This window comes from Bos mutus, chromosome 11 (genome assembly GCF_027580195.1).
Source record: "Bos mutus isolate GX-2022 chromosome 11, NWIPB_WYAK_1.1, whole genome shotgun sequence".
NCBI classification, from domain to species: Eukaryota; Metazoa; Chordata; class Mammalia; order Artiodactyla; family Bovidae; genus Bos; species Bos mutus.
In genome coordinates, this window is record NC_091627.1 from 33303092 (window position 1) to 33447270 (window position 144179).

At 41.7% G+C, this 144179-nt stretch overlaps 2 protein-coding genes and 1 non-coding gene across 3 annotated transcripts in view; 2 read left to right on the top strand and 1 right to left on the bottom strand.

Annotated features, from left to right (window-relative positions):
* The first annotated feature begins 48874 nt into the window (after positions 1–48874).
* Positions 48875–115828, top strand: RAB10 (RAB10, member RAS oncogene family). The gene is made up of 6 exons (XM_005895690.2): positions 48875–49530; positions 95602–95662; positions 106093–106231; positions 110600–110689; positions 110992–111093; positions 113291–115828. Exons 1-6 carry the CDS (start codon positions 49404–49406, stop codon positions 113372–113374), a joined length of 603 nt encoding a protein of 200 aa, XP_005895752.1. The 5' UTR covers positions 48875–49403; the 3' UTR covers positions 113375–115828.
* TRNAC-ACA (transfer RNA cysteine (anticodon ACA)) lies at positions 60336–60408 on the bottom strand. Its single transcript has one exon. It is a non-coding gene; the product is annotated as a tRNA-Cys (tRNA).
* Positions 115829–140355: 24527 nt separating the features above from the next.
* The window catches only part of GAREM2 (GRB2 associated regulator of MAPK1 subtype 2), a 16856-nt gene continuing 13032 nt past the window's right edge, over positions 140356–144179 (top strand). The window contains exons 1-3 of the mRNA XM_070380193.1: positions 140356–141060; positions 141134–141257; positions 143238–143378. Coding sequence (XP_070236294.1) covers positions 140356–141060; positions 141134–141257; positions 143238–143378 — 970 coding nt within the window. The remainder of the gene's footprint in view (positions 141061–141133; positions 141258–143237; positions 143379–144179) is intronic.

Consider the following 144179-nt stretch of genomic DNA (forward strand, 5'->3'; position numbering starts at 1 on the left):
ATGCTACTACTGTACCAACGAGAAGACTCGTTTTTAAGAAAGCCCTTAAGACATACCTGTGTCCTGGCATGGCTTGCCCAACAGCTCTGCTTCCTTAAGTATCCTGGACAGACCAGGTCTACATTTGGCATTCCACTTTTGGATCATCATATTTTTTTTTCCTCTAGGATACAAATCAAGTATAATTTCTCAGGTCCAGGGACCAAGCCAGTGTCCTACCTCTGTTCCATTCTGCAGAGGGGAGTTGAATCTATGCATTGGGTCTGACTTGTCCTTATTCTCCCATCTTGAGGCCCTTCTTCACAGAGTCACCAGAAGAATCTTTTCACAAAACATTTCCAGTCATGTTATTTTCTATTTGCTCAGTTCTTCAATTCTACAAAACCTGTCTCCTCACCTCCTCCCCATCTTCAAATCCCCAGTACCCAAATGCTAGCTCAGCTGGAAGCTTGAAGCTTAGCTGGTGGCTTCCCCGCTTCTGAAGTTTCCTGACCTTCTCAGCCCTCTCTTTGACCAAGTTCTACTGCTTGTGATTAACTTGGCTTTTGAACCAATTACTGGGTGAGGTTTTGGCTTTGGTGACCTGACTTCTGAATGGACCATTTGGCTCTTGAACTGTTTTCTTGTTGCACTTGGCTTTGGTTTTTGGACTACCCTTTCTCTGTTTTGGCTTACAACCTTGGCAGTAGAGTGCTGAATAAAGGGGATTCCAGCCCTGTTCTCTCCACCGAATGTTACCACCTGACAAGGCATTTGCCCAGATCCTCCCACATGGGAGGGAGACTGGAGGAGACTATTGCTTATAAGTTGTGTGGCCCTAAGTAAATTATTCAACTTCTCTGAACATCTATTTTCTCAGTGGGAAAAGTGAAGATAGGAACACTTACTGACTCACGGGGTTTACATGAGAATAAAGTCAGATAATGTATGTGAAAACTCCTAGGACATAGAACATATTCATGAAACAGTAGTTTTCCTTCCTTTTCTGCTCTCTATGTAAGGTTGTTCACATTCTGTGTCTCCCTTTTTTGGCAGTCCTTAACCAACTGACCTCTTTGAACCCCAACATTCAATGTTGCTGTTGCTGCTGTTAAGTCGCTTCAGTCATGTCCGACTCTGTGTGATCCCACAGATGGCAGCCCACCAGGCTCCGCCGTCCCTGGGATTCTCCAGGCAAGAACACTGGAGTGGGTTGCCATTTCCTTCTCCAATGCATGAAAGTGAAAAGTGAAAGTGAAGTCGCTCAGTCGTGCCCGACTCTTAGCGACCCCATGGGCTGCAGCCTACTAGGATCCTCGGTCCAAGGGATTTTCCAGGCAAGAGTACTGGAGTGGGTTGCCATTGCCTTCTCCGACATTCAATGTTGGAGTTTCCTAAGGCTTGGTCCTAAGTCTTCTTTTCCTTCCAATGCTACCCTCTAGTGATCACTATAGCTTATGGCTTCACTCTGTGTTTAAATGATACCTAAATTTCTACCAGTCCAAACTTCTCTATTCTCTACTTTTATATATCCAGTTCTCTAATACATGCAGCCACTTGGATGGTCCAAGTACCTGAAGTTGTACTTGTGAACACCAAACTCATCATTCTCCCTCCACACTTGCTCCTCCAAGAATGTCCCTAGGCCTCTAAACAGCTCTTTCCCTACCCTCAACACATCTGTTCAAATGCTAAATTCTATTGACTCAACTTCCTAAATGTTTCTCAGATCTATCAGCTTCTTCTCCCTTTTCACAGCCAATATCATGACCCAAGCCATCATTTTCACTGGCCTGGCTTTCCACGGGAGTGTCCAGTCTGATCTCCTTAGGTCTATTCTTACTTCTACCCATTCATTCTCTATAAAATATTCTTTTAAAAACCCTTGTCTGAGCAAAAGAGACACTGATGTATAGAACAGGCTTATGGACTCTGTGGGAGAGGGAGAGGGTGGGAAGATTTGGGAGAATGGCATTGAAACATGTGAAATGTCATGTATGAAACGAGATGCCAGTCCAGGTTCAATGCACGATGCTGGATGCTTGGGGCTGGTGCACTGGGACGACCCAGAGGGATGGTATGGGGAGGGAGGAGGGAGGAGGGTTCAGGATGGGGAAAAAAAAAAAAAAAAAAAAATAAATAAAAAAATAAAAATACAATATTATTTAAATATTCTAAAAAAAAAAAAAAAAAAAACCCTTGTCTGGGATTTCCTGGGTGGTCCAGTGTCTAAGACTCCGTGCTCCCAATGCAGGAGATCTGGGTCCAATCCCTGTTTAGGGAACTACATCCCACATGCCACAACTAAGATTGAAGATCCTGTATGCTGCAACTAAGATCCGGTGCTGATAAAATTTTTTTTAAAGTAATCAGTATCAGTTGCTAAGCAAATGAATGAGAGTTCAGGACAAGAAAATGGGGAGGCAAGACAAAGAAGTGATAGTAATAAGCTCATATTTGTAGAGTGATTTTCAGTTAATAGAGTATGATCATATACATTACTCACTTTACCCTCACATCAACCCCCTAGGAAAAGAGAAAATATTAATGTCCCCATATTGTGAGGACTCTAAGCTTCAGGCTAATCAAGTAACTAAGGAAGGAAACCCAGTCACCAAGTGGCACAGTCAGTCTTCAGACTCCCAAACTGAAACCCTGGGTCTTTCCTCTTTGTCATGGGGAGAGCGTACTGTGAAGATGGCAGAACAGTTGCTTCTTAGTTCTGGTTTGAATGACAGTTTCCTAGGAGTCCAGACTCATCATCTCTTTAGAGGGAGGAAGAAGCTCCCTTTGCTGCATTTCCTTTGACAATGAAAGTTCTTTTTTCCCAAGGGATTCCCAAACCAGCATCTTCTTCTGGTATGGTCTCAGTAACAGTCAGAGTGAGACTGTGTTAAGAAGGCAGAGTTGGCTTTTCAGTAACCCACCAGGGTTGGGTGTAGGGTGGGGTTGGAGCCTGCAAATTTTCACGTGTTAAGTCGATCAGTATTTGTTTACCTTGCAAAAACAAATTCTACCAGCAGAGGGAGATATGACTATGTGACAAAGTCACTAGATGGGCTGCAAGTTTCTGGGCTCTCAATCACTGTGAGATTATCTAACTAGAGGGTTTCCAATTGTATCCAAGTCTATATTACTCATAGCTCCTCTTCTCCCAGAAGCTTATTTTTTCCTGTCTGTGCTGTAATATTTTTCTTTCTTTTTTTTTAAACTGGAGAATTGCTCTACAATATTATTTTTGTACAACAATGTGAATCAGCTACATGTATATATCACCTCCTGCTTAAGCCTCCCTCCCACCCCCATCTCACCCCTCTAGGTCATCACAGAGCACCGAGCTGAGCTCCCTCTGCTTTATGAGAGCCTCACTGACATATATACACTACCATGGGTAAGTTCTAGTAAATGGAATTTGAGCCAACTGCTAACCCCCAAAATAAAGAAAAATCTGAAAATTAAAAAAATCTGAATACTAAAAAGAGCTGTCCTTAGTAGCTACCATCTATTGAGCACCTAACAGGTGGATTACATTTGTCTTATTTAACCTTCACACTAACCCAATCGGTAAAGGGCAATATTGGCTCATAAGCCTAATTTCTCTAACTCCACCACCCTGTACTAGACCCCCAGGTTTAGCTCTCAGTCTGCGTCCCACCTGGACTAACTTTGCTTTCTTCTTTCAGTACCCCTTTCACCTTCAGCCTCCTCAGTAAAGACTTTCCTACCTACTCCAGGCCTCAGAGGGTCTCTTTTTTCCTTACCTCCTATGGCAGTTACCTTCTGCTTTTTTTTTTAACTTTTCAAATTTGGGGGGCACACTGTGTGGAATGTGGGTCTTAGTTCTCTGACCTAGGGTCGAACCTGAATCCCATGCAGGGGAAGTTTGGAGTCCTAACCACTGGACCTCCAGGGAAGTCCCTAGCTTCTGCTTTTTCTAAATGGTATTATCCATCCATCTATGAAAATATCCTGTCCCCCAGCCGCCTTTCTTAGACTCTGCTGTATTTAAGTTTCTCATTACAGAAATGATTTAAGAACATGTTTTGAAGAGTTTGGATCCTCTATAGAACTATGCGTCCTTTTAAGAAAAATATTATATTTATTATTGACTCCTTTTCCTCTTCCCTTATATGCCATCCATTAAAAAAAATAAATAAAAAATCCTGTCTGGGTTCTTTCTACAAAAATCTATTGATCCTGACTCCAAAGTACTGCGTGCCACCACCACGGTCATTCTAGTCCATGCTACCTTCATCTCTTGCCTGGACACTGCGGTAGCCTTTAAGAGGAATCCATGCCTTAGACTCCCTCCTCCACAGCACAGCTAAGGTCTTCCTTCTAAACTGCAAATCAAATCATACCACTTCCTGCTCTCAACTTTCAGCAGCCTCTCATCACTCTTGGAGTCAAATCCCGACTCCCTTGCCAAGCTGCGTCCACCTTCTGTGACAGGTCCCTGGTTGCTTCTCCCATTTCGTGTCTTCACGCTCTCCCCTGCCCTCCCTCCAATCCAGTAACACTGGCCTCCTTGTTCTTCAGTCCTACCATGCACATTCCAGCCATAGGGCCTGTGCACTTGCTCTTTCCTCCGCCACAGGCTTTTTCTCCTGTGGCTGCACGTGGTTTCTCTCTCTCACTTCATTCAGCTGCATTTTCAAATGTCATCTTCTCAGAGAAGCCTTTCTGACCATGCTTTCTGAAATCTCCCTTCATCACTCTCTATCTCCTTGCTCTGTTTTATTTCTCTTCATAGCACGTATCACAATATGACATTCTAGATGTTTCAGTATCTGCTTATGCATTATCTTCCCATTAGAATGTGAGCACCAGGGCAGAACTTTATTCTGTATCCTGGTGCTTACAAAAATGGCTTGTTCACAACAAGCCTCCAGGAAATGTTTGTTTGATGGGTAAATGAGTGAATGAAGTTATTAATAGCCTTCATGATCATCATTTTGAAAGACTGCTTCACTTAAGGTGTTATTTTAAATTATGAAACATTAGGTTGAACCGTATGAAATCACTGTTAGGTTTAATCATTAGATTAAGTTAGCTGCCTGCTCAGTCATATCCGACTCTTTGTGACCCCCATGAACTGCAGCCCACTAGGCTCCTCTGTCCATGGAATTATCCCAGCAAGAATACTGGAGTGGACTGTCATTTCCTCCTTCAGAGGATCTTTCTGACCCAGGGATGGAACCTGTGTCCCCTGAGTCTCCTGCATTGCAGGCAGATTCTTTACTGCTGAGCCATCGGAGAAGCCAACCACTAGGTTAGAATGGTTGAATATTGTCACTTTCACATAGTTCACTCAGCACTATAAAACACACACTCAGAACACTACATTACATGAATATACCACTTAAAGAATTATCATTAAACATTCGGGTAGCCACTACCAAGGCCAAGACCAGAACATGGCCAGCATCTCAGGAATCTGCTTTAGGACCGTCTGCACTCACAATCCCTTCTTCCTCTCTAAGGTAACCCCTCTCCTGACTTTCATGGTAATCACTTGCTTGCTTCTTTTTGTTCTTTTACCATCTAAAGATTATGGTTTTCTTTTGCCCTTTTTTGAGCTTTACATAAACTCATAAGTGTGTATCCTTTTGTGTCTGGCTTTCTTCCGGCTTCTTTTATTTGACAGATTCATCCGTGTTCTTGTGTCTGGCTGTCGTTCATCCATTTCTACTGCGTAATATTTTGTTGTGTGAATGTATCACCTATCATTGTCTCTTGACTGACATGTGGGTTGTTTCCTTTGGTATTGTTACAAAGTGTGCCGCTTCGAGCATACTTGTTCATGTGTTCTATGCACACTCGACACATTTCTATTGCACATATACCCAGGGGTGTGACTGCTGGGTTACAGGGAAGCCATCTCTTCAACTTCAGTTAATAATGTCAAACCATTTTCCAACACGGGAATAGCAATATTCATTACCAGCAGTGTACAAGGGTTCCAGGGGTTTCACACCAGAACCAGAACACTTAATATTGGTATTCTTAGTTTTAGATATGTGGTATTTCAAAGTGGTTTTAGTTTGGTCTTCTCTGACACCAAATAAAGTTGAGCACCTTTTCACATGCTTAATATAGCACTATTGTGTCTTCTTTTGTGAATCTTCCCTTCAAGTCTCTCCGTCACTTTTCTTTTCTATTTTGGCTTTGAGCCTTTTGTTGCTTACCCGGCCTTCCCAGGTGACTCTAGTGATAAAGATCTTGCTGCCAATGCAGGAAACACAAGAGACGCGGTGGCTTCAATCCCTGGGTCGGGAAGATCCTCTGCAGGAGGGCACCGTGGCTTGACATTTCATGCTTTTGGTGCAGTGGTTACCTTTTTAAAACCAGGATTCTTCATTTTCATGTAGACAACATTTATCAATCTTTTTCCATGATCAGCACTTTTTGCCTTATGCTTAAAAACTCTTCCTCTGGCGTGCTGCAGTCCATGAAGTCGCAAAGAGTCCGACACGACTGAGCAACTGAACTGAACTGACTGACCCCAAGGTCACAAACACACACGACTGAGCAACTGAACTGAACTGACCCCAAGGTCACAAACACATTCTATTTTCTAAAAGTTTTGCTTTGAATGGTTACTTTAGGATATATTTCAGATCACTCTCCATATTGCACAGTTAGATTGCCTGATTTTTTTTTTTTTTAACGCTTATAAATGTCGTGGGAACAACTCCCATCACTCTTCTCAGTCTCATTCAGCCCCTCGGGGGACTCGGGGAAAGGAAGTGGAGTTGCGGTGGGGTGGGAGAAATGGCCCACCCGGCGGGCTATCATTCCAGCCTCGCCCTCCTTCCAGATCGCGTCTCCCTGCCTGCCCCCTCCCCTCTCGAATGCTCGTCATCATCACCACCGACTTGCGGGGAGGCTCCTACAATAGAAACTCAGGAGACCTGGGTTGAGGCCAGACCGGGGCCACCCAGCCATTTGACCTTGACAGGAAACGCGCCCCAATCTCTTTGGCTGATCTGGCTCTGCTGTAGATCAAGGCGCAGAGCCCCGCATCTCCAGACTGCCCGTCCCGTGCCCTTTCCCCTGACTCACGCCACCGCCAATCAGCAGTCAGACCGAGGGCGTGGCTCTCGCATCCTGGAATGTTGCAGAGGCGGTTTCCTGGTGTGATTCACAAACAGCAAGAATGTTTCAGTCAGACCGGGAGACCGACTTAGGGGAGGGGGACCCGGTGTCCTGAGCCAGGAAGCTTCCTCCCAGCCTCCCAGTCCCCAGAGGTCTCGGTCTTTCTGAGCTCATTCTGTCTTATCCGGGAGGATCACAGTGTCCCTGGCTTGAGAGGATGCTCGCGCCACTCTCTGCTGTTATTTGCCCGTGCGCTGCTGTGTCTCCAACTGTGAGAACTTGGGGACAGGGAGCGGGCTCGCCCTACCCCAGAGGCGACACGGGGCTGACACGCCCTGGTTGTGCAGATGAGCCATCGAGTGGTGTTTGTGCAGCACTAGGCAACAGCACTCTTTGTGGTTAGGAGGATCCTAATACGATCCAAAAGGCACACCTCTGGCCTGACAGCTGGCTGACCACTGTCGCAGAGTAATGACAGAGCAGCCTGGGCAAACTCCTAGGGGCCCCACGTAAGTAGATCCTCAAAACCCAGCCTGTCTCATTGCAAAAGCTCAAGTGTCCCCTGAAATAGCCCCACCATGCTGGGCTTCCCTGGTGGCTCAGACAGTAAAGAATCTGTCTACAATGCAAGAAACCCAGGTTTGATCCTTGGGTCAGGAAGATCCCTTGGAGGAGGGCATGGCAACCCACTCCAGTATTCTTGCCTGGAGAATTCTATGGACAGAGGAGCCCGGCAGGCTACAGTCCATGGGGTCACAAAGAGTCAGACAAGACTGAGCGACTTAACACTTTCACTTTACTTTTCAAAGGCCATGCTAACCACCATGGGGAAGTTCATCCTCTAAGAAGAGCCTGCCTGCACCCTCTGTGAAGGTTTAGAATTTAAAAGAATAACATCAGTATGTGCTGGGAGCAGAGTGGCTCCAGGACTTGGGAGCAGGCCCTGCACTGTGGTCAGGAAACCCAAGCTCAGGCCTGGCTCGGCCACAACACTCCCCGTGACACTGGCCCTTCTGGTGACTTCACCCCCTCTGAGCCTGTGCCCTTATATGCCCAGCAAGGGGCAGCCCTGCCTGGCCACTGTGCAGGAATGGCTCAGAACAAATGACACAATGTATATACTGAAGTACTTTGAAAGGCGTAAGGTGTTATAATGTGATAAAGGATTATTAGAAAGAAAGCACTGAGAGCTGAAAGAGGTGTGGGCCTCTGACACTTCTCAAGGTAGTTTCCTCAGTAGCAGGAACAATCCTTTATTTGTTTAGTATTTGATAGTTCACAAAGGTTTCTAGGCTCTTTATCTCACCTGAGCCTCCCAATAACCCAGCAAGGCCGGCAGGGCAGGTTTTACCCTCCCTGATCACTGACCAGGTAAAGAAAAGGAGGCTTAGGCCATGATTTTCCCATAGTCCTCTAGTCACACATCTAGGACTAAAGCCCCCTTCTTTTTTAAAAAAATATATATATTTATTTATTTATTTGCCAGCTTCCCTGGTGGCTCAAATGGTAAAAAAAAAAATCTGCCTGCAATGCATGAGACCCAGGTTTGATCCCTGGATTGGGAAGATCCCCTGGAGAAGGAAATGGCAACCCACACCAGTATTCTTGCTTGGAGAATCCCATGGGCAGAGGAGCCTGGTGGGTTATAGTCCATGTTTGCAGAATCAGACACAACTAAGCTACTGACCCATTTGCCTGCACAGTTTTTGGGCTCTTAGTTCCCTGACCAGGGATTGAACCTGTATCCTTGGCAGTGAAAACTGAGTCCTAAACACTGAACTGCCATGGTGTTCCCCTAAAACCCCTTCTTGTAGTTCCTTATGATGAGCCTGTTAAGCTGCTCCTTCTGTTTCACTTGCAACCACATGAAGGAATTTCCCATAAGACCTGTGTGCACACATCCTAGCAGGCCTCCTATGACTGGAAGGGGTGAGGAGGGAGGGGGAGAGGGGTGAGGGGAGGGGTGTAGTTATTCAAAAAGCAATGGGAAGTTACTTAAAGGTTTTAAGCAGAGAAATATTAGTACTATGATTTGGATGGTGTTTTAAAAAATGCTTTTCTTCTCCATCTCCTCCTTTTTTCCTGCTCCTTTTCTCCTTCCCCCATCTTCTTTCTCCTTCTTTTTATTCTTCATTTACTTTATATAATTCCCTAGGAAGAGAAAGAGCGGAAAATTCTGGGACCTTCCATCACCCAAACCCTTGAGTGTTCAACCAGCCAGGCCCCTGACAGGCTGGCTCCTTGAATTTATAGGGTGTCGGTGTCCAGCCCAGAATCCAGGGTCCCTCCCAGAGACTCCCTTCCTCATGGGGACAGTTCTAGGAGTTTCATGCTCCAGGAGCAAAGCCAGTGTTCGGTGAAGGAGTATGATGTAGCAGGCATGCGCCCAGATGGCTTGCCTCCCCAAAGGCTGCAATCAGTCCCCCAGGTTCCTCCCTGGCCCTCTGGGAAGCGCCTTGCCTGGACAACTGCCTGAAGTGGCCAGAACCTGAGATCCTGGCTGTGTGCCCTTCTCCACTGGGTGTCTGCCGCTCAGAGTCACACACTCCCCAGGCCCTACCAAATGGCCAAGTGATGATTCGAACATCCTGGGGTGCCCCTCCAGGCCGTCTGGCCCTCTTCCTCCCAGCTTCCTTAGGCTACTGGCCCAACTTCCTTCCCATTTGTCTGTGTCTTGTGTAGATTGCATGCCTAGCAGCTGGATCCCTAGTAGAGGCTCCAGGGAAGGTGTAAACAGAAAAAGCAACTGTGTGTGCCTGTCTGAGTATGCCTGAGTGTGTGTGCATGAGTGTATGGCATCTTAGGAAGAAGTAGACACTCTCTGTCAGGAAATTGTACCTAATGGGTCTTGCTCAATATCATATCCCCAGCACCAGGCAGGCAGTTGGCTCCTAACAAATATTCTTTGAATAAATGAATGAATGACCAACGAATGAGTGAAATAAGATTAGAGTTGAGGATTATCTGTTGCCTGGATATGGCGACCAGTAAGTCCTTGGAGACCTTGCTGGCATGCTTCTAGGAGCGCCAGCAGGGTAGGCCTGGACTGAGGGTAGAGGAGTGCAGAGGAGGGGAGCAGGGAGCACAGGCAGCTTTGAAGGAGTTTGAAGTGAAGGAAGGGAGGCAAAGGGGAACTGGAGGCAGGCTGGGGGTGGGAGCGCCTGTGTGAGCTGGAAGCAAGAGTCCTATAGAGAACGTCACTGGCCACAAGGCCTTTCTTGCACCATTGTCTGCATCAGCAACGCTTGGCCTCTGTTCTCAACCTTGCTGTTTCTCTTTCCCAGGCTCAAACCAAGTTCTTTTTCCTGTGGTTTTCCTTGAACATAGACCTTACACCTTGTCCACACCAGGACTTGTTCGTCACCCAGCTGGTCATTTCTAGACATTTCGGACAGAGTTTCCACGGGGTGCCTTCACTCAGCTGCTGTAACGATGGGTTTGCCTACCTGTGAGGTTCCCAGGGCACTCCAGCTTCTTCCAGGGGGGCCATCCCTCTGAGGAGGCAGAAGGACCTGGTTGGCAGATGCAGAAGAGAGCCAAGGAAAGATCACGTGCGCCCCAGAGATAGAAAGAGAAGAGCCTCCATTTCTGACTTCCCAGATCCCCACATGAGTTAACTCAACAAGGGTTCTGTTCCTTCCCACCAAACGATATTGATATTACAGACCCACTGTTGGGATGTTCCCACCTGAATAAGTTCAAAATATAACCGCATACACCCCCTTAACATCCCCAGCCAGGTCCTTCCCTCTCAGCTACCTTATCTGTCATCATTACCAGTATTTGGAGCTGTATTTTTCTCATGCCCTCATTCATGCAGGAAGCATCTCTTACCTCTCTACCTGCTTCCATCCATATTTCCACTGCTCTACTTTATCCTTCTTTACCCCAAGCCTCCATCTCAGACAGCTTCCTTCCTGCATCTCTGATTTTAAGGTCTCTCTTCTCCATTCCATTCTGTAATCACTGCTGCTGCTGCTAAGTCGCTTCAGTCGTGTCCGGCTCTGTGCAACCCCAGAGACGGCAGCCCACCAGGCTCCCCCGTCCCTGGGATTCACCAGGCTCCCCCGTCCCTGGGATTCTCCAGGCAAGAACACTGGAGTGGGTTGCCATTTCCTTCTCCACTCACTACCTCCACATTATTTTCTTTTTCATTTTCCAAAAGTATACATTGTATCATGATTTTATTCAGAAGAGAGTAAAAAACATGTGTGTATAATTGAGTGAACATATATGGGCCATAACTATTCCCCTGTTTATTTTTGAGGGCTCCAAAATCACTGCAGATGGTGACTGCAGCCATGAAATTAAAAGACGCTTACTCCTTGGAAGGAAAGTTATGACCAACCTAGATAGCATATTCAAAAGCAGAGACATTACTTTGCCAACAAAGGTCCGTCTAGTCAAGGCTATGGTTTTTCCAATGGTCATGTATGGACGTGAGAGTTGGACTGTGAAGAAAGCTGAGCACTGAAGAATTGATGCTTTTGAACTGTGGTGTTGGAGAAGACTTTTGAGAGTCCCTTGGACTGCAAGGAGATCCAACCAGTCCATCCTAAAGGAGATCAGCCCTGGGATTTCTTTGGAAGGAATGATGCTAAAGCTGAAACTCCAGTACTTTGGCCACCTCATGTGAAGAGTTGACTCATTGGAAAAGACTCTGATGCTGGGAGGGATTGGGGGCAAAAGGAGAAGGGGACGACAGAGGATGAGATGGCTGGATGGCATCACTGACTTCCGTGAGTCTGAGTGAACTCTGGGAGTTGGTGATGGACAGGGAGGCCTGGCGTGCTGCGATTCATGGGGTCACAAAGAGTCGGACACGACTGAGCGACTGGACTAAACTGATCTGAACCAGGCAGACTCCACCATGCTTAATAATCCTTTCTTATAATACTGTCACTCTAATTATTAGACTTATTAATAGTTTTAAGAACACAGGATCAGAATTTAAATGTATTGTCTAAGCTTTCTGAATCATCCAGGACTCTGTTAGTAGCAAGTAACAGAAATCAAATTCAAACTGGCTTAAATCAAGAAGACTTAATTTGTGAGTGGGAATCTCTCTTCTGCCAAATGTTTGAGGCTGCTGAAAAGATTTTAAAAAAAGTTTGAGGCTATGAAGGTTCTTTGAAAATTTTAAAATTCAATGGAAATGGGAGTGATTTTGAAGGTAATTATTTCTTTGCCTTTTCCCCATACTGTTCACCTGTCCAGAATGCCCTTTGTTTGCTTATCCCCAGAGGAGCCTGGTAGGCTACAGTCCATGGGGTTGCAAAGAGTTGGATATGATTGAGTGACTGCACAGACATACCCGTCCTTCAGCCCTAGAGAATGGGACCTTTTCTAGCACCTGGAGCCTCTTGGATACCCGTGGATCCCCTCAGCCCACACAGTTTAGTATTTAATTAGCTATGGTCTTTCACTATCTTGCTGGTTTGTTTTTTAGGGCTACTACAGTTTCTTTGATAGTTCACACAGGGATTGTCAACACTTATGGATGAACTGGAAACAATTTTGATCTCAGGATCAGGATAGCTCCTCCCTTCCTCCTGGGATGCTTTACACTCTCACTGTGGCCCAGCTGGTGCTCAGGGAGTTCATACTAATTTTCATTTTGGCTCCAAATAGAAACAAAATGTTGTATCAGTTATACTATCCCTTAGGCAGTTCACATGCCTTATTCTCCTCTCTCTGGTTACTTAGTACTCTCTATGAGGGAAGACCCTGTGTCTCTCCTTCTCAGCTCCTCATAAGCCTCAAGTCACAGGGAACACACATTGAGTGTGCTGTATATCCCCGCTGGTTAAAAGCTGACTTTGTGGGATTTCCCTGGCTCGTCCAGTGGTTAGCACTCTGTGCTTCCACTGCAAGGGGTGCACATTCTATTCCTGGTCGGGGAACTAAGATCCTGCATGCCACATGGAGCACTCAAAAAAAAGTTAATCTTGTGAAGAAGCAGAAAAATAAACTAAAAAGCTAGGTTGGAAAGGTATCTATCTACTTATATTATTGTTCATTTAGTCCCAGATCCGAATCTCCAGTTGATATCTGGTTTCATCATGTACACTCTAGTCCCAGAGCTCTGGTGCAACCGTGGAACCTCTCCTGTGCTCCTTTTGTGCCCACCTGGGAAGGTGCCATCTTACCATTTATTTCTTTAGAGCTACTCCCTTTTTTGCCAAACCCAAGACTGAGTCTTACTCTGCCATTCCCTGGAGCCCTTCCATCAGTCCCAGTTTCTACTTTAAGGAATATACTTTTTGTCCAAGTAACTGGAAGAAAGGCAGAACTTGAACATGAACCTCACCTTTCAGAAAAGAGTCTGCCCTCTCTGACAGACAGTGAGTAGTTCCTTCTATCCCAACAGAGGGACCCTACTTCAACTATTTAATGCCCTTAATCATGCAACACACACATACACAAAGTGCAGTGAGGGGTTACAGACAGTGTTTCAGAGGGACATCCTTCACCCTGGCAGGTCATGGGGAGATATGTGGTACTGTGCTCTGTGCTCAGTCATGTCCGACTCTTTACAACCCCATGGACTGTAGCCCTCTAGATTCCTCTGTCCATGGGATTTTCCAAGCAAGAATACTGGAATGGGTTGTCATTTCCTCCTCCAGGGGATCTTCCTGACCCAGGGATCCAACTGGTGACTCTTGGGTCTCCTGCAGGTGGATTCTTTACCTCTAAGTCACCTGGGAAGCCCCAAGATATTTGGGGACCTGGGGTTTTCCTTTCACTTTCTTGTGCTTTCAGAAACTACCTCCAGTGACTCAGTAACACAAACCTAGGTGTAGGTGAGTGGGCATGGCTTCCCATCCAGGGTTACCCAGTTTTCCCAGGCATAGGAGTGTGCTGAGGCTGTGAGCAATAAAGGAAGCCCAAGAGTGAGGAAGGACAGGGTGTTGGTTCCTCAACTTGCTGACATCAGAGTCATGTAGCAAGACAAGCTGGAGCACGCTCAGCATTTCTCCTTCCTGGCATGAGTTTCACCTCAGCCTCAGTTCAGTGGCAGCCGTGTTGGCTCAGAGGCTGAGGGATCCAAGAGGAGGAAGCTTGTATAATCCCTCATCTAGTAGAGGTGGGGGCAGGGTGGAGTTTTAAAGTAAGCTTCTGTCAAAATCTGAGTCAGTTATATTGCCCCAATTCTGGATCTGACTTCTGCTTCTCTACCCTACCCACCCTACCCTCTGGTCACAGCAAACTTCTTATCATCTCTGACCATTACAGGTATGGCTTCTGTGTACAGCCTGATGGGTTGTGCACTGCACAATTCCTGGAGGTGCCATTCACACAGACAAAGAAGTGTAAAACAATTCTTAGAGTCATGCACAATTGTACCAGGCAGCCCTGAGCCAAGTCCTTTTATGACTTTCTCTCCATATGTTGCTTCCTTTGCCAAGAATGCCCTTTGTTTGCCTTCTCTCTCACCATATCTTCACCTAGTGAATCATCAAACACTTAGCTTTCAAATTCTGCTCAAATAATGTTGATGAACACAAATGTAGTGACGGGATGCTTTTAGAAATACTCAAAGCCATTGGAAAGAAACAGCTTATATACAGGAATCTCAAACTGGCACACTGTTAATTCATTCCACTCAGTAGTTTTATTATGTCTGTATGGTGCTCTGAAAGGCAATGTAAGTAAAATCCATCAGAATAGCTAAAATGCAAAAGGCAAAATAGTGAGTATTGGTGAGGGTATGGAGCAACTAGAACTCTCATACAATCCTGGTAGGAATGTAAATTGGGATAACTACTTTGGAAACTATTTGGTGTTATCCACTAAAGTAGAAAAGATGCCTAGCTTTATGACTAAGTAGTTCTATTGCTAAAAATACATACATATGTACACACAAAAATATGTGCAAATATGATCATAGCGGTACTATTAATAATAGCCCACAAACTGGAAATAACTCAAATGCCCATCAACAGTAGGATAAATAATGTGGTATATGGGCTTCCCCAGAGAAGGCAATGGCAACGCACTCCAGTGTTCTTGCCTGGAGAATCCCAGGGACTGCGGAGCCTGGTGGGCTGCTGTCTGTGGGGTCGCACAGAGTCGGACATGACTGAAGCGACTTAGCAGCAGCAGCAGCAGCATGGGCTTCCCTAGTGGCTCAGATGGTAAATAATCTGTCTGCCATGGAGGAGACCTGGGTTCGATCCCTGGGTCGGGAAGATCCCCTGGAGGAGGGCATGTCAACCCACTCCAGTATTGTTGCCTGGAGAATTCTATGGACAGAGAAGCCCTTTGGGCTACAGTCATGGGGTTGCAAAGAGCTGGACATGACTGAGCAACTAACACTATTTCTACACTATATTCATAAAATGGAATGCTGCACAGCAGTGGAAATGAGTTAATTATTGCTTCACATAACAACATGATGAATCTGACAAACACAGTGAGTTTGAGTGAAAGAAGCCAGACACAAAAGAGTGCATACTACATGATTCCATTTATAAAAGCTCAAAAACATGTTCTGTGATGCTAGAAATTAGAATAGTGGTTACTCTGGGAGGAGAGGTAAAGGCCTGGAAAGGAACATGAGGTTTTTGGGTACTAGTGATGTTTGGAAAACTCAGCAGTGGCCACCGGACTGGAAAATGTCAGTTTTCATTCCAATTCCAAAGAAAGGCAATGCTAAAGAATGCTCAAAATACCGCACAATTGCATTCATCTCACACACTAGTAAAGTAATGCTCAAAATTCTCCAAGCCAGGCTTCAGCAATACATGAACCGTGAACTTCCTGATGTTCAAGCTGGTTTTAGAAAAGGCAGAGGAACCAGAGATCAAATTGCCAACATCCACTGGATCATGGAAAAAGCAAGAGAGTTCCAGAAAAGCATCTATTTCTGCTTTATTGACTATGCCAAAGCCTTTGACTGTGTGGATCACAATAAACTGTGGGAAATCCTGAAAGAGATGGGAATACCAGACCACCTGATCTGCCTCTTGAGAAATTTGTATGCAGGTCAGGAAGCAACAGTTAGAACTGGACATGGAACAACAGACTGGTTCCAAATAGGAAAAGGAGTTCGTCAAGGCTGTATATTGTCATCCTGTTTATTTAACTTCTATGCAGAGTTCATCATAAGAAACGCTGGACTGGAAGAAACACAAACTGGAATCAAGATTGCCGGGAGAAATCTCAATAACCTCAGATATGCAGATGACACCACCCTTATGGCAGAAAGTGAAGAGGAACTCAAAAGCCTCTTGTTGAAAGTGAAAGAGAAGAGTGAAAAAGTTGGCTTCAAGCTCAACATTCAGAAAACGAAGATCATGGCATCCGGTCCCATCACTTCATGGGAAATAGATGGGGAAACAGTGGAAACAGTGTCAGACTTTATTTTTCGGGGCTCCAAAATCACTGTAGATGGTGACTGCAGCCATAAAATTAAAAGATGCTTACTCCTTGGAAGGAAAGTTATGAACAACCTAGATAGCATATTCAAAAGCAAAGACATTACTATGCCAACAAAGGTCCGTCTAGTCAAGGCTATGGTTTTTTCTGTGGTCATGTATGGATGTGAGAGTTGGACTGTGAAGAAGGCTGAGCGCCGAAGAATTGATGCTTTTGCACTGTGGTGTTGGAAAAGACTCTTGAGAGTCCCTTGGACTGCAAGGAGATCTAACCAGTCCATTCTGAAGGAGATCAGCCCTGGGATTTCTTTGGAAGGAATGATGCTAAAGCTGAAACTCCAGTACTTTGGCCACCTCATGCGAAGAGTTGACTCATTGGAAAAGACTCTGATGCTGGGAGGGATTGGGGGCAAGAGGAGAAGGGGACCACAGAGGATGAGATGGCTGGATGGCATCACTGACTCGATGGACGTGAGTTTGAGTGAACTCTGGGAGTTGGTGATGGACAGGGAGGCCTGTTGTGCTGCGATTCATGGGGTCGAAAAGAGTCAGACACGACTAAGCAACTGATCTGACGTTCCATTTATTAATATGGGAGGTGGTTACACAGGTGTGTTTATTTTGTGGAAGGTTATTGAGCCATTCACTTAGAATTTGTACATTTTTATGTGTGTTTGCTACGCTTCAATAAAAAAGAGGACTTAAAAGAATAAAAGCTACCTATGGCATGGAAAATAGATGGGGAAACAGTGGAAACAGTAAGTGACTTTATTTTGAGGGGCTCCAAAATCACTGCAGATGGTGATTGCAGCCATGAAATTAAAAGACGCTTACTCCTTGGAAGGAAAGTTATGACCAACCTAGACAGCATATTAAAAAGCAGAGACAATAAAATAAAATAAAATAAAATGTAGAGACATTACTTTGCCAACAAAGGTCTGTCTAGTCAAGGCTATGGTTTTTCCAGTGGTCATGTATGGATGTGGGAGTTGGACTGTGAAGAAAGCTGAGAGTCGAAGAATTGATACTTTTGAACTGTGGTGCTGGAGAAGACTCTTGAGAGTCCCTTGGACTGCAAGGAGATCCAACCAGTCCATCCTAAAGGAGACCAGTCCTAGGTGTTCACTGGAAGAATTAATGCTGAGGCTGAAACTCCAATACTTTGGCCACCTCGTATGAAGTGCTGACTCATTGGAAAAGACCCTGATGCTGGGAAGGATTGGGGGCAGGAGGAGAAGGGGACAACAGACGATGAGATGGCTGGATGGCATTACCAACTGGATGCACATGAGTTTGGGTTAACTCCGGGAGTTGGTAATGGACAGGGAGGCCTGGCGTGCTGCAATTCATGGGGTCACAAAGAGTTGGACATGACTTAGCGACTGAACTGAACTGATGGCTGATTCATGTTGATGTTTGATAGAAAACAAAAATTCTATAAAGCAATTATCCTTCAATTAAAAAATAATTTTTTTAAAAAGAATAAGAGCAATGTCTACTTTCAACCATGATGAAGTGGCAGGATCTATAATTAGACTCACCCTTGAAAGTGAAAGTGAAAGTCGCTCAGTCGTGTCCAACTTTTTGCGACTCCATGACTATACAGACCATGGAATTCTCCAGGCCAGAATACTGGAGTGGGTAACCTTTCTCTTCTCCAGGGGATCTTCCCAGCCCAGGGATTGAACCCAGGTCTCCCACATTGCAGGCAGATTCTTTACCACCTGAGCCACAAGGGAAGCCCAGGAATATTGGAGTGGGTAGCCTGTACTTTCTCCAGCTGATCTTCCCAACCCAGGAATCAAACCAGGTCTCCTGCGTTGCAGGTGGATTCTTTACCAACTGAACTATCAGGGAAGCCCAAATATCATCCTCTCTCTTAGTCAATTATAATATTGAACAAAATATATGAAACAATGGTTTTAAGGCATTGGATAATAGGCAGGACAGTGATCCCTGAGAGAATGAAAACAAACGAGATGAGTCCTACCAATGTCCCAGCTCACCATCTGGAGAGAGTTCCCAGGCTACCACACACAGAGAGACAGAACTCCTGAAGAGTTGGTGTTCCCACCAGCTAAAGACTTCACAACACACTGGGCAACGAGTACTTAGAAAGAGACTGCCTCAATACCAAGCCAAATTAGCCCCCATCTGAGAGGTGTTCTGGCCCCACCTGCTGCTGCTAAGTCACTTCAGTCGTGTCCAACTCTGTGTGACCCCATAGACAGCACCCCACCAGGCTCTCCCGTCCCTGGGATTCTCCAAGCAAGAACACTGGAGTGGGTTCCCATTTCCTTCTCCAATGCGTGAAAGTAAAAAGTGAAAGTGAAGTCACTCAGTCGTGTCCGACCCTCAGCGACCCCATGGACTGCAGCCTTCCAGGCTCCTCCGTCCATGGGATTTTCCAGGCAGGAGTACTGGAGTGGGGTGCCATTGCCTTTTCCGTCTGGCCCCACCTTAACAAAGCTTAAAAGTACACAGTAAAAGGGTTAAACTGTTCCCAAGTAACTGAACTGTATCCCATTCCAAACTCCCCAAGTATCTAAAAGAAAAAAATTCTAAAAAGAATCCTAGTATCCAACAACATAAATTTCAAAATACCTGGCATCCAATTTAAAAATTACCTGTCACTCAAAGCAGAAGAAAAATCAACCAATAGAAGCAGATCCAGAAATTATGCTGCTGATAGTATATAAGGACATTAAAACAGCTATGGGAAACCAGATATGGCCAGGGAAACCAGATGTTCAAGAAAGGAGAGGCGAGCACAAGCATCATGAGAGTAAATAGAAGATATAAAAGAGACCCAAATCAAAATCCTGGAGATGAAAAATACACTGAATGGGATTGATAGCAGTTTAAACATTAAATAAGAAAAGATTATTGACTGTGAAAATGCAGCAATAGAAACAATTCAAAATAAAACACAGGGGGAAAAAAAAAGACTGATTAAAAAAAAATGAACAGAAAATGAGTGAATTGTTACAGGTTTAAGCAGCCTTATATACATGCAACTAGAGTCCCAGAAAGAGGGGGGGGTGTGTACAGGAGAGGACAGAAAAGATATTTGAAAAAATAATGACTGAAACATTTCCAAATTTGATGAAAACTACAAACTAACAAATCAAAGAAGCACGACAAACTCCTAGCAGAGAAAACATGAAGAAAACCACATCAAGGCACGTCACAACCAAATGGCTAAAAAAACCAATGATAAAGAGAAAAATGCGGAACTTTTCTGGTGGTCCAGTGGCTAAGATACCTAACTTCCAAATGCAGGGGGACCGGGTTCGATCCCTGGTCAGGGAACTATATCCGGCATGCCACAATTAAAAGAGTCTGTCTGCCGCAATGAGGATCAAAGATCCCACAGGCCACAGTTACGACCTGGTGCAGCCAAATAAATATTTTTTTTAAAAAAATGAAGGTGAAATAGAAACAAGTAAGCTGTGACTCTGCTTCTGGGTGTGATAGATTAACATGACTCTTCCCTGAAGAAAACATGGTAAAATCTTGGCTCAATACAAAAAGGAACTACCTGAAGATACTAGAGAAAGAACAGAATCAGACTATCTACCTCTATCTACCTCTCTGAACCCTTGCTGACTCATGAATGGAGCACACAAAGCAGACCAGCCAAAGGCAAACTGAACTGAAACTGAAGCTGGCGCTATGCAAGTAGTGGAGAGCGAGCGTAAGTAGACAGACTGAGCCCAGAGCCAAGCATGTCTCAGGCTGCACACAAAGGGCAGATAAGTTCACAAGACACACAATCCCATGGCCTGGGAAACTAGGAATGAAAACCCACGGCAGCCAAAAATACATAAATAAAATACAGCTGAAATATGTGCAATATGAATGAATCTTACAAGCATTATGCCAAGATAGAGAAGCCAGACACAAAAGACTACAGAATGCACGCTTCTATTTCCACGAAATTCTGGAAAAGGCAAAATGACAGTGATAGATAGTAGGTAAGTAGTTGCCAAAGGCCAGAAGTTAGAGGGAAAAAATTGATTGCTAATGACCATGAGGCAACTTTCTGATGTAACAAATATTCTATATCATGATTGTGATAATCAACCCTGTACACTCATTGGAAGGACTGATGTTGAAGCTGAAGCTCCAATACTTTGACCACCTGATGTGAAGAACTGACTCATTGGAAAAGACCCTGCTGCCGGGCAAGATTGAGGGTGGGAGGAGAAGGGGGCGACAGAGGATGAGATGGTTGGATGGCATCACTGACTCAATGGACATGAGTTTGAGCAGACTCTGGGAGATAGTGAAGGACAGGGAATCCTGGCATGCTGCAGTCCATGGGGTCACAAAGAGTCAGACACGACTTAGCAACTGAACAACAATATCATGACTGTGGTAGCGGTTGCATATCTAAATACACTTGTCAAGTCATTGAATTGGTAAATTTTATTGTATGTAAATTACACTTCAGTGAAGCTTATCCCCCAAAATTAAATAAATAAAGGTTCACTTGACACACATAGGGCTTCCCAGGTGACTCAGTGGTAAAGAATCTGCCTGTCAATAGAGGAGACGTGAGTTTTGATCCCTGGATCAGGAAGATCCCCTGGAGAAGGGAAATGGCAACACACTTCAGTATTCTTGCCTGGGAAATTCTGTGGACAGAGGAGCCTGGGGTGCTATAGTCCATGGGGTCGCAAAGAGTTGGACAGGACTGAGCATGCACGCGTTACACATGTAGGTTAAGTTCTTGCTACTTCCTCTCTGCCTCCAGCACCCACGAGAGTTTGCAGTCTCTGACTAGTTCTTTGTTTCTGAAGCTCTTTCACATACTTTATTTAATGTGTTACTCTGACTGAGATCCTTTCAGAACTTTGTCTCCTTGGAACCCAGGAGGAAACAAAAGTTATACAACTTGTTAGGCTGTGAAACATAGGGAGGAAACATAGGGCAAGGCCATGACTGCCACTAGGTTCTGTGAGTTAAGAAAAGTGTTCCCTTCTTCAAGTGAAAAACATTTAAAACCAGCTCAAGCTGTGCAGTAGTGTGTGCTGGCTCCACTCCTGGGCTTGGCCCAGGGAGCCTGTCAGGGTCTTAGCGGGGAGCATCCAGGGTTGGTTTCAGGCCTGCTCACACCCCTGCTCTTTCCCACATAGCCTAATGCCACTTCTTTCCCCTTGTCAAGTTGCGAGCCCGCCACAACTCCACCCTCCCCCAATTTCCTAGGTGAACTATGTCAAGTGTAGAGTGAGGGGGAGGAGTGAGTGTTAGCAGTTGGGGTTCTGAGAGCATGGGTGGTGAGAAAAGAGACCTCAGGTCCACCCGCAGTGTGCTTAAGGCAGACATGGCTGTGCAACGGCTGTGAGTGTGTGCAAGCATTTGCTGTCAAGTCTGCGCATGGCGGTGTCTGTAAGTGGGGTTTGCATAGGTGGGGCTGCTCCCAGGAGCAGGAGGCCTAGACTATCCGCACAGCTTGCCCATTCTCATTCAGCTTGGTATATGTGCGTCTGGCCATGAATATTGCCTCCTTCAATGTGGTGCCTTTGTGCAGTGCACTGCCTGAACCACTGTACCTGGTATCCCTGGATAAAGATCCCTAAAACCTCTCCTTCCGGAAGGAAAAACCCCTCCCAGTCATCTGAGAAACAATAGGTAGAGGTATCAAATCTATTGAACATTTTCTTTCCACATCTTCCTGAATGCTAGTTATATTATACATGACTCAAAGTCTCCATGCCAGCTTTTCCAAACAGTACCAGAAGGAAAGCTGCGGGATAAATAAGCATCCCCTATTGACTACCTCCATCTCCGGGGCCAGGCCACAGCATACAGAGACTCCTCTGTTCCTCATACCTGACGACTCAGGAGCCTCCTCCTTCCCTCTGACACGTTCTCTCCCGGAACAGCATGGACAACTGTCTTTGTAGTTCACACTGTTGCTAACAAGTGACAGAGGACCTCAGCCTAGCATGGGACATCTTTTCCGTTGGGCCGATGCTGGGCCTCAAAGATGGAATTGTGTTTTATGCTTTAATAGTCAGAGGTTCATCTTTCCATTATATCTTGTTCCTCTTTTTTTTAATGAACAAATCTGTGTTGAGCAACTACTGTCTGTCATCTGCTGGCTAGGTGCCAGAGATATTTCAGTGAACAAAAGACATTATATATATATATATGATTATATACTTTCATGCCTTTATTTATTACATCAGGTCTTTTAAAGCAACCTAAGGACAATTGCTTTTACCAAATATTTCCTGCTCCCTGTGTTCACTGTCAAGGTAAATTTTTGCCCTTCAAAATCAAGCCCAGGACTTCCCTGCGGTGCAGCGGATAAAAATCCACCTGCCAACGCAGGGAACACTGGTTTGATTCCTGGTCCAGGAAGATTCCACATGCCTTGGGGCAACTAAGCCCTTGCGCCACGACTACTGAAGCCCCTGTGCTCTAGAGCCTGTGCACCTCAAGGTGAGCCCTCCGCAATGAGAAGCTTGTGTACCACAAAGAAGAGTAGCCCCTGCTCGCCACAATTAGAGAAAGCCCGAGCACAGCAATGAAGACCCAGCAGAACCAAAAAAAAAAAAGAGTAAAAATAAATAAACGATTAATTAACTTTTAAAAACTAAGTTCAAATAGCGAAGAGACTGGAAGATACATACCACCAAATTGTTACCAATGGTGCCTTTATGGTTGGCTTTAAACACCTGTCCTTTCTGTATTTTGTGAAGTTTCAACATTACTTATTTTTGTAAAGAAATAAAAGAGAAGTTACTTTAAAACAAACAAAACCTCAGTTTAAATATTCCTTCCTCAGAGACACTTTCCCTGATCACCCATTTCTCCAGCAGCGCCCTGCTCCTCACCCACAGAAGAAGCACAGAAATCATTCTTATGTGCCTCCTGCCTTGGACTCTGAACTGAAAAGCATGACCACGATGTATTCACTTCTGAGTCCCCAGCCCCAAATTATTGGTGCCCCGTAAGAGTAATGGCACCCCACTCCAGTACTCTTGCCTGGAAAATCCCATGGACGGAGGAGCCTAGGGGGCTCTTAGTGACTCTTAGTCGTGTCAGTAAGAGTTGGACACGACTAAGCGACTTCACTTTCACTTTTCACTTTCATACATTGGAGAAGGAAATGGCAACCCACTCCAGTGTTCTTGCCTGGAGAATCCCAGGGACGGGGGAGCCTGGTGGGCTGCCCGTCTCTGGGGTCGCACAGAGTCGGACACGACTGAATGGACTTAGCAGCAGCAAGGGTACAGAAGAGCTTCCCAGGTGGCGCTAGTAGTAAAGAATCCACCTGCCAATGCAGGAAACATAAGAGACCTGGGTTCTATCCCTGGGTTGGGAAGATCCCCTGGAGGAGGGCATGACAATCCACTCCATTATTCTTGCCTGGAAAATCCCATGGACAGAGGAGCCTGGCGGGGTACAGCCCACTGGGCTGCAGAGTCAGACATGACTGAGCAACTTAGCAGGCACACACACGCATACAAGAGTTCAGAAAGTATCTATTCCATAAACAAATGGATAAGGTTATCAAGTTATGGTCTAGGATACTTGACTGAGGTCCAGGGGCTAGACCTCCAGCAAAAAGGGAGGCAATGGGTCTCACTGAAACACACCCAGGTCCAGGTCAGACCAGAAAGGAAATCTGATGCAGCAGCCTCTGAGATTAGGCTAAAGCCTCTTTTAAATTTCCCAGGTGAGTATGAGAGGGGAAGGTTTGCAGAACCCGGGGGATAGCTGAACCTGTGGGAAGGAATTCAGTAATCCTAGGTGAGGAGTGTCACGGTATGAAATGATCTATCCACTTGTTTGCTTTTCTGCTACATGGCACCCCTCATTAGAGTGTGCATTCCTTGAGAATATGGATCTTATCTGACTTGTATCACAAGGGCTTGCCTGATGCCTGGATGGCACTCAGTAAATATATGTTGAATTAATATTGAATGAACAAATTCACTCTAAACCAAACTCATGAGGGAGAGACCAGATATAGCATTATTCATTCATCCTGTAAAATATAATTGACAATAGGCCTGAAGAAACCCCAGTCAGCACATTCTTTACTCTGTGGGAAGGCAGATTTTAGAAGCCAAAAGTAGATCTGAGGGTTGCTTGGTAAATACAGAGTGGACTAAGGGCACTTGAAAGATCTTAAGAGATTGTGTCACTGAGCTGTGGCACCCCAACGAGTCACGCTTTCCCACAGGGGGACGGACGTCCCTTGCCAAACAGGATCCTGCCTTGCCCAATGCCACCATCCCTTTCCTGTCACTGAGGGAGAAATACTGACAGTCTGTCCTGCCCCATTCCCCTTGCTCCATACTCCTTGTCAGTCATAACGCCTCAGTCCTTTAGGCCTGACTTCATGTCAGTGTCCAGGATTACACAGTGTCCCTATTGGTTACATTTCCCATTGCGGCTTCCTGGGGCGATTTCAGCCACAATTTCACATATCCTGCTCGAGATAAACAATCCTAGACCCCAAATTAAGACCTTCCACTAAATGAGTTGCAAAGTTACTCATTGTCTCTGGACCTGAGTTGCCCTACCTTTGAAAGATGAAATAATAGACCCTTTTTCATGTATCCTACAGAACTGTGAAGCAAAAAAAAATGAAGGCTGTGAATATGAGTGCCTTGGAAGTCGCGCTTTGACCCTTACAATTAAAGTTCTATACCAGATTTGCCATTAAGGAGCTATGTGACGTTAAGTCATTTTGTGAGATGCTTAGCCCAGTATCTTGTTCTCAGTAAGCCTTCAGGAAACACTGTTGTTGTTTAGTCACTAAGTTGTGTCCGATTCTTTTGCGACCCCATGGACTGTAGCCCACCAGACTCCTCTGTCCATGGGACTTCCCAGGCAAGAATACTGGAGTGGGTTGTCAATTCCTTTTCTAGGGTATCTTCCAGATCCAGGGATCGAACCCAAGTCTCCTACTTTGGTGGGAGGATTCTTTACCACTGAACCACCAGAGAAGCCCCTTCAGGAAATGTTAGGATATGAGAAATCATATGATATGGCTCTATGACTGTGGAATGAATTGGGAAACTTCCCAATTTCCCAAGGAGCATGCTTGGGGAAAAGTAGTTGATTGTTTTTCAGATAGTTAGCATACTTTTGTTGAGTGGGTATAAACTTGAGATCATCGTCGACTAGTTTGGGAAAAAAGGAGGAATTTCAGAAGATGTATGGTGAGAGAAATGAAGAGAAGAGACTTGACAGTAGGGTAGCAAGGGAGAAAACTTTGGGAGGAAGAACAGGTCTAGCTAGTCACATGGAGGATCTAATTGTTTTGCATTGTGGGGTGTGATGTAATCCTCTTCTCCATGCTCCCATGAAGCCTTCAGTAAAACTTCATGAGTCATAAATATTCTTGAATTTGAATGTATTGGAGGGGATACAAACCAATTGCTCAGTCTGGCCTTGATGTTTAGAGAGAGTGAGAAGCAAAAGCTGACCATCAGCTTAAAAATGAGGAGGTATATTTATGACCCTAAGGGCCCTTTCAGTTTTAACGTTCTGTGACTCTATATATGTAAGAGACAGAATGTTACCAGGAAATTCTGATACAGTAGTTTGGGGTGGGGCTTGGGAATTCCTATTAAAAAATTTACCTAGGTGATTATGATGCACCCTAACATCGGGCATCGCATGTAACATCGTACACATACTCAGCATATTCTAGTCCAGTGTTTTATCGCCCACAGAAAAATCACTCTCCTTCCCAATCTCCAGAGGCCACATTGCTGCCAGAAGCAAGTAGGGTGTGCTCAGAGATTATAAATTCACATTAATGTTGTCCTAAATAAAACGTGTTTACAAAAGCAATGTTGTATTAGTGGGGGGAAAGAATACAATAAATGGTGCTGGGATATTGGATAGCCACACCCAGAAGAATGATGTTGAATCCCTACCCCACACCATAGCGTTTAAAAATAAACTTAAAATGGATCATAGACCGAGACGTAGGAGCCAAAACTATAAGTGCTTCAAGCACAAAAGAGGAGTAAATCTTCTTGACCTTGTATTAGGCAATGGTTTTTTTAAGACATGATACCAAAAGCATAAGTGAGAGAAAAAAATAAGGGAAATTAGACTCTATTAAAATGTAAAATGTTTATGCTTCAGTAAATACCATCAATAAAGTGAAAAGAAAACCCACAGACTAGGAGAAAATATTTCAAATCACATATCTGATAAGAGGTTGTATGAATAACTTACAAATTAAAAAGAAAACACAGACTTCTCTAGTGGCCCAATGGTTAGGAATCCACCTGCCAGAGCAGGGGACACAGGTTCAATCCTTGGTCTAGGAAGATTCCACATGAGCAACAAAAGAGGCCACCGCAATGAGAAACCCTCACAGTGAAACAAAAAGCAGCTCCCGCTGGCAGCAACTAGAGAAAGCCTGCACACAGCAACAAAGACCCAGTGCAGCCATAAACAAAGAAAAGGAAAAATGTGTGTTTCTTTTAAAGACAGCACAGGGGACTTCCCTGGTGGTCCAATGGCTAAGACTCTAGAGTCCCAGTGCAGGGGGCCCAGGTTCCATCCCTGGTCTGGGAACTAGATCTCACATGCTGCAACTAAAGATTCCATGTGCCAAAACTAAGGCTCGGCACAGCCAAATAAATAATTAAATAAAATAAATAAATATTTATTAAACATTAAAACTGGGCAAAGGCTTTGAATATACATTTCTCCAAATGACAATAAGCACATGAAAAGATGCTCGACATCATTAATTTGGGGAACACCAACCAAAACCATAAGCTTCCCTGGTGGTTCTGACAATAAGGAATCCTGCAAAGCGGGAGATCCAGGTTTGATCCCTGGGTTGGGAAGATCCCCTGGAGAAGGGAATGGAAACCCACTCCAGTATTCTTTCCTGGAGAATTCCATGGACAGAGGATCCTGACGGGCTAAGTCCATGGAGTCGCAGAGTCGGACACGACTGAAGCAACTAACACTTCACTTCACTTCACCCATTAGGACACCTAAAATAAGAAAGACAAAATAACTTGTGTTGCTGAGGAGGTGGAAACACTAGAACCCTTATACACTGCTAGAATGAATTTAAATGGTGTAGCTATTTTGGAAAATAGTTTGGCAATTCCTCGAAAAGTTAAACAAGAATTTACCATACGGCTCAGTAATTCCATTCCCAGGTAGGTACCCAAGATAACTGAACACATGTCCACACAAACACTTGTACATAAACGTTCACAGCAGCATAGCTCATAACAATCAAAAGTAGAAAAAACACAAAAGCGTGTCAATGAGGAATATATAAACAAAATGTGGTATTTCCACAGGATGAAATATTATTCATTTGCTGCAACATGCAAAAACCTTAAAGATATTACGTTAATTTAGAGAAGCCAGTCATGAAAGTCTACTTACTGTATGATTCCATTTATATGAAATGTCCAGAATAGGCAAATTCATATCGATGGAAAGCAGATTAGTGTTTGCTATTCTTGCCAGGAAAGTCTGAAGCACAGAGAAGCCTGGTGGGCTACCGTCCATGGGGTCGCAAAAGAGTCAGACAAGACTGAGTGACTGAGCAGCAACAGCAGCAGGGGGTAAAGGAAGGTTGTGGGGGGAGGGCATGGACTGGAGTTGGGAAGTGGCGGCTAATAGATAACAGTTTCTTTGGGGGAGTGATGAAAATGTTCTAAAATGAGATGGTGGTAATAGTTGCACACCATTCTGACTATACTGAAAACCACTGACTTGAATAAAGGGTGAGTTTTGTGGTGTATGAATGATATTTCAATAAAGTTGTTTTTTCAAAATGTTGCCTATTCATGTGACCATACAAAAAATTCTTAGGGACTTCCCTGGGGTCTGGTGGTTAAGACGCTGCCCTTCCGACGCAGGAGGCCCAGTTTCAGTCCTGGTCAGGCAACTGAATCCCACGTGTTGTAACTAAGAGTTCACAGGCTGCAGCTAAAGGCCCCGTGTGCCACAGCTAACACCCGGTGCCGCCAAATAAAGAAATATTTTAAAATAATAAAAGTAAAATAAAATGCAAAAACAAAAAACTTGTATACAAAATGGAATATTTTATCTTATTTATTTTATTTTTGGCTGTGCTGGGTCTTTGTTGCTGCGCAGGCCCCTCTCTAGTTGCAGCAAACTAGGGCCACTCTCTAGGTGTGGTACGTGGATGTCTCGTTACAGAGGTTTCCCTCATTGTGGAGCGTGGGCTCTCGGGCTCTCGGGCTTCAGTACTTGCAGTGGGTGAGCTCAGTGGTTGCAGTTCCGAGCTCTAGAGCACAGGCTCAATAGTTGTGGCCCACGGGCTTAGTTGCCTCGCAACATGTGGAATCTTCCTAGACCAGATATCGAACCCATGTCTCCTGCATTGGCACATGGGTTCTTTACCACTGAGCCACCAGGGAAGCCCCACAAAATGGAACATTTTAGATTATGTATTTCATTGCTCAACCAAACACACACTGTGTTAGTCAAGTCTTCTTCTGCAAGTGACAGAAATCCAGTTTAAACTGGTTTAAGAAAAGAATAGAATGTACTGGCTCACGTAGCTGAAAATTACAGGGGTTGTTGACTTTTAGGCATAGTCAAATCCAGAAGCTCAAATGCTGTAATCCAAGAATCCCCTTCTCTCCACCCTTCAGCTCTGCTTTCCTCTATGTTGGTTTCATTCTCAGGCAGACTGTCTCCAAATGATGGCAAGTTGGCCACCGGTGTCTATGGGATTACAACCTAATTTAGCAGGGAAAGAAAATATGTTTCTCAACAAAAATCCAGGATTAGGTGTGACTTTTGTGGCCTGGGTCATATGTGTGGCAAAGGGGGTGCATATTGGCCCAGCATTATGATAGGGTGCAAAATATAGTGAGTTATTGTTGATGTTATAAATTTCAAAATTGAATTATTTAAAACAAGTCACCTTTAATTCACTTAAACAAATGGATCAAACTATTAATTTAAAAAACAGATTGCAAAAGAGGCAGATAAATGCTTGGCATTTTGCAGTTTGATTTTTGCAAGGTGCCAGACAAATTTTTCATGATATCTTTGTAAACAAAGACTGGATAACTGAGTTAACTGGAGTCATGGTTCATTGATAGCCATTTCCAAAAAGGACTGATGAATAAGTGAACCTAGTAGATCTTGGTGGATCCCAGAGATCTGCTGTTAGTCGTGACCTGGTTGACCTGTTTACTAACTACTTAGATACTGATACAGAAGTCATACTTATTGGATGGAGGGAGATTACAAGACTAAGAGCAGTTAATATGTTGGATGACAGAGGCAAGGTTCAAAATAATTTTCTTTTTCTTCTCGATAATTTCAAACATTCACAAACATAGACATTTTATTATAGTACAATAAACCCCATCTAGCAGAGACATTACTTTGCCAACAAAGGTCTGTCTAGTCAAGGCTACAGTTTTCCCAGTGGTCATGTATGGATGTGAGAGTTGGACTGTGAAGAAAGATGAGCACCGAAGAATTGATGCTTTTGAACTGTGGTGTTGGAGAAGACTTTTGAGAGTCCCTTGGACTGCAAGGAGATCCAACCAATCCATCCTAAAGGAGATCAGTCCTGGGTATTCATTGGAAGGACTGATGCTGAAGCTGAAACTCCAATACTTTGGCCACGTGATGCAAAGATCTGACTCACTGGAAAAGACCCTGATGCTGGGAGGGATTGGGGGTAGGAGGAGAAGGGGACGACAGAGGATGAGATGGCTGGATGGCATCACCAACTAGATGGACCTGAGTTTGAGTGAACTCCGGGAGTTGGTGATGGACAGAGAGGCCTGGCGTGCTGCAATTCATGGGGTCACAAAGAGTCAGACACGACTGAGTAACTGAACTGTACTGAACTGAACCTATCGTCCAGATTGGATAATTTTCAACTCATGGCCAATCTTCTTTCTCCTATTCCCCCACCCCACCTTCCCTTCCCTCATTTTATCTTGAAGCAAATCCCAGTCTATTTGTTAAAAACAAAACTCAAGCACTATCATTACATTAAAAAGAAAACTCAATAATTTCTAAACATCATAAAACATCCATTTTTTAAACTTCCAATTGTCTCACAAATATTAAATTTTTTTTGCAGTTTATTTGTTCAAATCAGGATCCAAACAAAGTCCATACCCTGTAATTGGTTGATGTGAGGTCTCTTTTATTCTATAGGTTGCTCCCTCTGCCACTTTTTACCTTGCAATTTGTTTGTTAATGAACCAAAATAATCTTGATAACAAAATGACAGTAGAAATAAATAGATGTAATACTAAAATTAGATCTTATAAAGTCAGCTGTAACAGTACAAAATGTAAGAGACACTTGTAGTTTGTGAATAAAAGCCTAGGATTTTCAGTTGGCCACAAACCTAAAATACTCAACACTATGACACAGTTGCCAAAGTCCAAGTCCATACGCCTAGGTTACATTAACCCCAGTACCTATGCATACCATGAGACGTGGTGGGTCTTTTCTACCACACCAGCTCAAACCCTGCCTGGAATATTGTCCTGACTGTGGCTCCCAATCCAGTTTTTCAGAGGAACTGAAAACTCGTGAGTGTAGACAAAGCCCTGATCCTGGTAGGAAACTTGAAACACACTTCCTTTGGCCAGAGAGTGGCAAGTAGAGAAGGGAGTGGGAAGCTAGCTGTTTATCTGCGTGTGTGACTCAAGGCAGAGGGTTCTTAGAAACTGGGCATGCACAAGGTGATGATGCTGGGAGAAGTGACCCTGGAACATTACATTTAGGAGTTCTGAAGTTAAAGAAAGGGAAGAAGAAGTTAGTGGGAGACACAGAAATAATCAGATTCAAGGGACTTTGCTGGTGGTCCAGTGGCTAAGACTTGGTGTTCCCAATGTAGGGAGCCTTGGTCCAACTAGAACCCCCATATGGCCACTAAAGATCCTACATACTGCGACTAAGCCCTGGAACAGCCCAGTAAATAAATTAATATTTAAAGGGTGGGAGTGAGCCTCAGAAAAGCATGCTCAGTGCCTAGAAGCATGTGGTTTTAAAAAAAGAAAGTATCAGGGGCAACTGTATGGTGGTGACAAATTAAAAGTGTATAGAATCATGAAGTCAGGACAGTGGGGTAGTGTGGTCTGGGCTGGCAGATGATCAGAAAACCACTGGGCCATGTGGGAAAGTAGGTCTGAATCCCCAGACTAGAGACACAAGAGCTGGGGTAGCACTAGGTCTCAGGCCTGAAAACTTTGATGTCAGTCCAATTTGAGCAGGAGCCAGTCCCCAAGTAGAGTGAGGGAAAGTGATGTGTATTGTACACCTACTATGTGCTATACATACACAACTTTGACCCTCACAATGAACCTACCCGGTAGGTATTTTATTCCTATTTTATAAAAACTGAAGCTCATAGAAGTCAGTTATTAGCCCAAGGTCACATGCATCTAAGTGACAGGGCCAGGATTCAGAGCAGGCTGGCCTGGAGTCCTGAAGGATGGAGCTGGCATCAGAAGAAGCTAACCTTAGTGACTTAGCATTGGGGTCAGTCTCTGTATTCCCAGTCATGGTGCCAGGGCACCAACACCTGGGGAATATATCATGTCAGTACTTACAGTAGCTTCAAATCTAGACCAAGAAAAGGGTATGATATGAGGACAATGGGGAGGGATGGATTGGGAGGCTGAGATTACAGATGCAGACACCAGATGTTACGTAGAATGGATAAATGACAAAGTCCTACCGTACAGCACAGGGAACAGTATTCAATATCCTTGATCCATATGGAAAAGAATATGGAAAAGAATGTATATATGTAGGACTTCCTTGGTGGTACAGTGAACCAGAAAAAGAATCCACTTGCCAATGCAGGGGACACAGGTTCAATCTCTGGTCCAGGAAGACCCAACATGCCACAGAACAATTAAGTCCATGTGTCATAACTACTGAGCCCATGTACGCAACTACTGAAGCCCGGGCGCCTAAAGCCTGTGCTCTGAGACAAGAGAAACCACCACAGTGAGCCACCACACATCAAAACAAAGAGTAGTCCCCATTCACCGCAACAGAGAAAGCCCACGCACAGCAACAAGGACCCAGCACAGCCAAAGATAAACAAATACATTTTTTTTTTAAAGAGACCATATATATGGATATAACTGAGACACTTTGCTATAAAGCAGAAATTAACACAACATTGTAAATCAACTACATTTCAATAAAAAAAATTAAAAAAAATAAAGAGGACAATGAGCATTCTCCACAAAAACATAGATCAAGACTTTGATCTCCATATTGCCCTAGTCCTGGTCTCTTCTGGGCTTGAGCCTAAGCCTGGAATCCTCTGTAGGAGATGGGAGGTGCCTTTTTATTTTCTTCTGCTTTTCCCCTAAAGCAAACCCAAGTTGCCAAGAAAAGGAAGACTATTTTGGTAGGTGGTGGGAGATGCTGGGGTCCAGCTCATCCTTTCTACTCAGGGATGGGTTCCAGAGTCCTGTCCACATCTCCAGCAGCTCAGGGGTGGTCTTTCAGCTCCCTTTGGAGCTAAAGTTTCAGGCATGAAGGTGGGAAGACAAGGATGGGAATCCCTGGTGAGAGTAAGGGAGCAAGAAGCCACCCACTGAGGAGGAGGCTGGGACCAGATGGGCTGGGCTGGGCTGGTCCAACCAGTTCAGCCCAGCCAGGAAAGGGCAAGTCAGATCTGGCTCAGCAGGAGGGGGCTGGGTGGGTGAGTGGTGCTGACTCAGGGCCTGGCGAGTCAGGTGACCGCCAAGGACAGCTGTTGCCTGGGTGTTTTTAGAAAACTTTAGCTGCCAAAGCTTCTCTCATGGGCTGATTCTGCACCTACTCAGAAGCAGGCAGAGAAAAAGAGGGCATCTTCTTTATAATAAGCTGCAGGAGTGGGGAATTAATAACCTAACCATACCCTGTTGATTCCTGCCTTAACGTACCTAGAAAATAGGAGCAGAAGTTAGTTAAGAGTCTTATGAATTCCCTTTGCATCCTCTGAAAATCACAAATTTGCCCTCTTAGATCTTTTTAGGTACCTTGCCAGGAATCTGGGGTAGAGGTTAAGAGAGCAGGTGCTGAGGTCAGGAAGGTCTGGGATCAAAACCTGACTTTATCATTTATTATTTGTATGATTTTGATCAAATTTCTTAACTTAAAAGAAAATATACTTTTAAATATGGAAAATTTTAAATGTATACCAATGAAACATAATAGTATCATGAATTTCCATATGCCTGTTATCCAGCTTAAACACTTATCAACCCATGGGCTTCTTATCTCATCCACATCCTGCCCATTTCCCATCCCTCCAATTATTTTAAAGGAGATCCCAGACAACATCTCATTCCATCCCTTTTTATTTCTTTAAACTCTTGTCTGGTCCTTTGAAAATATTGTACCCAGCCTCAAAGTATTAATGTGAGGTCATGCATATAAAGGGCCAGCCTATGGGAACTCAGTAAAGGATAACTTGCATTATTTAGATTAAAAGATAGAAACAGGAAAATATCTGCTACCCTCCCATCTCTCTGCCTCTGTGCTTCTTTCCTCCTTTCCTTTCCTTTCTTCTTTCCTTCTTTCCTTTCCATCTGAGGCCTCTCTCCCTGGTCAGTACTAGGTCCAGTGCTGACGCACTAAAGAGTTAGGATGACTGCCCAGCTGTCCAGGCTTCAGGACAGGGTGCATTAGCCCTAGGGAGGGAGCTGGAAGGAGACAGTGGAGATACAGGAAAGAGGGATCAAAAGTAACAGTTCAGTTCAGTTCAGTTGCTCAGTCGCGTCTGACTCTTTGCGATCCCATGAATCACAGCACGCCAGGCCTCCTTATCCATAACCAACTTCCGGAGCCAACCCAAACTCATGTCCATTGAGTCGGTGATACCATCCAACCATCTCACCCTCTGTCGTCCCCTTTTCCTCCTGCCCTCAATCTTTCCCAACCAGGGTCTTTTCAAATGAGTCAACTCTTCACATGAGGTGGCCAAAGTATTGGAGTTTCAGCTTCAACACCAGTCTTTCCAATGAAGACCCAGGACTGATCTCCTTTAGGATGGACCGGTTGGATCTCCTTGCAGTCCAAGGGACTCTCAAAAGTCTTCTCCAACACCACAGTTCAAAAACATCAATTCTTCGGTGCTCAGGTTTCTTTATAGTCCAACTCTCACATCCATACATGACTACTGGAAAAACCATAGCCTTGACTAGACGAACCTTTGTTGGCAAAGTAATGTCTCTGCTTTTGAATATGCTATCTAGGTTGGTCATAACTTTCCTTCCAAGGAGTAAGCGTCTTTTAATTTCATGGCTTCAATCACCATCTGCAGTGATTTTGGAGCCCTCAAAAATAAAGTCACTCACTCTTTCCACTGTTTCCCCATCTATTTGCCATGAAGTGATGGGACTGGATGCCATGATTTTTGTTTTCTGAATGTTGATTTTTAAGCCAACTTTTTCACTCTCTTCTTTCACTTTCATCAAGAGGCTCTTTAGATCTTCTCCACTTTCTGCCATAAAGGTGGTGTCATCTGCATATCTGAGTTAATTGATATTTCTTCTGGCAATCTTGATTCTAGCTTGTGCTTCCTCCAGCCCAGCGTTTCTTGTGAAGTACTCTGCCTATAAGTTAAATAAGCAGGGTGACAATATACAGCCTTGACGTACTCCTTTGTATAGCAGCCTGGAAATTCCCTGGTTGTCCAGTGGTTAGGACGCCACACTCTCACTGCCAAGGGTCCAGGTTCAATTCCTGCTCAGGGAACTAAGATCCCATAAGGTGCAGTCAAGAAATAAATAAATACAGCCACCTTGGGAGAGAGACTGGCAGACAGGGGTCAAGTTTGAGACAGGTCCAAGTGGCAAGGACAGCAGAAGACAGGAAATAGAAGTGGATATGATGGGAATGTCAGGCAAAGGTAGAGTTACCCCAGGGACTACCAGAAAAAAAGCGTGTTCATCAGAAATCTTGGTTTCAAACACAGATTAACTTTGGCAAATAGAAGCAGAAAATTAATTTATTGAAGGGCTATTGGGGCACTCTCAGAATTACTGTGGTCTGGAGAACCAGGCTAAGGAAATGAGGTACAGAAACAGGCCACACATGCAGTCTGCTGAGGCCAATGAGGCCATCATTGCCCTCTCTAGGCACTAAAGGGGCTTTCTAGGTGGTGCAGTGAAGAATCCACCTGCCAATGCAGGAGACGCAAGAGACACAGTTTCGAAACCTCGGTCCAGAACATCCCGTGGCTCGGGAAATGGCAACACACTCCAGTATTCTTACCTGGAAAACTCAATGGACAGAGGAGCCTGGTGGGCCAAAGTCCATAGGATAGAAAAGAGTGGGACACAACTGAGCGACTGAGCGAGCACAGGCACTAAAGAGATTCTGCAGCCAGCAGCCAGCATTGGACAAAACCACCTGGTTTTGGGGCCCACGGGTGCCCTGGAAGCCAGGTGCCACTGCTGTACCCTACTGCCTTCTTAGTACACACCCCACTGTACCTGCTTCTTTGTGTCCTTAGCCCCTTTGTCAAGGTTTTGAGCTGGTGCTTCAGACTAGAAGAGGCCTGCTCATGTCCCCCAGTGTAGGTGTGTGTTTGGACGTGCAGTGGGGGTGGGTGCTATGGCCAGGAATATAGTGGGAGGAGGGCTCTGCATACTGAAAACTCATGGTGGGGAGTTTCTTAGTCAAAGGAAGGGGGTTCAAGGCTGGGCAGCCAAAGACCTGACAAATGCCTTTTACACAGAGAAGTGAGTGTGACTACGCGTGAGGGGTGGGGACTGGCGCTGGTAAGAACAAGGCAAAGAAACAGGATCTCTGTACAATTGTCAGGGACACCAGACCCCTGAGTTAGGGCGAAAGGTAGCAGAATGCTGGATATTCACACTACATAGAAGAGAGCCTGGCTTCCTCTTGGGGGTATTTTGGACAAAAGAGATGGCTGAGCTCAGATATTATCTTGGCAGTGTCTAACTCAATTGGTATGTAGCATGAGGACTTTTAATACCCTGTGCTTCTTCACTCTCTCTGGCTCCAGGAAAGAGGTTGGGCAGCCTGCAAATAACTGGGTGCTTAGTCCGAAAAGCTGGAACCAGTCAGGGCTGGGTGAGAGCTGACAGGTGACAGCTGAGTTCAAGCTTTGGGAACAGCCAATTCCCTGAAGTCTGAGTTTCCGTGATCAAATCAATGTGAAGAAATCAATTTGCCACAAATTTTAAAATTCTCATAACTATTGTTATGTTATGAGTCAGTTAGACTTAAAAGCAAACAACCAGAGTCTGTATTCTTTTTATCAAACCAAACCAGACTTCTTCCTTCATTTTGCTATATTACTCTTTTTTTTTTAAAGGAGGAACATGTTCCCTTTTTAAAAAAAATTTTTTTTATTTAGCTGCATCACGTCTTAGTCAAGACATCTCATTGTGTCACGTGGGATTTTTCATTGAGGTATTTGCATTCTCTAGGCTTAGTAGCTCTGAGGCACGTGGGATCTTAGTTCCCAGACCAGGGATAGAACCCTTGTCCCTTGCATTGCAAGGCTGATTTCTGACCACTGGACCACCAGGGAAGTCCCTACTTTGCTAGTATTCTTGTATCTATAAGGAGTACCAATGTTTCCTCTATCTCCATATACAATGTTAATCCCTTCTTTCACTTTTTAAAAAAGTCTTTGTTTTATTTACTTGGCCATGCTGTGTGGCTTGCAGTATCTCTGTTCCCCGACCAGGGATTGAACCTGGGCATTGGCAGTGAAAGCTCTGAGTCCTAACCACTAGACCACCAGGGAATTTCCCCCTCTCATTTTATTTCATTTAATGTTTTTCCCTTCCTCCCTTCTCAATGCCCTCTCCCTCTACAGATTTGTTAGATGCTGCTGCTGGTGCTGCTGCTAAATCACTTCAGTCGTGTCCGACTCTGTGTGACCCCATAGACGGCAGCCCACCAGGCTGTCCCATCCCTGGGACTCTCCAGGCAAGAACACTGGAGTGGGTTGCCATTTCCTTCTCCAATGCAGGAAAGTGAAAAGTGAAAATGAAGTCGCTCAGTCGTGTCCGATCCTCAGCGACCCCATGGACTGCAGCCTACCAGGCTCCTCCATCCATGGGATTTTCCAGGCAAGAGTACTGGAGTGGGGTGCCATTGCCTTCTCCGCCCCATGGACTAGATGTTATTAAATATGTATGAAACCTCATAACATATAGTTTTGTATGTTTCTAACTTACATGAATGGCATTGTACTATAAGTCAGTTTCTGTTTCTATTGTTTCAGTGTTCTATGTTGCTGAATGTGTAGCTAGTCAGTAGTTTAATCTTGCAATAAGGTATTCAATAGTATGTGGGGTAGGCCATGGTCAGGCCTGCAATAGGCCCAATAGTGCCACAGGAATCTTCTTTCATGGTAGAGTGTAGACCCTTGAATGCTGACCTAGCTTCTTTCCAAGCCTAATCTAACAAAAGTGTTCACTGAACGAACTTATAGGCCCAGTTCTCTCCCTCTGAATGGCCTACACTGATCACCAGAATTTGGGCATGCTTCTGTGAGGAACTAAGAAGACATTTTTCTTGGTATGTTTGCTGATTTATTAGTAAACCAAAATGATAACAATCCTGACCCGGTCTGAGTTGTCATATTACCCAATTTTTAAGCCCAAGCCAAGTCTTTATGATCTGGGCTAACTCAACTTGCATTCACCACATTTTATTTACTCATTCTCCTAGCAGTACACACTGAGATTGATTCCAACATCTCACTGCCACAAAGAAAGTTGGTGATGAATCTATGTGATAATTTCCCTTGGACATATCCAACACTGGTATTATTGGGTCACAGGCATGTACATCATTTATTAAATACTCCCTGAAATGGCTGCGATCTAAAAGTCTACAAGCAATAAATGCTGGAGAGGGTGTGGAGAAAAGGGAACCCTCTTACACTGTTGGTGGGAATGCAAACTAGTACAGTCACTATGGAGAACAGTGTGGAGATTCCTTAAAAAACTGGAAATAGAACTGCCTTATGATCCAACAATCCCACTGCTGGGCATACACACTGAGGAAACCAGAAGGGAAAGAGACACGTGTACCCCAATGTTCATCGCGGCACTGTTTATAATAGCCAGGACATGGAAGCAACCTAGATGTCCATCAGCAGATGAATGGATAAGAAAGCTGTGGTACATATACACAATGGAGTATTACTCAGCCATTAAAAAGAATACATTTGAATCAGTTCTAATGAGGTGGATGAAACTGGAGCCTGTTATACAGAGTGAAGTAAGCCAGAAAGAAAAACACCAATACAGTATACTAACGCATATATATGGAATTTAGAAAGATGCTAACAATAACCCTGTGTACAAGACAGCAAAAGAGACACTGATGTATAGAACAGTCTTATGGACTCTGTGGAAGAGGGAGAGGGTGGGAAGATATGGGAGAACGGCATTGAAACATGTATAATATCATGTATGAAACGAGTCACCAGTCCAGGTTTGATGCACGATACTGGATGCTTGGGGCTGGTGCACTGGGATGACCCAGAGGGATGGTATTGGGGAGGGAGGAGGGAGGAGGGTTCAGGATGGGGAACACATGTATACCTGTGGCGGATTCATTTCGATATTTGGCAAAACTAATACAATATTGTAAAGTTTAAAAATAAAATTAAAAAAAAAATACTCCCTGATTGCTTTCCAAAATGGCTGGATCGAATGTATTCACACCAGCTGTACATGAGAGTTTTTATCTCTCTGCGTCCTCACCAACACTTGGTATTACTCATCTTTTTAATTTTTGCCATTTTCATGGGTAGAAAATTTTACCTTATTATTGTTTTAATTTGAATTTCTCTGATTACAGAAAATTTGAACATTTTTTTCACATATTCTTCTCTTATGACAGTGAATCGGCTGTTGCTGTCCTTTGTCTATTTTAGATTTGTATACGTAAAATGTAATTTATATGCTAATTTATTGAATGACTTTATTCAATAAATAAACTGAACCAGTTTATTGGCAGTTCAGTTCAGTCAGTCGCTCAGTCATTTCTGACTCTTTGCGACCCCACGGACCTCAGTACACCAGGCCTCCCTGTCTATCACCAACCCCAGGAATTTACCCAAACTCATGTCTATAGAGTCGGTGATGCCATCTAACCATTTCATCCTCTATCATCCCTTTCTCCTCCTGCCTTCAATCTTTCCCAGCATCAGGGTCTTTTCAAATGAGTCAACTCTTCGCATGAGGTGTCCAAAGTACTAGAGTTTCAACTTCAACATCAGTCATTCCAATGAACACTCAGGACTGATCTCCTTTAGGATGGACTGGTTGGATCTCCTTGCAGTGCAGGGGACTCTCAAGAGTCTTCTGCAACACCACAGTTCAAAAGCATCAATTCTTCAGCGCTCAGCTTTCTTTATAGTCCAACTCTCACACCCATACATGACCACTGGAAAAACCATAGCTTTGACTAGATGGACCTTTGTTGGCAAAGTAATGTACTTAATGGTTTCAACACAAAATTGATCTGGAAGGTAGTTTCTTCTCAATCAGTTACCAAACTATCTCAGTTTTAAAGAGTATCCCAACAAGACCTTACCATTAATATTATCAATATAATCTGCTGGTGGTAGCTTGATTTGGGCATTTTCACAGGTGTTATGTTCTCAACTCAGCACTGCGTTCAATGATAGATACCACATTTGGAAAGGGAAATAGGCAAATCAGAATGGTGGCACTATTTTATCTAAGGGTCATCTTATTTGAAGAGGGTTAGCTCAGAGCAGCTTAGAGGAAAATGTCAATGCTGTCTTTAAATAGTTGAAGAGTTGTCATGTGAATGTAGGGAAAGGTTTATTCTGTGTTGCTCCAGAGGACAGAATTAAAATAAATGGATGATATTACATGGGAGCACATTTAGACGTTTCTCTCATCCCTGAAATCAGTCCTCTTGATATCAGCAAGCTCAGGGGCTATGTTCACGCAGAGGCGGACATAGGTTGCTTATGGCATTTCTTCACGGAACAGAAATTAGGTTAGATGACATCCAAGCTTTCTTCTAATGCAGATGCAATTCAACCTAATTAATATTTATTGAGTCCCTATTACATGCAAGATACTGGGCTAGAGATAAGAGATGCAACAATAGTTCCTTAGATGGTTTACATCTTACAGAGGGAAGAGAATCAATATTTAGTGAATCCCTTGTCCACCTGCCAGGTTCTTTGCATAGATTATTTTAATCTTTACAATAAATTGAATTTGGTAGCTACTGATAACCTCAATTTCCAGATGAGGAAACTGAAGTTCAAAATGCTAAACAATGGTCTAGATGAATCAGCTAAAATGAGATGGAACAAATAATCAAGATCAGATCCCCATGACTTCATTATACCATGCCATGAGTCTATGAATTATGTCTTAAGTGTAGCTTCACATTACTTGACTTGGCAGAGAGTTAAAGCATTCTCTTCTTGTCATTGTATTTTTAAGTATGATGAATCCTTCTCTAGGTCTTGATTCTCGAGATAAAGTTTGCTGGAGTTTCCGTTCCATTTGGGTTTCAAATCTTTCCTTAAGCAGACCTCTTTCCTCACTTTGACAACTCTCCCCTGGGTTCTGCCTTTGGTGGTGGCCGTTTAGTGACTGATTTGTGTTTGACTCTTTTGCAACCCCATGGACTATAGCCTGCCAGGCTCCTTTGTCTGTGGAATTTCCCAGCCAAGAATACTGGAGTGGGTTGCCATTTCCTTCTCCAGGAGATCTACTCAATCCAGAGATCGAATCTGCGCCTCTTATTGGCAGGCAGATTCTTTACCACTGCGCTACCTGGGAAGCACTGGGTTCTGCCTTTAGAAAGTGCCTTTTCTCTCCAACTCTATTCTGTCCCAACTTTTCATGGCTACTAGGATTTTTTTCCAGTTGTCTCACGCAGGTCAAGTTGCCATGATTTTTGCTCTCTGACCTTTTCTCTCAGTTTACTGAAAGCCTCTTTAGCTTTGCTCTTCAGAGCTCTGACCCCTCCTGCCATAAACATCCCAATTTTCCTCTGATAGCACAAGTGTGCCTGATAGCCCTGTTTTGTATTGCTTCATTCAGGGGTCTAGTATACCTGGTGGGCTGCCGTCTATGGGGTCGCACAGAGTCGGACATGACTGAAGCGACTTAGCAGCAGCAGCAGCATGCAAATGTAAATAAACAGTCCCTAGCCTGGGTAGGGTTCCTGCTTAATTGATAATCACTTTTAGAGTAGGCATAAAGTTGCAAAAGATGGATTTAGAGGAATTTTTTCCCTTCCCTTTTGAGATCCCCATGGATTAACAGAATATGTTACATGCCTCAAAAATATGTGATTTTTAAAAATCTATGTTCGTCTAGATTTGTTTTTTTCAACAAGTCAATGACCTGCAAATGGAAAAAGTTTTCTCTGTTCTTGTGGTGGTAATAACATTTCTGAACATTAACTGAAGACTAAACACTGTGTCTTATTTAATCCTCATTCAACCCTATGGTAGTTTTTATCTAGTTCTCACTTTACAGATGAGGAAACAGGTTGAAAGAGGTTAGGTAATTCACCCAAGATCTCTAACAATGTGACAGATATAGAATCTTAGGTCTAGCCAACTCAAGTGAAGTGTGAAAGTCACTCAGTTGTGTCCGATTCTTTCCAACCCCATGGACTATATAGTCCAGGGAATTCTCCAGGTCAGAATACCGGTGTGGGTAGCCTATCCCTCCTCCAGAGGATCTTCCTGACCCAGGAATTGAACCAGGGTCTCCTGTATTGCAGGCAGATTCTTTACCGCCTGCTATCAGGGAAGCCAACTCAAGACCCATGTTTATAACCATGGGACTGGATCAATTGTTCCAATGGAGGTGAATAGAGATTCATGGCTGGATTTGATGGTAGGAAGTTTTTTATATTGGGGGCAGTTGTCTGCTACTTTCAGCCACTGAATTTTTTCTTTTTGTCTCCTTTTGATAATTCCATGAAAGCTTCACAGCTCGTCAGTTCCAATTCTTGTTTCTCTCAGTTTTAATCTTTCATTCCTTGTTATGACCTATTCTTGTTCTTGTTCAACTTCCTATGGCATCATTTTTCTTCCTACCTGGCTTGTTGCTTTGATAATTTATAACTATTCTAACTTTACTTGTAATTTTCTGCTTTCTTTTTCCTTATGGTGCAAAGCTCTTACCTCTTAGTAATAATAGTAATCATTTATATTTGCATTGTGTTTTATGCTATATAAAGTACATTTACTTGCACTCTCTTATTTAATTTCTAAATCAGTCTCATGAAGTATTATATCCTTTTGACATCTGAGGAAAATAGGCTTAGTGAGGTTAAATGAATCATAGAGCCAGTCAGTAGGAGAGTTGTTTCTTGAGTCTATGTTATCTGACTACAAATTTAGTGTTCATTCCACTATATCACAGATGTACCATTTGTTCTACTGGTATTTCATGTTCATAGAAATAAACTCTGTAATGGAGTTAAGTAAGCTCTTCATGTATTTTCTAAAATTAATAAAATATTACTCTAAATGTATTAACTTCTCATTCACTTCTCTTGAATTTTCAAAAATTTCCCCAAACATTCTGAAAATGTCTCCAAATTATTTCTCCAAATTAGTATTGTTTTGCTTACCTATAGGTTTTTTTTTTATTATTATTTATGTATTTTTGGCTGCATAGGGTCTTTGTTATGGCACATAGGCTTCTCTTGAGGGGCACAGGCTCAGCAGTTGTGGTGCATGGGCTTCTCTCTCCTTGAGGGGTGTGGGCTCAGTAATTGTGGCACATGGGCTTAGCTGCCCTGCTGCATGTGGGATCTTAGTTCCCCCACCAGAAATTGAACCCATGTCCCCAGCATTGGAAGGCAGATCCTCAACCATTGGACCACCAGGGAAGTCCCCTATATGTGGGTTTTACGTTTCTAAAAGTAAATGTGTGTTATTTGTGGAAATGAAAAGGAGGAAACATACCAGATTTTTTAAAGTGCTATGGAAGTTCAAAGGGAAACAAGTTCCTTCACAGGAGAATGTGCTGGGCGAGACAGGCTATGGTGAGAACATTTAAGCCAAAGGGATGTAAGTGGGGTGAGGAGAAAGTGTATTTTTAATGTTTTTGGTTGCGCTGAATGGCATATGGGATCTTAGTCCCTGACCAAGGATTGAACCCACTACCTCCTGCATTGGAAGCTCGGAGTGGTAACCACTGAACTGACAGCAAAGTCCTGAGGGTGTATTTTACATGGAGAAAAACCACAGTAAACTGAGCATGAAATCAAGAGGATACCTAATAACTGTGAGGAAGGTGACTAGTTCAGACTGTCTAGAGGCTAGTACGCAGAAGATAGGGTAGGAAATAGTTTACTGGAGTTCCTTAAGTGCAAGGTGAGGAGGCCAGCATTTCAGAACTGAGATATCCCTGGAGGAGACTAGGACAAACACATCCAGTGCGCTGGGCAAAGCTCATGGGGCAATCATTCTCTAACAGGAGGTTGGACTAAATCAAGATATGTAGGCAGAGCAGAATATTGACAGGCTATGGTGATAAGAACACTGGTCGCCTCTGCGCAATCAGCACCTAGCATCAGGAAGGTCAAAGACCTTCCTCTAAGATGGCCCTAGGCAGAATGGGAGGGGAAGCAAAGGAACCAGGTAGTAGAAGTCAGGCAAAGTCCGAGACTGGAGGGGTAGGTGTTACAGTAAGGTGATGACTTAGCAGTGGCGTTGCCATTGGAGGGAAGATGTAATTCTTTTTTTTTTTTAATTGGTAAAAGAAAATTTATTTGTTTGGCTGCCTTGGGCCTTAGTTGCCACACATAGGATCTTCGATGCGTCACATGGGAGCATTCATTGCTGTGTTTGGACTCTCTAGACTCTAGTTGGAGCACTCAGGCGTAGTTAATCTGCAGCATACGGGATCTCAGTTTTCCAGCCAGGACTCGAACCTGCGTTCCCTGAAGTGAAAGGTGGATTCTTAACCACCAGACCATGAGGAAAGGTGCAAGACTTCATTCTTCAGAGCAAGCAAGGGGTAGAAGGATTAAAGGAGAAGAAATCAAGGAGAGAGACTGGAAAATATAAGTGGGAAGAATGATAAAGATGATCCTGAGTCAATATATTTTCAGGCAGGGATTTCTTACATGCTATAGAGGCAGGGCCTGAAAGCTGAAGCTGAAGAGTGGAACCATGTGCTGGCTAGCTGTGCACTTTCTAGAAAAATATAGAAATAATACCTAAATATTACTGGTTTGTTGTTTAGTCGCTAAGTTGTGTCCAACTCTTTTGCAACGCCATGGACTGCAGCCTTCCAGGCTTCTGTGTCCATGGGAGTTTGTAGGCAAGAATACTGGAGTGGGTTGCTATCTCTTTCTCCAGCGCATCTTCCCAACCCAGGGATTGAACCCACGTCTCCTACCTTGGGAGGAGGATTCTTTACCACTGAGACACCAGGGAAGCCCAATAATTACTGATATGAACATATAAATACACCTATTTTCTTTCTTGGTTTTTCAATTTATTTGGACTAGATTCTATACAGATCAATTTTTTTTTAAAGGTATAAAACCTAAGCTAGTACTAAATCGGTAATTTCTTTCACTATTTCAACTATTATCAAACATTACTTCACAACTCTACGTTTACCTTTTAGGCCTACATAGACTCTCATTTTATTCTCCCCACCCTCCACCCCCACCAGAATCAGAGATCATGCCTGATCATTCTAGTGGTCTTCAGTGGTAAGTAGGGTTTGAGGCTTAGGCTTCACTCCAGCAAAACTTTTAATTTTAGAGAAGCCAAACATTACTGGCTGAGCCTCCCAATTCTTGCCTTCATGCAATATGATGTCCTGTAGAGGTTTTCTTTCTTTTTCCCTTTAGCATACAGTGCTGGCTCTGCCACTGCCAGTGTGACCTCTCGTAACTCCCTAACCTGAGCCTTAGACTCACCTGAAAATTATGTGTAGGAGTTGAACTATGACTTAAAAGATATGACAGCTCTAAACTTCTAGGATCCTGATTCAATAGTAAATAACATTTGTTGGGACTTCCCTGGTGGTCCAGTGATTAAGACTCTGCACTCTCAATTCAGGGGGCCCAGATTGGATGCCTGGTTAGGAAACTAGATCCTGCATGCTGCAACTAAGACTTGGCACAACCAAATAAATGCATAAGTAAATTTTTTTAAGAGTATAATTAATTTCTAAAGCTCCAGAATATTGGGTCCATGGAGAAAAGGTTCTAACCGATAAAACTGTTGGAAATGATTGGGATAAAGAATAAATTATTGTGAAAACTTTTTACATTTTTTACATTATTTTTCACTTTTCAGTTCAGTTCAGTCAGTCCTGTCCGACTCTTTGTGACTCCATGGACTGCAGCACACCAAGACTCCCTGTCCATCACCAACTCCCAGAGCTAACTCAAACTCATGTCCATAGATTCAGTGATGCCATCCAACCATCTCATCCTCTGTCATTTCCTTCTGCTCACGCCTTCAATCTTTCCCAAAATCAGGGTCTTTTCCAATGAGTCAGTTCTTCACATCAGGTTGCCAAAGTATTGGAGTTTCAGCTTCCGCATCAGTCCTTCCAAAGAATATTCAGGACTGATTTCCTTTAGGATGGACTGGTTGGGTCTCCTTGCAGTCCAAGGGACTCTCAAGAGTCTTCTCCAACACCACAGTTCAAAATCATCAATTCTTTGGTGCTCAGCTTTCTTTATAGTCCAACTCTCACATCCACACATGACTCCTGCAAAAACCATAGCTTTGACTAGACGGACTTTTGTTGGCAAAGTAATGTCTCTGCTTTTTAATACGCTGTCTAGGTGGGTTGTAACTTCCAAGGAGTAAGCATGGGCTGCAGTCACCATCTGCGGTGATTTTGGAGCCCAAAAAAATAAAGTCTCTCATTGTTTCTCCATCTATTTGCCATGAAGTGATGGGACCAGATGCCATGATCTTAGTTTTCTGAATGTTGAGCTTTAAGTCAACTTTTTCACTCTCTTTCACTTTCATCAAGAAGCTCCTTAGTTCTTCTATGCTTTCTGCCATAAGGGTGGTGCCATCTGCATATCTGAGGTTATTGATATTTTTCCCGGCAATCTTGATTCCAGCTTGTGCTTCATCCAGCCCAGCATTGCTCATGATGTACTCTGTATACAAGTTAAATAAGCAGGGTGACAATATACAGCCTTGACGTACTCCTTTCTCTGTCTGAAACCAGTCTGTTTCTCTGTGTCCAATTCTAACCGTTGCTTCTTGACCTGTATACAGATTTCTCAGGAGGCAGGTCAGGTGGTCTGGTATTCCCATCTCTTGAAGAAGTTTCATTTTTAGCTGCCCACTATCCCTAACATTATAAAGAAACCTGAGTGCCGAAGAATTGATGCTTTTGAACTGTGGTGTTGGAGAAAACTCTTGAGAGTCCCTTGGACTGCAAGGAGATCCAACCAGTCCATCCTAAAGGAGATCAGTCCTGGGTGTTCATTGGAAGGACTGATGTTGAAGCTGAAACTTCAATACTTTGGCCACCTGATGTGAAGAGCTGACTCATTTGAAAAGACCCTGATGCTGGAAAAGATTGAGGGCAGGAGGAAAAGGAGACGACAGAAGATGAGATGGTTGGATGGCATCACCAACTCAATGGACATGGGTTTGGGTGGACCCTGGGAGTTGGTGATGGACAGGAGGCCTAGCGTGCTGAGGTTCATGGGGTCGCAAAGAGTTGGACATGACTGAATGACTGAACTGAACTGATCCCTAACATTTATGTAGTGGAATTAGTCTTTCTACACTTAAAAATCATAGCATTTCTAGAGTGCTTCACAACTTTGGGGTTTTAGTTAATCAAACTTATTTTGAAAGGAAGACTAACAGTGGAGATTTTCCTGAATGTTATGACTCGGAATTAGTGACAAAACTGTGAAGTACTCATCATAGCTCATTTTGTGATTTGCATGCCTAGACTATTTTAGAATTGTTGGTATTATCTGAATAAGGCATTCCCAATGGGAGAAAGAATGAGTCACAGAGAATAAGGTGTAAGAGACAAGAGCAATCACAGAAACAAACTAGAGTGAGATTAGAGAAGACAGGCATTTTCAGAAATGAAGCCTTAGGGGTAGTTGTACAGGAAGAATATAAGACAACTCTTCAAAGAATGAGACTGAAATACGATTACGCTAACTGCTTGAAAGACTAATTTTAATTACATATTTAATATGTAAATGTGCACTGAACTGAACTGATTCAAATACATGAACACTTTGGTGGTGGTTGTGGGGTGTGATATAGTTTCTACGTCTCTGGCAAGCCCTGTTTCTTGTTTTCCGGATGTCCCGGCGTTTACTCCAGTGTCAAGCTGAACCAGCCTACCAGGTTCAACTACTCTGCCATCACACCCTCGGTGTGCTTAGGAGCCATGAAGCACACTGAGAATGCTAGGGCAGGAGTATACATATTTAAACTACAGAAAGGAAGAAGAAAGGGAAGGTATAAACTGACTGATGGGAAGTATGAAAAGAAAGTGCAAGTAAGAAGCAGCGGAGTTGGGGTTTGCTTCACTATTCCCCAATTTGGGACACTGGGGGTTCGACTTTGGCGGCAGGGGGGCGGGCCCGGCTTCCTCTGTATAGCGTTCCTTGATTCTCCCAGTTCCGAAAAGGCGGATCAGTTCTGGAGCGGGTTCTCCGTGTTGAGAACACACCGGCGCTGCCATTTGGCGGGGAGGTTTCCCCAGCGCCCAGGTGTTCCTCGGTATTCTTTCTCCCCCTCCCTGGAACTCAGATTACATCATCCCAACCTGAGTAGCGTGGCCAGATTTTTCCCATTTCAAACTCCCGCTCTCTTGAATGCCAATTCTTGTTCCTTAAGCAAACCAGGTTGGAGCTGGTATGTTTCCCCCCAAAAGGGGGAGGACACTCCAGGATGAACCTCATTTTAGCGAAGAGGCTGTTAAATGACCCAGGGCACTACTTTTCCTCGTATTTACAAGCTACAGCTGCACAGGAAACACACGGCCACCCAAGGCCGTGGCTGCGCCAAGACCCTCAGCTCGATAAGCTTGTCAAACGGGACCCGAAACATCCTCAGCGAAGTCGGAGAGCAACCGGAAGAAAAAAATCGGGGGTGTCAAGGGGGGGCGGGGTAGTGCCGCGCCTGCGCAGTCACTAAACAGCGCCTCCCCGCGGGGCGTGCTCGTCAGGCCGCCGCACCCTATCAGGCGGCCGCAGGGAGCGCGCCCGCGGCCTCGCCCTCTCTCGCCCCACCCCTCTCTCATCTCCGCCGGGCCTTAGATTGAGGCTGGGAGACCCAGAGCGAGCTTCACTCTCCGCCCCCAGCGGTCGCGCACTCCCCCTGGCGCGCGTGCGCAGGGGCGGACCGCAGGAAGAGGGCGCGAGAGGAGGGCGGGCGTACGTCCTTGCGTGCGTCTCAGGCAGCGCGCACGCCGGCGTGAGAGGGCACGGGGAAAAGGTGGCTCTGGCCGGGGCGGCTCGGTTTCCTGTGGCTATGTAGCTAAGCTCGTCAGCTCCGGGTCTTCCTTCGCTGACTTCGCTGCGTCCTAGCGCTGAGCTGCTGCTTGGGAGAGAGAGGCTGTCCTCACGCCCACCGCGCTCCCTCGACGGCCGAGCCTGCTCGCTCGCCCGTCGGAGCGTCCCGGCCGAGCAACCCTGAGGGGGGAGGGGAGGCCATTTTGTCCCGACCGACTCCCCGGAACCGGGCGGAGCGGCTGGGAGAGGCTGCGGAGCAGCGGTCGCCGCCCTCGGAGGCACCGGACGCCGCCACCGTCGGGGCTTCCTCGACGAGGCAGTTCCTAGGTCACCCGCGCCCTCTCGAGCCGTCCTTTTTCCCACGCTTCCCCCCGGTCCTCCGGCCTGAGAACGCCCGAGTGAGGAGGAGTTGGCCCGTAGTGAGAGGGACCGATCCCTTGGGGCCGCCGGCGGCGAGAGCCTGAGCCGCTCCTCCCAATGGCGAAGAAGACGTACGACCTGCTTTTCAAGCTGCTCCTGATCGGGGACTCGGGAGTGGGGAAGACCTGCGTCCTTTTTCGTTTTTCGGATGATGCCTTCAACACCACCTTTATTTCCACCATAGGTAAGACCTGTGGGAGGATGGTGTGCGATCTCTGCAGCTGCAAACCGTTCCTTTTACTCCAGACATCTTGCTTCCCGTAATATACGCCTTTGTTTCAGTGATCCCGATTCCAAGCGACAGACCCAAGTTACTGTTTGAATCGGCATTGAGCTTTCTGGGGCGGGGTCTTCCCATGCTTTCCATCCGGTCTTTTGCTCTCAAGTCTCCCACTCTGCTCAGTGCCTGCTGTTACAAAATATGCAGCATTAACAGCGTTCCAGAATCATGTTTCTTTAAGCGTCAGGGTTGGCTTTTTCCATGTTTGTATGGCGTTACTAGATGTACGATACTTGTAAGGGATTATTTTGATGGTTGGGGTTGAAGCAGTAGGGGTCATTTGGTAAAGACCTGAATTTATACTTCAGGGCAAAGAGATTCCATATGGTCGTAACTTAGAGTAAACTTGAGGGTTTGTGTAAGGAATAATTAAAGCAAATTAGAAGGGAAAAGTGAGTTGCCCCGCGTTGACTAATCCATTGATGTGTCAAACAATCGGAGGCTCTTAGTGCTTGGGGTGGGACTCTGTGGCATGTTTGCACACAGTGCTTTTCGAGACATCAGCAGAAGCAGTAATCTGATGGAGATGGTCAGTTTCTGTCCTCGAACCTGAAAGAATGAAGTTCTCCCCTTCTGTTTTACACTAGCGTCTTATAGGGAAGTGTCTTGCAAGTCATAGCCTTGGGACTTCTAATGTACTTTTCACCTCATGTTTCAGAATTATTTAGTATGAAAGTAAGAGCTAAAGATTGACCTTTTAAATCGGTTTCTTATTTAGGAAAAGAAAAGGGAAGGCTCTAGGAAAGTCCCTTTCAACTCTACTGAGAAAATTGTCATTTACACGAATTGTGTTAAATTGGGTTGGATGTGAGATCCTTTTTTTTCCCTCTCACGATAAATATCTTAACACGAGGTTGTCTCTGTCACTTGGGACCAGTACACAGCATTGGGGCAAGTGCAATAAAACCCATTTTAAGTGTAATTAAGTTTATATTGAAATGATTATAAAAAGCAAGCATAGTTTTCTTTGAACTCTGGGAAGTGTCAAAATTAAGCTGATCTCAATTTATAGCATTTGGAATCGTTGATTTGGATTTCTTGTGATAAGTGTCAGCTACTTAATTCATTCTCATAAAACAGATTATACTGAAATTTGGCATTAGATCGTTTTGACTAGATTTTGATTTTACTTGTTTTGTGGGGAGGGCGTCTTTGTAATTCTTGTTTCCTGAATGTTGTATTGCTCTCTAGATCTGTTGTAAATTTCATGAGACTTAGAACTTGTTCTCTGCTTGTGGGTTAGCACTTCCTACCACTAACTTTACTTTTAATATTCCACTTTGAGCTGTAGCTGGGTGGATCAGGTGGTTAGATCCTTCAGCAAATATTTATTGAGCACCTAACGCTAGGCACTGTTTTCGGGATAGATAAGTGGTGAACATGATAGGGAATCTAGGGAGGAAGCACAACAGAGTGTGGACAGTGCTACAGTGGGGCTAAGCATAGAGAGAGGGGCGCTTAGTCTAAACTAGGCTTGCATGGAGATGATGTCTAAAATGAAGTCTGAAGGACAAGTAGAAATTGAACTAGAGGGGTGGGATGGGGCCTTCCTGCAAAAGGGAGCGTAGAATAAACCTGTAGTAAGATCAGAGATTTAATCCACGTTGGTCAGCTTTAACGTGTGGTTGAGAAAGGTAGAGTGGAAAGTAGGAGCAAAACGTTACCTCCCATCTACTCTTGGCCTTTTGTAGGGGTGTTGTTTATTGTACTCACAACTAAAACCCAGTCCTGTAAGATAATGATACAATTTTCTTACATAGTCTTTTGGGACCTTAGTTCCCAGACCAGGGTGTGAACCCTTGCCCTCAGCAGTGAAAGCATGGAGCTCCAGGAAATTCCCTTGTGTAGTCTTTTTACTAATAAAAATGTGTGGTGATTTTGGATCTCACCTGCTGGGTTGGAATCCTAGTTCCACAGGTTACTAGTTATGGGACTTTGACAAGTTAATTAACCTTTTCTCCTACTTCAGTTTCTTTAAGTATTGTTAATAATAGTACCCATCACAGTAGTTGTGAGAATTTTATGAGAGCAAAGTGCCTGGCATGGTGCCAGGCGCACTGTAGGAGCACAGTGCATGCATATCAGTTATATATGGAACACATGCCCCATATGCTGTAGTGGGGCAGAACAAGTTACTTTATGGATTGAATGCCCTGTATGCAGTGGTCATGCAAATATTTGGTTAGTGCTCTGCTAAACAATTCACTTTACACTCTGGAATGTTCATATTTTGATACGAAAATATTTGATGTGCGTGATACTTTGATATCTAAGACATGTTGAACAGAATATATGGATGTAAAATTCTGAGTTCAGCTCCAACATGTGGCATATGTTAGCTCTATATGCATGTTTAGAAGTCTCCTGGTGTCTTACATCAATGCTATCCAAAAGAAACATAATGTGAGTCACATAATATTTTTTAGTAGCCACATTTAAAAAGGAAAAGAAATATTTAATACTGTCTTTTAGCTCATTTTATCCGAAGTCTTCTCATTTTATTATATAATCAAAACTTTAAAATAGTTGAGACATTTTATACTCTTCTCCATTGTGTATGTTATCTTTACGGTTCATCTCAGATTAGGCACATTTGGACAGTGCATGTCTAAACAGTATAAACTGGCCAGTTGGCGAATATGCAGATGATTAGAGATACTTGAAATATGTACTACTTTTAGGGCATTTTAAATTTCATCAGTTGGCTAAGATTTTTGTTTGTTTGTTTTGCTTTGCTTTTTAAAAAATAAAGAGCATTCTCTATGAATGATACTGAAATTTGAGTTGGCATTTGATTGTTAAAACATCTTGAGGTTTGAAAGGAAGTGGTTACCTTGCAGGGGTTCAGAAGGGCCAAACTGCGAGTATAATGTAGCCTGTCATTATTTTAGACATAGTCATCTTAGTTACTCATTGGTTATTGATTCTTGGAGGAAATAATTTTTATAGGCTTATGGTCCTTATTTACAAAGCTCACAAAGGCTATTTAAATTTTTCTATGTACTTTTCCACACATCTATATCAGAAGTTGTGTATCACATTTATGGTCAGATTTATTGCAGACAGTTTTAAAAACAAATTATGATGGTATGTTCCATACTCACCAATCACAAAGCAAATTCAAGGGCACTAGAATATAAGCTGCACAAGGGCAGAAGACTTTGTCTTTTTTTTGTTTTTTTTTGCTGATAGATGCTAAGCACCTAGAAGAATCCCTGCATTTAATAGGTGCTTGATAAATAATGAAGGCAGGCAGACAGGTGGTAAGTACAGTGTAACCAGGATCCTTTAGAATTAGCTAGTTACATTTTAACATTTCTTCTTTACCTACTTTCTAAACATTAAATATATGATCTAGAGAGAGTTGCTGGTTTTTGGATGACCATATTTCATTGGTTGATTTGGCCAAAGTCATGAAAACATTACCTCTGGGTTCTAGGTAAAAAACTAAATTGGTAAAGGCTCTTGCCTCTGGGAGAGGCAATGGACGCGTCCTTTTTGTTGCTTTCTGCATATTTTTACCGAATGTTGGAGGAGTAGGTTCCACTAACATGAATTTAAAAATTGGTTTATTGAACTGAGCCCATTTTATATGGAGAGGCCGCTTTTTAGAAAATTGAGCAAAACCTTTTGCATTTAAATGTGTCTGGACTTTGCTGTGATACCCAGACAGTGGCTCATGCTGCAGAAATGCCAGAGTACATAAGAAATGTCTTTCATTTCAAGATGTATTTTTAGGATTGATTAAAACTATCCAGACATTTTCCCAAGGAAGGTACATAAATGGCCAGTGAACACATGAAAAAATGTTCAACATCTTTTAATAATAAGGGAAATGCAAATCAAAACCATTATGTGATGTTACTTCACACCCATTAGGGTGACTGACATAAATGAACTCTTGTCATGCAGGTATCTGTCTCTGCCTTCAGTTCGTTTGGGTATATATCTAGGAGTGAATCAGTCCTATGCTAATAAATTGTTTGAGAAACCACCATATTGTTTTCAACAGTGGCTGCACTGTTTTTACATTCCCACTAGCACGGCACCAGGATTCCATTTCTCCACATCCTCCAACACTTGTTACTGTCTGTTTAGCAGCATTATTCACAATAGCCCAAGGATAGAAACAACTCAAATGTCCATAGACAAATGAATAGATACACAAAATGTAGCATAACATACAATGGAGTATTATTCAGCCTTAAAAAGGAATGAAATTCTGATAGATTTTACAACATGGATAAACTTTGAAAATACTGTGCTAAGTGAAACAAGCCAGAACAAAAGGACAAGTATTACAGGTACCTGGAATAGGTCAGTTCATAGAGAAAGTAGAATAGTGGTTACAGGGACTGGGTAATGGGAAGTTATTTCCTAATGGGTACAACATTTCAGTTAATGGGGAATTACTGCTTGAAGGGTACATAGTTTCAGTTTAGAAGGATGAAAAAGTTGTGGAGATGAATAGTGGTGATGTTTGTACAGCAATGGGAATATATTTAATGACACTGAATTGTATACTTAGAAATGTTTAATATGTACAAAAAGACAAATACTGCATGATTCCAAGTACATGAGATATTTAAAGTTGTCAAATTCCTAGAAACAAAGTAGAATTGTAGAAGGTAGGTTGATAGTCTCCCAGGGACTGGGAGGAGGGGGAAATGGGGATATAATTTTAGTTTTGTGAGATGAAGTAGCTTTGAAATTCTGTTGCAAGTCATTGAGGATATACTTAGCACTACTGCACTATACACTTAAAACTAGTTAGGTTGGTAAATTTTTATTTTATGTGTTTTTTTTTAACTGCAATTTAAAAAGTGGTTAAATGTCAATTTTACGTTCAGTATATTTTACTACCAAAAAAGAAAAACAAACCCAAAACACCTTTGGACAGTTGATGCAGCTCTCTAAAAGAGCATTTACTCTCAGATAGCCCCTTCACTGTTTCATGTGATGGCTACTGTTAACTGGGGGTCATTCTTTCCCATTCTTAGTATTACTGGCTGTAATTTCAGATACTAAAGGCAGGTTTGTCTTTTTGTTTTGTGTCTCCCTATAGAACCCCTTAGAATATTAATATAGGAAAGAACTCTGCAGTGAATTTTAAGAGTCAGAAAACTGAGACTCATGAGGTAAGAAAGTGAAAGTGTCAGTCACCCAGTCATATCTGACTCTTTGCGACCCCATGGACTGTAACCCACTGGGCTCCTCTGTCCATGGAATTCTCCAAAAAGGATACTGGAGTGGGTAGCTATTCCCCTCTCTAGGGGATCTTCCCAACTCAGAGATCGAACCACAGTCTCCTGCATTGCAGGTAGATTCTTTACCATCTGAGCCACCAGAGAAGCCAAAAGATTATATGACTAGTTAGTGGAAAGAGTTTTGACTAAAATCCAGATACAATCCTGTTCGTCACTGTGTTTCTCATCCTGAGAATTTTCATTGTTTTGTTTGAAAAAATTAAGGATAAGGTCATTCTCCTACTCATCAATTTGTATTTGAAAAGTGGAGTTGCAGTAGTTTTGACAGAAGTGGGAAAGTAACAAGTATCAGCACCAAATATCAAGGGGTCTGTTCAGGGCACTTGTCCTTTGCAAACAAAGCATCTGTTCAGTTCAGTTGCTCAGTCGTGTCCAACTCTTTGTGACCCCATGAATCGCAGCACGCCAGGCCTCCCTGTCCATCACCAACTCCCAGGGTCCACCCAAACCGATGTCCATCGAGTCAGTGATGCCATCCAGCCATCTCATTTCTGTCGTCCCCTTCTCCTCCTGCCCCCAATCCCTCCCAGCATCAGAGTCTTTTCCAGTGAGTCAACTCTTCGCATGAGGTGGCCAAAGTATTGGAGTTTCAGCTTTAGCATCATTCCTTCCAAAGAACACCCAGGACTGATCTCCTTTAGAATGGACTGGTTGGATCTCCTTGCAATCCAAGGGACTCTCAAGAGTCTCTAACACCACAGTTCAAAAGCATCAATTCTTCGGTGCTCAGCTTCATAGTCCAACTCTCACATCCATACATGACCACTGGAAAAACCATAGCCTTGACTAGACGGACTTCTGTTGGCAAAGTAATGTCTCTGCTTTTGAATATGCTATCTAGGTTGGTCATAACTTTCCTTCCAAGGAGTAAGCGTCTTTTAATTTCATGGCTGCAATCACCATCTGCAGGGATTTTGGAACCCAAAAAGATAAAGTCTGACACTGTTTCCCCTTCTGTTTCCCAAGAAGTGATGGGACCAGATGCCATGATCTTAGTTTTGTGAATGTTGAGCTTTAAGCCAACTTTTTCACTTTCCTCTTTCACTTTCATCAAGAGGCTTTTTAGTTCCTCTTCACTTTCTGCCATAAGGGTGGTATCATCTGCATATCTGAGGTTATTGATATTTCTTCTGGCAATCTTGATTCCAGCTTGTGCTTCTGAATCCAGTCCAGCGTTTCTCATGATGTATTCTGCATATAAGTTAAATAAGCAGGGTGACAATATACAGCCTTGACGTACTCCTTTAGCATAACCTGAGCTAATAATGTTGTTGTTATTCAGTTACTAAGTTGTGTCCAACTCTTTACGACCCCATGGACTGCAGCCTGCTAGGCTAACGTGTGCTTCACTATCTCCCAGAGTTTGCTCACACTCGTGTCCTTTGAGTTGGTGATGCCATCCAATCATCTCATCCTCTTTCGCCCCCTTCTCCTCTTGCCCTCAATCTTTCCAAAAGATCTTAGAATCTTTTCCAGTGAGTTGGCTCTTTGCATTATGGTGTGTAATGGTAGACACGAATTGGCAAAGGAAATACTGATTGATATTCCTGTTTGGTTTGTAAAAAGTAAAGAATGATAGAAATACTGGCAGTCTGTTTCAATTAGCAGTAGAGAATTGCCCGGTTAGTTCTGTGGTAGCAGTTTAACAGAGAAATAGGGGCCTTTTGAGTGTTGATTTATAAATAAGACTGTTATTTAGCAAAAAATAGAAGTTTGTGTGGATCTAAGAGAATCTTCATGGGAACACTGCTTATGGAGATGGTCCAGTCATGAAGGAAGAGTATAAAAGCTATAGAGAGGGTTGAGAACATTGTGTGAGCCCTGAGACTGTAAAGGTCTTACAAAGGTTTTGCTGCCTTCAAAGAGGTGAATATTGGAGGTTAGTGGGGTAAATTCTTCAATTTGGATTATAAGAAGAGGAATTTAAAATGATGACTAGAATAAAATTTTGGTGAAGAAAACTCATCTGAAGGGAAATTTCAAATGAGAAATAAATTTTTGTTTGAAGATAGTACCATATACTTTAGCAAAAGTGATTACTTGATATTTATCCTTCTTTCCAGAGATGAAAAATCATATTTTTGAGGAAAACAGCAACTGCTGATGGAACACTAAGTTTCCAGCATGACCCAGAAACAGAGCATCCAAGGTTGTAAAACATTAGAAAATGGAAAAAAAACCATTATTCTGGAGACCCAAAAAGTACAACGTATCAAAATCAGAACAGAAAGCAGTGTTGATTTGTTTCTTTCATATCAATGGCAATGCTTATGCAGGACTTTTTAAAATTGATGTTTTTATTAAGGCAATTGTAGATTCACATGCAGTTGTGAAAAATAATACAGAAGGATCCCTTGTGCACTTTGCCCAGTTTCTCCTAATGGTAACATTTTGTGAAACTATAGTATCACAACCAGGATATTGTCGTCTGGCACAGCACACCAGTCTTATTCAGATTTCTCTAGTTTTACTTGTACTCATTTGTTTGTGTATATTAAATTCTCTGCAATTTTGTGATTTTTGTAGGTTCATTTTGCCACCACCACAGTCAAGATACTGAACAGTTCCAAAGGACAAGGATCCTTTGTGTTCTTTTTTAACTATACCCTGTCCCCCCCCCCCCAAATTTGTTCTCCATTTATAAAATTTTGTCATTCACAAATATAAAATAAATGGTATCAAGAGGTTGTAACTTTTTGGGATTTGCTTTTATTCAGTTGGCTTAATTCCTTGGTGATTCATCCAAGTTGTGTGCACCAGTAGTTCCTTTTACTGCTGATAGTATTTCATGGCATGCATTCCCTACAGTTTGTTTAACCACTCACCCATTGAGAAACACATGAGTTGATTCTGATTTTTGCCTGTTGTAAATAAAACTGATATGAATTTTTGTGTAGATGTTTTTGTATGATTATAAATGTTCATTTCTCGGGGATAGATGCCCAAGTGTGCAGTTACTGGGTCAGGATGGTAACTGCATGTTTAGTTTCATAAGGATATGACTCTTCCTAGAGTGACCGTACTACTTTATATTCTCACAGTAGTTTGTGAGTGATCTAGTTTCTCTGTATCTTCACAAGTATTTGGTGGTGGTGCTCTTTTGTATTTTAGCTATTCTGGTAAGTGTATAGTAGTAATCTCATCGTGGTTTTAATTTGCATTTCCCTGATGGCCAGAGCTGTTAAAAACTGTTCTGTGTCCTCATCTGCCATCTGTATATTCTCTGCTGAGTTATCTGATTATGTCAGTTGCCTGTTTCTTGATTGGATTGGTTCCTTTTTTTTGTTTGTTTGTTTTTTCCTGTTTTGAAAGTTCTTTATACATTTTAAGTACTAGTCCATTGTTGAACATGTGGTTTGCAAATATTTTCTTCCAGTCTCTATAGTTTGTTTTCTTACTTCTTCATGTGGCCTTTTTTTGGGGGGGGAGGGGGTGGATTATATTTATTCACTTATTTTGCTGCATCAGGCCTTAGTTGTGGTATATGGGCTTCTCCCTACTTCTCAACTACTAATACATGGTTAGTAGTTGTGGCACATGGGGTTAAGGGTTAAATGCCCTGCGACATGTGGGGTCTTAGTTCCCTCACCATGGATCAAACCCATGTCCCCTGTGTTGGAAGGCAGATTCTTAACCACTGGACCACCAGGGAAGTCCCCACATGGGCTTTCACACAGCAAAAATTTTAAATTTAGATGAATTTATTAATTTTTCTTTTCACAGGTCATGTTTTGGTGTCTAAGAACTCTGTCTAGTTCTAGACACTGAAGATCTTTTCCCATTTTTGTTTGGTAAAAGTTTTGTTTTATATGTGAGCCTATAATATATTTTGAGTTAGTTTTTGTATTATGGTATGAAGTTTAGGTTCAGATTCTTTTATCTTGCTTAAGATGGTATCTAGTTGCTCCAGTACCATTATTGAATGTGCAGGCTTTTTTTAAAGTAGTCAGTCAGTTGATGCAGGTGTTCTGAAGGCTTCAGAGATAACCCTGGATGATGCTGTGGGATTGAAAGTTGATTTAGTGATTGACTCTGACTCTTATTTGCAATAATTTATTCTTTGCTTTCTGAAAGGTTTAAAAATTAAAATTAATTTTTGTCAGTGATATGTGCACATATTTGAAGTTAAACTGCTAAAAGATTTATAGAAGTAACAAAATTAAACAGTCTCCTTTCTCATCCCCTCTCTAGTCCTATTCTTTAGAGGTATCGTCTACCTTTTCTGTTAAATATTGATATTTTTCAAAAGATAATATTACTGTTTTCAAAAGATATGCTATATCAACATCTTTTGAATTACTAATTTAATATTAAATGAAACATTTAACCTTTTATAATCTTATCCCACTCTTTATCCCAATGTTTTTGTTAAATTGATACCCCGTGGGTACATTAATGTGCCCATGGGAATATTTCCTTTAAAACCAAATAGTCTGTTACAACTCTGTTTCCTTTTCTCTGACATTAAAAATTCTCTTTATTTGATTAATTTCCTTTACCCATTATCAAGTCTTCCTACATCTTCCAACAACCTCTCAAAATGAATTTCTGCACAGACAGACCATTAGAGATTATTGATACATGTTTTTTTCCTGGATACCTCTCTTTCTTCTACATCTTTATCCTTCCTGCTTCAGTTCCCTTAGCATCACTCATGTGAGAGACTGCTGTTTTATTGCTTTGGGTCATAGGTCGCTAAGCGGAGAAGGCGATGGCACCCCACTCTAGTACTCTTGCCTGGAAAATCCCATGGACGGAGGAGCCTAGTAGGCTGCAGTCCACGGGGTCGCAAAGAGTCAGACGCGACTGAGCGACTTCCCTTTCATTTTTCATTTTCATGCATTGGAGAAGGAAATGGCAACCCACTCCAGTGTTCTTGCCTGGAGAATCCCAGGGATGGGGGAGCCTGGTGGGCTGCCGTCTGTGGGGGTCGCACAGAGTCGGACACGACTGAAGTGACTTAGCAGCAGCAGCAGCTTCTTACAAAAAGGGTGTATGGCAAAGGAAATTTTTTGAGACTTCCCATGTTTGTTTGTATTTACTTAACTGTGTTGGGTCTTAACAACATGAGGGATCTTTGTTTTGTCATGCAGGATCTTTCTTTGACCACAAAGAAAGCATGGACTCTCCAGTTGTGGCTTGGGGACTCAGTAGTTGTGGCGCACAGGCCTAGTTGCTCCACAGCATATGGGATCTTACTTCCCTGACCAGAGATTGAATCTGTGTCCCTTGCATTGCAATGCAGATTCTTAACCAATGGACCACAAGGGAAGTCTTGAGAATTCCTGTATTTGTTGTTTAGTCGCTAGTGAGTGAGTGAAGTCATTCAGTTATGTCTGACTCTTTGCGACCCCATGGACTGTAGCCTAGCAGGCTCCTCTGTCCGTGGGATTTTCCAGGCAAGAATACTGGAGTGGGTTGCCATTTCCTTCTCCAGGAGATCTTCCTGACCCGGGGATTGAACCCGGGTCTCCTGCATTGTAGGCAGACGCTTTACCATCTGAGCCACCAGGGAAGTCCCTGTTTAGTCGCTAAGTTGTGTCTGATTGTTTCCAACCCCATGGACTGCAGCATGACAGGAGTTTGCTCACCTCACGTCCATTGAATCAGTGATCCTGTCCAACCATCTCATTTTCTGCCGCCCTCAATCTTTCCCAGCATCAGGGTCTTTTCCTATGAGTTGGCTCTTCGCATCAGGTGGCCAAAGGATTGAAGCTTCAGCATAAGTTCTTCCAATGAACGTTCAGGATTGATTTCCTTAGAATTGACTGGCTTGATCTTCTTGCAGTCCAAGAGACTCTGAAGAGTCTTCTCCAGCACCACAATTCAAAAGCATCAATTCTTTGGTGCTCAGCCTTATTCATGGTCCAACTCTCATATCTCTACATGACTACTGGAAAAACCATAACTTTGACTATACAAACCTTTGTCAGCAAAGTGATGTCTCTGCTTTTTTAATATGATGTCTAGGTTTGTCATAGCTTTCCTTCCAAGGAGCAAGGGTCTTTGGATAATCATGGCTGCAGTCACTGTCCACAGTGATTTTGGAGCCCAAGAAAATAAAATCTGTCACTGTTTTCCACTTTTTTCCTTTCTGCTTGCCATGAAGTGATGAGACCGGATGCCATGATCTTAGGTTTCTTTTGAATGTTGAGTTTTAAAGCCAGCTTTTTCACTCTCTTCTTTCACCTTCATCAAAAGGCTGTTTAGTTCCTCTTCACTTTCTGCCATTAGAGTGGTATCATCTACATGTCTGAGGTTGTTGATATTTTTCCCAGCAATATTGATGCCAGCTTGTGATTCACCCAGCCTGGCATTTGGCATGATGTATTCTGCACATAAGTTAAATAAGCAGGGTGGCAGTATACAGCCTTGACATACTCCTTTCCCGGTTTTGAACCAGTCTGTTCCATGTATGGTTCTAACTGTTACTTCTTGACCTGTATACAGGTTTCTCAGAAGACAGGTACTGGTATTCCTGTCTTTTGAAGAATTTTCCACTGTTTGTTATTATCCACAAAATCAACGGCTTTAATGAAGTCAGTGAAGCAGAAGTAGATGTTTTTTGGAATTTCCTTGCTTTCTCTGTGATCCAAAGAACGTTGACAATTTGATCTCAGATACTTCTGCCTTTTCTAATCCCAGTTTGTACATCTGGAAGTTCTCAGAGGTTCATGTACTGCTGAAGTCTAGCTTGAAGGATTTTGAGCATTACCTTACTAGTGTATGAAATGACTGCAGTCGTATGGTAGATTGAACATTCTTTGGCATTGTCCTTTGGGATTGGAAAGAAAACTGGCCTTTTTCAGTCCGGTGGCCACTGCAAATTTTCCAAATTTTCGGACGTATTGAATGCAGTGCTTTCACAGCATCATCTTTTAGGATTTGGAATAGCTCAGCTGGAGTTCCATCACCTTCACTAGCTTTGTTTATAGTAATGCTTCCTAAGGCCCACTTGACTTCACACTCCAGGATGTCTGGCTCTAGGTAAGTGACGATACCATCGTGGTTATCCAGGTCACTTAAGACCTTTTTTGTATAGTTCTTCTGTGTATTATTCCTACCTTTTCTTAATCTCTTCTGCTTCTGTTAGGTCCTTACTGTTTATGTTCTTTATCATGCCCATCCTTGCATGAAATGTTCCTTTGGTATTTTAATTTTCTTGAAGAGATTGCTAGTCTTTTGCATTCTGTTGTTTTTCTCTTTGCAATGTTCTTTTAAGATGGCTTTCTTGTCTCTTCTTGCTATTGTCTGGAACTCTCCATTCAACTTGATTTGTCTTTACCTTTCTCCCTTGCCTTTCGCTTCTCTTCTCTTTTCAGTTCAGATCAGTTGCTCAGTCGTGTCCGACTCTTTGTGACCCCATGAATTGCAGCACGCCAGGCCTCCCTGTCCATCACCAACTCCCGGAGTTCACTCAAACTCACGTCTGTCGAGTCGGTGATGCCATCCAACCATTTCATCCTCTGTCGTCCCCTTCTCCTGCCCCCAAACCCTCCCAGCATCAGAGTCTTTTCCAGTGAATCAGCTCTTCACATGAGGTGGCCAAAGTACTGGAGTTTCAGCTTCAACATCAGTCCTTCCCAAAGAACACCTAGGACTGATCTCCTTTAGAATGGACTGGTTGGATTTCCTTGCAGTCCAAGGGACTCTCAAGAGTCTTCTCCAACACCACGGTTCAAAAGCATCAGTTCTTCTGCTAGCTGTTTGTAAAGCCACCTACGACAACCACCCATGTTTAACAATGCCTAAATTCTTTGTCTGAATGAAAAGATTGACAGGGCCTAGGATTCTGGTTTGAAAATAATTTTCCCTTAGAATACTGAAAATTTGTCTTTTAGTTCCTTTCTGATGTTGCTGGCAAGTCCAATACCATTCTGATTTTTTACCCATTATTTCTGGCCTGGTTTATCTCTGCAGATTTTTAGGTTTTTCAGTGTTTTGAATTCTTGGTAACAGATGATATATCTCAGTGGGTAGGTCTTTTGTTTTTTCAGATAAATCCATCCTTAATATTTGGTGGGTCTTTCCAGGTCCTTAACTTCAAGTTTTCTTGCTTTTTTCCCTCCTATGATTTTGTTCCTTTTTATTTTCTGTTTTTGGATGTTGGACTCCTGGATGATCATATAATTTTCTATTTTCTAGCTTGCTAATTCATTCTTCCTGGGAGATTTCTTTGAGTTTATCTTTTAACTTCTCTATTTGAAGACTTTATTTCACCTGTAATATATTTAAATTTCTAGTGCTTCTTCTTGTTTATTCTTTAAAATTTTTTTTTAAGTATTCTGTTTTTGTTTTATAAATACAGTAACTTTTTTGGAAGATAGTTTATTCTACATTTTATTTTTTGACTCTTTTCTTTCAGGTTTTCCATGCCTACCCTCTGCCCCCTCCCCCGATGTTTGTTTTATTCTATATTTTATTTTATAGGCCTTTTGCTAATGATTGGTGTTTCAGGGTGTACATTTATAATTGAGAATGGGTCATTGAATCAGCTATGCTTCAATACAGTTTTTTTTTTTTTTTTTGTAATGCAAAAAAAGAAGTGGTTGAAAGATGTTTATGAGCTTTGTGAACATGGGTGGGGCTTTTTAATCTCCCTGGTTTTAGTTTCATCTCCACACTCCAGTGGGCTTCTTGTTTTTAAATTCAGAGTATGTCAGTTTCAGATTTTCTAGAGAATAAACCTTTAGACTCGTGCTGTAAGTGGAGTGGTAATATCTGGTTATGTGAAATGGAGGCTGTCTTTATAAACCTTTAATCAAGCCCTCACTTTCTGTTGGGTTTTCCTGGTGGCTCAGCTGGTAAAGAATCCGCCTGCAATGTGGGATACCTGGGTTTGATTCCTGGGTTGGGAAAATCCCCTGGAGAAGGGAACAGCTACCCACTGCAGTATTCTGGCCTGGAGAATTCTGTGCATTGTATAGTCCATGGGGTCGCAAAGAGTCAGACACAACTGAGTGACTTTCACTTTCACTTTCTGTCTGGTATCTGATACCTCCTATATTGAGACATGAGTTGTCTTGCTCCTCATTGGTATCTGCTTCAGTGGGTTCTAAGGTCGTAAACTTCTTCATCTGTTGTGGTTAGTTACAATGTCTATTATTGAAATCAAGGTAAGCTATTTATATTTTTTTCCCTTAATGTTTTGGTGTGACTTTGGAGAGAAGGGATGAGAAAAATCTTTCTCCTGTAGTTTAACTGGAATTTGAAGTAATTTTTGACTCCAAATGATTTTCAACTCCACTTTTTAATGAATAACATCCAGTAAAATTAGGGATGAATGATAACTTTGGTACTGTTTTTATAAATATCCAGTTTGTTGCCAAAATACAGATATTTTTGTTATTTAAAATAGTTAGATAAATGTAGTAGGGAATCAGCATTCACAATAGCTAAAAGAGCTTTTGGGACTTCTGGTGGTCCAGTGGCTGAGACTCCGCACTCCTACTGCAGGAGGCCCAGGTTCAATTCCTGGTCAGGGAACTAGATCCCATGTGCCACAGCTTAGAGTTCACATGCCTCAGCTGAGACCCAGTGCAGCTAAATAAATTTAAAAGAAAAGGAAAGAAGTTTGATTTAGATGTATAATATATTCTTTTTTTTTAGACATATAATCTTGGTTGATTTACTTGAGGGGAAGGAGTATTTTTTGCTTTTGGAACAGAATATTACTGTAGTCTTCAATTTCAGTCTTTTTCTGTTGACGTATATACTGTTTTATAAAATACTAACAAGTGATTCAGCAAACTCATAATCTGCCAGAGGATTGCAGTGTGTCCTATATACTGTAGCACTTGGCTTTGAATGATAAGATATCTCCCTCTTGATTTTTAGCTGGTTTGAAACCTACTGGTAAAGTATGAGTATTTTACCTCTTTATATATTCTTAGTCTTACTAACATGCCTTTGACTTCCTTAAATTAGACATTAATGGATATGTGTGAATTTTAAAAAATCCAGTAGTGTGTGTCTGCATATTTTTGTATGTGGGGATATATACTCAAGATAATAAATGGACTAGAGTGCTATGGAAGAAGTGAAGTCATTCAGTTGTGTCTGACTCTGCGACCCCATGGACTGTAACCTGCCAGGCTCCTGTGTTGATGGGATTTTCCAGGCAAAAATACTGGAGGGGGTTGCCATTTCCTTCTCCAAGAGTGCTATGAAAGGTAAATGTAAATCAAAATGATTGTTCAAATGTCAGCTCTTTACTTAAGTAAGAGTTCCAAAAACTTCATTCTTTTGGAAAATGTCAGACCTACAGAAAAGATATTTACTCTAATGAATCCCCTTTCGTCTTTCCTTTACATTCACCAATTGCCAATATTTTACAGCATTTGCTTTTATGTCTCTTTAGAGTTTATTTTGTATATGATGTGGTGTCTGATTCAAAGTAGATTGAAGATCTGTATGTCAAGGGGAACACAGTCACTTTTCAAAAATAAAGTAGAAAATTAAATTACAAGCCTTTGCGATTACTGTTGAGGTTTTACAGTGTGTCAGTCACCATGGATTCAGTGGTGAGTAGCACAGACTTGGTGCCTGTCCTTGTGGAGTTTCAGCTATAGTGGGGAATTGTGAAAAGTGCACCAATATAACACTACTTGCTGCTCTTCTAAGACATTTTATATTTGTGGGAAATACAAGCTTTATGCCCTTTAAGACATCTCATTTTTTTGTTTTGTTGTCTTATCTTACAAAGTTATGTTTGCTATACCTCAAGAAAGAAAGAATTTTTTCCTAAGATGTAGAATTTTAAACAGTCAGCTAGTAACACTTACATGTATCTAGAGACTAAGCTTTCATCAACTCTGAATATAATCCAGACCCAAAACATATAGTATACTTAGAAATCCCCTAAATTAAAGCCACACACAGTACTTGGTGTTTTCTTAGCGCCTTACTGACTTTGATTTTTAACTCTATTTTAGACTCAGAAGAAGCAGCAGACTTTTGCTGTTATGTAGGTAACATGCCCAGCCAGCAGTAATGAGACCAGCTAGACATTTTAGGCAGGAAACCTGAAAACTCTAACAAAGATTAAAGATTGTATTACTGTACAGTAGTTACAGATTTTTTAAATTTTATGTATTTCTTTATTTGGCTGCTCCAGGTCTTAGTTGCAGCACCTGGAATCTTTAGTTGTGGCATGTGAACTCTTAGTTGTAGCTTTTGGGATCTAGTTCCCTGGAAGATTCCCCTGGAGAAGGAAATGGTAACCCATTCCAATATTCTTGCCTGGAGAATCCCATGGACAGAGAAGCCTGGTTAGGCTACAGTCCACGGGGTGGCAAAGAGTCGGACACGACTGAGCGACTTCACTTTCACTTTCCCTGACCAAGGATCCAACACGGGCCCCCTGCCTTGGAATTGAGGAGTCTTAGCTGTTGGGCAATCAGGGAAGTCCCTACAGTTTCAGATTTGTGAATTGATGATTATGGCCAATGAGAAGATGTTCTTTTATTTTTTGGGCAACCCACAAGGCTTGCTGGATCTTCTGGATCTTGGTTGCCTGACCAGGGATTGAACCTGGGCCTCAGCAGTGAAAACTCCAAGTCCTACCCACCATTGAACTGCTAGGGAATTCCCAAGAAGAAGTTCTTTTATTTCCAGTAGTCTTTGTCAAGGTAGAAACTTTGATATATTTTGGAGACATTAAAAAAAATGAGCTTTTGTGCCTTATGTATGCCTAATCAAAGTTTAACTTTTGTGAAATAATTTTTGTACAAGATAATAGATGAATGATTTATTATAATATCATGAAATTCTTTCTTGTATTAAATTTTAAAAAAATTGGGATGCATTGATGGAAAAGTGAAGCCTGAGGGCGAATATAATCCAAACAAAATTATGAGTGGATGAGGTAAATTTGAGATTTATTCACTAACTCTCAAGTATTGGGATTGTTGAAGGGTTATCTTTTAAAATGTGAGTGAACTAGTTGGGATAAATATAAGGATTTTTTTTTCATATTGAATGAAACATTTACAGAAATAATTTCTCTGTTTTACATGGATTCAAGAAGGGTCTGCACAGATGTGTGAATGTCAGGACCATAAAGAGCATCTTAATGAAACTAGCTTATAGCTAACATCTATGATGGACTTTCAGGAAGTCAGCCATGCTCTAAATATGACTCCCTTGATAATAGTGGGCTTTTTGGATAACTCAGACAGGGTTTAGCAGTTTATCTGTACAGTAAGATATTATAATTAAAATATTATATAACAGGTACAAGCAACATGTGTACTGTTTCCTTCTATATGTGACTAATGGTTAATGTGTGCTTAAGGGAATAAAAATAATTTCAGTGTTAACCTGATAGTTCAATATAACTATAAATATGTATTTATAATTTATAAACTATAAATTCAGTATAACAATTTCTATACTATAATAACATGACTTCCACCTCTAATTTTTCTTCAATTTCTTTTCTGAAAAATTTTCTTTATTAAGATGTCTATATGTAGGTGCCACAAATTATAGGACTTTTTTTTTTAAACACAAGTAATTTGAAATTTCTTTAGACCGCTACACATATTTTCTTGAGCTGACTTTCACTTTTTTCTCGGTTATGCTTTTTTAGCAGGCACTGTTTAAGTCATTGGTGAGGAATGTTCTCACTCTTTGCTGTAAGTTGTGGTCTTCCTATTAAATGATGATTTCCAACTCCAGCAGTGATTTAGTTAAGCACAGTTTACCGTTTCAGAACTTTCCTCAGTCTCAGGTAATATTCTCATCTTTGGCATTCAGTCTTGCTTGGAAACTTTAGCTCCATAAAACTATTTCTGCTGAATGGATGTTTCTTTGAACATTTTGCCTTTTTCCTGATCTTCTATTGAATTTTAGCAAATTTACTGAGTTCAAAATTGTTTCAGTCGAGTGAGAATTTTTTAGGGAACTGTGTTTTCAAATACAGTTTGCATGTGCTATAAGGTGAAATTCGTTGGTTGATGGAAATGAGTGGCTAGAAACAAGTGGAGGTCTTGAAACATTAATTTTAAGGAAAACATTACAGCTGACTTAATTTCAAGAGTAAATGATTTAAAATATTTGTTAATTTTTTCTTCTTTCAGGAAGATGTGTTTACACATCTTCCTGAAAGCAATGGTGTCAATATGTTTCCCTGGTATTGCATGATATATGCAGTACAGTTGTGCATATGTTGTTTTGTAAATTTTGAAATGCACCATGGAGTACTATTACAGCATGGCTTATCCTCCTTGCTATTTGTCGATTACGTTTTCTCACATAACTGCCATGATCTGTTTTCAGTGGATGATTTTTAAAAGGCCATGCATGCACACAGCATGTTGGAAAAATGCCAGTAGTAGACTTGCTTGCTGCAGGGTTGCCACAAACTCTTCAATCTGTAAAAATTAACAGTGTCTTTGAAGCACAGTAAAGTGAATTGCAATAAAACGAGGTATGCCTGTATGTTATTTCAGTTCATTCTCATAGTAATCCTCTGAGGAAATTTGTATATCCCCATTTTGCTAATCAGAAAATTGAGGATTAGAAACATTAGGTAATTGAGCCAAGAAGGTCATACAGCTAGCTAGTAAGTGGTGAAACCAGAATTATTAATCCAGGGCCCTCAGATTCAAGCCCATATTCTTTCCAGTACAATATATTAGAGAACCTGGAAATACAGACTTTTAAAAGAGTAAAATCATTTAAAATCTCTTTTTCAAGAGTAATTTCTTTGAATACATAATTTTGTGGTAGTTATAAACAGACTGGGCTTCCTTGATGGCTCAGATGGTAAAGAATCTGTGTGCAGTGCAGGAGACCCAGGTTCTCTGGGTCTGGAAAGTCTCCTGTAGAAGGGAATGGCTGCCCATTTCAGTATTCTTGCTGGAGAATTATAGTCCCGTGGAGTTGAAAAGAGTCCAACATGACTGAGCAACTTAACACTTCACTTTCAGAGCTTTCATTCACTTACAGACTAGATATAATTTTATAGATAAAGAATTTGATTTGCCCACTCAGCTGCAGGTTTTTCCTGCATGTATCCCTTCTGTTGATAATTGTAAGTATCCATTGATCTTCCCACCATCAAACATCATACCCCTTTATTTGTAAAATTTAAAAAACTTTTTGCCTGTGCAAGGTCTTTGTTGTGGACTTTCTCTAGTTGCTGTGTGTGTGAGGGTCTTCTCTTATTGTGGAGCATGCGGGCTCGCTAGTTGCAGGGTTCGGGCTTAGTTGCCTTGTGGCATGTGGAGTCGTAGTTCCCAAACCGGGGGTTGAACCCAAGTCCCTGGGTCTGGAACATTGCCTGGAGTAGGAAATGGCAACCTGCTCGTGTTCTTGCCTGGAAGATTCCATGGACAGAGGAGCTTGACAGGCCACAGCCCATAGGGTCGCAAAGAGTCAGACGTGACTGAGCCACTAAGCACATAAGAATGTATAACATAGAAAGGATAAGTACTGTGATGTCCCTCTTCTTTGGAGTCCATTCTTTGCTCCTCACCCTCAATGTAATTTTGATGGCAATACTGTTTTTCAATACATTTGTGTATTAGGAAGTGACAGCTTCTTGCTTTCCCGTGCCACCACCCCTTGCCATCCCCTGCAAACCCAGCTGACTTTAAACAAGAGCAAAATGTTTGAGGATGTGTCACTTCTAGGGTTAGTTTATTAAATGCTCAGCAACCAGAACCTTTTGATGAGGGTGAAAGAGGAGGGGGAAACAGCTGCTTTAAAACTCAGCATTCAAGAAATTAAGATCATGGCATCCGGTCCCATCACTTCATGGCAAATAGATGGGGAAAAAGTGGAAGCAGTGACAGGTTTTATTTTCTTGGGCTCCAAAATCACTGCGGACTGTGACTGCAGCCATGATACTAAAAGACGCTTGCTCCTTGGAAGGAAAGCTAGGACAAACCTAGACAACATATTAAAAAGCAGAGACATCACTTTGCTGACAAAGGTCTGTATCACTCTAATGGCAGAAAGTGAAGAGGAACTAAATAGCCTTTTGATGAAGGTGAAAGAAGAGGGTGAAAAAGCTGGCTTTAAAACTCAACATTCAAAAAAAACCTAAGATCATGGCATCCGGTCTCATCATTTCATGGCAAGCAGAAAGGAAAAAAGTGGAAAACAGTGACAGATTTTATTTTCTTGGGCTCCAAAATCACTATGGACAGTGACTGTAGCCATGATTATCAAAAGACCCTTGCTCCTTGGAAGGAAAGCTATGACAAACCTAGACATCATATTAAAAAGCAGAGACATCACTTTGCTGACGAAGGTCTGTATAGTCAAAGCTGTGGTTTTTCCAGTAGTCCTGTACAGATGTGAGAGTTGGACCCTAAAGAAGGCTGAGTGCTGAAGAATTAGATGCTTTCAAACCGTGGTGTTGGAGAAGCCTCTTGAAGAGTCCTACTGCAAGGAGATCAAACCAGTCAATCCTAAAGGAAATCAACCCTGAATATTCGTTGTAAGGACTGATGCTGAAGCACCAATCCTTTGGCCACCTGATGTGAAGAGCTGACTCACTGGAAAAGACTGATGCTGGGAAAGATTGAGGGCAGGAGGAGAAGGGGCAGCGGAGGATGAGATGGTTAGCTTGCATCACCGATTCAATGGGCATGAATTTGAGCAAACTCTAGGGGATAGTGAAGGACAGGGAAGCCTGGCATGCTGCAGTCCATGAGGTTGCAAAGTCAGACAAGACTTAGTGACTGCACAACAGCACAACGAAACCTCACCAAGAACCCACGTTCTCTTGCATCCTGCCACTCAGTTTGTCCTCCAGCCAGCTCTCTCAGCGTGGAGGTAACTGCAGCAGTTTAGGCTCCAGACATACTGAGTCATAACATCATCCAGAGGAAAAGGGACAGTTTCTTCCTTATGTCTTTTTCCCCTTCCAGCTTTTTACTTTGAAAATTTTCAAATGCGTTGAAAATTTGAAAAGGTAATGTGACTATTCACATATATATCCATGTAGATTTTCTGATTATTAACATTTTGCTGCATTTGTGCACTCGTACTATTTGTATTTTTTATTTTTTTGCTAGACCATTTGAGAATTTGAAAGTAAGCTGCAGATATCATGTTACTTCATCCCTAAATACTCCAGTATGTATCCCCTCAAAACAAGAATGTTCTCTTATATAACTACAATATCATAATTACACTCAAGAAATTTAATATTTGTTGTTGTTTAGTTGTCAGCTGGGTCCGACTCTTTTTTGCTCTTATTCATATTTCCTCAAGGTTTTTGCCTCTTTGACTGGGGGGTGGCTGGTGGTGGAGGTGTCCAGAGTCCAATTCAGGATTATGAATTTAGTTGTCCTGTCTCTGCTTTTTTTAATCTAGAGCAAATCAGATCCTGACATTGACCTTTTTGTATGAATATGTCTTAAATATTTTATGTCTTAAATATTTTATTAAGAAAATGGCTCACATTTTGGATTTGCTTCCCTGGTGGCTCAGATGGTAAAGAGTCCGCTTGCAATGCAGGAGACCCTTGGGTTGGGAAGATCCCCTGAAGAAGGAAATGGCAACCCACTCCAGTAATTCTTGCCTGGAGAATTCCATGGACAGGAGCCTGGCGGGCTATAGTCCATGGGGTCATACAGAGTCAGACATGACTGAGTGAAAATCTTTTTATTTTTTCCTCATGATTAGATTAGAATTAAACATTTTGGCAAAAATGCTGCTTAGGTGATGTGTCTTTCTCATTGCATCACATCTCAGTGCATAATGTTATTTTGTCCTGTTATTGGAGATGCTAAGTGTGAGCCCTTGGGTAAGATGGAATCTGCCGGGTTTATCCACTAAAGATATTTTCCCTCTTTGTAATTAACACATCATGGGTAAGGACTGTGCTATGAGACTGGGGTCTATCTTATTTTTTTAATAGCATTTTACTTGTTGGTTTGATCCATGAATGAATCAGTTGTTAACATTTTGGGTTGATGAAAATGTTCATCTTTTTCTCATTTCTTTTTATATTATTATTATGACTGTACCATGTGGCTTGTGGGATCTCCGTTCCCCAACCAGGGACCAAACCTGTGTCCCCTGCATTGGAAGGTGGATTCTTAACCACTGGACCATCAGGGAAGTTCCCCAAAGCTTTATTCTTAATACTTAGCCACAAAACTTTATAGGGGGAGGTGTACCTGGTAAATGGAAGTATGGTACAACCAGTAGTCCCTCAAGTTCTTATTCTCATGGTTTCATGTTGAGTCCAGTTGTGAAACAAAACCTCCTTAGAAAGTCCCCAGTCTTTTATCATGTGCCTTCAAGTGTTTTCTGTTCCTGTTTGTTGCCCACAGAAAGGCTTACTTGGTGTTTTTAGATAGCACTTGTAATGACCCTGGGACTCTGAAAATATTTTTAAAATTTATAGAAGTATAAATAACCATTTTGCCATGGTGTTTGTGTAACTGTCCTCTTACATGTAATTTTCAAATTGTGGTATTATTTTAGGTGCTGAAAGCTTAATTTTGATTCCATAAATTGGATGAAGGAAAACATGCCATTAATGGGGTGATGATTTTCCTATTTGAAACATGACTATCTTTTTGTCAAGTTATTCTGCTAATGAAGCCAACAGATTAATGATTATTGACTCATTAAAAGTTTTTGAGTGAAAAGAAATTGAAAAAAACGAAAATTTAGAGGAACTCTCATTTGACCTAAACTATGCTTCACAAAAATCTTTTGTAGCTTCATTTGTTCTTGTCCTCTTTGGACACAGTCTTAAGTAACTATTGTCTTTTGAATTAAATGCTGATGATGCTTCAGACTTGTTACTTTTTGTCAGTATTAACACTTTAAACATGAACTTTTTCTGAGTTGCTGCTTAAAGGGCTTACTGTAGAATATAGTTTGGTTGTAGATATAAACTGTATAATGATAAAATTATCATAGTGAAAGCATTTTTATTATGAATACTTTTTAAAATAATTTCACATACATATATATTAGGTTAGCCAAAAAATTTCTTCAGTTTTTTCCCATAAGATGGCTCTAGTAGCACTTAGTTGTCTTTAACTTTATTTGAAACAATTTAGATAGATTCTGTTGTGATAGCTGTCACATCAGTGTGCATTAAAAAAACCAACTTAGAAAATTGGTGAATTTTTGTGTAACCAATACTGAGGATGGAAGAAAAAGCATTTTCAGTGTATTATACTTTATTATTTCAAGAAAGGTAACAATGGAACTGAAAGGCAAAAAAGATTTGTGCAGTGTGTGGAGAAGGTGCTGTGACAACCTGTCAAAGGTGGTTTGCAAAGTATAGTGCTGGAGATTTGTTGCTGGACAATGCTCCACTGTTGGGTAGACCAATTGAAGTTGATAGTGAGCAAATCGAGACATTAATTGAGAACAGTTTACATTAAGCCATACGGGGAGGTAGACCAACATACTCAGAATAGCCAAATCAAGTGTTGAAGATCATTTGCATCATCTTGATTACGTTAGTCATTTTGATGTTTGGGTTCCACGTAAGTTACGAGTAAAAAACCTTTTTTGACTATATTTCTACATGTGATTCTCTACTTAAATGTAATGAAACTGTTCCATTTTTAAAACATATTGTGATGGTTCATGACAAGTGGATTCTATGTAATAATGTGGAACAGAAGAGACCAGTAGGGCAAGTGACATAAACGGATCACACCAAGGCTGGTCTTCATCCAAAGAAGTGATGTTGTGTACTTGGTATGATTGGAAGGGAGTCTTCTATTATATCTCCTTCTGGAAGACCATCAGATTTGTTCCAACAGGTACTCCTCCCATCTACACCACCTGAAAGCAGCACTCAACTAAAAACGTCAGGAAATATTCAACAGAAAACACCTACTCTTCCATCAGATAATGCAAGACTGCAGGTTTCTTGGATGACCAGGCAAAAACTGTTATAGCTTGGCTGGAAAGTTGATTCATCTGCCATATTCTCCAGACATTGCACTTTTGGATTTCCATTTACTTCGGTCTTTACAGAGTTCTCTTAGTGGAACAAATTTCAATTCCCTGAAGATTGTAAAACATACCTGAAAGAGTTCTTTGCTCAAAAAGATAAAAAGCTTGGGGAAGATGGAATTATAAAGTTGCCTGGAAAATGGCAGGTGCTGAAACAAAACGGAATATGTTGTTCAATAACGTTCTTGGTGAATATGAAAAATGTCTTTTATTTTTACTTAAAAGCCAAAGGAACTTCTTGACCAACCCAGTAATTTTCCCATTTATTGCACTGACTGGTGACCTGATAACTTACTGCATTTCGAGGCAGCAGCTTCAAACGTTCTCTTTCCAGCATCTGTTAAAACCAGAGGGAACTGGGGACTTCCCTGGCGATCCTTTGGTAACTGCAGTGGCCCAGGGTTCAGTCCTTGTTCTGGGAACTAAGATCTCACAAGCTGCTATGCTAAGTCACTTCAGTCGTGTCCGATTCTGTGCGACCCCAGAGACAGCAGCCCACCAGGCTCCCCTGTCCCTGGGACTCTCCAGGCAAGAACACTGGAGTGGGTTGCCATTTCCTTCTCCAATGCATGAAAGTGAAAAGTGAAAGTGAAGTCGTTCAGTCGTGTCCGACTCTTAGCGACCCCATGGACTGCAGCCTACCAGGCTCCTCCATCCATGGGATTTTCCAGGCAGGAGTACTGGAGTGGGATGCCATTGCCTTCTCCGTCACAAGCTGCATAGGAAGTCAAAAAAACCCAAAAAATCAGAGGGAACTGGCTGGCTGCCTTTTATTACGCTTGATATCAGCTTGCTATGTTAGAAAGGGAAATGTCAGTTGTTTTAAATTTGTAAAGGGTTGGAAAAGAGCAACAGGTTATCTCTGGTCATCTTTTTAGATGTAACCATGTGTTAAAAAGTGATAACTGTTTGCACTGAACATGTGCCTCACATAACTACTTGGTAGAACCTTGGCAGAAATTAGTTACCAGTCTGCCAAACTCTCCACTTACTTTAATGCGTCTTTGTTTAAAATGTGGAGTCTGAGACAGTAAATTGGAACACAGCATTTTGGGAAACATCGCAAATGAAGACTCTTCTGGTCAAACAGACTTAGTGATCACCATGCTTGTAGTAGGTTGGTGAGGGTGATACACATGCATCAAACAGAAACATCAACCAGAATATTTCTCTAATTAGATAGTTACTATGAATAGAAAATATATTGTGAAATCAGAATGAATCAGGGACTGGGGAGGTGGCTCATGGAATTCTGTCCTGAGGAACTGGAATTTATGATGCTATCTGAGATACTATTTGAAGTTAGGAGAATGAGGAGAGAAGGAAGAAATTTTTCAACAGAGGATATAGTCAGGGAAAGGTCCTTGGTGAGTAAAACAGCTTATCTAGTTCAAAGAACTGAAAGGCGTATGCTGCAGGGGTGAGTCAGGTAAGGCGAGCAGAAGCAGTAGCTGTTGAAGCAGAGGTGCTGGCCTGATCATCCAGAGTCCGGTAGTCCATACTAACAATTTGAATTACACTGAAAGTCTAAGCAGGTATGTGACATGGTTAAGATTAAAATTTTTAAATGGTGGTTGGTCCAGACCATGCAGAATGGATTAGAGTTGAACTTTTCTAGTGAAGACTTATCAAAGGTGTATTTAAATTCTTACTTGTATACTGAGTAATGTTCAAGGATCGTAAGAAAGTATTTATGAAAGTGCCTGTTGGTGACTGTGACACTGAGCCTTTAGTTTTTGAGAAGTGATCTTTTAGTGCCCAAATACATGTGAAAGATACTGAGCCAGGGGACAGAATTCTCATCATGGTTAATTTGCTTTGTGAGCTTAAGCAAGTAATTTAACCTTTGAGCCTCTTTATCTGTAAATTGGGCATGTTAGAGAAATGTGTGTTTAACTTAATTGTGTTAATCACTTAACTCTAGTTAACATATGGGCTGAGTCTTGCTGAGTCATTTTCTCAGACTCTGTGGGCAAGGCTTAATTAAAGCCAGTTAAACAAACTTAAAGATATCTCATACCTCTTTGGTAGAAGTTAGAGAAAAGAAAGAGTTGTTGTATGTTTTATTTATTGTCTTTTAATAAAAAGGTTTTTTGCAGAGCAGTTAGTGTATCATTCCACACAGATGATTCATTGTTGAGAGAGAATACAGTACACTGTAGCTAGGGGACGGGACTACTGAGGCACCTCTTTGTATTTTAAATTTAAGAATTTCTGATTTGCCTTATGCCTGTTACATCTATAATTTCATATATATATATATATTTTAATTAGAGCTGTTAATGCATTCTTAGTGTCTAATGGCAGCCTCTTTTTCCTCTCTAGACATCGAGATGCTTTGAAATTTTTATGGCCCCCAAATTGGCTTTAAACTGTGATTAAAGCTAATGGTCCTGTCACCAGTAGCAAGCACCTGTCTAGTTGATGTCAGTAAACTGCATGTTGGCCTTTGTATTTAAAAAAGATAATCCTAACTGTCTTTGAAACTGTTGGATTACAGTGTTCTGGCATTTCAGATTTATGTTTTCCTATAATTTAAACTTTTGAGGCATATGTTGAAGATATTAATGTCTTAGGTAGCAAGATGTTTAAAAATCGGTAACAGTCTTGGTTTTGGAGCATTATATTTCCATGTGTGTTAGTCTTTGATTTCTCCTTATTTTTGATTGCCTGTTATATTGAACCATGAAGGATGGGCAGCTATAAATACTCTGAGAGCTTCTTGATTTTAATGATTGGGCTCCTTGGATTTGAAACTTTTATGCCAGCTTTACCATGGAAGTTTGTGTTTCTCAGCTTTAAGTTTCTTTTTTTCTGTTTGACTTCTGGCCTTTTCACAAAATCTTTTGGCTCTTCTGGAAAGTTGAGAAATTTGAGCTTGTTTGTAGGCTAGAGTGCAGTAGACATGGTGGGGAATAGATTAAATCATGAACTTGTGGTCTGAGCAAAACATTTATTAAGTCTGGTTTTATCTGTGTGTGTGTGTTTTAAACCATTTTAAAAATCATTACATTTTCACAGTCACTTAATGGAGTGACTGTACCTCTTTTTGAACTTCCTGGATTTTTTTTTCCTTTTTGGAATTGATTTTTATTTCATAATACTTAATATAGTTCAGCAAAATTTTTGGAGTACTCCTGCTTTCCTTCTTATGAGCCTTGTGCAGTTCTGAAGAGGGCAAGGTAGGTTACTATTACATTTCATGTGTGTGAAGCAAAGTTGAATGACCTTGATAATGTGTCAGCTATATCAGAGCCAGGTCTTAAACATGGAAATAGAAAGCTTTGCAATTAGAAACATTTGGATTTGTTTTTTTGACTCCACCTAAATTTCCTCATCTGTTAAGAAAAAAAAAATCTTGCAAGAATATTGGAAGGCGCAAATAAAATACATAATGAAAGCTATCTAACATCTTATAGCATGTAGACTATCAACATATATTCATCTACCTCTGTGGTTCTCAAAATTTGGATCTTCTCAGACCCCACCTGTGGATCTTTTTTGACCAGAAAGTCAAAACTATTTTCATATTAATTCCAAGATGTTATTTGCCATTTTTCATTGTGGTAAATTGTAAAGTTTATCATTTTATATGAAATCGCTGGTCTTTGTGTGAATCAGGACAGTGGCACCAAGCTGGACTTGTTAGTATTGTGTTCTTTACCACCATGGACTCACAGGAGAAAACAAAGCTTAATTTCACTAAGAATGTCCTTGATGAAGCCAAAAGAAATTTTAGGTATCTTGATCCATGAGTGCAAAATGGGAAGTAAATATAAAATACTTCTGCCTCATTCTGTAACCGTAATGGCTGTTTCAAGGAAAAGCACTTGTGAAATTGTTTAAATTGGCCACTTTTTTTTTTTTTTTTTTTTGAGAAACTCCATTTATCCTTGAAAGAACAACTGGCATCCTGTGGTTATTCAGACTTGAGTATTTGGCAGACACTTTTTCAAATGAATGAAATGACAGTATTTGTTGCCAACGAAAAATTTATGCTTTTAAATGAAAATTAGAATTTTGGAAAACTTGGGTCTGCTTCCATGAACTTGACAGCTTTCCAATTCTTCGAGATTCTCTTGATGAGGTCCATGTTAATATTAGCAAATAATTTTTTTCATATTGTGTAATGAGATGTGTCAGCATTTGGAAGGATTGTGTAGCTTAGTGAACTAATGTTTTCCAAATGATGTTATAAAATCATGCAAGGATAAAAAGATCCACTAAGAGTGTAAAGTAACTGATGAATTTAATGTAATAGAATATGAAAAATTCATTATGATTTTAGGTTCCACATTGCAACTAATCTTTAAAAAGTACAGCTTGGTGAGTTTTCTTATGTCAAAGAATATTTAGGATTATCTGAATAAGCTCTTAAAATAGTCCTCCTTTTCCAACTACATATCTTCATCCATCTAGGCTTTCTTCTATACTTCATGTTCCTCATATGTTCCAGTCAAAGCAGTGAATTGCAACAGACTGAATGCTGAAGTAGATATGAAAATTGTGGACTATTAAGCTGGACATTAAAGTTACACACCTGTAAAATCATGCCACTCTTCTCGCTGTTTTTGTTTTGGAGAATATAATTATTTTTCGTAAATATATTTATGGGTTTATATATTTTAAAATACGTTGAAAGTGAAAGTCGCTCAGTTGTGTCTGACTCTTTGCGACCTCATGGACTATACAGTCCATGGAATTCTCCAGGCAGGATTACTGGAGTGGGTGGGTAGTTGTCCCTTCTCCAGGGGATCTTTCCAACCCAGGGACTGAACCCAGGTCATGGGCGTTGCAGGCGGATTCTTGACCAGCTGAGCCACCAGGGAGGCCCAATACTGGAGTGGGTAGCCTATCCCTTCTCCAGCAGATCTTCCCCACCCAGGAATCAAACTGGGGTCTCCTGATTGCAGGTGGATTCTTTACCAACTGAGCTATCAGGGAAGCTCAATTTCTTGCATTAATAATTAAAAATTCTCTTAGTTTTAATTTCTGATATGGTAACTATAAATTTATATAATCCACATAAAAGCTCATTGGGCTTTTTGAGTAATTTAGAAGTTACAAGGGGTCCTCAGAAAAAAAAGTTTGAGTACTAGTGGTGTGTACCTCTTCATTGCCTCTGTGGTCCATCCTAGCTCAATTTATAATCTAGTAGGACAGACTGACACAAAATGAAAAGTCAAATGGTAGGATAATGTATGAAATAATGATATTGGGAAAAGTCACTTAAAGGGAATCCATTCAAAACAGTAAAATTTCCTAGCAAATAATGGAAAACCCAAAAATGTTGGGAAATTGTTGAGAAATGGAATTAAAACTTAATGAAACCTAGTTTGTTTTGTCTTGTATTTGACAAAATTTAGATAACTAATTCTTGGTTACTTTTTGGCATTGAGAGAAGGAATCTAATGTTGGAAAGGTTGGCATACTTTTTCTGATAAAATTATGTAAATAAAATCCTTGAATCTTTTGACTTTTATAGTATGAACATTGAAAGTCATTAAAAACATGTTTAATAGTCTTGTTTCTTCAAGAGACTCTCTTAACCCTTTGTTCATATAATTTTAATTTTAGGCCCACTTCTGCTTATCTGTTTATCGGTTAACTATCTATTCCTTTGTCAGTGACTTAGCAGTTCTTCCCTATCATTTTTAAAATTTTATTATTTTTGTTTGTGCTGGGTTTTTGTTGTGAAGTGTGGGCTTCTCACCATGGCTTCTCTTGTTGTGTGGCCCGGGCTCTAGGTGCGCAGGCCTAGTGGTTGCTGTGTGCAGCTCTAGGGCACATGGAGTTCAGTTGTTGCAGCACCACAGGCTCAGTTGCGGCTCGTGGGCCCCAGAGTGCCTGGGCTCATTAGCTGTGGAGTGTGGGCTTAGTTGCTCCATGGCATCTGTAGTCTTCCCGGTCCAGAGATTGAAACCTTGTCCTCTGTATTGGCAGGCAGATTCCTATCTACTGTGCCACCAGGGAACTCCTTCCCTGTTGTCACAGTGCACCTTTTACTGGATTTCCAGTCTCTGTTTATAACTAAATTTACACTGTATTATTGGAACATATAGTAAGAGACATAATAAGGATGTCCATGTGATGGCTGAGAGGTAGATGATAGTAAGTTCTCTATTTATTAGTATTTTCATGTTATATCTAGCTTTTTACAACCTTGTGACTTGAAATCTAGGTAAGGAAGACTTCTGTGGGCGTGCATGGAATCACTCTGCAGCATGTGGAATGTTTTAGGAAATGTAAAGGGCAAGTAAGAGGGTGCTCCTTTCAGGCAATTTGGAATTAATGCTTTCTATATTGTTATATAATTGTTACTCTATTTGATTTAGAAATGGTTAATTTTAACAGTTTAGAAGTAGAGTGCTTTGTTTTTAGCAGTCTTGGGAGCCCTCTAAATAGAAAAACAATTCCTTATTTGTTCTATGCTTGCAGTGAAAGATAACCAAGATAACCAATTAATGGGAGGTTGATATAAACCAGTATGAGTTAGAAGTGGGCTTGAACTTCTTAGATTTGTGCCTGTCATCATCATTTTGTAGCATAGCACAAAGAGAAGAAGAAAGAGCAATTGATAAAAGTTATGGAATGGAGAGATTGAGTTGAATGACTGAATGAATCCTTGGATTTTTAAATTCCAGAGACTATAAACTTAAATACTTCCTTTGTTCTGCTCTGTAGTAATCTTTTGGTAGTATAGAAGTGCTGTGCTGTGCCTAGTTGACTGTATGACTCTTTTCGATCCCGTGGACTATAGCCCGCCAGGCTCCTCTGTGCCTGGGGATTCTCCAGGCAAGAGAGAGTGGGTTGCCATGCCCTCCTCCAGGGGATCTTCCCAACTCAGGGGTCAAACCCAGGTCTCCAGCATTGCAGGTGGATTTTTTACTGTCAGAGCCACCAGGGAAGCCCAGTATAATAGTAGACATAACTTTATACTGGAGACAGAAAAATAGCTTGGTTAACAATGAATTTTTTAAAATAGGCAAATGACTTCATCTCTTGGCCTTCATTTCTTGTCTGTAATAAAAGTAATACGATCTAACACTTAGGCTAGCTAACATGCTTGAAACTGTACTAAGGGGTTTACGTGGGTTGTCTTTTTGGTTCTTACATTAGCATTGTTCGAGAGATGGTTTGTGGAGTCCTACAAACCTATAGAGAAATAGCAGTGTCCCAGAAGTAATGCCTCTGTGAGAGAGCAAAGCAACATTTCTTCAAGAGATTTGAAGGAAAGTGACTTAAAGGCCAAAAAACATGCATACTACTTTGGGGCTTTAAAAGGGGACAGTAAGGACTTTCCTGGTGGCTCAGTGGTAAAGAATGTACCTGCCAGCACAGGAGACACGGGTTCGACCTGTGATCCAGGAAGATCTTACATGCTGTGGAGCAACTAAGCTGATGTGTCACAACTACTGAATCCCATGTGCCCTAGAGTCCATGCTCTGCAGCAAGAGAAGCTACTGCAATGAGAAGCCCACGCACTGCAACAGAGAGTAGTCCCTGCTCACCACAACTAAGAAAAGCCCATGCAGCAACAAAGACTCAGCATAGCCACAAAAAAAAAAAAAAAAAAAAGGAATGGTAAAGTGAAAGGCTGTAGTAGCAGTGGTAGTGTTTATATTGATTGGATCCTGAGGACTCAGTCTTTCCACCTTTTCTTTGTCATCTATCACCTTTGGTAACAGTGTATGATTGGCCCTATAGCGAAGGGAGGACCATTGCTCTAATTTCTTGCACTAATTTCCAGTCATGTTGCACTCTTTGCGACCCCATGGACTATGCAGTCCGTGGAATTCTCCAGGCAAGATTACTGGAGTGGGCAGCATTTCCCTTCTCCAGGGGATCTTCCCAACCCAGGGATTGAACCCAGGTCTCCCACATTGCAGGAGGATTCTTTAGCAGCTAAACCACAAGGGAAGCCCAAGAATACTGGAGTGGGTAGCCTATCCCTTCTCCAGTGGATCTTCCCGACCCAGGAATCAAACTGGGGTCTCCTGCATTGCAGGTGGATTCTTTACTAACTGAGCTATCAGGGAACCTCAGTTTCTTGCACAGCATTCTGTAAGTGACAGATTTTATTTATTAAAGTAAAAAATGGAAGCGATGGCATTCATAGTTAAGAGCATGGATGTTGAGGTATAAATGTTAGATAAAACAAAATTAGTAGCAAAAGCCAAGGACCCCTGGGAAGAATAATAAGTTGGGGTGAAAGGCAGAGGTTCTTCTCCCACATTTGTTGGGAGTGGAAACTGAGACTGACTTGGAGGTCTTGAAGAGACAGGTCTGGTTCTAAATTTTGAAGCAGCTACATGCGCAGCAGTGTGAGAGTACAGACTTCCTGGAGAGTAGAAGAAAAAAAATGCCAAGATGAGATAATATTGCTAAGGATATTGCTAAGGAATTAGAGAACAGTATGCTTAAATTTTACTAGTACATCTCCCCCCGCCCCCGCCCCCCACCATACACATCATTCTTAACAAGCCGTGTCTCCTAAATTGTTAAGTGCCAAAAGTAGAAATGTCCTTTATTTTCTGGTAGGGAAGAGTCCTCATCTTCTCCATTAAGTCATTTGTTGCCTAATACCATTTGAAGATCCTTCCCACCCACCTCCTCCTGCTTCTCTGTTGGAATGAAATGGTTTTGTGCTTTGGCTGGTGGTATCCTGAGTGGATCAGCACTGATTTAATTTGTTTAAGCAGATGTTTTGTCTCTCTGATAAAAACGCCAGAGAAGAGGTTGCTTGAAAGGTTTTTTTGGTTTGAATTTTAAGAACAAGAAAGAGAAAACATTAAAAAAAAAAACCTCATCTGAAAGCTAGAGGGGAGGAGAACATAAAGATTTGGGGAAGTCAAGTAAACAAGCAGGAGTTTAAAGTGGCTGTGTTTTCTTTAATACAGAGTAAGCAAGTGCCATTGCAAAGCATTATTCTGACCAAATAACAAGTTGTCATGATATTGTGTAGAGAGTAATAAGCATTATGCATTAATAAGTTTGAAACAATAAGTTTGAAACAACAAGTCCTAGATTCTAAAGATTTGATGGCCTTTAAAGATAGTATATGAACTCATTTTAATGATATAGAAACACTTTAAAAATTTTGTATATTTGTTTGGCTCCATTGGGTCTTTATTGTGGCTTGTGGGATCTTGAAGTTGCACCATATGGGATCTAGTTCCCTGACCAAGGATCGAACCCTGGGCTCCCTGCATTGGGAGCTCAGAATCTCAGTCACTGGACCATCAGGGAAGCCCTGTAAACACTTTTAATGCATGAAAAGTTGTGAATATCCATAAAAGGGGAAGGAAGGTAGAATGCAGCGAAGGAGTAGAAGATAAGTGAGCAAACTCTGGAGAAGTTGAGAACAAAATTGCTGACTTGAGTTGCTGCTGCCTGTACAGTTTGGTCTGGATCAAGGAGAGTAAGATAAGGGCAGACCAAAAAGGATAGTTTGACTGACTAGTGTCGGAAAAGGATGAAACTGGGTAGCTGTGCTTAGTTGCTCAGTCCTGTCTGACTTTGCAAGAAATGTTTAAAACCAATAGAAAAGCTTAATTGAAGGCTTTTTATGTGCCATCCTAGACTTTTTACACATTTAACCCTTGTGTAATCCTCATAACATATTGGCAATGGAAGTTTTAATAACTGTTGTGGATGGGGGAAACAGGTCTAGAGAGGTTAAAGTTTCCGCCAATGCAACACAGCTAATGTGTGGCAGTCAGATAACACATTTGTCTGAATCCTTCATCACTTTGGTCCATGCTTCATTTCTTTATTCCTAAGGCAGGTTCACTGTCAGCCTTACACTTTTGTATTTGCTTCCTGATGTGTAGTGTATAACCTAATGGATCATCAGAATATGATTGTAGTAGTTTTGTAAGGATCATGATAGTTGAGGAAGAGCTTTTGATGCTGTGGTGAAATAAGAATTTATGAAGATAAATTTGGAGACTACCGCGTTCTGTAAAGTGCCTCCAAAATTTTGAGTAGTGTCTCTACCCTTTCAATTTCCTTCCATTACTTAAATCAGCAGGTATTTAATGTGAGTACACAGGACTAAGGTGACTTTTGAGGTGTTTTGTTTCTATACATGTGACCTGACAGCTGGCTTGTACTCTTAAGGACTCGTATCCTAGAAGAATGCCAGCTTTTAATAACAGAGAAGAATGGTGAATAAATATGCATGTGAAATATGTATATGTTTGTAATTCTGCATCAGTATTGCTGTTGGCTAGATCTAGGATAATAAAGAACAGTTTTCTTTTTAATAATTATATAATGAAACAAAGCTAATTAGAAAATCAGGTGCAAAATCCAGATTACTTTAGCTTTGTTTCTTTAGTCTGTAGTATCAGAATGCCAATATATCATAATGAAGATATGTGAGAAATATTATCTGTCATGGGTAGAGAAAGAATAATACCTGGATTGTTTTTGAACTTTGTAATAATCTCCTTTTATGGTGTGTCTTCTTTGATTTTAAAATAACAAACTATGCCAAAGCCTTTGACTATGTGGATCACAATAAACTGTGGAAAATTCTGAAAGAGATGGGAATACCAGACCACCTGATCTGCCTCTTGAGAAATTTGTATGCAGGTCAGGAAGCAACAGTTAGAACTGGACATGGAACAACAGACTGGTTCCAAATAGGAAAAGGAGTTTGTCAAGGCTGTATATTGTCACCCTGTTTATTTAACTTCTGTGCAGAGTACATCATGAGAAACGCTGGACTGGAAGAAACACAAGCTGGAATCAAGATTGCCGGGAGAAATCTCAATAACCTCAGATATGCAGATGACACCACCCTTGTGGCAGAAAGTGAAGAGGAACTAAAAAGCCTCTTGATGAAAGTGAAAGTGGAGAGTGAAAAAGTTGGCTTAAAGCTCAACATTTAGGAAACGAAGATCATGGCATCCAGTCCCACCACTTCATGGGAAATAGATGGGGAAACAGTGGAAACAGTGTCAGACTTTATTTTTCTGGGTTCCAAAATCATTGCAGATGGTGACTGCAGCCATGAAATTAAAAGATGCTTACTCCTTGGAAGGAAAGCTATGACCAACCTAGATAGCATATTCAAGAGCAGAGACATTACTTTGCCAACAAAGGTTTGTCTAGTCAAGGCTCTGGTTTTTCCTGTGGTCATGTATGGATGTGAGAGTTGGACTGTGAAGAAGGCTGAGCGCCGAAGAATTGATGCTTTTGAACTGTGGTGTTGGAGAAGACTCTTGAGAGTCCCTTGGACTGCAAGGAGATCCAACCAGTCCATTCTGAAGGAGATCAGCCCTGGGATTTCTTTGGAAGGAATGATGCTAAAGCTGAAACTCCAGTACTTTGGCCACCTCATGTGAAGAGTTGACTCATTGGAAAAGACTCTGATGCTGGGAGGGATTGGGGGCAAGAGGAGAAGGAGACGACAGAGGATGAGATGGCTGGATGGCATCACTGACTCGATGGGCGTGAGTCTGGGTGAACTCTGGGAGTTGGTGATGGACAGGGAGGCCTGGCGTGCTGCGATTCATGGGGTCGCAAAGAGTCGGACACGACTGAGCGACTGATGTGATCTGATGGTGTGTCTTTTTTGATTTTAAAATAACAAACTTCCTTAGCTCAAATACTTTAATTTCAGCCTTAGCAAGTTTTCAGTAAATAAAAATTGACCCTAAACCTGGAAAGAATGATAGCATAGTACACTAGTACTGTAAGTTACAACCTCTGAAACAGTCACAGTGGGGGTGGGGTGGGGCGGGGCAGGGCGGGTACTGGGCAGAGGCTTTGAATTCCCTGAGATTCTACTTCACATTTCATATGTGTGCACATTGGTGTGAGGTCACAGGCAAAGGAACCATGATTTTTCAGTAGGTTCTCAAATGGTTTGGAACATACCCCCCAAAAGATTAAGGATTGCTTGATCTTTAGAAGACAATACAGCTGTTGAGAACTTTTACTTTGGGACATTACAGAGCAATTTATGGGTACCAGATTAGCCCTCTGGCCATAAATAAATAGGAACCTGAACAAAACACATAAAACAACTGTTTTGGATATTTTGTAACAGTCTAGGCAGGACTGCATTCCCTGTGAGAAGGTATATAACATTCACTCCTGCTATCTCCCAGGCTTGGTTTCTGAAACTAGATTCCAGTTAGAATCTAAGAAGGGTGAGGCAGTTTTGTTGAGAGAAAGAGATAGAAGTCAGAGAATACAGAGACTGGGGAGGTTGGTATTTGCAGGGGTGATTACCATAGAAGATTGAGTTACAGGACAGTGAGATGCAGAGATAATGCAGAGGAGTTCCTTTGACTCTGGCTGGAACTCTGTAGGCTGGGCAAAAAACAACTATTAGAGGAAGGACAATTACCAGAGACTTGCTAGAATATTGGGACTTCACGTTTGGTTGGGAGACATTTCTAGTTTTGACCAGCCAGAATGGAGAGACTTTGTTGAATATCAGAACCATTTGAGAGAATCCCCAGCAATGGCAGTCTTTAAGGATAGAGTCAAAATAACTTGAGAAGAGGCTACTTAAGCTCCACCTTAAAACTGTGCTGAAAAACAGGCCTCAGAAGGATTCAGCTGATTCTCAACTAGCTGAACAAATCTCAACATTTAAGGAATCCATCTATTAATAAATACAAAACGTTCAGCATTCATCCAGAATTACTAGACCTATGAAGAAATAGGAGAATGTAACCCTTAACTAGGAGAAAAATCAGTTGATGGAAACAGACCCAGAAGTGACAGAGATGATGAATTTTTAAGATGGAGCTAAGTTAAGGAATTGAAAGGAAGCGTGAACATGAGAGAAATGTCACAAGTAAAAAACTTCTAGAACAGAAAAACATAGTATTGGAAGAGAAAAATTCAGCTGATGGGCTTAACAGCAGATTAAAAGAAGAAAAGACACTGCAGAAGAAAAAAATCAGCGTAAGGTAATAGGAACTGTCCAAAATGAAGCACAGGGGGAAACGTCTCGGGGCAAAAAGAGCCTCAGTGACGTGTGGGACATTATCATCAGGTGGTCTCATATATATGCATTTGGAGTCCAGGATGGGAGGTAGGGATGTTGTGGTTGCAGAAAAAGTATTTGAAGAAATAGTGGCTAGAAATTTCCCAAATACCTACGAAAACTTTAATCCCGAAGATCTTATAAAACTAGGAAGGATGAGTACAAAGGCACACTGAAACACATCAGTGGCTAAAAACCAAAGAAAAACCTCAAGAGAAGCCAGAGGGGAGAAAAAGACCATATTATAGTTGCAAAAGAACAACGATTACAGCAAATGTTGATTGTTATTAAACAATGTAAGCCAGCAAATGAGCAACATAACCACACAGAAGGAAGAAAAAGATAATCAAAGTACCTATTCTGATTTGATATTGTAAGACTAAAGATAAAAAGGACTGTAAGTGTGTATTTTAGTATATCTGATTTCTAATAAGGGTATGGGTTAGCAAGTCAAACTATATACTAAGATTGAACATATCAGTAAATATATTTTAGATAATGAGAGCCAGGTTTCTAATTGTTAAAGAGGTTACAGGTAAGGAAGGAAGAAGACTAGAAGGAACTCTGATGTTGAATTGGAATCAGAAATATCAGTATAAACTGATGGTTTTAATGTAGATGCATTATGATGGTTGTGGAAATGCAGATGGATTAGCATACATGAATATGTTTTCTCTGTCCTGTGGAAATGCCTAGAAGAAGCAGTGGTGTGCCAGTAGCAGTGAGCGTATCTAGTGCCCAGATCTTGGCCTCTTCATTCAATTTTTCAACAAAAGGAACCAGGGCTCATGAAAGAACTGACTGATTTCAGAACTGGATTATAGGAAATCCAAGATGATCCTAGAGCTGCCAGAAAACAAAGATGTGCTCAAAAAAGGATGGGAGTTGTCAAAAGGATGTAAGACTCAACTTGAAAGAGCTTCTGATGTCTAAAGTTGGAATTAAATAATTTTAGTATTGCATTATTATCAATAGAATAAAAACATCCTTTAGTCCATATTGGTATGTGTTCCAACAAACAAATGATAGGTAAGTAGAAGGGACAAACTGTAAGTGAAGAATCCCAGTTAGTAAGTATAAAACAATGACTGAAGCAAAATCACTCGTAAGCGAATACTGCAGTGATTATTGTTACAGGCAATCCAGGGATAGAAGGTAAAGTCAGTGGGTGAAGGTGTGATGAGAAACATTGGCATAGTCTCAGAGATACTATTGATTACAATTTCTCTAAGAAGTTATTGATTACAAAGGGAAAAACAGTAAACTGAGAGTGAGAGAGACTGTGGGTACCACTCGCACCAAGTTATTAAGGTTAATGTCACAGAAAAAAGATACCCGTAATATATACCTCTTGATACAATGAACCAAGAAAGGCAGAACATTACATCTGTCCTGTTTTTGTGGTATTCTTATAAAAAACAATGTATAACTTTACTCAGTTATGAGGAGACAGCAGACAAACCCAAATTGAGGGAGACTGCTACTAAAATCTGACCAGTATTCTTCAAAAGTGTCAAGGTCATGAAAGACAAGAAAAGATTGAGTAACTGTCACAGATTGGAGGAGGCTAGGGACACATGACAGCTAAATTTAGAGTGGGAACCTGGATTGGATCCTGGAATACAATGACATCAGTTAAAAAAAAAGAAAAAAGACTGGTGGATTAGAACTGTAGTTATATATTAATTGCTTTGTACCAGTGTTCCTTATTTTTGATGCATATACTATCAACATTAGAAGAAGCTGCATGAAACGTATAGGTAAACTCTGAGCTATTGTAACTTTTTTGTAAAATAATTTCAAAATAAAATGTTTCTTAAATCTACAGTTTTCCCAAAATGGGGGGAAAGAGTGGTAGAAACAGAGTAAGCCAGAAGACAATAAAATTACATAGTTTTTTCCTTTCAAGTTAGAATTCAGTCCTAACAAAAATAATATTTAAAAAATGAAGCCAAAATAAAGGCACTTTCCAGTCAAAGCTGAGAGAATTTCTTTTCAGCAATCTTAAACTATTAAAAATGTTAAAGGAAGTTTTTCAGGCTGAAGAAAATAATTCATCTACACAAAGGAATGAGATTAAGAAATGATAAATATGTGGGAAATATGCAATACCTTTTTCTTAAATTTTAATTTCTTTCAAAGACAGTTGGCTATTTAAAGCAAAAATTTTTTATATTTTGTAGGATTCATATTTAGGGAAATGTGGAAGTGTAACACATAGAAGAGAAACATTTTTTAAATAGTCCAGTCATAGGAGAAAGGTGCTTCCCTGGTGGCTCAGTGGTAAAGAATCTGCCTGCAATGCAGGAGATGTGTGTTCAGTCCCTGGGTCAGGAAGATATGGAGAAAAATGGCAACCCACTCCAGTATTATTGCCTGGGAAATCCCATGGACAGGGGAGCCTGGTGGACTGTAGTTCGTGGGGTTGCAAGAGAGTCGGACATGACTTAGCAACTAAACAACAATAGGAGAAAGAGGAAGTGTACTTGTGTATTAATACTAGAAGTGGTATAATACTGTTTGAAGGTAGACTGTCCTAAGTTAAAAATGTGTATTATAAATTGCACATTTTAAAAAATTGTTGTTCATTCACTAAGTTGTATCTGACTCTGAAACCCCATGAACCCCATGCAGCACATCAGGCTTCCCTCTCCTTCACTATTTCCCCGAGTTTGCTCAGATTCATGTGCCTTGAGTCAGTGATGCCATCCAACCATCTCTTTATCTGTTGCCCCCTTCTCCTGCCTCAATCTTTCCCAGCATCGGAGTCTTTTCTAGTGAGTTGGCTCTTCACATGAAGTGACCAAAGGATTGGATCTTCAGCTTCATCATCAGTCCTTCCAATGAATATTCAGGGTTGATTTTCTTTAGGATTGACTGGTTTTGATCTCCTTGCTGTCCAAGAAACTCTGAAGGGTCTTCTCTAGCACATAGTTCAAACACATAAATTTTTTGGTGCTCAGCCTTTATAATTCAGCTTTCACACCCATACATGATTACTTTAAAAACCATAGCTTTGACTGTATGGACATTTGTCAGCAAAGTGATGTCTCTGCTTTTTAAAATGCTGTCTAGGTTTGTCATAACTTTTCTTCCAAGGAGCAAGCGTCTTTTAATTTCATGGCTGCAGTCACCATCTGCAGTGATTTTGGAGCCCAAGAAAATAAAATTGCCACTGATTCCATTTTTCTACCATCTGTTTGCCATGAAGTGATGAGACCAGATGCCATGATCTTAGTTTTTTGAATGTTGAGTTTTAGGATGTAGAAAAATTGAATGCTCATACATTGCTGGTGGAAATGTAAAATGGTTCAGCTGCCATGGAAAACAGTGGTTCCTTAGAAAGTTAAATCTAAAATTACCACATGACCTAGAACTTCCACTCCTTAGGTATAACCCAAAGAATTCAAAACAGGTACTGGTATATACAAATGTACATGCATATTCCTGGGTATTCTTTACCAAGGCCAAAAAGGAGGATGTGGTCAAATGTCCATCACCAGATGATTGGATAAGCAATTTATGATCTATATGCATGTGGTGGAATATTATTCAGTCATAAAAAGTAATGGGGTATTGATACATGTGACAAGTGGATGGACCTTGGGAATATGCTAACTGAAAGAAGCCAGACACAAAAGGTCATGTTACATGCTTTCTTTTATATGAAATACCCAAAAGAGGTAAATCTATAGAGACAGAATGCAGACTGGTGGTTTCCGGGGGAGTTGGGGTTGGGTAATGGAAAGCCAGTGCTTAATGGGTATGGAGTTTCTTTCTGAGATGATAAAAGTGTTTTAGAACTGGATAGAGGTTCTGCCACACAATATTGTGAATATACTGGATCATTCACTTTAAAATGGTAAATGTTATGTTACGTGAATTTTCCCTCGATAGAAAAATGGTTGAGTGTGTATGGCCTTATGGCCTAGAGTCAAACAGACATGGAATTGAGTCCTGGTTTTTACCATCTGTTAATTCTGTGACCTTTAGTAAATTACTGTTAAGTTTTCTTCTCTGTAAAATAGGCATATTAGGGACATTCCTTGGTAGTCTAGTGGTTAGGACTAGTAGTCTAGTGGTAGTCTAGTAGTCTACTGCCAGGGGCCAGGTGTGATGCCTGGTTGGGGAACTTAAGATCCTAAAACCTGTGTCACATGGCCAAAATGAAATTTTTAAAAAATAGGCATGTTGGTACTTTATCAGGATTTTTGTTAATATTAAATGAAATATTACACGTGAAATGCTTAGAATACTTAATAATTATCCAGTAAACATTAGTGTTAATTGATTTTTCCTTTGCTGCTGCTGTTGGTTTTTATTTTATTCTCCATTGATAGAATGGAAATAATAGTATGGACTAGAATTGTTCTGATGGTTTAATGAGATATCCATGCAAAGGGCTTAAAACAGTACCTAGTGTGTTGTAAATTTTCAAAGTGTTTACTAAGCTATTTCTATTAAATGAAAGGATCTTGGAACTTTTCTGCATTTTGCATTTGGAGATCCAACCAGTCCATTCTGAAGGAGATCAGTCCTGGGATTTCTTTGGAAGGAATGATACTAAAGCTGAAACTCCAGTACTTTGGCCACCTCATGCGAAGAGTTGACTCATTGGAAAAGACTGATGCTGGGAGGGATTGGGGGCAAGAGGAGAAGGGGACGACAGAGGATGAGAGATGGCTGGATGGCATCAGTGACTCGATGGACGTGAGTCTGAGTGAACTCTGGGAGTTGGTGATGGACAGGGAGGCCTGGCGTGCTGTGATTCACGGGGTTGCAAAGAGTCGGGCACGACTGAGCGACTGATCTGATCTGATCTGATCTGAAGGAAGCTAATGTGCATATTGGAAAATAGCCTTTTCAAAATTTGTGCTGTTACGACTAGTGAAGTGAATCGCTCAGTTGTGTCCAACTCTTTGCAATCCCATGGACTGTAGTCTACCAGGCTTCTCTGTCCATGCGATTTTCCAGGCAAGAGTACTGGAGTGGGTTATGACTAGACTTGGCCTTATAAATATATCAGACTAAGCTACTTTCAAAGGATTACAGGTGTGCAATTCTTACTTCCTCTTCTGGTGTGGTGAAACTCTTGATTTTCACTTGTAAAAACCACAGATACTGATTATTTAGCTGTAAGTTGTTAAACTTTTGTTGTCTGGAGTTTATTATATAGCTTATTTCTACTTGCATTGATTACCATTGATGTGTCATCAGAAGCCGGGCTTTGGAGAACTACTCTTTATAGTGACTAGAAGTTGCAGTTATTTTTCTTGCCATTGGATGGTGCTTCTATAGCATCATTAAAGCAAATGTTTTGGCTGATACTTTCTCACTTTCCTGAGCAACTGAAAATTGATAAATGAGCTAGACTGTGGTAAATTGAAATACCCGTTTGAACTGGATCCCAGGAGTCTGTAAAAAGCGAGGATTTCCTCTAGTATGTTTTTACGTAAGCAAAACCTGGAGATAAATCTCTGGTTGAGTTAAACCCTATGATTCTGTTCTAGTCTGTGGTAATTTAAGAAATGATAGTGTTGCAGGAGAATCTGATTCCTCCTGGCAAAATCTTAAAGGATGATAGGTTTCCCTAGCTTCCCTTGGCAACTGAGCTATCAATTCTGCTCTGATCAAATTGTATCAAAAACTTTTCTGTTTTGGCTTCAAGTGTAGGTTTTTCCAACCTATGGGGGTGTGGAAAGTGCGTGACAAAGGTATTAGAAAAGTGCACAGTTGTAAAAGTTGTGTTTGAGAGTGACTGTTAGAAGAGACTGGAGGGAATAAGACAGTAGGGGTGGCTTGGGGCCGTGCTAGAAATTCAGTAATCAAGTTGGAGTGCGTGCACAGTAGAGAGAACATTTGTAAACATACTTCCTCCTCTGTTAACCTAATCTTTATTTCTATTAATGTAATAAATACTTGCAGAGTTTTAGAAGTTACACAGTAGTTCAAGACAACAACAGCAGCAATAAATCCTTGCCCCATGCTCACTTGTGTGTTAACTTTTCCCAGTATTCAACCCCATATTCCACTTTTTTTTTAAAGCTAATTTGAGAAATTTTCTCTTGTTGTTATGAAATGTGAGAAGTAAATTCTCTGATAATATGAGACATTGTTGGCACCTCTCCCTTTATCTTCTCAAATAGTTAGTTCTGCTACTGCTAAGTCGCTTCAGTTGTGTCCGACTCTGCGCGACCCCATAGACGGCAGCCCACCAGGCTCCCCCATCCCTGGGATTCTCCAGGCAAGAACACTGGAGTGGGTTGCCATTTCCTTCTCCAGTGCGTGAAAGTGAAAAGTGAAGTCGCTCAGTCGTGTCCGACCCTCAGCTACCCCATGGACTGCAGCCTTCCAGGCTCCTCCGTCCATGGGATTTTCCAGGCAAGAGTGCTTGAGTGGGGTGCCATTGCCTTCTCCTTATAGTTAGTTCTAGCACAAGTTAACTGCTAAGTCAAGTAGTGTACTATAATTGTGTTTCCTTTCTTGGACAGCTTTTTGTTTTCACTGTATCTTACAGTCCCTTCATTGTTACATTTGCTTAGATTTCAAGGGACCATTCATACTTTATCCCAAACTCTGCAACGGAATTACCAGACGCTCTGAATTCTTCTTTTCATTTAAATTTCAGTCATACCATTTCATTCCCTTCCATCTTAGGAGGCATACCTCTTGGACCCTTTCTCTGCATTTTGTCTTGTTGTTTTCTGTATTCTTTTTTGAACTGGTGGCTTCTCTTGGCCAGTTTGAACTGCCCTTTACATCAGTCTTTTTTTTCCTCTGGCCATGCTATGCAGCTTTCAGGAACTTAGTTCCCAGACCAGGGATTGAACCTGGGCCACTGTAGTTAAACCATCGGACTGTCAGGGAATTCCCTCCATCACTCTCTTTGCTGGATTTCTTTTCTTCCTGTTCTTGGTAAAGCAACCTCTCCTCATAGCTGTTTTAGAAAATACATGGGAACTGAATATTTTGAGATCTTTCATGTCTGGAGATACCTTTATTTTACTCTCTCATTTGATTTTGGCTGGATATAGATTGAAAATACTTTTTATTTACCTTTTTGTATTCTGGATTCTAGTGTTGAGTTGTTCAGAGTTGTTGTTTTTGATTATTTAATATGGCCTAGTTTGTTTCTCTACAAGCTTTTGTATATATTATTCCTGAAATTTATCTTTAGCCATGGAATTTCATGATGGTATAACTTGGTGTAGATATTATTTTATTAATTATGCTAGGCGCTTGGTGAGTCTTTCAGTCTCAGATTCCTTTGATTCTGTTTCTTTGATTCTGTCATTGCATGGGGTCTTTGTTGCTGTGCGGGCTTTTCTCTAGTTATGGTGAGTGAGGGCTACTCTCTAGTTGTGGTGTGCAGGCTTCTCTTATGTGGTAGCTTCTCTTGTTGCAGAGCATGGGCTCTAGGGGGCTTGGGCTTCAGTAGTTGTGGCTGTTGAGCTCTAGAGCACAGACTCAGTAATCGTACTGCACCGGCTTAGTTGCTCTGAGGCATGTGGAATCTTCCAGGATCAGGGATCGAACCTGTGTCTCCTGAGTCGGCAGGCGGATTCTTAGCATTGAGCCACCAGGGAAGTCCTTTCTTGAACTTCTTGAGTTAGATGTCAGCCTCTGGTTTGATCTTCTGCCTTGACATGCATGTCTCACGTATATTCCATTCTTTGTCGTTTTGTTGTATTTTCTGGGATATCTCATTTTTCCCTTACAGCCTTTCTGTTGAATATATTATTTCTGCCTTTTTAATTTCCGGGAGTTTTCTAGTTCGAATTTCTGTTCCTTCCTCCCCACTTCCTTCCCTTCTGTCTTGTTCTGAGAAGATAAAAGGAGGAACTATATCTTTTCCTCTGCATTGCCCCCATTTCCTCCAGGTTTCCTTTTTTGTTTGCTTGTTATATTTCATTGGGTTAGTTGGATTGTTCAGTCCTGTCAAGAGTTGGTCTTGACAACCAGGTCATTTTAGGATTTTTTAGGATTTTTTTTTTTTTTTTTCAGTAATTCCCAGAGAAACAAAAATACAGGCTGTAGACACAGTTTGAGGTTTATAAATGTCAGACAAATGGCCCTTTTTTCCTTTTGATTGGGTGTAGGAACAAATTGAACGGAGAAGGCAATGGCACCCCACTCCAGTACTCTTGCCTGGAAAATCCCATGGACAGAGGAGCCTGGTAGGCTGCAGTCCATGGGGTCGTGAAGAGTCGGACACGACTGAAGTGACTTAGCAGCAGCAGCAGCAAACAAACTGAAAGGGCTTAGCTAAGATTTAGTTGGTAAAAAGAGCGAGACAGGTCCTTGGGGATCTATAATACTTTTGCATCATGTACTTTGAAACTGTGTTACTAGATGCATAAACATATAATATTTTTATGCCTTCTAATTCATTGACATGTTAATCATTATGAAATGACCCTGTTTATCCCTGGTAGTACTCTTTTCTGCAAGTTATTGAAGGCGATGGTTCTTTGCTAATAAGGAAACATCTTTTTATTCTTTTGCATTAAAATATTAGATATTAAAATTTTCTTTCAATTTCCTAATTGTAAAAAAGCTATATAATTCTTTTCTATCTTGGATCTTACATATGTTTTAAATTGGGCACTTTGCTCAAAATTGCATACATAGTAAATTTCCAGAACCAGACATTTTGAAAGCGTGTTTTTATGCCAATTAAATTTAGTATAGCCATATTCAGAGCCATAGATACAATTTACCTTTTTTTTTTCCCCTGTGTTGTAGGAATAGACTTTAAGATCAAAACAGTTGAATTACAAGGAAAGAAGATCAAGCTACAGATATGGTAAGTGATTCTAATTTACTTACTTTATGTGGTAGAATGCCAAGTTTCCTGAACGTTAGACAGTGAAATCCTTCCTTGTCAACTGTTTAATTCTAGGAGACTTCCCTTTCCAAGCCAGTAGTCAGGTGACCTTTCAGTGATGTTTATTTATTTATTTATTTAATTTTATGTATTTTTTAAATATAAATTTATTTATTTTAATTGGAGGCTAATTACTTTACAATATTGTATTGGTTTTGCCATACATCAACATGAACCCACCACGGGTGTACATGTGTTCCCCATCCTGAACCCCCCTCCCACCTCAGTGATGTTTTAAAAAAAATTGTCATGGACTTTGGAGTCCATGAGAGCTGACTTGAGTGTTTTACCTTTTCCATTTATAGTATGAACTTGGGTAAGTTACATACCACTGTGAGGCCCTTATATCTTCACATGTAAAGTGGAGATAATATCATTTATCTTAAAAGATTGTTACAAGGATTAAATGAAGTAATCTATGTAATGCCATTAGCACAATACTTGGCTCGGGAACACCATATAAAAATTAATATAATCTTTTTTTTTTTTTTTTTTTGGTTTAGAGGGTCTTAAGCTAAAATATTTGTTTTCCTTAGTGTGTATAAATCTTTATAAGCTTTAGCATTATTTTCATTAGTTTGTGAAGGGTTTGACCCATTGAAGTATTAAAAAAATTCTTTAAATTTGCATTCAAGTATGTATCATAGACTTTAAAATTATAATATCTGTATTTTCAGTGAATATTAGGTGTTCACAATGACTTGTGAGATGTATATTATTCCTTCTCCCCTCCTCCCCCCAACAGTCTTATTGAGGTATAACTAGTAATACAGTAAACCACCCATATTATAGTTTGGTAAGCATTGACATATGTATAAATCTGTGAAACCATCACCACAATCAAGATAACCAAAATATCCATCACCTCAGGAGTTTCCTCAGACTTCTTAGTAAGCTCTCCCTCCTGCCTATCCCTGGTTCCCAGGCAACCACTCTCTGCTTTTTGTCACTATAGACCAGTTTCCGTTTTCTAGTACTGTATACAAATGCAGTCATGTAATGTGTTACCTTTCTTTGTCTTTTTTGAGAAGGAGGAGTCTGGCTTCTTTACTCAGCATAATTATTTTGGAAGCTGTCAATGATTTTATGTGTAGCAGTAAGTTCATTGCTTTTTATTGCTAAGTTGTATTCCATTGTTAAGATATACAACATCTTTATTCACCATAAAGCTGCTACAAATACTTCCTTTTCTCTTGAATTACTCCTATTTTATAGATACGGAGATGGAGGCATTTTGAAATAAGTTTCAGGAAATAGTTTTGTGTGTGTATTTTTTTTTTATGAAAAACTATTTCAAAATAGTTTAAACAAAGGTCTTACAGGATGTTAATAGCAGAGCTGGGAGGCATTACATGCTCTGAACGTAAGGTTGGGAGTGACATTCTTAATTGCAGTACTGCCTCTTCTAAATAGTAGTTTGTCGATTGATTTTGTCACTCTTTCCAGTAACTGTCATTCTTCTTTCTTCATTGCTAGTCAACAGTTGTGTTAAATTTGAACTCATGTTATCTTTGGTAGTTGGGATTCCCTAGTGGCTCAGAGGGTAAAGCATCTGCCCTCAATGTGGGAGACCCAGGTTCCATACCTGGGTCGGGAAGATCCCCTGGAGAAGGAAATGACAACCCACTCCAGTACTCTTGCCTAGAAAATTCCATGGATGGAGGAGCCTGGTGGGCTCCATGGGGTCGCATGGGGTGGGGTCCATGGGGTCGCAAACAGTCGGACATGACTGAACAACTTCACTTGTTCACTGTCTTTGGTAGGTAGTGTAATTGGATCTATCGTGGAATGGTTATGAGGATTAGTAGTCCATGTAAAGCGCTTGGAGCAATCTTCAGTGCATAATTCAAGAAATCAGATGTTATTATTTGGGGATCTCCCATGATGAGTTTAAAACCCTAAAAATAGTAACATATTTAGAGGAACAAGCTAACAAAGGAAATTGCAAAGTCGTAGTTGGAGAGTTAGAAGGAGAATTAGGAGAGGACATTGTCTCAGAATCCAAAAGATAGTTTCAAAAGTTAGGCATAATTAGAAGTGGTATATGTCTAATTAGGATGTCTTCATTACCTCACCATGTAATTAGAAGTCCAGTCTTTGTAACATCTTTCAAATTTAATAAAAATGTTTTTAAAGATGAGAAAGCATTTCCTAAATTTAATAGTTCTCTGAAGCCCAGTCCACTTGATCATTGTTTTTTTTTTTCTTTTCTTCTCTTTAGCTAGGAAATAACTCAGCAAATGAAATGTCTCATATATAATTTCCTTATAATTAAAATGATCTCAAGGGAAAAGATGTCAGTTGTTTAGTATTCTGAATTTCAACCAGCCCCTCCCATCCTCCTTTATTTATTCTTAGCCTCAGGTCTTATTCAGACCGTGTCCCTACAAAACGTTTGTCGTTCAAGCCCTCTCTGAAGCTCTGCCTCACTGATTGGCTCTCTTCTTAACTATACAGGGAATACAGTTAGTGTTTATGCTGATAATTTTCAAACTTGTTGACAATAGTTAAGATACATATTACATTGTGACTCAGTATGTGTGCGTGTATGTGAGTGTGTATGAAGCAGAAGCAGAGCCTGTGTGTTTCCTCATGCAGTGTATCAGACCTTTGCCCTGCTAAGTGTGCTGTTTCTCCTCTACACTGTGTCCTCCACAGACTTTCCCTTCTGTGTCTTGACTCGTGACTTTAAACATTTTCCCCTTCCCTCATCATTTTAGTCTCTAGCTTTTAGAAGTGTAACATATTAACTAATACTTGGTTTTAAAAAGAGCCTTCCTCAGAAGATGCTTTTTTGAAATAGTAAATCTTCCAGTATAGCTTTCAAGATTAATATAGAAAAGATTACTACTGTTTCTATAAGACTCAAGTATAGCACAGAAGTGATAACATTTATAATTTAGAGTTGTTTAATTTTTTACAAAGTTTTAATAGAAAGTGTTTCCTTCCAAACACTTTGGAAGGAATATTTGCTGTAGTTTAGATTTTCATGTATACAGATGACTGCTTTTAATTTGAACTATGATTTGCTTATAAAGACCAGAAATGAGTTGACTGGTTAAAATTTGTGCTTAATATAAGAGGTTAGCATTATGCCAGCTGATTTTGTTTCTTTGCTTGAGTTGACGTGCTTGTTAATATTCCAGGGAAGAAAAAAAAGTCTTGTAGCTCTAGGTTAAAAGATCTGGGATATGCACAGTGTTTCAAGAAGGCTTATAGTGTGAAAAACCCCATTACTCATAATTTATAATGATTGTTCTAAAAATTCAAAAGGCTATTCTCAACTTAAATGCTTTGCTTCAAAATGCTGTGCTACAAAAAAAGCACAGGGATTTTTATCTCTTTAGTTTGAATGAATATATTCAGGTTCTTGTTTCAGCATGAAAAATTGTTCTATGATTGAGTATTTGTTTTGGAAACTTTAGACTGTGCTACTAAAGCTGTGTATTTTTTTCTTACTTGAGTGATCTTCACTTCTTGCTTTCTTTCCAGGAATCTTTCAGTTTAACTGTTGCATAAGGGTCTCACCTGTCCTGCACAAGTGTGTGGGCCTAAAATTAGCTTGTTTGGCTGATAGAGAAGCAGCTGGGGCATTTTAAATCCTGGATCTCTAGAAAGTTTCTACTGAAGTATCTTTGACTCACTACATTTTCCAGAGTAGTGAGGAAAACAGTTAGTGAGTTACTTCAAGTCTGCCTTTTTTCTCTCTCTTTTTCTTTTTTTCCGTTTTTGTTAATTGTTGAGGGAGGGGAGGTGTCAGAAATGTTTGCCACTGTCAACATCTATATCTTGTACCAGCAACACATTTTAGCATCAACACAGTTAGCAGAAACCAGTAGTATCATATTGTAGAGGAATTGACCGTTCACCTACATGAAGTGTCAGATACATGAAAGTCATCTTTGAGTCTTCCCATTCCCTTAACCCCAGCTTTCAAGTTAGCAAGTCTTACTGATCCTATCTCTAAAATACGTCTGGAATCCAAATGCAGTTTGCTGTCTCCATTGCTATCCCTGGTCCTCCATTACCTTTTTGGACCATTGCAGTAGGCTTTTAATATTCTAACAAGTCCTTACTTCGCCTTTGCCTTCTTCCAGTACTTATCCCAAGTAATGGCCTTGGTAACCTTTTTGAAATATAAATATGATCATGGTTATCTTTCCTTCCTCTATAGCCATTTTGACTTTCCATTGTATTTCAAATGAAAACCAAAGTTCCAAATCCAAGTTCCTTTCCACAGTTTACAGAGGAGGCCCCTGCCCGTTGTTCCGACCTCATTTTTTGCTCCCTGTGTATATAGTCTCTACCCTCAGGTGATCTCCTTTCAGTTCCGTGGACACAGCAAGCTTTTTTCTGGCCTTTGTACATACCTTAACCCACCCAACTGTAGCTAGACTAAGCATTCTGAAGTACCACTCCATTCCAGAGGCTTCTCATTTCAACAGAAATAAATTTTAAAATTCCAGTTTCTGGCTACAGTCCCTTCTGACTTCATCTCTTACCAGTTCTGCTCCAACCACTGTGGCCATTTTTTTCCTGTCTGCAGGAAACGTGTTCCCGTCTTCAGGCCCTTGTAATTCACCTGTTCCTTCTGCTTGGAATGCTTTTCATCAGATCTTTGTGATGCTGCTATCTCTCATTCAGTCTCAATTCATTGTTACCCTCTGAGAGAGGCCCTGCTTGATAACTAGCTAGAGCCACCCCAGTCCTTTAGGCTAGGGGTCCCCAATCCCCCTGACATCGGTCTCTGGCCTGTTAGGAACTGGGCTGCCCAGCAAGAAGGGATCAGTGGGTGGCTGAGCAAGGGAAACTTCATCTGTATTTACAGCTGCTCCCCATCACTTGGATCCTGAGCTCTGCCTCCTGTCAGATCAGTGACGGCATTAGGTTCTCATAGGAGCACAGACCCTACTGTGAAAGGCACATGCAAGGGATCTAGGTTCCCTGCTCCTTATGAGAATCATCCCCAAACCAATCCCACTCCACCTCACCCCCAGTCCATGGAAAAATTGTCTTCCATGAAACCTGTCCCTGGTTCCGAAAAAAGGTTGGTGGCCGCTGCTTTAGGCATGATCACGCTTATCTTAGTTTATCTTTGTCATAGTATTTTTTAGTATTTAAATTTACCACATTTAAAAAATGTGTTCATTCTTATTCCCCCCACTAGAATATCAGCTTTTTGAAGGTAGGGATCCCATCTGTCTGATTTATGGCTATATAACTACTCCCTACAACAGAGCCTAGCAGATGCAGATGCTGAATATGTATTTGTTGACTGAGTGACTGATTGATTTCTGTTCATACTTTTCACTCAACCTTCAGTATCACCTCTAGAGAGAGGACTGCCCTGATTATACTATCTAGATTTCTTCCTCCCTCCTGTTTATATCATTCTTGATCGTTCCACCCTGTTTACCTTGTTAGCATTTGTCACAATTTGGGATCATATATATTACTTGTTCCTTTCCCTGACTGGAATGTAATCTCTGCAAGGGCAGTTATCAGGCTTTGTTTGACTTTTGACCCTTTTTGGAAGATGAAGATGAGCATAATTTCAACTCATGGTATTTTGGGTGTAGAGAAGTTGCGTATCAGTGAGGAAATCCAAGTCTTGTTAAAATAAAACTCAGTGTGGACTTTCCTGGTGGACCAGTGGTAAAGAATCCATGGTCTGGGAAGATCTCACATGCTTCGGGCAACTAAGCCCATGCACCACAACTATTGAGCCTGTGGTCTAGAGCCTGGGAACCCCAACAAGAGAAACCACTGCAATGAGAAGCGTGTGCACCACAATTAGAGAGTAGTCCCCGCTCGCCACAACTAGAGAAAGCTGATGCACAGCAATAAAGACCCAGCACAGTCATAAATAGGTAAAAATTTTTTTTAAAAAACCTCAATGTGAGAAATTTAACATCTTAATTTTTAAAGTAAAGAATAGCTTCATTATGTTACCAAAAACATAAAGTCATGAAATTTGAAGTCTCTGCTTTGCCGAGCAGGTTAATGTTGTCTCTGGGCTGTTCTAGTGCTGTTAGTGCCCGTACTAAAAATAACTGTCATAATAGCATACAGAGTACACAGCTTCCTTGACCCTGTGTGTGGGTCTAAACTATTAAGGAAATATGCTATTTTCGTTCTAGGAAAGTATCACTCCATTCATTATGTGTCAGTGGGAAAAAATAGGGATTTATAACAGTCTCTTAGCTGTGCACCTATTATTTTATGTAAGGGAAATTCTATTGTCATTGATTAATAAGTTCAGAAACCTAATTATACTACATAGGCAGAGAAGAAAAAAATTTTAATAGAGGAAAACTGAGTGGTTTTTGACAACAGGCTTAAAAAAACCTGTCATATGGGACGTAAAAAGATAATGTGAACACGCACAATGTGTAATTGCTCTTCAGATAAGAAACACCTGCTTTTGGTGATTGGCGTCAACCAGTCTTTAGACCTGGGTGTATGTGTATATGTAAACCTAAAAATAATTTGACTGAAACAGCTGTGGCTGTTTGTTCCTCTAGGCTGCTGCTGCTGCTAAGTCGCTTCAGTTGTGTCCCAACTCTGTGCGACCCCATAGACAGCAGCCCACCAGGCTCCTCCGTCCATGGGATTTTCCAGGCAGGAGTCCTGGAGTGGGGTGCCATTGCTTTCTCCGGTTCCTCTGGGCAAAGGGTCACAATTAGCCTAAAGGTAGTGAGACAGGGACTATCTAGTTTGAAATAAGTTGTTGATTGCCTTAACAGTTGTTCGGCCTGATATTAGGATCCAGGAAAAGGATAATTTTAAAAGACTTGGCAAGGAGAGCATATAAAAAAGAAGGAAGATAGGATGGAAGAAGTTTTGGAAAATGAAAGAGACAAAAATCAGAAAACAGATGGAATAGTATGCCATTAATCAAAACAAAAACTCTGAACCTGAATAATGAGTATCTTTTTGGAGGGGACATTAATATTTCAGTATCTTTTATATTAGTATTTCATAACTAAGCAGGATTATAACATAAAATTTCCTCTCTAGGTGCCACTGATTTAGATTTAGCTCAGTAGTTTTGACATAATATTGAGGCGATGGAGATAAAAAATTGTGGTGTAAGAATGTATATAAATACAGATTCTTATGTGTATAGTCTCTTAGTAGTCTAACCTAATTCTAGGATACAACATAGAAGAACTGATTGCATGTCTATTCGATGGTTTTCTTAAATGATATATAATTTATTTGTTTTGATTAAATTACATTTGGGGGGCAGTTTTTTTGATAAATACTGTGTATTCTACAGTGAACAAGACAAATCTCTGATGGGACCTACCTTTTAGAGGTCATGGGAGGCAGTAAATAAATCTATAATAAGTGCTTTGCAGAGAAGTGAAGTAAAGTAAGGAGATGGAATGGAGAGATATTGGAAGACTTTAAATTGGAGGACAGAGAAGACTTTCTGATAAGGTGATGGTTAAAATGCAAAGTTGAGGTGTCAACCATGTATGTGTGCCCTTGTGAGCATAGCCAGTACAGAAGCTGTCAGGTGAGACCAAGCTTGTGAATTTGGGGACATGAAAAAACATGCCTTAAGCTATCAGGGAAAAAGAGTGCCTCAAAATTTGAGGGGCTGGTGAAAAGTGCAAATTCTGTTAACACTTTGTAAACTTCAGGGCAAGGGTTTTGGAATTGGTTGTGATTATAATGAATTGTCATTGGTATGTTTAGTTTGTATTTTAAACTGTCATGTTTTCCACTTGTTTTGTAATGACTTTGAAGCATAATTCACATAGCTACAGTTCACCCATTTAAAATGTAAAGTTAGTTTTTTAGTAATTTTCCAAGGTATATTCACCATCATCACAATTTTAGAATGTTTTTATACTTCTAGAAAGAAACCCATACCTTTTAGCAGCCTCTTCCCATCCTATCCAAACCATCTTGAGTTAGGGCAACCACTAATTTCTGTAGACTTTCCTATTCTGCATGTTTCATTTAAGTGAGATTAATTAATTGAAACTATATCATCTGTTTGAATGCAAAACTATGAGACTTTGAGAAGAAAACATAGGAGAAAATCTTTGGGAACTAAGATTAGGTGAAGAGTAGATACAACACTATAAACCACAATCCATAAAGATTTAAAAATAAATTGGACTTCAACAAAATTTAAAATTTTTGGTCTACCAAAGACCCTGTCAAAAGAATGAAAAAAACTAGTTATAGACCTGGAGAAAATAATTCTAAATCAAATACCTGACAAAGAACTTTTATGTAAAAAGAACTTTCAACACTCAGTAGTTTAAAAAGAAGAAAGAAATAGGCAAACCATCCAATTAGAAGACACAGAAAAGACACAAACAGACATTTTACTGGAGAGGATATATGGATGACAGTTAATTACATGAAAAAATGTATAACATTGATTAGTCATCAGTTCATTCCAGCTGCTCAGTCGTGTCCGACTCTTCGCAACCCCATGGACTGCAGCACACCAGGCTTCCCTGTCCATCACCAACTCCCAGAGCTTACTCAGTCTCATGTCCATCAAGTCGGTGATGCCATTCAACCATCTCATCCTCTGTTGTCCCCTTCTCCTCCCGCCTTCAATCATTCCCAGCATCAGGGTCTTTTCAAATGAGTCAGTTTTTTTGCATCAGGTGGCCAGAGTATTGGAGTTTCAGCTTCAGCATCAGTCCTTCCAATGAGTATTCAGGATTCATTTCCTTTAGGATTGACTGGTTGGATAGAGAAATACAAATTACATTGATGATATCACTGCATGCCCTATTAGAACAACTAAAATAAAATAGAGTGAGATCACCAAATGCTGAAGAAGATGCAAAGAAGGTAGGTCTCCTGCGTTGTTAGTGGGAATGTGAAGTAGCACAGCCACTTTAGAAAAGTTTGGCAGTTTCTTATAAAGTTAAACCTATCCTTATCATCTGACTCAGCAGTCATATTCCTGGATGTTCATCCCAGAGAAATGAACTTATGAACTTACAAATGAATATTCATATCAACTTTATCTGTAATAGCCCAAAACTAGAACAACCCAAATGTCCTTCCATGGGCAAGTGATTAAACAAATTGTGATATTCTGTACAATGGAATACTACCCAGTAATAAAATGAAACAGACTAGTATTACATGCAACAACTTGGATAAATCTCAAGGGCATTATGCTGGAAAAAGTAAATAACCATTTGAAAAAGTTGCATTCAAACCAACACAACATTGTAATTTTCTTCCGATTTAAAAAAACATACCAAGAAGATTGTTTTATATGTAATTCTAGAAATGGCAGAATTACAGAAAATAGAAAACAAATTATTGGCCAGGGTATAGGGGCTGTAGGAAGTGGAAGAGTGAGTGATAGAACAGTTTCCTGCTTTCTTTGTGGTAATAACTACAAAATCTATATGCCGTGAAATTGCAGAGAACAGTGCATGTATGTGCATACACAAGTGCATATAAAAAAGTAAACTCTAAGGTCTATAGATTGTGCCAGTGTCAATTTGTACTATGATGTAAGATGTTACCATTTGGGAAAGCTGGATGAAAGCTATACAGGACCTCTTTGTACTGTTTTCTGAAATATCCTGTGAGGCTATAGTTATATTAAAATAAAACTTAAAAAAAAGTTTGCCGAGAAGGGAAACAGAAATGCAGTGTTGGTTGGAGGGGTGTGGAATTGGAAGTGAGGTTGTTCTGTTTGTTTGAAGTTTGCTTTTTTAAGAAAGGATAAGGGGAGACCTTAACATGTATATATGTTAATTATAATCCATAAAAAGAAGAAATTGGTGATGCAAATGAAGGAAAAATTACAGGAACAGAATTTCTTAAATCTTTGATTTGAAGGCATTGAAAAATACCACTATTTACATATTTTTGTCTTGTTATTTATAAATGAGGTTATCTATACAACTTTTGTAAATGATTCCAAAGATAAATATGGCTCTAATATGGTGTATTCCTTTAATGTTCTAAAAATTCTACATTCTTTGGTATTACATTATAGAACTAGATCACTAAATAAATGGAATTCCTACAGATTTTACACTTGGCTGGTATTCATTTTTAAGTAACTTTAAGAATTTTATGTGTCACTTTATACTGTTTTCCCTTTCAGATTTTCATCTAGTATTGGTAGGTTTTTAATTTCCTTAGACTAGTCAGTATTTATACGTATATATGTTTAGGAATAACCTTGTTTACTATTTAAGAGTTAAGTGGTGGTTCGCTTGTGTGTTGTGTCACATAGTGGATTTTAATCTCTATTTTTACTAAACTAGTCTACTGTTTTGCTCTTCAGCTAGAACATAGTAATATCAAAATGCTCAGTACAAATTATTGGCTGTTTATTTCAGGGATACAGCAGGCCAGGAGCGATTTCACACCATCACAACCTCCTACTACAGAGGAGCAATGGGTATCATGCTAGTATATGACATCACCAATGGTAAAAGCTTTGAAAACATCAGCAAGTGGCTTAGAAACATAGATGAGGTAAGACCTAGAAATTGTATAAACTCTACATAAACACACATTTGTGTCCTTGGTTGGTTAAGAAGAGTAAATATCCCTGTTGATCTTTAGGATATAGTGTTTGCTGTCATTATTGTTGATTATTTTTACTTGTTACATGGTAATGTTATTTTTTGCCTACCCTTTTCTTAAAACTTTGGGCAGATCTGTTTTGAACCACATCAAAGGGTTAACAAATTACCTAAAAACTCTATACAGCCATCTTATAAGATGGCCCCAGATGGAAGCTACCAGTGGTTTTACAGACTTTTCTAAGTGAATTCTTTCTTGGTGAATTTTTTTTTTGAATGAATGAATTACATTTTCAGTAGTAATTTTTAAAACATATTTTTGGAAATTGCCTGGTGGTCCAGGGTTAGGACTTGGCATGTTCACTGTCACGGTCCAGATTTAATCCCTTGTCAGGGAACGAAGATCCCACAAATGTGCGGTGCAGCCAAAAATAAGTCTGTAAGTATTTTTAAGTTATGGAAGTACCATATCCCTTTTAGACATTTTGAAAGATACAGATTACTAATAACATTAAAACCTAACCAAGCTGTATCATTTCATGTGAAGATGTCAGTTTTTTTTTATGTTAATCTATATTTATTTTTGTAATATAAATGATATATTGTGTGTCTGCATGCACACGCGCGTGCACACACACACACACACACATGTATGGAGGGGTAATAAAATTTTTAACCATGCAGTTATCATCCCGGGAGATTGTTAATGAGACTATTCCATATATGACACAAATCTCTTCCCTAGTAACAACAGTGGTAGTGGTGGTTTAGTCACTAAGTTGTGTCCAACTTGCAATCCATAGACAATAACCCTCCAGGCTCCTCTGTCCATGAGATTTTACAGGCAAAGAGTACTGGAGTGGGTTGCCATTTCCGTCTCCAGGGAAGATGTCAGTTTTTACACAGTGAAGTTGTGTGGACAGCGTGGGTAGCTTTTTGTTGAAATTATTTTCATGTCTTGTTGCTGACTTCTGTGCTTTGAATTCTATCAAGACTGACTCTTGGGAAATCCCTGGCAGTCCAGTGGTTAGGACTTCTCATTTCCACTGCAGGGGCTCAGGTTCCATCCCTGGTTGGGGAGCTAAAATCCCATCACGGCAAAAGGAAAAAAAAAAAGAAGACTAACTCTGTAAAGCAAGTTTTGGCTGGAAACATAAAAACAAAGTCTTTAATCCATTATTGGACCCAAGGTGATAATACTTCAGTGGTTCAGTTTGTCACTCAGTCATGTCCTGCTCTTTGCAACCCCATGGACTGCAGCACACCAGGCTTCCCTGTCCATCACCAATTCCTGGAGCTTACTCAGACTCATGTCCATAGAGTCAGTGATGCCATCCAACCATCTCATCTTTTGTCATCCCCTTCTCCTCCCACCTTCAGTCTTGCCCACCATCAGGGTCTTTTCCAGTGAGTCAGTTCTTCACATCAGGTGGCCAAAATATTGGAGTTTCAGCTTTAGCATCAGTCCTTCCAATGAATATTCAGGACTGATTTCTTTTAGGATAGACTGACTGGATCTCCTTACAGTCCAAGGGACTCTCAAGAGTCTTCTCCAACACCACAGTTCAAAAGCATCAATTCTTCGGCACTCAGCTTTCTTTATAGTCCAACTCTCACATCCATACATGACTACTGGGAAAACCATAGCCTTGATTAGACGGACCTTTGTCAGCAAAGTAGTGTCTCTGCTTTTTAATATGCTGTCTACGTTGGTCATAACTTTTCTTCCAAGGAGCAAGCGTCTTTTAATTTCATGGCTGCAGTCACCATCTGCAGTGATTTTGGAGCCCCCCAAAATAAAGTCAGCCACTGTTTCCCTGTTTATTTGCCATGAAATGGTGAGACCAGATGTCATGATCTTAGTTTTCTGAATGTTGAGTTTTAAGCCATCTTTTTCACTCTCCTCTTGCACTTTCATCAAGAGGCTCTTTAGTTCTACACCTTCTGCCATAAGCGTGGTATCATCTTCATATCTGAGGTTATTGATGTTTCTCCCAGCGATCTTGATTCCAGCTTGTGCTTCATCCAGCCCAGGGTTTCTCATGATGTACTCTGCATATAAGTTAAATAAGCAGGGTGACAATATACAGCTTTGACGTACTCCTTTCTTGATTTCAGTTTCCCAATTTCAGTCACCTTTTTCATTGCTGTAAGAAGTCTGTTGGTATTTAGTAATCCATTAATGACATAGATTTTGAAATAAAAAAAGCCTTCATTTTTAAGTTTCTTTTGTGGACAGTGACTGCAGCCATGAAATCAGAAGACAGTTAGTTGCTTCTTGGCAGAAAAGCAGTGAGTAACGTAGACAGTGTGTTGAAAAACAGAGACATTACTCTGCCAACAAAGGTCCATATAGTCAAGGCTATGGTCTTCCCAGTGGTCACTACGATTGTGAGAGCTGGACCTTAAAGAAGGCAGAATGCCAAAGAATTGATGCCCTCAAACTGTGGTGCTGGAGAAGACTCCTGAAAGTCCCTTGGAGAGCAAGGAGATCAAACCATTCCGTCTTAAGGGAGATCAACCCTGAATATTCACTGGAAGGACTGATGCCGAAGCTGAAGCTCCACTATTTTGGTCATCTGATGTGAACAGACAACTCACTGGAAAAGTTCCTGATGCTGGGAAAGATCGAGGGCAGAAGGAGAAGAGGGCATCAGAGGATGAGATGGCTGGACGACATCACTAATGCAATGAGAATGAACTTGGGCAAACTCTGGAAGATGGTGAGGGACAAGGAGGCCTGGCATGCTGCTGTCCATAGGTTGCAGAGTCAGATACAACTGCGTGACTGCTCAACAACAACAAAAGCCTTTATTTCATAGTTGAGCCAAGAAGTATGTGTAGTAAGAGCAATTTATATAGAGAGATTATGCATTGTTGTTCCAACAATAACTGATTTTCTAATTCTGTGACATCAGGTAGATATCCTACAATTTAATCCTATTTTGACACTTAACTACCAAGTCTCAGTGTCACTGTCAGCCAAATGACAAGGCAACCCATGGGATGTGGAAAATACCTCACATCATCCATCTCTGGCCTAATGTACCCTTCCCTGAATATCCCTGTAGGCACATTATCGTGTGCTGTGAACACAAACAGTTTTTAATTTTGATCAAGTGCAGTTATTTTTTTCTCTTTTGTTGCCTATGCTTTTGCTGTCATATCTGAGAAATCACTGCCAAATCCAAGGTCATAAAACTTCTCCCCTATGTTTTCTTCAAAGAGTTCAATAGTTTTAGATCTTGGATCCATTTTTTAGTTCATTTTTTGGGTATAAATTAAAGATCCAGCTTCATTCTTGTACATATTGATATGTGTTATTTCTAACACTGTTTCTTGAGAAGACTGTCTTTTCCCCATTGAATGATCTTGGCACTCTTGTCAAAAATCATTTGATGGTGTACACAAGAGTTCATTTCTGGTCTCTCTGTTGTGTTCCTTTGTCCATGTCTGTTACACCAGAAGCATACTATTGTGATTACTGCAGCTTTGTAGTAAGGTTTGAAATAAGGAAATAAGTATGAATCTTGCAACTTTATACTACTTTTCAGGATTGTTTTGGCTGTTCAGGATCCCTTGAAATTCCACTTGAATTTTAGGATGGATTTTTTATTTGTGTAAAAGGTGTCAGGATTTCAATGGAGCAGCATTTGTTTTTGTCTGATTTCTGTGCATGGGCTCCCCTAGTGTTGTGACTTTTTGAAACTTTAAGAGCTCTATAGAATTTTTAATTAAGGCTTCTTGTAGGGCCATATATACGTTATCTAAGTCATGATCCAGCTCAGATTTACATTATGTATAGGAAGTTCTATATGTTCTCTTCTGCATATTTATATACATCCTCTGGTGTTGAGAATGTTTCTAGAAGGTAGACAGCCTCCTATAGAGGAAAATAATAATTTGACCAAGAATATGTCTTAGAAATTATATGTATCTTTCTAGGTTAAGTTACCTAGAGTTTGTGTTGTCTTTTAGCGTGTGGTTTTGAGATCACTGGGCTTTCCTGGTGGTTCAGATGGTAAAGAATCTGCCTGAAATATGGGAGACATGGGTTCAGTCCCTAGGTCAGGAAGATCTCCTGGAGAAGGGAATGGCTGCCCATTCCAGTATTCTTGCCTGGAGAATTCCATGGACAGAGAAGCCCTGCAAGCTACAGTCCATGGGGTCACAAAGAGTCACATGACTGAGCGATGAGATCACTGCTTTAAAACTTTCAGACTATAGAAATGGCACCATAAAGTGAGAAAAATAAAGTCATTTTTGTTAAGCCACAGTTTCATGATAGTGTGTGAACTAAACTTTTATTTCATTTTAGCATGCGAATGAAGATGTGGAAAGGATGTTACTAGGAAACAAGTGTGATATGGACGATAAAAGAGTTGTACCTAAAGGAAAAGGAGAACAGGTAAAAAGCTCTGAGTGAGACAGCTTTGTGAAGATGATGTTGCATTTGTTTTTACAATGAGGTAATGGAATGCTATTCATATCCTTTAAAAAAAACGCTGTTGAAAATGATAGCTTATCATTGGAGTGGATTTTTTATTTGTTTTTTAAGGAGCTTGAACCCATTAAAATAATCTGTTCATTTTAGATAACCTAGTTGAGACTGCTACCTTCAGAATAATATTACTTTTTCCTTTAGGAAGCTGAAGTCATCAGTTGATAACCTATACTTGATAATTTTGTGATATTTTGTTTCTTTTTTAGATTGCAAGAGAGCATGGTATTAGATTTTTTGAGACTAGTGCAAAAGCAAATATAAACATCGAAAAGGCATTTCTCACATTAGCTGAAGATATCCTTCGAAAGGTAAATTTCTTTCTTTTCTGTTCTTTTACTGCTAAGGTGTCGGGTGTCAACAGTTGAACATTTTCCTGTTTTCTAAAGTACTAGATTTACATACAAAAATTGGATTTGAGTACATTTGGATGAGTACATTTACCCATCACAGTATCTAATCCTCCAGAGAGAAGAAAGGAGCTGAAAGGAGCAGAGAGCAGTATAGAAATCTCAGTCTCTAATTCCCAATTTCATATTCCTTTTTTCAGCTTTTTGTTTGGTCCATGGTCTTGTGACTCTTTTTGATTAATTTCTCTTATATAACCTTTGCCTTCTCATAAATAGTTTTTTAAAATTCAAGAGGTGAATCTGTTCTGTACCTAATTGCTACAGAATCCCTATTCTTTTATATAGTCATTTCTCAGATGTGCCAGTGAAGGGGATGTATATACTTTATACTGAATAGAGTAAGTCTATACCCAAATTGAAAGCAGGAGGAGAAGGGGACAACAGAGGATGAGGTTTTTGGATGGCATCACTGACTTGATGGACATGAGTTTGAGCAAGCTCTGGGACTTGGTGATGAACAGGGAAGCCTGGCGTGCTGCAGTCCATGGGGTTGCAAAGAGTCAGACACGACTGAGTAACTGAACTGAACTGATAACCAAATTTCATTTACCCAATCATTTCAACCTGTGAGTTTAAAAAGAAAATGCTGAAAATTTATCTCAGGGAATTCATTTTACCTCACAGTTAGGTTCTGGGTTTAATTTGTGAATTGCCTAAGTTGCCAGTACAAATAACTTGTAGCAAAATTGGGAAATCAGATATTCATCAGTTTAGTTCAGTTGCTTAGTCATGTCCGACCCTTTGTGACCCCATGAATCACAGTATGCCAGGCCTCCCTGTCCATCACCAACTCCCAGAGTTCACTCAGACTCAGGTCCATCGAGTCAGTGATGTCATCCATCCATCTCATCCTCTGTCGTCCCCTTCTCCTCCTGCCCCCAATCCCTCCCAGCATCAGACTCTTTTCCAATGAGTCAACTCTTCGCATGAGGTGGCCAAAGTACTGGAGTTTCAGCTTTAGCATCAGTCCTTCCAAAGAAATACCAGGGCTGATCTCCTTCAGAATGGACTGGTTGGATCTCTTTGCAGTCCAAGGGACTCTCAAGAGTCTTGTCCAACACCACACTTCAAAAGCATCAATTCTTCGGCGCTCAGCCTTCTTCACAGTCCAAGTCTCACATCCATACATGCCCACAGGAAAAACCATAGCCTTGACTAGACAGACCTTTGTTGGCAAAGTAATGTCTCTGCTTTTGAATATGCTATCTAAGTTGGTCATAACTTTCCTTCCAAGGAGATATTCCTATTTTTCCCTCACATGACTAGGTAATATACACAGGTTTGATGTGAGTCCTGAATTCTCTGTTAGTCTTCCGGTATATTTAAATGGACATAAAATAGAGAAAATCTGATACAGTCCTGAAGGAGAAGCAAACATTATATAGGAGAAAAGGAGAAAATTTAATTGCTTCTGGTAACCTTTCTGTTTTTATACTTGAAATACCAATATCTGCCCCCACCCCAGATAAAATCATTCATAAATCCACCACCTAAGGGTTGCTACTGTTAAAATTTTGGCATCTCTTATTTTGATCTTTTCCTATATTGGCCTTTAACATGAATTATTCAACTTTGCATTCTGGCCCACTGTATTTCCTTCATTTAATGTTAGTATATCATCATAAAATTGCCTTTTTAAAACAACGCTATGGTAATACAAGCTCCAGTCTCAAAAGGCAAGTAAAATGAAACAGAAAAGGGCTATTTCACCTCTCTGATGATACAGCGTTAGTTTCATCATATGCATGAAATATGCATATGCACGGGTTTGTTTTTTTTTTTAAGTACTAAGTACTCAGGGCTCAGATCTAAGAGATAACATACCACTCATCACAAGAGGTAGGGTGGAGCAGATTTCAGAAGCTCAACAAAGGGAAGCCAGGAGGCCTGTGGACATTTCACAATTGGAAGAAGACAAAATGAAGGTCAAAAACAAAGCTTCCGTTTCTTTACTTTGCGTGGAGGAGAAAACGTATCTCATGTGACTGTAATTGCATCTTGTTACATAAATTAACATTTATGGGAATACTTCTGTTGAATCTTGGTGTATCCATGGCAGTGTTTTTCACGGGTTGCTCTCCTTGTGTGTTTGTTGCAGACCCCTGTAAAAGAGCCCAACAGTGAAAACGTAGATATCAGCAGTGGAGGAGGTGTGACAGGCTGGAAGAGCAAATGTTGCTGAGCGCTCTGCTGTTCCATCAGTTGCCATCCACCACCCTGTTTTCTCTTCTTGCTGCAAAATAAACCACTCTGTCCCATTTTTAACTCTTAAACAGATATTTTTGTTCCTCATCTTAACTCTCTAGTCCACCTGTTTTATTTGTTGTTTCATCTGTGACTGCTTGCTGACTTTATAATTTTCCTCAAACAAAAAATGTATAGAAGAATCATGTCTGTGAGTTCATTTTTAAATGTACTTGCTCAGCTCACCACTGCATTTCAGTTGTATTATAGTCCAATTCTTATCAACATTAAAACCTATAGCAATCATTTCAACTCTATTCTGCAAATTGTATAAGAATAAAAGTTAGAATTAACAATTTTATTTTGTACAACAGTGGAATTTTCTGTCATGGATAAATGTGCTTGAGTCCCTATAATCTATAGACATGTGATAGCAAAAGAAAAAAGCCAGGAAAACATTCATTTTCGCCTTGAATATGTAAATGGGATTAATTTTGTCCTGTGCCTTATGTGGAAAGGAACTTCTTTGGTTTTTCCTTTTTTTTGTTGTTTTGTTTTGGTGGAAGCATGTGCAGGAGACATATCATCGAAACATAAAGCATTAAAATGTTTGTGGTTTGCTTGGCTGTAATTTTCAAAGTAGTTAATTGAGGACAAAGGATAATACAGAAATGATCGCTTTGGTTTGCTGAGTCTCATTTTAAGTGGCCTTGATATTTAAAACTATTCCTGCCACCAATTCTTTTCCTTGGCCACTTTTTCCTCGTGTCTCTTCCTGCATGCTGCTTTATTTGCTTCTTCCCCACCACCCTGTGGTATGAGTTATTTAAAAATGAAAGGGGTAAACTAGTGGGTTTGTGGAGTTTAACATAAAGCACTGATTTAACTTGCTAAGTAAACTGAAAGATAAATCCTGACTGCCTACTATCCAATGTCAGTTAACCGTGTCCTCCCCTTCATTTTCTCAGTCCCCTAAAGCTTCTGTCCCGGATTCCTTCATTTGCTCTTGACTTCACGTTGCTCTTCTCTTCTCCCGCTTTGTTCCCTTCCTGTCTCTCTCCATTGAGTTTATGAAATGGAAGAGTTAATTGCATGCACTAGTGTTTGGAGGGTGTTGTGGTTTGTCTTTCTAACTAAGTGTATAGCCTATTCACTTTCCTAGAATAAATATCTTAACCTAAATTTGAATAGTCTCCATTTTGGCAACTCCTCTAGCAGTTTGGTAGCCCAAAATTGTTTTAAAAAGGTGGGAAGGAGGAGTGAAATTTATTAACACGTTTGCCAAATATATTGAGATTTGGCCTATGAAGAACACTTTTTCAGTGTTAAGTTGTCTTTACCTTAAGATTTAGAAGTACTTTAGGCTGTTACTGATTTTAAGTCCTGTCTTCACATCCCTTTGGGAAACTTGTATTACTCTGGATTTGAAAAAAAAGAACAACAAAGGCTTTTCATGTAAAGATAAGAAACTCTAGGCTCTCTCTTGCCCTGCCATTTTTTCCCCTTCATTTTTCTAGTTTTGCTTTACTGCTTATCATTAGGGTAGGGTAAGTTAAGTTTGCTATGCTGCTAGCATCCTAAGATGATACCTTTGTTGAAATAATTGTGAATAGCATGATTCATTTCTAGCAGAGGCTGAGTTTAGGACAGCAGCTTCCATTGAAAAGTCTTTCTGTGTCGTGAATAGCATTTTAATGACCTCTTGGCTCACGTAAACAACACAGGGACATATCTGCTGTGAACATCCATGAATTTTCAGATAGTGCCCTAAAAGCGATTTTATATGCCTCACTGGTGGTTGTTGTTAGGTTTTCCCCTCACTTGACTTTATCATTGTTTACTACTAGTAAAAGCAGCATTGCCAAATAATCCCTAATTTTCCACTAAAAATAATAATGAAATGATGTTAAGCTTCTCAAAAGTTTTAGGTTAAACCTATTGTTGTTAGATTAATTTTTAATGTGTTTGTTGTTTTTCTTTATCTGGAATGTGGCAGTAGCTTTTTTACTTTTAACCCTCTTTAATCCTTACTCAATTCAGTGACTTAAGGTTTGAGAGCTAAACACTGGGATTTTTGGGTAACAGACTGACAGTTTTGTTGTTTGCAATAAATTATAATCGGCATTGTACATAGAAAGGATATGGCTACCTTTTGTTAAATCTGCACTTTCTAAATATCAAAAAAAAAAAGGGAAATGGAGTATAAATCAATTTTTGTATAACCTGTTTGAAACCTGAGTTTTATTTGCTTAATAATAGGGCTTTGCCCCTTTTTCTGTAAGTCTCTTGGGATCCTGTGTAGAAGCTGTTCTCATTAAACACCAAACAGTTAAGTCCATCCTCTGGTACTAGCTACAAATTCGGTTTCATATTCTACTTAACAATTTAAATAAACTGAAATATTTCTAGATGGTCTACTTATGTTCATATAAAAACAAAACTTGATTTCCAACTGCGTGACTTGGTTTTCATTTATTTATGGAGTCTAAGATGGAGGATTCCTTCTGAAAATAGTGCAGTAGCAAACTGGATATTAGAGGAACAGAAATAGAGGGGAATAACTTTTCAACTAGGGAAAGCTGGGAAGGCAATCTCAAGAGCTATTGTTGGAAGAAACTGCATTTTAAAAGCAGAATCATGCTGGCGTCGAGAGAGCACACGCAACTGTAGTCACTTGCCAGCCAACACTACTAGAATGTGCCAACCACAAGTGAAGTCAGCTGTTACTCAGGGGCACCAAGGTAAGGCTACCACACTGGGGAGAAATTCTTGTTTTAGCAGTGACTGTCCTCTTACCTGAAACATGTAAAGTGTTTCCCACTCTTTTTGTGAACCATAAGAAACAACTTTGGCTTTCTTTATATGTAGTATTGGTGAAAGAAATGTTTGATCATGTGTCGAGGCCTTATTAGTCAATAAATAAAGGTACACATTTGTTGACAAGATTATCTCTGCTGGACGGACATAGCAGAGGTTTTCTTATAACTGTAGTTTTTGGAAGGATCACCTAGAGTGATTTTAAATGCTTCCCTGTTTACCTCTCATCAGCACAGAATTTTATGTCTTAAGGTGGAGCCTATGATTGTGCCTTTGAGATTGGTATAGGGAAAGGACACAAGAGCCTCTGCTGTTAGGTTTACCTTGTAGTTTAGAAAGCAGAAGGAATTAGTAATCAGGCAGACGTATACAAGGGCCAAATAGTTGTGGTTTTAGGTGCTGTGTTAATAGAAGAGATTGAATTGGTGAGAATAGTTGGGATGGTTTTTGAAGGAGGAGGCACTGGAGTTGGGTTCTTAGATATGTGGATTGAATGAATGGGCTAAGGGGAGGGTAAGAAGGGATCACAAGCAAATTAGAAACATGCTTTGCTTGTGTGAAAAACCAGAAATCCAACTGGACAGTGTGATGGGGAGTCCTTGTGAGCCCTGCAGTGTGTTTGAGGAAAACAAGTATATAGATGGGCTGGAAGCAGAGGAACAAGGATTGTAAAGGTCAGATACAAGGTTGCTATTTTAATTCGAATTTGAGTTAAGATCTGACTAAAATGATGGCAGAGGGCAGGCTTTATGTACAGGGGATTATGTGAAGGAGTATTTCTTGCCTACTAGGAAATGGACTAGGTATTCGGACTAGGTATTCGTGGCACTGTTCTAGGTTCTTCGGGTTGTCATCGACAGCCTGGTGAAGTAGTACCCACTTTACAAAATAAACTGTTTCAGGTTAAGTGATTTGCTTAAGGTTGCACAGCCACTTGGTGCTGGAATCGAGTTTTGAAACCAAGCTACGGCCCAGTCTGCTTTCATCTTCTTCACCATATCACAGTTTCTCAGGATAAGGTCCTAAGCTTTGGTTGTTACAGTGATTATAATGGGGGTAATAAATATACGCTAGAGCCAGCAGAAAGAATGCCAGTGTAGCCTTAATCTTATCGAGTTAATGTAGCCATTTAGCCCGACCTTCGTACCTCTCACAAAGAACAATGCCCTTGAAAAGTGCTTAGCTCAGTTTACTGCTTTTCTTCTTTAAAACCTGTATCACCCCTTATTACCAGCTTGTCCTTTTTGTTTCCTCCTACTTCACACCACCTCTTGGCTGGAAGTAAATGATAATGCAGTTGCTTTTCACAGTTATCTTAATTGGCTTTCTGGGGCGATGTACTTTGAAGGGGACTCCTGTTACTTATTAATGGCTGCAGCAGTGAATAGTAGTAATGAAGTAAGTCAAAATATAGGGGAGGAAGGAAAAGGCAGCTGGGTATAGTTTATGCCAATCTCCTAGGTTGATACAAGATCAATATGACCCTAAGATTAAGAGCCACACAGGGGATATGAGTGCTCCAAGTGAAAGTGTTCTGCTGGGACATTGAAGTCCTAAACTTCAGCACCAAGACAAAAAGGTGATGTGTTCCTGCTGCACTTAAAGAGAGAATAACAGTTACAAAGGAAAGAAAATCTGTAGCACAGAACTCAGGAACTTCTAACATTAAATGTCATTGAACTACAAAGTGATAGAGGCTCTAATGCAAGTTAAGAGAAACCCAGATATTTATGTATCTTCTGACCAAGAACACAATACTTTCTATGCTGAGGCTGTGTCCTGTACCCGCCTCCCCCCACCACCAAAAATCAAATCTCAGTCGGATCAAATGTACCTAGATCCAACTACCAATTTTATAGGAACTCTGACAGGAATATATTAAATTACATCAATCAATAAAATCCAGACTAGTAAATTTTACAGGACAACTGATCCCAGTCTCTTCAATTAGTTTCACTGAGTTGGGGGAGAGAGATGGCAGATTAACAAAAGATGGAAAGAAAGAACAAGCAGAACTAAACCATAATGTGTTTAGGGAAGTACAGACATACTATAAGGAATATTAAGGAAATGACTAGGGTTGGTTTACCCGGTAAGTCATGGAGTTAAAAATCATGGGGGCACACAACAGGGTTTGGGGGACAGTAAAATCGTATCTTGGTCATGAATGTTGTTTACAAGGGTGTTTGCCTTATTACATATCTGCATGATTGTCAACGTGGGTTTTAAAATTTGTATTTACCTATAAAGGGTGCTGTGTGTTTAAAATGCTACACATTCTGCAGGAACAAGAACCAGTCTGAGACGCTGTGCAGCCAAGACCAGCACTCAATCAGGCTTAGCAGAATTGGTCTACCAAGGTGCTACAGTGCCTGCTGCTGAGTATCGCACTCCAAGAATTCTCACTGAAACTACAGCTGCCACCAATGCAAAATCTTTGCTCATTTCAGCCTCTGTTTCTTTGTTTCCGCAGCTTTTGCTGCAAAGCCTGGGTTAGTTGATGGAACCCGAATTCCAGGCAAGTGGGGGAAAGGGAGTGTCTTGTCTTCAGCTTCCAGAGTGGGTGTGATGTAGTCTCTCAGTCTGTCCAACTCTTGCGACCCCGTGGGCTGCAGCCTGCAAGGCTCCTCTGTCCATGGGATTCTTGAGGCAAGGATACTGGAGTGGGTTACTGTTTCCTTCCCCAGCCGATCTTTCCTACCCAGGAATCAAACCCGGGCAGGTCTCCCAAATTGCAAGCAGATTCTTTACCTACCAACTGAGCTACAAGGGTGGGCTCTAACTCAGAGGTGGGAAATTTGGGTGCTGGATAGACGAAAAGAATGATAAATGCCCCGTTTCAGTGCCATTCAAACTTTACTACACATTAGAATATGGGGGGAGTGCTTTTAAAAACACTAATGCCAAAGTTTTACCCCAGGCCAATTAACACAAGATCTCTCTGTTTTTTTTGTTTGACTTCTGTGTGATTGCATGTGCGGCCAAGCTCATGAACCAACCGGTGCCTACACCCTTACAAAGTATGGTCTTCAGGTCAGCCACGTCACCTGGGAGCTTGTTAGAAATGCAGAATCTCAGTTCCAGGCGTGCACAACCACACACCTCACACACTGGCTATACTGAATTAGAATCTGCTTTGAAATAGCCCTGGGTGATAACTCATGCACATACCAGTTTGAGAAGGGCTGTTCTTCCAAGGCCAGCTCAAGTCACACCAGTAAGGCTATTCCCTAGTCTGGAGCAGGGAAGTGACCACCCACTTCTCCTTTCTGTAGCACTTGAGTTACATTTCCCCTGGACATGTACTGCAGACTTCCTGGCTTGTGGTTAATTGTTTCCTGTTGGCTCGTCTCCTTCCCAGACTTGAAGCTCTGTTAGGCAGGGACCCTCCTCTCCTTCGTGTCTTCACAGTACTTAGCGCATGGCTGCCCATGAGGCAGGAGCTCAGGACGTGTGGTCAGTGAAGCAGTGATTTCCTTCTGCATCTTTCTCCTGCTGCACTGGCCTCCTTGTTTCCATCCCCATTTTCAGGCATTCACATCTGTATTCCATTTTAAAGGCAACTTCAAATATAACTTTAAAAGAACTTTAAAATTCAAGCCCGATCTATTCCTGCAACTACCTCCAGATACAGGATAAGCTGGTTGACTCCCATGGATCTCTGTTGTCTGTAAAAGGAAGTGAGCTAGGAAGCCCTCAGAGACGCAGTCCAGTTTAAATGTCCTGATTCTGTGGTTCCCTTCTGCCTAATTATGGCTATGAAGAAACTGTAAATTAAATACAGAGTTGCTGGAGCCACCTTGCGACCCTTCCTGGGAACTGCATTTCTTCATTGTGACACCAGAAACTTCCCCCAAGCCCATCGGTCGGAGATCCATTTTCAAGAATTTATGGGAAACGCAGCCACACAAAATTAAATTCCCTCTCTCAACCCCCAAAACGATGGGAGTAAAGGAGTTTACAAAGTATAATTCTACAAAGACCGGGGGGAAAAAAAGGCAAGAGATCTGTAAGAATTTAAAATTTTATTTATGCAAAAATTGACCTGTGTTTTAGGTGGGAGATAGAAAACAGCTAACTAGGGAAGAAATGACAATCTTAAGTGTTGAATGTCAATAAAAAGTGAGCAGATTTTTTCTGAATCCCACAAGTTGCAGAATTTAGAGGTACTGGGGACTGCAGAGAAGATAAACATGTGGCAATGGGTTAAAAATGGGGATGAGTAGAAAGTCTGTATATGAAGTAATGGGATCCTGAGGTGTCTATGCTCACCCTTCACAGCCAGGAGTTGCTACCACCCTTCCTAGGGGCTTCACATGGGCAGAAATGCAGTGACAGAGCCTCCAGACCCGGTACGGGGGAAAAGTGGGGATGAGTCATAGGATCAAATACCAGGACTTTCGTGAACATCTGCATCTTGAACAATGAGCTCCTCTCAGATTCTTTCCTTCCTTATCCCTTCCCTCTCCCAGAACTTTGGCAGCCAGGCCGAAAATTAGGAATGTCCTCTCTGGAAATCTGGCCCAAGAGAAAAGACTCACAAATGCTGTCCGTGGAGGTTTGCCAACTAAAAGGTAGGCTCATTGCAGATATTCTATGTTGAAGGTCTCCAGTCATCAAGATAGATGGACATAGGTAAAGTTTCTCGTCTACCTAGTATATATAAGATCATTCAAACAGAAATATATAGACAAATCAATAAAAATCCGCATGCCTGACACTCAGACCTAACAGATATTTGCATTCAATCAGAATATTCAGTTCTTCATGTTAACATAAATGAGAGAATAAAACAACAACAAAACCAAAAAAGGAAATAAAGGGAAAGCAAAGCAGAATATCAAAGAAAAAGCTAAACTCACTTTAATTAATATTCTTGGATAGGAGATGACATTGAATCCAAAAACCACAAGATGAGGGTTCACTAAAAAGGAAATGAGATAGGATTCTCTAAAATAAAAACTGTCAACTGAAATAAAAGATTCAGGAGAAGAATTAGGTAAGTCAAGGAAATCTCCCCAAATTAAAAAACACACACACAAAAGAGTGAGAAATGGAACACAGGAGGAAATGATAAGAAATTTAGAGGGCCAATCTAAAGGCCAAAATCTGATTAGCTGGAACTCTAGAAAAAGAAAATAGGAAAACAGAAGGAAAGTGATTATCAGAGAAAAGATATGAGAACTTCCCAGAATTGAGGGATTTTAGTCTCCAGATTGGCCTAGCACAAAAACCAAAAAATTATCTGCACTGATCATGACATTTTGAAACTCCAAGGATAAAAGAAAAATTTTTTTTAAATCCAGAGGAGAAAAATAGGTCACATATAAAAGAATCAAGAACCTGAATGTATATAAATGTTCCTCAAGTAATATGGAGACCTAGAAAACAACTCTGAGTGAAAGGATATTCTATGTAGAATTCTACACTCATTCTAATTACCTGTCAGATGTAAAGTGATGTACCCAAATAGGCAAACAGCTAAATGTTTCCTTCCCTTGTTTGACTTCTCAGGAATCTATTGGAGGACATACTCTAGCCAAAGGAACAAGTGTACCGGGAAAGAGGGAGATCCTGTGGGGCTGTGCCACTGGCCTAGGAAACAACGGATCTCGAGTGGACCCCAAGGATGTGGTTTCCAGAAACACAATGGGAGAAATAACATTGACAGGTGATGGACACTACAGAGCTGATGGTCCATGTGAAGACTAAGGAGAGCCCTTCTAGTTAGGGAGCAGGCTCTGAGAGCAGGGATAAAATCTGCCTGGTTTACCACTGGATCTCCAGTGCCTGACTCTTCCTGGACCATAGTAGCTGCCCAGTCAATCATGCTAAAGGGCTGAATGAATGAACACATAAATGAGAATTGATCAAGCTTCACATATGTGCTTTGAGCCAGGCAACACAGCAGACACCTAGAAATGCAGGATAATATTAAATGCATAGCCTGGGACTTCCCTGGTGATCCAGTGGCTAAGATTCCAAGCACCCAATGCAGGAGGCCCAGGTTCGATCGCTGGTCAGGGAATTAGGTCCCACACGCTGCAATTGGGAGTTCAAGTGTCTCAACTAAGACCTGGTGCAGCCAAATCAATATTAAAAATAAATAAATGCACAGTCAAATTCTCAAAAAAGCAAGGGCAACTAAGGGACAAATAGGTCACTTAGAAATCATATTGCAGGGCTTTAGTTTACACATACAAAAGAGGCAACATGACAGCTCATGATCACACAGCTGATAATAACTGAGTGGGGTTGCAGGGAGCCTGGGTAGCCCTCCTCCCAATCCAGGGTGTGTCCACTCTATCCTGGTGCCTCTCCACTTCCTTGAGGACTAGAAGAACCAAGTACAGGGCTGTGACGGTGTTAAAACCTCCACTGCTAGGCTGTGATAAATCCAGTGAGATGCACAAGGCAGGGCTCAAACAGTCCCTTGAGTTTCCCCTTTTAAACCGGTGACAGTAATTAAAGAGAATAACACTGACTGGAGAAGTCTGAAAGAAAATGCTTTCTAGAGAAGTGGAAAACTAGAAGAGGGGAAATCTCTTTTCATGTTTCACACCAGAGTAGGGCAAACAACAGCTTGAAACATGCTGGAAGGTCTCTAATAGTTACCCAAAAGTAAAGCACCCTCCCTTGATTCCAGTCTCCACATCCCTCTCCAGCTCCCATCCATTTCTCTATTCCCTTTCATAGCAAAACTCCCTGAAGGGCTGTCTACTCGTCTCTGCTGCTTCTCCTTGAATCAATTAAGTCAACGCTGCATCCCCATCCCCTGTCAGGATAGTTCTTGCTGGGGTCACAGCAGTGCCGAACCTGAGATGTTGATTCATTCCTGTCTCACTCCTTCCTGAAACATCTTCACTTGGCTCCCAGGACACCACTTTCTCCCTCCCTCCCTTGTCCTCCTCAGACTTGCTGTGTCCTCTTCATCGTCTTGACCTCTAAGTCTTGAAGTGTCTCAGAACTCAGTTCTCAGACCACTTCTTTCCCCTTTACCTACACTGATGCCCCAATGAACTTCATCCAAGTTCATGGCTTTAGACACCCTGATGTCTTGATGACTCCAATAGCTCCACAACTCCAAACTCATCCACTGCCTGTTCAAACACCCGCTGCTGTAACTGTCCTAAAGGAATCTCTGGATTTCCCTGCCCAACTCTTCCATGGCCTTCCCCATTTCAGAAAACAACGAAGTCATAACCTCCAGTTGCTCCAACCATCCTCGAATTCTCCTTCTCTCACACCTCAAACCCAATCCATCAAATCCCACTGGTTGAACCTTCAAAATACACCTAGAACCCCCCTGCCTCCCCCATCACCACAGTTCTACCGAGGCCAGCATCCATCAGCTCCAGCAGAAAGAGCCCTGCTGGGTCTGCTTCTCGCCTGCCCATGGGCTCTTCTCAATGCTGTGGATGGTGACCTCTGAAGACATTTAGATTACATCATGCTTCGTTGCAAAATACTTCAAAGGCTTCGTATCTCACCAAAATAAAAACGCAAATCCTTAAAATCTCCCCCATCGCCCCTCCTCCCATTCTGACCATGCTCTGCCTCAGGACCTTTGCATTCACTGTTTCTTCTGTTTGAGAAACTCATCTTCCATAAGTCAAAACAGCTCACACCATCATTTCTTTCTGGTCCCTGCCTGAATGTCCCCTTATCACTCATGCCTTCCCTGGCCACTCTGCACAGAACAGCAACAACCACCCCAGCCCTGGATTCCCTACCCTTTTCTCCTTGCTTTCTGTTTTCTTGCATAGTTCTTCCCAGCACCTGACATGTTAGAATTTACTTGTTCAGTAGTTTATAGCCTGTCTCCCCACTGGGCTAGAAGCTCTGTATAGGCAGGGACTCCTCTTACTCCCTGCTGTGTCTGCAGTACAGTAAGTCCCCCCCACACGAATGAGTTCCATTCCAAGTGCGTGTTTGTAAGTCCAATTTGTTCGTAAGTCCAACAAGATTAATAAGGGTACCCAGCTAGTACAATCAGTTATATCGTACTGTACTGTTATAGGTTTATAATACTGTTACAGGTTTTCACACAAATGATATGTAAAAAACAAAGACAAGAAATGAAGAAAGTATTTTTAATCTTACAGTACAGTGCCTTGAAAAGTACAATAGTTCCAGCTACCGCACCCCTGCCTTTATGCTTGCTTCTGGACATCCTGGGTTTGAAATAAAGATACTGCACTACTGTGTTCTATCCGGTACTGTACGGTATACAGAAGCTCAACCACTTGTAGAGGACGCACACATGTGACAATGTATGCCAGAAATGTGAACTTACAATACTGGACATGCGAATGCGTGTCCACATCTTTGAAAGTTCGCAACTTGAAGGTTCATATGTAGGGAACGTACTGTACCTTGTGGACTTGGCACGTGGAAGACACTCAGTAAGTATTTGCTGAATGAATGAACCTGATCTCTCATGCCCCTATTTTCTGCTGGGAAGTTCTCAGTGAGAAAACGGGACTGCAAAGCAGACATTCTTGTGGTATTTTCTTAGGATCATGGAGGGATTCCTAGGGTCCCCAAAGATGCTAGTTTCAGCCCTCAAAGGGAAAGGGCTGGACACAGTGCACCGTAATTCCCTGCTATGCCATCCACTTTTTATAATCTGATTTCAGTTAATTCTGACTTTAGATACAGCCTCCATGAGGTAGGTGTTATTGTCCCCATTTGGCAAGTGAATGAATATCGAGCTGGCCAAAAAGTTCATTCAGGGTTTTCCATCCCATCATGTCTTATGCCTAAGTGAAAGTGCTAGTCACTCAGGTGTGCCTGGCTCTTTGTGACCCCATGGACTGTAGCCCACCACGCTCCTCTGTCCATGGAATTCTCCAGGCAAGAATACTGGAGTGAATTGCTATTTCCTTCTCCAGGGGATCTTCCCAACCCAGGGATTGAACTGGGGTCTCCTACATTGCAGGCAGACTCTTTACCGACTGAGCCAACAGGGAAGACCCAGTGAAAGTGTTAGTCACTCAGTTGAGTTCAGCTCTTTGTGATCCCATGGACTGTAGCCCACCAGGCTCCTCTGTCCATGGAATTCTCCAGGGACGAATACTGGAGTGGGTTGCCACTGCCTTCTCTAGGGGATCTTCCCAACCTAGGGATTAACTCAGTACAAACTTTTGACCAACCCAATACAAACTCAGCAAATTATGCAACTTGTCAGAATCATGCTAGCAGAGAGAAAAACTCAGGCCCTATCCCAGGTGGGTCTGATTCCCATGTCTGGGTGCTTACCTTCCCTGGGAGTCCATGTCCTAATGGAGGGCACTTTTGCTCCTTGATATCTGTTGTAAAAATAGAGCAGTACTTTAGAAAATAATACGAGATGTGTATATACTATAATATTACCACTGAATATGGGTATCTTGTACCTCATAGAGGTATATTATATACAACTGATTAGAGTTTACAATTCCTTTTTTTAAACTGATTAAATGTCTTTATTAAAATTTGAATTCCCATAATATTGTAATGACTGTAATGAAAAGTGCTCACATAAGTAGCAAATAGAATAGACTCTGGTCATTTATGAAATAGCATTATATGAAACAAGTCTCAGTAAGATTGAAATATTAAAAGCATCCTCTCTGACCACAACGGAATGAAACTAGAAATCAGTAATAGAAGGGGAACTGGAAATTTTACAAATATATGAAAATTAAACAATGTATTCTGTTTTTTAAATTAAGGTATAACTGATATATAACATAATATTCAAGTGCACAACATAATGATTTGATGTATGTGTACATTGCAAGACTATTACTACAATAAATCTAGTTAACATCCTGTACCAGACATAGCTGCAAGATTGTTTTTCCTTGTGATGAGAATTTTTAAGATCTACTCTCTAAGCAACTGTTAAATATACTATACAGTGTTATTAACCACTGTCATGATCATGTACATTACATCCCTGGACTTATTTTATAACTAGAAGTCTGCACCTTTTGACCACCTTCACTCATTCCACTCTACCTCTCAACCCTCTGTTTCTGGTAACCATCAATCTGTTCTCTGTATCTATGAGCTCCTTTTTCATTTGTCTTAGATTCCACTATTAAGTGAGATCGTACAGTATTTGTCACTCAGCATAATGCCTTTCATGTTGACAAGAATTGCAGGATTTTCTTCTTTTTATGGTTGAGTAATATTCCATTGCCTTGGAAACGAACAGAGATCATTCTGTCGTTTTTGAGATTGCATCCAAGTACTGAATTTCGGACTCTCTTGTTGACCATGATGGCTACTCCATTTCTTCTAAGGGATTCCTGCCCACAGTAGTAGATATAATGGTCATCTGAGTTAAATTCACCCATTCCAGTCCATTTTAGTTTGCTGATTCCTAGAATGTCGATGTTCACCCTTGCCATCTCCTGTTTGACCACTTCCAATTTGCTTCGATTCATGGACCTGACATTCAATATGCCAGCAAATTTGGAAAACTCAGCAGTGGCCACAGGACCGGAAAATGTCAGTTTTCATTCCAATCCCAAAGAAAGACAATGCCGAAGAATGCTCAAACTACTGCACAATTGCACTCATCTCACATGCTAGTGAAGTAATGCTAACAATTCTCCAAGCCAGACTTCAGCAGTACGTGAACCGTGAACTTCCAGATGTTTAAGCTGGTTTTAGAAAAGGCAGAGGAACCAGAGATCAAATGGCCAACATCCGCTTGATCATTGGAAAAGCAAGAGAGTTCCAGAAAAACATCTATTTTTGCTTTATTGACTATGCCAAAGTCTTTGACTGTGTGGATCACAATAAACTGTGGAAAATTCTGAAAGAGATGGGAATACCAGACCACCTGACCTGCCTCTTGAGAAACCTATATGCAGGTCAGGAAGCAAGTTAGAACTGGACATGGAACAACAGACTGATTCCAAATAGGAAAAGGAGGACGTCAAGGCTGTATATTGTCACCCTGTTTATTTAACTTCTATGCAGAGTACATCATGAGAAACGTTGGGCTGGAAGAAGCACAAGCTGGAATCAAGATTTCCGGGAGAAATATCAGTAACCTCAGATATGCAGATGACACCACCCTTATGGCAGAAAGTGAAGAGGAACTAAAAAGCCTCTTGATGAAAGTGAAAAGAGGAGAGTAAAAAAGTTGGCTTAAAACTCAACATTCAGAAAACTAAGATCATGGCATCCGGTCCCATCACTTCATGGGAAATAGATGGGGAAAAGGTGGAAACAGTGTCAGACTTTATTTTTCTGGGCTCCAAAATCCCTGCAGATGTTGATTGCAGCCATGAAATTAAAAGACGCTTACTCTTTGGAAGGAAAGTTATGACCAACCTAGATAGCATATTGAAAAGCAGAGACATTACTTTGCCAACAAAGGTCCATCTAGTCAAGGCTATGGTTTTTCCTGTGGTCATGTATGGATGTGAGAGTCGGACTGTGAAGAAAGCTGAGTGCCAAAGAATTGATGCTTTTGAACTGTGGTGTTGGAGAAGACTCTTGAGAGTCCCTTGGACTGCAAGGAGATCCAACCAGTCCATCCTAAAGGAGATCAGTCCTGGGTGTGCATTGGAAGGACTGATGCTGAAGCTGAAACTCCAGTACTTTGGCCACCTCGTGCGAAGAGTTGACTCATTGGAAAAGACCCTGATGCTGGGAGGGATTGGGGGCAGGAGGAGAAGGGGACAACAGAGGATGAAATGGCTGGATGGCATCACCGACTCAATGGATGTGAGTTTGAGTGAACTCCAGGAGTTGGTGATGGACAGGGAGGCCTGGCGTGCTGTGATTCATGGGGTCTCAAAGAGTCGGACACGACTGAGCGACTGAACTGAACTGAATATTCCATTGTATTGCATGTGTGTATATGTCTATCATTCTCTTTGTCCATTGACAGACATTGGGGTTATTTCCACGTCTTGGCTATTGTAAATAATATTGTAAGGAACACGGGGGTTTAGATACCCTTTCCAGTTAGTGTGTTGTTCTTTCAGATAAATACTCATGGTGGAATTGCCAGATCATTTGATAGTTCTATTTAAAATATTTTGAGGAAACTTCATACTGTTTTCCACAGTGGCTACACCAATTCATATTTGCACCTACACTGCTTGGGGCTTCTCTTTTCTCCATACCCTGCTAACATTTGTTATTTTTTCTTTTTGATAACAGTAATTCTAATAAGTGTGAGGTGATATCTCACTGTGATTTTTATTTGTATTTCTCTAATTAGTGATGTTGAATATGTGTTCTTTAGAAAAATGTATTTTGAGATCCTCTGCCAATTTTTAAATTGGGTTATTTGGGGTTTTTTGCTATTGAGTACATGAGTTCTTTGTATACTTTGGATGGTAACCCTTTATCAGATGTGTGATTTGCCAATGTTTTTCCCATTTGGTAGGTTGAATCTTCATTTTTGTTGATGTACAGCATAGTGACTATAGTTAATAACACTGTATTATATATTTGAAAGTTGCTAAGAGACTAGACCTTTAAAGTCTTCATCACACGAAAAAAATATCCATAACTATGTATGGTGATGGATGTTAACTAGATTTATTGTGGTGATCACATAATGTATACAAATATTGAATCATCATGTTATATACCTGAAACTAATAGTGTCATGTGTCAATTATACCTCAATAAAAAACAAAAACAAAACCATAAAACAATATGGTCTTAGCATAAAGATAGATGTATAGACTAATGGAACAGAGTAGAAAGTCCAGAAATAAACTCTCACATATGTGACCAAGAATTCAACTTTCTGACCTCATGGACTGTACTCTTTGTGACCCATGGACTGTAGCCCCCAAGGCTCCTCTGTCCATCGGGATTCTCCAGGCAAGGATACTGGAGTGGGTTGCCATGTGCTCCTCCAGGGGATCTTCCCAGCCAGGTATCAAATCCAGGTCTCCCGCATTGCAGGCGGATTCTTTACCAACTGAGCTACCAGTGAAGCCTTATGTGCCAATTATACCTCAACAGAAAATTAAAAAAAAAAAACAAACATAAAACAATATGGTCTTAGCATAAAGATAGATGTATAGACTAATGGAACAGAGAGCCCAGAAATAAACTCTCACATACGTGATCAAGAGTTCAACTTACTGAGAAGGCATTGCTACCAGCTGTTCATTCACAATGTGAGTAACTGGGCGGGAGCTCTCCCACAAGTTCTGGAAACTTCTTGGCTTGACCATAAGCCCAGTTGCTGTCTTCCATCCCTGCTGCCCAGTTGGTGGTGAGAAGACTGATGAAAATGCCAGCAAAGCAGGTGGTAAGGGTAAATCTGTAGTTCATGATAGGATAACTTGCCTGACTATACAATATCAACCATGTTGTGCTGCCTTCTTCAAAATGTCAGATCTTAAGTCTGGAGAAGGAAACTCAGGTCTTTCAGAACCATAAATATTGTCTAGGCTCTCCTGCTCTGTCGAGCTCTACTGGCTCTCGTCTTCTACGAGTTCTATAGTTGTGTGTTTTACATTCAGGTCTATGAGGCTATTTTGAGTTAGTTTTCGTGAAGGGTGTGAGGTCTGGGTCTAGGCTCTCTCCTCTTGCATGTGGATGTCCTGTTGTTCTTTGTTGAAAAGACTGTTCTTTCTTTTGCCATGTAATTGCCTTTACTCATTTGTCAAATATCAGCTGACCATATTTGCCTATGTCTGTTTCTGGGCTTTCTATTCTCTTTCACTGATCTATGTGTCTTATTGCTGGGACTGCAATTTCAGTGGAGTTATTGGACAATCCGTCTCAGCAGACAAAGGCAAAGCTGTCGGAGCCTCAGCTAATTCGTTGACTTGATTCACACAAAAGAGGTTGGACAGTTTCTACAGTTTTGCTTCATTATTTGCTGTTGCTTGGGCCCAGATGATACCAAGGCCATCTGAAATGTTTATTCAGGCTAGTGTGGTTCTGAATGGTATGAAAGACAAGTAATACAAAATCTCTCTATTGAATAAAGTAATTTTTAAAGGATTCTGAAGCTTTTCATGTTGTGAACATAAACATCACCATTTAAAAGCAAGAAATGAAAAGGCTAATGAAACTTCAGTTTAAAAACATCTTCGTGACTGTGAAGCTTAATTAGAAGAAATTAACAAAATTTAAAATATGGAATGATGGGACTTCTCTGGAGGTCCAGTGGTTAAGATTTGAGCTTCCAATACAGGGGGTGTGGGTTCGATACCTGTTCAAGACACGACTATCTCACAAGCCTCTCAGCCAAGAAATCAAAAAACAGAAGCAATGTTGTAGAAAATTCAATAAAGACTTTAAAAATGGTCCACATTTAAAAAATCTTTTAAAAATATGGAATATTGAAAATAACGAAACATGTTATTTGTTACTTTTTTCTTAAGCTTAAAATACTATTTAAAATACCATTTATAGGGCTTTCTTGGTGACTCAGTGGTAAAGAATCTGTCTGCCAATGCAGGAGACACCAGTTCGATCCCTGATCTGGGAAGATGGCACATGCGCGGCGGAGCAGTTAAGCCTGTGTACCACAGCTACTGAGCGCGAGTGCTGCAACCACTGAAGCAGTAGTGTTCAACTATTCACTCAGTACTCTCCACAGTAGAGTGAGCAACTAAGCCCGTGCACTCTAGAGCCCATACACAGGAACAAGAGAAGCCACTGCAATGAGAAGCCCGAACATTGCAACGAAGAGCATCTCCTGCCCAATGCAACTAGAGAAAGCCTGCACAGCAACGAAGACCCAGCACAGCCAAAAATTAAATAAATAAAATTATGAAAAAAATACTATTTGCAGTCAAAATGTTTTGTTTTGGATAAACATGCATCATTATTCACTTGAAAACTAAGTGTATCCACTAAAAAAATTAAAAGTCCAAATTATAAGAGGTGTAGCTTGATTTACTGTGTTTACTATTGACCAAAATTTAAAATTCTAGCTTCCTGAAATAAATATTTCATGAGTTATTTATTCTTAGGAAGGAGCACTTCAGGAACAACCTATAGATAAGGATTGGGTTTCAATTTCTCTTTATCCCTATAATGTTCTCTTCTTTTATGATAAAATATAAATATGCAATGAAAATCCCCTTGAATAAGCTCCTTTCTTGGTTTCCTTGCCTAATGAACTACAGTAGGTAAATTACAAAAGCCAACCAAATTGTGGTTCTTTCCTACTTCACAGGTTTCTAAGACATTTTATAATTTATATCACAGAAATAAAAAAGAAAATCTTCAATGAATTCTTCTTAATTATAGAGAACTTAAGAAAAGGAAATAAACACAATGTTACACCTTGACTGAGTGCTGAAAGTCAACAAATTGAGCTCATTAAAAAAATGGCCTTAGCAATGTCCCAGCCCTTTATAAGAACACATGATGACAATATCCATATGATGTTCCCAATATCAGTAGGAAGATTTCCAGTCTGTTCTTTGGTCTATATAGCCTGCTAACAGATGAATTTAAAAACAGAATAGAGTATGCAGTTGATTCTTATATATTGACCTTCAACCTTCTTAAATTCATCTATTTCATTTCAAGATGGGTTTATTCAGGAATTGGCAAGAATTACAATTTGAGGGACTTCCCTGGTGGTCCAGTGGTTAAGAATCTGCTTGCCAGTGCAGGGGACATGGGTTTGATCCCTGGTCTGCAGAGATTCCACATGCCACAGGGCAACTAAGCCCATACACCACAACTACTGAGCCTGTGCCCTGGAGCCCGTGCTCTACAACAAGCGAAGCCACTGCCACGAGAAGCCCACGCGCCGCAACCAGAGAAAGCCCACGTGCAGCAATGAAGACCCAGTGCGGCCAAAACAATAAATAGATTGGTTAATTTTTAAAAAAGAAGAATTAACAATTTGGGCTAGGCAGTCTGTAGAACCACAGGCAAGTCTGGAGGAAAAAGGAGAGAAAACTCTTCTACAGAGGAGAAGGGGGAGTTGGGAGGAGCTATTTTAAACAGAATCCATTGGAGGAAACTGGGAATTCAAAATATAATGACTTTTCATTGGCTGAGTTGTGACAATCTCTGATTGAGTAGGCCATTGCCTGGCAGGGAGAAATTCTGCCTTCCTTTTGCCAGGTAGTGAGGTAGTAACCTTCTTCCTGTATTGGAGATGCAAAGGTACAGTGCCTTTCTGTTGGGTCTGCAGTTGACAGTGGAATGGTAGGACGTGAGAGTTTACCCCTCTGGCCTCCCAACTCCATTTTAAATGAGGGTTCTGTTTATTAACTTTCACAGCATGATTTCTAATGGATGTGTAGTTCTCCATGGTACATTTGCCTTAGAAATGCCTAAAGAAAGCACGGCTGCCCTCAGCCACAGTTCAGAGATGAGATACAAGTAAGAAAATTTATGACTACCACTTATTAAAATGTGTATCTGAAACCATGCCAAGTGCTTTATGTACATCCTACATGAAGTGGTACTATTTTTATCCCCATTTAACAATGAGAGTCAACGGTGTACTGGTAAATGTTTTATAACCACTCTCTAAGAAAAAGGTCCTGATTCATGGCATTTTCCAACTTCCGTGGTATAAATATTCCCACTATGGCCAGTTTCAAGCTATCAGCAAGGTATCACTGAGCACAGAGTTGGGAAGAGATGAATAGTGGCACACCATTATATAGTTTTTCCACTGTACAGAAACAATAGACAAAAATAACTGTAATAGAATAGAAAATAGTAAAATGTAATAAAATAATGAAGTCATGAGTTTAAGTATTTATTATGGTTGTCTAGAGCTTCCCCCGGAGAAGGCAATGGCACCCCAACCCAGCACTCTTGCCTGGAAAATCCCATGGATGGAGGAGCCTGGTAGGCTGCAGTCCATGGGGTCGCGAAGAGTTGGACATGACTGAGCGACTTCACTTTCACTTTTCACTTTCATGCATTGGAGAAGGAAATGGCAACCCACTCCAGTGTTCTTGTCTGGAGAATCCCAGGGACAGGGGAGCCTGGTGGGCTGCCATATATGGGGTCGCACAAAGTCGGACATGACTGAAGTTACTTAGCAGCAGCAGCAGGGCTTCCCTGGTGGCTCAGATGGTAAAGCAATCTGCCTGCAATGCAGGAGACAAGGTTCTATCTCTGGGTTAGGAATATCCCCTGGAGAACTGAATGGCTACCCACTCTTGTATTCTTGCCTAGAGAAGTCAATGGACAGAGGAGCCTGGTGGGCTACAGTTCATGTGGTTGCAACGAGTCAGACTCGACTAACACTTTCACTTTTACTATGGTTGTCTAATGTAAGTTTTTGTAACTTTTTATAATTTAAATTTTGATAATAGCTGTGTTTAATAACCCACTTGTCAAATTTCTGTAATTTTGACAATTGGCTCTCACCACTGGAATGAGATTAAGTCACTTGCACAGCCACTAGACTTCAAATGTCATCCTCTCAGTTCAAGGACCATTTTGCCTTATCTGTTGATGCCCATTGTAAGTCACATAATGATTAGTCCATGTGGAGAATCACATAGCAATAGATTAAATGGGGGCGGTGTGTTTAATAATACAACATAATACATTCTATGGCAGTGGTGTGGTGTGCACACTGAGAAAAGATGAGTCAGTTCTATCTTGGGAAATTAGGTGTTTTAAAGGGAAGGTAACACTTAAGCAAGGATCAGCAATGACTGCTGACATGAAATATAGACAACGTGACATTGTGTGTTTCCTGATGGAAGGACCACTCTCTTATAGTTATGCCAAAAAAGCAAAACTCAAATAATCTGTATTTGATTTACTACCAACAATCTACTACCAATTTAGAGAAAATTAGAAGATAAAGCAACATATAAAACTATCCTATGGGACTGAATCAACAAAATCTAGACTATAAGAAAACCACAGGACAAATAGTCCTGTTTCTCCCATAAATAAATAGCAAGAAAAATATGCATAGAGCTTATTGGGAACTTGATTTAAATAAATTATAAATAAATTCTCCAACTAGACAGCTGGGAAAATATGAACACCAACTAAATATTTTATGATACTAGGAAAATATTGTTAGTTTACTAGTTGCAGTTAAATTTTGTTAGTTTATTAGTAAACTGTTAGTTTATTAGTTACAGTTAAATTTTATGAAAAAAGTTCCTATCTTTCAGTTCAGTTCAGTTCAGTCGCTCAGTCGTGTCTGACTCTTTGTGACCCCATGAATCACAGCACGCCAGGCCTCCCTGTCCATCACCAACTCCTGGAGTTCACTGAGACTCACGTCCATCGAGTCAGTGATGCCATCCAGCCATTTCATCCTCTGTCGTCCCCTTCTCCTCCTGCCCCCAATCCCTCCCAGCATCAGGGTCTTTTCCAATGAGTCAACTCTTCGCATGAGGTGGCCAAAGTACTGGAGTTTCAGCTTTCGCATCATTCCTTCCAAAGAAATCCCAGGACTGATCTCCTTCAGAATGGACTGGTTGGATCTCCTTGCAGTCCAAGGGACTCTGAAGAATCTTCTCCAACACCACAATTCAAAAGCATCAGTTCTTTGGCGCTCAGCTTTCTTCACAGTCCAACTCTCACATCCATACATGACCACTGGAAAAACCATAGCCTTGACTAGATGGACCTTTGTTGGCAAAGTAGTGTCTCTGCTTTTCAATATGCTATCTAGGTTGGTCATAACTTTCCTTCCAAGGAGTAAGTGTCTTTTAATTTCATGGCTGCAATCACCATCTGCAGGGATTTTGAAGCCCCCAAAAATAAAGTCTGACACTGTTTCCACTGTTTCCCCATCTATTTCCCATGAAGTGATGGGACCGGATGCCATGATCTTAGTTTTGTGAATGTTGAGCTTTAAGCCAACTTTTTCACTCTCCTTTTTCACTTTCATCAAGAGGCTTTTTAGTTCCTCTTCACTTTCTGCCATAAGGGTGGTGTCATCTGCATATCTGAGGTTACTGATATTTCTCCCAGCAATCTTGATTCGAGCTTGTGTTTCTTCCAGTCCAGAGTTCCTCATGATGTATTCTGCATATAAGTTAAATAAGCAGGGTGACAATATACAGCCTTGACGTCCTCCTTTTCCTATTTGGAACCAGTCTGTTGTTCCATGTCCTATCTTTAGAGGTACATATTGAAATATTTACATAGATGAAGTGATAAGATATCCAAGATCTTTTCAAACTTCTATCAGGATATTTATGTTCAACTGATCTTTGATTGCCAAGGCAATTAAATGGGAGAAAGAATAGCCTTTTCAACAGTGTGGGGACAACTGGATATCCACATGCAAAAGAATGAAGCTGGGCTCCTACCTCATACCATACACAAGAATTTACCCAAAAGAGACCACGAACCTAAGACCTAAATGTAAGAGCTAAAACTATAAAATTTGTAAAAGAATACATGGAGTAAATCTCTGTAGCCTTAAGTTAGACAATGTTTTCTTAGATATGATGCCAAAAACACAAGCAACAAAAGAACAAAATGGATCAACTGGACTCCATCAAAAGCAAAAATTTCTGTGCTGCCAAAAACTATCAGGTGAAAAGACAACCCACCAAATGGGAGAAAAGATTTGCAAATCATATCTCTGATAAAGGACTTATATCTAGAACATACACAGAATGTTTGCAACTCAACAATAAAAAGACATTTAAATATAGGCAAAGAATTTGAATCTTCATTTCTCCAAAGAAAACATACAAATATCCAATAAGCACATGGAAAAATACCCAGTACTATTAGTCATTAAGGAAAATATATTAATAAATCAAAACCACAATGAAATACCACTTCAAATCCACTAGAATGGCTATTAAAAAAACAATACACATTGGCAGGAATGCAGAGAAATTGAAACTGTCATATATTGCTGGTGGGAATGTTAAACAGTACAGTCACTCTGGAAAACAGCTTGGCAATTCCTCAAAATGTTAAACACAGAGTGGACTTCCCTGGCAATCCAGTAGTCAAGACTCTGTGCTCCCATGCAGGAGGCACAAGTTTGATTCCTGGTCACGGAACTAAGATCCCACGTTTTACTTGAAATGGCCAAAAAAATAAAAATAAACATACAGTTGCCATCAGTTCAGTTCAGTTCAGTCGCTCAGTCATGTCCAACTCATTGCAACCCCATGAAATGCAGCACGCCAGCCCTCCCTGTCCATCACCAGCTCCCGGAGTTCACTCAAACTCATGTCCATTGAGTCGGTGATGCCATCCAGCCATCTCATCTTCTGTCATCCCCTTCTCCTCCTGCCCCCAATCCCTCCCAGCATCAGGGTCTTTTCCAATGAGTCAACTCTTCACATGAGGTGGCCAAAGTATTGGAGCTTCAGCTTCAGCATCAGTCCTTCCAATGAACACCCAGGATGCCATACGACTCAGCAATTCCACCACAAGGTAGAGAAGTGAACACATATGTCCACACAGAAACGTGTACACAAATGTTCATAGCGGTGTTATTCATGATGCCAAAAAAGTGGAAACAACCCAAATATCCATCAACTTATCCATGAATAAGTAAAATGTAGTTATCCATACATTGGAATATTATTCAGCAATAAAAGTAATGAAGTACTGAAACATCCTGCAACGTGGGGGAACCTTGAAACCTAATGCCAAGTGAAAGAAGCCAGTCATATTAGACCACACATTTTATTACTCCATTTGTATGAAAATGTAGAGAAACAACAAATTTTTAGAGCCAGGAAGTAGACTGGCAATTGTTTACAGATGGGGGAGGGCTGGGGAAAGGGACAGACTGCTAATGGTTAGCAATGTCTTTTAGGGAAGGATGATTTGTTTGAAAATTAGATCATGGTGATGGTGGCACAGTATGGTGACTATACTAAAAACACTGAAATTGTACACTTTAAATGCGTGAATTGTATAGTATGTGAATTATGTCTCAATAAAGCTATTTTTTAGAAATTTGATAAGGAGGAGAAATAAATATGATCAGCCATGGACTGGTAACCATGGACAGCGCCTCCCCTCTCCGAGTTGGGGGAGGGTCCCGCTGGGCCCCACCGGGCGTCCGGCAGAAGAGTACAGGGGGATTCATAATACTATTATCTCTAGTTTACAGTTAAAATTTTCTGGGGACTTTCCTGGCGGTTAAGACGTCGCCTTCCAACGCAGGGGGTGCAATTTTGATCCCTGGCGGGGGGAACTGAGATTCTACATGCTGTGCAACCAAAAAACCAAAACCTAAAACAGAAGCACTATTGTAACAAATTTAATAAAGGATTTAAAAATGGTGCCCATCAAAAAAATCTTAAAAAAAAATAAAATTTTCTGAAAGCAAAATTGGATACACCATTTCCTAGACTTCTCAGAGGTGCTTAGCCAGATGTTCTCTGTCCTTTCGGAGTTCATGGGCTCAGAGAAGTTCATCAGTCCTTTTAGATGGGGTGGAGTAGAGTTGTTTTACACATAACCCAAGCTGCTGCTGCCCACTTTCACCATCTTTCTACTCCACTGACCACTCTGCCCACTTACGGGCAGCTTGGCCAGCCTCTGCCACAGCCTGGCCTCTGAGCCAACAGTGGGCCTCTGCCAGGGCCAACCCCCCTTCCCAGCCTCCTCCTCCAAATACCTGACCTGTGGTATGTCCTTTCTACTTGTCACCATCCACCTTGTCGGAGGGGGAACACATAGCAGAGCAGCTGGGACCCCAGTGAACCAGCTCTTGCCTCCTCCCCTCAGACCTCTCTGTCTCCCACACAGAGTCTCCCGGAGGGTGAAACTCAGGCGCAGCCTCACACACCATCCAGGCCCCTGGCTCTCGCTTCCAGACCCCACGCCCACTTTGGCCTCTCTGTGAGTATCCTCCTCCCTCCAGGTGCTTCTCTGCATTCCGTGCTGCCAGCTGCCTTCCAGCCATCTCAGCCCAGGGACAGATCTGAGAGAAGCTGAGTTCCTTCCCACATGACTCTTGAGCCCTAAACAAATGAAGGGATGTATATGTTTGGGCACACTGAGGTCCCTGGAGATCTGCCAATGGTTAAAAAGCACTAGAAAGGTTCTGGAACATTCTACAACATTTAGAGGGTGGGCAACCAGGTAGCAACCAGTTAGGTAGCTCTGCTTGATGTCTCACACCTGTGCAGTCTCAGATTCAGCCCAAATCCAGAGTGACTTCGGTACGAAATACAAAGGGAGGAAAGACATCAGAGGAGGAACTGAAGACAGGCTGCAACAGCAGAGTCAGAGAGGAGGAAGGGCCAGACGACAAGTGGCAGAAGCAGAATCGCCAGGACTTGGTGACCAGTTGGTTATAAGGATTAAGAAGAGTTCCAGGTGAGGGGAACCAGGTGAAAGGTGATGGCCTTAGTTAGGATAGAAAATAAAAGAGGACCAAATTCAAGTGTGATTGTTGAAATGGAATGCCTGTGAATCACTCTGGCGGGTAGCAGGGCTTAGCTGGAGACCAGGTCTAGAGCTGAAGTGAACCAGGAATGGTGTGATGTGGCATCTACATAAGGGCTCAGAGGGCTCTCTCAGGGATAGGGTGGCCCTATGGTCCGACCCTGCTTTACACTTGCCATCCTGGTTTATGCCAATTGTCCCTGTTAGCACTTCCTTCACTCTCAAAAGTGTCCCAGTCTGGATGAAAACTATCTTCCAGTCAGAGCTCTGTTTCTTTCCTGCTCTGTGACCTTAGAAACAAAGCATTTCTGCTCTTGGCATCTCCCGTTTCTTTCCTCTGCAAAAGATGGAGATTGAACAGTGATGCGAAATGTCCCTTCCGGCTGAGAAGTTGTGTCCATTTTATCTGGTGCCATCTCTCTTGGGGTTCAGGTCACCATATGTGGGATGTCAGTCATCTCCAAAGAGAAGGTTTGTGTGTATGTATTGGGGGGCGGGGTACCCAGGCTGAGGACTAGCGTCCATGGAGCCCTTTCAGCACCAGCCTGTGTCTATGCTGGAGTCATCTGGCTCACAGGACTGGTGACAATCGGTGAGAAAGGGCTGGGAACTTGGAAAGGGCTCTTTGGTGAGGGCAGAGGGGTGGTATTAGGCTTAGGTGACTACCTGGGAAGGCAGTGGGACTTGTAGTCAAGTGAAAGTGAAAGTTGCTCAGTCTTGTCCGACTCTTTGTGACCCCATAGACTATACAGTCCATGGAATTCTCCAGGCCAGAATACTGGAGTGGGTAGCCTTTCCTTTCTCCAAAGGATCTTCCCAACCCAGGGATTGAATCCAGGTCTCCCCCATTGCAGGTGGATTCTTTACCAGCTGAGTCATAAGGGAAGCCCAAGAATACTGGAGTGGGTATCCTATCCCTTCTCCAGTGGATCTTCCCCACCCAGGAATCGAACCGGGGTCTCCTGGATTTCAGGTGGATTCTTTACCAACTGAGTTACCAGGGAAGCCACTTGTAGTCAAACCTGGCTTCAAATCGAGCGGCCACTTGACCTCTCTGAGTCTCAGTTTGCTCATCAGTAAAATGGAGTTAATAAGGCGGCCGTACCAGGATGTGTGAATCTGGAGGTGATAGGAGGCAGCAACCACCTTGGAGGTGATACGAGTCTGGGATCGCAGCGGCTGAACTATGGGCAGAAGATTTAGGAAGCGAAGCCAGGACCCGGAGCGGGACGGGAGGCGATTCCCGGAGGCCGGGGGGCACCTGCGGGCTCGGACTGGCTCTGCTCGTGGCAGGGAAGCGGGTATCCCAACACGCTGGCCGGGGAAGCAGAGCCCGACCCCGCAGATGCCGCTTCGCGTCCTCGATTACCCTCCGGGCGCCCGCCTGGGGTCGCCGGTCCCCGCCTGTCACCTGGACGCTCGGGGAGGGGGCGAGGGAACCCGGCGGGCGGGGAGGCGGGACTTGGAGGCCGGGAGGTGGGGCGAGGGGCGGGTGGCGGGGGCCCGCGCCCCGCGGGGAGGCCGGCCACGTGACGCCCGCAGCCCCGGGCCGGGCGGCCAGGCGGGGAGCGCCGCGGCGGCCCCAGGAGGTGGCGGCGGGCGCGGGAGCCCGGGCCGCACCGGACCGGTCGTCGGGGCCCCGGGACGGCGACCCTGGGGCTCCCATGCCATGGAGAAGCTGGCGGCCGGGCTGGCCGGCCTGCGCTGGAGCATGGGCGCCTTCCCGCTGGACCTCATCGTCAGCCGCTGCCGCTTGCCCACGCTCGCCTGCCTCGGGCCAGGTACCGGGGATGCTGGGGAGAGGGGCCGCGGGGGGCTCTCCCGGCAGGTGCCAGCGGGGCCGTGAGGATGCGGCCCCTGCCCTCCCGCTCCTCCGCCCGGACCTCGCTCTGTTCTCGGCGCGCCTCCCGGGAGACCCGGGGTCCAGAAAGCGAGGGGATGCCTCCTCCCGGGCCCCGCGGACGGGCACAGGGACAGAAACCTGGGACAGGGACTGGAGCCGGGCCCCGGAGAGAGCTCTCCGGCCTCGCTGGACCCCGGAGCCTGGCGGAGCCACCCAGCGCGCCCCGTCGGTGCACCCCCTTCTCTTGGCGCCCTCGGACCCCCGTCCAGGCCGCGCCCCCCTCCATCTCTTTGTCTCTGGCCTCTCACCTCGATCCTCCCGCATCCCTGGGCCTCGGACTCTTGTCTTCACACTGCCGCCGCCTCCCACCCCCACCCCAGCCCTCTTGGGACTCTTCTCGAACCCTCGTTTCGCGGCCGGGGGGTGGTGGGCAGCCTCCGCCCCCGCGGACTGGCAGGCCACCTCTGGGCCTGAAGGAGCGAGTTATCCCTCCGGGCGCGCCCCCAAGCCCCCCACCCCCGGCCCTTCCCACGTCTTGCTCCACTTCTCCTTGGGGCCCCGGGGGGCCAGGTTGCTCTGCTGATGTTTGGGGGGCCGAGAGGGGTGCCCGGAGGCTGCCCAGAGCAAGGGGACCGTTTCAGGAAAAGGGGGCCGCTTGGCTGGGGGAGGGGCGGGAGCCGGGGCTGGCAGCCAGGCCGGGGGTTTTGTGTGTGAGAAGAATAGGGGTTTGGCCCGCGTTGGCACACTCGCTTCCCTGAATGCTAATGCGGCCCGCGGCTTCAGGCTCGTCTCCTCTCCGCTGGGGCCAGCAGCCTCTCCGCCGACCCGCGGCGGCCCGGAGCGGGTACAGCGAGTGTCAGCGTGTCCAGGAGCGGGCTCCGTGAAGCATCTATGCCTGGGCCGTCGGGTAGGGGTGCCTGGCGGTCCGGTGTCTTGTCGCCCATCATCAGCGTGTGATGCCGATGTCAACAGCAAAGCCGTGTGTGTGTCTGGGTGTGAATGGAATATGCTGGTCCTAGGTCGTGCCTGGCCACTTTCCCATGCATCCTAGTTGGCATCTTTCCCTCCTGGGGGTCTCTTTTGAGGACAGGCAAGCCTCCTTTGGGCTCCCCTGACCTCTGGCCCGTTGTCTTGTCTCCTGCTGTGCACCCGTTACAATGGTCAGTTTATTGTCCTCCTACTGGGCTGCGGGCTCTTTGAGGTAGGGCATCCTGCCTAACAAAGATTATGGAAGGATTGAATGAATGAATGAAAGCATGAGCAACTGGTGTAATGGCCCAGCCATCTGTCTGTGACAGTGGTGGCTATGGCTGTGGTCACCTTTTGTTATCAAAATTGTGAGTTGTGAATACGTGATCAAAAGTATGTCTTGGCCCGTGCATTAGTGTGACTGTGAGACTGAGTTGCGTCATAGGGGTGACAAGCCCCTATCGCTGTGATCCAGGTGGCTGTGCTGACTCCACTGTTGGTGACCTTGATCCATGGTTGGAGTGTGTCCTGTGTGGCTGTGGCCTGCATCCCTTGGAAAGGCAGGCGGGGGCTTAAGAGAGCTCTAAGAGGAGGTTACGGAGTAGGAGAACTTTCTCTGCTCCAGGTGAGGAGTTGAGGAGAAAGCCCCACACTCCCAACCAGATATACACATATACGTGGTGAGAGCCAGGCCCTCCCTGAAGGTCCTGAACACATCTCCGCCCCCCCACTCCTCTCCCCCCATCAAATGCACACACTTCAGGGAGTCCCCAGCCATCAGAGTAAACCATTTCCCATTTGGTTGGGTGGCAGAAATTTATTAAGTTGTGTTGGAGGGAGCGTCCCCCACCCCCACCCTACCCACCAGCTGCATCCAGGAAACGGCTCCAAGGCCTCCTGGAAGCTGGGCCAGCCTCCTGCTCTCCTGGAAACTGTTGCTGGGGTTGGAGCCTCTGGGGCCCCGGCCCCTCCTAACACCTTTGCCCCAGTGCAGCTTCCCCCAGGACTATCCTCCTCCGCTTCTAAATCCACCCCCACCCCCGCCCTGCTCTGGCCTTCATCACTGTGTCCCACAAACTGGGAGGTGAAGGGCTCTGAGAAGGAATGCCAAGAAGCAGCTTCTCTGAGGTGGGGCCAGAGGGTATCTGAGACCCCAAAGGTTCCCTCTCCTTTGGGGTCCCTTGGATGAAGGAGCCTGTCTGTGGCAGTGGGAGAGAAGGAAGGGGCTGCCCAAGGGAGCCGTGAATCAGCTCCTCTAAGCCCCGCCATTCTCCTGACCCAAGTGACCCACAGCTCTGGACTCCACAACGGACGACCCCTTCTTAGCCCTCTCTGGGCCCCCAACAAGGCGGGGGCCAGGAGCTGACTGGCCCAGGAGCTGATTCGCGGCTGAGAATTCTGCTGGTGTGAGTTGTGGTTCTGAGGTCCAGCCCAAGTGTCTGCTGCTCAGCACTGTCTCCCATCCTCCCTCCTGCCCCTCCCCCCCCCCAACTAGTTTGCTGCCCCTTCTGTGAGAGCTCAGACTGCCTCCATTCAGTGCCTCAAACTGGGCCCGCATCCTCTGTTCACATCTCTCCCCACCTCCTGCCCCCTGGGCCTCAGGGCTCCTGGAGGGAGGAGTCCCTGGCTCCAGCACACGGACTGGGACAGCAGGCAGTCCAGTCGAAGGATAAATGCAGGATGGAGGCAGCGTTGGTTTCTGAGGCCCCATCGGAAGCCTGAGCCCTGAGAGACGGGGCCTGATTCAGCCCCAAGCTCACAGGTGGCAGCCCCCATCCCTGGAGCATTGCTGGCCCGGACAGGGATCGTGGAGAGCTGTCCTCGGGCGGTGTCTCGGTGAGGAGGTCACCCTGTCTCTCTGCCCCTCCTGATGTTCTCTTTTCTCTCCTCCCTCCTCTGTCCGCCTGCCCCCTCCCAGGGGAGTATGCTGAGGGCGTCAGTGAGCGAGACATCCTGCTCATTCATTCCTGCCGCCAGTGGACCACGGTGACAGCCCACACCCTGGAGGAGGGCCACTACGTCATCGGGCCCAAGATTGACATCCCCCTGCAGTACCCAGGTGTGCCCAGGGACAGATGGCACAGAGCCAGTGGGGGCTGTAGGCAGGGGGATGGGTGCAGGAAGTCTTGGGCACTGGATGCTGGTGACTGGCTTTTCTTTAGAGCTGCAGGGATGAGCGAGGGCATGGCTGATGAGTGGGGGCGGGGCGGGGGTGGTGGTGACTAAAGTCAGGGTTAGAGTTAGGGTCCAGTGGTTTTCGTACTGGTCTGTGAAGCCCCGGGTTTCTGGTTGCAAACCTTTGATTCCCATTTTAAAGTAGATTTGAAACTAATGATTAAAAAAATCCACACCCTCATACCACTACAAGTCAAACCTTAAACCCCGACTAGAGACATTTGGTGTGTACCACAATCTGCCTCATTAACCCTTTTTGTACAGACCCTCAAAGAAAATATCTCCTGCCGGGATTCTTTCAGTATTGCGCAACCCAAAGACATAGAAACAAAGGGATGCCCAGGCTGATTATATGGCTGCATCTGCTAGCCTTAATCCTGTTTTTCCGATGCTTGTGTTAAATTTATTGTTTTCATTGATTGACTTTTTTTTTTAAAGTCTCCATTGAATTTGTTACAATATTGCTTATGTTTCATGTTTTGATTTTTTGGCACCAAGGCATGTGAGATCTAAGTTCCCCATCAGGGATCAAACCAATACCCCCTGCACTGGAAGGCAAAGTCTTAACCACTGTGCCACCAGGGAAGTCCCCATTGATTGACTCTTAAGTGAATGCTAAAATTTAAAAACTTTTAATAAAATTATGCTTGAGACCAGGGCTTCCCTGGTGGCTCAGTGGTAAAGA

Coding starts and splice junctions, on each gene's coding strand:
- RAB10 (XM_005895690.2), top strand. CDS start 49,404: ATGGCGAAGAAGACGTACGACCTGCTTTTCAAGCTGCTCCTGATCGGG. Junction 95,663..106,092: donor AAGATCAAGCTACAGATATG/GTAAGTGATTCT, acceptor TGTTTATTTCAG/GGATACAGCAGGCCAGGAGC. Junction 110,690..110,991: donor CTAAAGGAAAAGGAGAACAG/GTAAAAAGCTCT, acceptor TTTCTTTTTTAG/ATTGCAAGAGAGCATGGTAT.